This window comes from Sus scrofa, chromosome 4, assembly GCF_000003025.6.
Source record: "Sus scrofa isolate TJ Tabasco breed Duroc chromosome 4, Sscrofa11.1, whole genome shotgun sequence".
Taxonomy (NCBI): domain Eukaryota; kingdom Metazoa; phylum Chordata; class Mammalia; order Artiodactyla; family Suidae; genus Sus; species Sus scrofa.
Genome location: NC_010446.5, coordinates 38,598,971 through 38,723,452, shown reverse-complemented (window position 1 = coordinate 38,723,452; position 124,482 = coordinate 38,598,971). Strand labels below are relative to the sequence as shown.

At 42.8% G+C, this 124,482-nt stretch overlaps 4 protein-coding genes and 1 long non-coding RNA gene across 11 annotated transcripts; 2 read left to right on the top strand and 3 right to left on the bottom strand.

The window, feature by feature from the left end:
• On the bottom strand, positions 3,033–21,233 carry RPL30 (ribosomal protein L30). 2 transcript variants are annotated; one of them, XM_021088585.1, is made up of 6 exons: positions 21,201–21,233; positions 7,019–7,117; positions 6,334–6,385; positions 5,929–6,074; positions 3,798–3,928; positions 3,033–3,134 (listed from the first exon to the last, which is right to left on the bottom strand). In XM_021088585.1, the coding sequence occupies exons 3-6, from the start codon at positions 6,352–6,354 to the stop codon at positions 3,085–3,087; spliced, it is 348 nt and encodes a 115-aa protein (XP_020944244.1). In that variant the 5' UTR covers positions 6,355–6,385; positions 7,019–7,117; positions 21,201–21,233; the 3' UTR covers positions 3,033–3,084.
• ERICH5 (glutamate rich 5) lies at positions 21,339–54,126 on the top strand. 6 transcript variants are annotated; one of them, XR_002343195.1, is made up of 5 exons: positions 21,339–21,563; positions 42,053–43,078; positions 46,607–47,386; positions 47,644–48,488; positions 48,769–49,295. XR_002343195.1 is itself a non-coding variant. In XM_021089063.1 (5 exons), the coding sequence occupies exons 1-3, from the start codon at positions 21,431–21,433 to the stop codon at positions 46,717–46,719; spliced, it is 1,272 nt and encodes a 423-aa protein (XP_020944722.1). In that variant the 5' UTR covers positions 21,339–21,430; the 3' UTR covers positions 50,523–50,566; positions 52,867–54,126. The 6 variants fall into 6 exon arrangements, 4 of the variants coding, with proteins under 4 accessions (XP_020944722.1, XP_005655411.1, XP_020944723.1 ...); XM_021089063.1 differs by lacking the exons at positions 47,644–48,488; positions 48,769–49,295 and adding exons at positions 50,523–50,566; positions 52,867–54,126 and having other exon boundaries at positions 46,607–46,719; XR_002343194.1 differs by lacking the exon at positions 48,769–49,295 and having other exon boundaries at positions 47,644–48,563.
• RIDA (reactive intermediate imine deaminase A homolog) lies at positions 57,590–67,183 on the bottom strand. Its single transcript, XM_001928953.5, has 6 exons — positions 66,996–67,183; positions 65,162–65,267; positions 62,966–63,020; positions 61,258–61,326; positions 59,937–59,992; positions 57,590–58,249 (listed from the first exon to the last, which is right to left on the bottom strand). Exons 1-6 carry the CDS (start codon positions 67,058–67,060, stop codon positions 58,187–58,189), a joined length of 414 nt encoding a protein of 137 aa, XP_001928988.1. The 5' UTR covers positions 67,061–67,183; the 3' UTR covers positions 57,590–58,186.
• Positions 67,249–114,917, top strand: POP1 (POP1 homolog, ribonuclease P/MRP subunit). The gene is made up of 16 exons (XM_003481375.4): positions 67,249–67,363; positions 73,028–73,168; positions 75,796–75,963; positions 77,286–77,461; positions 80,180–80,428; positions 93,308–93,395; positions 94,058–94,245; positions 95,214–95,458; positions 95,984–96,077; positions 99,510–99,621; positions 100,181–100,300; positions 103,197–103,312; positions 105,490–105,681; positions 107,178–107,332; positions 111,690–112,019; positions 113,336–114,917. The coding sequence occupies exons 2-16, from the start codon at positions 73,030–73,032 to the stop codon at positions 113,973–113,975; spliced, it is 3,012 nt and encodes a 1,003-aa protein (XP_003481423.1). The 5' UTR covers positions 67,249–67,363; positions 73,028–73,029; the 3' UTR covers positions 113,976–114,917.
• On the bottom strand, positions 121,390–123,041 carry LOC110260454. The gene is made up of 2 exons (XR_002343765.1): positions 122,557–123,041; positions 121,390–121,774 (listed from the first exon to the last, which is right to left on the bottom strand). It is a non-coding gene; the product is annotated as an uncharacterized LOC110260454 (long non-coding RNA).

Sequence of the window (124,482 nt, the reverse complement as noted above, 5' to 3'; positions counted from 1 at the left end):
GTCTTAACACATTTTTTTTTTTCTTTTTTGGCCATCTGGCCATCTACCACATATGGAGTGGAGTTCCCAGGCCAGAGATTTGAGCCACAGTTACAGTTGCAACCTACACTGCAGCTGCTGGATCTTTAACCCACTATGCCCAGCCAGAGATTGAACCTGAGGACACCACCAATCTTGTTTCGCCACAGCAAGAACTCCTTTTTTTTAAAAAACAAAACCCCCCACATTTTAAATGCTAGTATTAGCTATTATATTTTTACTCCTCAGCAGCCAAGAGTACTGGTAGGATGGCAGTTTAAATATAAATTCTTTGCTGCCCTTACCTGAAGAAAGTACTTCCAGATTCCCACTTCTAAATTATCTTTTGAAGCAGAGGTAGGGAAGTAGTAAATGTTAGTAAATGTTAACAAACAGAAAATTTACAAGATTTTCAAGACCTACTGTCAAGATGGAAATTCACAAGCACATCAATGAAAAATGTTTAGGCTCTTTTAGGCTTTTGGACTCTTATGTGCTAATAACATGAAACATAAAAGTCGAAAATGTTTCTGTCCTCTACAGACCTTAGTGCGAGGCGATGCAATTAGAGACATAAAAAAAGCTCTATGGTAATCCAAAGGCACCCAACCCAGTCTAGAAGAGGACGTTGAGGTAGACTCCCTGGAAACGGAGGGGAAAGGGAAAAGAAAGCAGATGCCACTGCAGGCAGAGGGAGTACAAGTTTAAAGGGTAGTTGCAAGTTAAGTTACAAGAGAGAGCAAAGAGAAGTGTTTCCTATGAACTAGATGTTCTTCCAGAAGGTCCAACTAACCGCATTCACTACCTAAAGTTTGGTTCTTCTCTTACATACCTTTTGCTCCTGCCACTGTATCATACCAATTGCAACTAACACACTCCACAGTATCTAGCCTCTGTGACTTTCCTATCTCTAAGCCTAACAGATAGCTTGGCACAGGTATGGATCAAGCCCAACTGGCTGGAATTTCCTGAAGCCTCTTGCATATAAGAGCTTCTCAGATAATCATAAACTTTCACTATAATCAGAAAACAGTATTTTAAAATGCCACCTTACTCCTTCCCCGATCTTACTGGCCAGTGATATTTTCTCCAATTCTGGCAGCTCATGGCAACTTGGGGTCCTTAATCCACCAAACAAGGCTAGGTATTGAACCTGCATCCTCATGGATACTAGTTGGGTTTGTAATCCACTGAGCCACAATGGAAACTCCCAAATTTTAGCCAAGAGACAAATATTTTGAACAACCAAGGAAACAGACTAATGGCATTAGTCATCAGTGGTAGTCTGATCAAGCAATTCTTATCAAAGATACAGATTAACTCAATGGGTCTTAAGCAAAAGATGCTATGGAAATGTGTGGTGATACTTGGGGGTGTTACAGTGACATGGAAGGAATCAGAAATATCAAGGAGTATCTACAATCCTCCACAGCAAAGAACTGTTCCATCAAAAAATGTCAGTAGTGCTCCATCATAATTGAGAAAACCAGAATAAATGAACAACTGGTAATAAAACGCTAGTTAATAAGAGTTAGATTCTCCAAATTATACACACAACCTTTAACTTCAGACATAAAGTCATAAAATGTTTAGCTTTAAAGAAATCAATACCAGAGTTCCTATTGTGTCACAGCAGGTTCCAAACTCAACTAGTATCCACTGATGTGGGCTCAATCTCTGGCCTTGTGCAGTGGTTTAGGATCTGGCATTGCCATGAGCTGTGTCAGCCAGCAGCTCCTAGTCAACCCCTAGCCTGGGGAACTTCCATTTGCCACAGCAGCAGCCCGAAGAAATGGGGGGCGGAATCCCTCCAATATCCTCACCTGTGAAACTGCAAATTTGATCCCACCCATGGCTGTATATATTAAGATGAAGCCTTCTGACTCCAAGTGCAGTATATTCCCAACTTTCTGGACAGTGCATTGAGGACATCCACATCTCCTATGTCTCACTCCTCTACCATCAAAAATTGCCTACCCAGGAGTTCCCATCGTGGCTCAGCATGTAATGGACCTTATAGTATCCATGAGGATGCGGGTTCCATCCCTGGCCTTGCACGTTGGGTTAAGGATCTGGTGCTGCCGTGAGCTGTGGTGTAGGTTGCAGATGTGGCCTGGATCCCACGCCGCCGTAGGCTGGCAGCTACAGCTCCGATTTAACCCCTAGCCCGGGAACCTCCATATGTCACAGGTATGGTCCTAAAAAAGGAAAAGAAAAGAGGAAAAATTGCCTACACAAATTGATTCTCCAGTCCAAAAGACATTTCTGACATTTCTGCAGCCTTATAGCCCAACAAATTGTGTAGGGTACTCCCTACCAACAACATTCAACTCTGTAAATCTAAGTCAATTTCCCCCCAATTTAATTCCTTTAAATGTTCCAAAGGATATCAGATGTGGGAAGTGTTATATAAGTACGCACTCGGAAAATTTAGTATGCAGTTTCCCCAAAATCTGAACACCAAACCTACTCACAGTCTATCTTTTAGAACGAAAATTAAATAAAACATACTTTGCAAAACTGGAGTTAACACTTATTTAAAATTTGGGATTGTTTTCAAATTATCCAAGTACATTACTTCTATCGTAATCACTGCACAGCCTTAGGTAGATGTTGTTTCAATAAAATTCAAAAGAACATTTCTCAGTCTGTGAAAATTTGCAGGTGAAGAGAACATATTTCATTTAATTTTTGGTACTTAGGTTTGGTAGATTTAAGCTGGACCATAAACTGCAATTTTAAATTCTGGGTACTGAACCTCACTGCCTCTGACATATTCGAATATAAAATGACAATTTCTTGAGATTAAAATTATGAAAATTAAGCCTCTTAAAATCTAGTACAGGAAAGGAATTCAGTGCACTCCCTTCACCAAAACAGGAAAAGAAAAACCGCAACGTCTTAAGCCCCAAGTCTTGCCACCAAATCTAGCTGCCCCATCCTCTTTAATCCAAGCTTCACCCAAGTGTATTAAGTGAAAACAAAAAGTAATAAAATGACCAAAATGAATACAATATTTTTAAAATGAGCGCTGGCTGGCTTTATTAAAGAAAAACTGTGCATGATTTACTTTTCACCAGTCTGTTCTGGCATGCTTCTAATGATATCAGAATCACCTAGAAGATAAAACACAGTAATTTTACAACTCATTTAATGGCAGCAAGTAATCATCAAATTAGCAATGGTTATCTTCAAAAGTTACTACACCAGCTAGGCTGTCATTTTCAGATAGATCAAATACCGGTATTTCCCACGTAAGCTGCATCATATGTATCAGACTTGGGTTTATCACCAGCATTTATACAACCAGACCTAGGGAAAGAACTAGGTCTGGGGACACATGCATGGTCTTAATATAGCGAATGTTTAGCCTGCCCTGATTATTACAAAATCAGAACAGCGAGAATATTCGCAGTATTTTATGAATTAACTAAAAATTTCTAAGTTTAAAATATGACTTTATTTGTAGGCATTTCTTTTTCCCAAATTAACTTACCCATCTGTTCTACTATTTCATCTGATTATTCTCCATCTTTATAATTTTAATTACCAAGGTCCTACGTCATTTCTTAGATGCTTTATGAAATAAAACCCAAGATCTCAAATAAAAAGAATTTCATGTATAAAAGGCCAATTACGTAGTGACCTTATCGATTCTCTGTGAAATAAAACTGGAGGATATCCCTTCCTATATCCAGATTCTCACCACTTGAATTTAGCAATGAAAGACATATGTGTAACAATACTTATAAATCATATTTTATGATTTGAAAGCATACCTGGATCAATGATAGCCAGTGTGCATACTCTGTAGTATTTTCCACATGCTGTGCCCAATTCAATATTATTTCCACTGTAGTGATGGACACCAGTTTTGGCCAACATGGCATAATATTCTATTTCAGATTTCCTATGGGAACCAAAAAAAGGCAAGTAAACACCATCCCAAGTGACACAGATAAAATGTTACCTTTCTCAACAGATCTAATGTCAGTTTAAGGCCTTCAAACAGAAAGCCAATTACTCTTAAAAACATTAACATATCCATCATCCAACACAAACCATCCTGCCTTGGATCCCTTACAGGAGATGGGACAACCAGTAACTATCTGTGCTCATGGAAAAGAGAGGAGAGTACAAAATAAAAGCATTATTACTTAGTATTTACTAGCCAGCAAACACTAGACATTTACACTAAGTAATTCCTATGACAACTTCTAAGCCATTTCTATCACCCTCTGGTACTCTGAATCCCAGATGGAGTGAGATGACAGGCATACATAAAACACTGCAGATTCGTTCCAGACCACTTGCAATATTGGATATTACAATAAAGCTAGTCATAGGAATTTTTTGATTTCCCAGGCATATGAAATTTATGTTTGGAGTTTCCTTGTGGCACAGTAGATTAAGGATAGTGTTGTCACTGCTGTGGTGGGAACTGATCCCTGGCCTGGGAACTTCCACATGCCATGGGCATGCCCCTCCAACCAAAGAAGTGTGTTTATCCTATACTGTAGTAAGTGAGCAACAGCTTTAGCTCTAAAAAACCCCACTGTACATACATTAATTAAAAAATATTCATTGCATTTAATTAAAAAATATTCATTGCAGAGTTCCCACTGTGGCTCAGCGGAAACAAATCTGACTAGCATCCATGAGGATGCAGATTCAACCCCTGGCTTCACTCAGTGGGTTAAGGATCCATGGCTGTGGTGTAGGCCGGCAGCTGTAGTAACTACAATTTGACGCCTAGCCTGGGAACTTCCATGTGCCTCAGGTGTGGCCCTAAAAAGCAAAAAACAGAATTAAAAAAAATCTCATTGCTAAAAAATGCTAACCATCATCTGAGCTTTCAGGGAGTTGCAATATCAAGTCACAGATCTCCATAACAATAAAAAGTTTGAAATATCTCAAAATTCCCAAAATTCAACAGACATGAAATAAGCAAATGCTGGAAAATGGTATCCACAGGCTTAATCAATGCATGGTTACCACGAACCATCAATATGTAAAAAATGCAATAAAGTGAGTGCAATAAAACCAGGTATGCCTTATGCTTGTACTTACCCAGAGTTAACATTTCTGCGTCCCCTGGGTAGGTAGATAATAATATTTTTATGAATTTGAAGACAATTCTAATACATTGTTGCCACTACTCTATGTCTGTGTGGATCCACAGACATAATCTCAGGCCCCATCCCTGATCCATTAAATCAGAACCTGCATTTTATCAGATCACCTGTGACTATGTACATATTCATGTTGGAAAAGCTCTGCTAAGAAGGAAACATCAAAGGTTTGGGATGTGATACAAGAAGAGAGCTCTCCAGGCATTACCAATGAAGCACAGACACTACGAAATGCTGAGAGATTATGCATTCTCATAGAAAATTAACAGCAGTGGGGGACTGAAAACAAGGCTTATACTCTGCATGGTCCAAATTTCCTTAACTTATTCACAACACCCACTGAATTCAGTATCAAAACAGTGAATTGAACAAAAACTGGGTGAACAAGGAGCCTGCAACTCCACAGGCCAACTTGAACTTTTCTGCTCTCCACTGAAACAAGTTCATAAGATGAAGAAGCCTTTTTATAGTTAAAAGAATGACCAAAGAGGCAGGACACCTGGGGAAAAAAAATTGTCTGTGGTGCCCTCAACCTTTGAGGTTCTGCCACACACTTCTCCCATAGAGAACCTTAGAGGAGGAGAGAACACGAGGAGGGGGAGAAAAACAAAGAGCCAAACGCAACAACAGCAACCATTAAGTTATTCTGCAAGTGTTCCCCTGTATACAAATTTTACACGATACCCAGCTCAAGCTACCTAGATTGCAAATTTACATTTCTGGATACTGGCTCAGGATGAATTTGCATTGGGCAACAAACTCAGGTTCCTTCGATTACCTCAAGGCTGGGCAGTTGTTGGCGAGGATGACCAGTTTCGCTTTGCCTTGTCTGATCATTTTCAGAGTCTGCTTGTACCCCAGCACGTACTTTCCACTTTTCATAACCAGCTGGAGCCGAGAGTTGATTGACTCCAGCGACTTTTTCTACAAAGCAAACATTTAATACGGACTTCAAGACCTTGTTACCGCTCAAAACTGGATCCAGCTTCCTGAAAGCTGAACTCCTTAATAAAATCTCAGAAATTGAATCTCCCAAGTCACTAAGAGAACCTCTTGGGTTCCTTTTAGAACATGCCAAGGCCAATGAGCACTCTGTCTGCCCAGTGTACTTAGACCTGCCCGCCCAAGACCAGACTCATCCCTCCACGTGAAAAGGATTCCGGCTCCGGCGCGCTTCACTCACCGTCTTCTTTGCGGCCACCATCTTCCTGCCTTAGGCGCGGGACGCCCCCAACCTAAAACATAGAGAAGAAGAAATTTAGGAATCGGAGATCCAAACGGCAACTCCCTGGGCTCCCCGCATTGCCGAAACCCCGGCTCGGCGGAGCCCACTCACCACAAGCAGCCGCCAAGATGGCCGGGGAGCAAAAAAGGAAGGAGTTCCCACAATGCCAAGCTCTTCGCAGCGGAGCAGGGAGGACGCGACCGGAAGCGGAAGCGAACCGCAACGGAAGGGACGGGGCAAAAGGAGGACCCTGCTGGTTGCTATAGGACCTTCTAATTGGTTTGGCAGCGGGTGTGCTCCTCCAGCCTGCGAAGCTTAAACCTCACCTGCAGCGAATTCCGCTGCTCCCTGCGGCGGACTGAGCAACCGAGGGAAGTCGGACCGGCCGGGAGTTGGAGAGGCCGACCGAGAGAGAGATAGGCGGGAGGGGCGGTGGGAAGAGGCAGCAGCAGCTGGCCCTCGGTCTTAGTGCGGATGAGCTCATCTCTGCCCAAAGCTGTGGTTCTTGACGGAGTGTGAGAGGACCCGGGTGCGCCTTTGGTTCCACCTGACAGAAAAAGCTGCGCGCACTCCCCTGCCGTCGCCCAAACTGCCTGTCCCTGGGAGAACAGCGGCGCCCTGCGTTGGTTCACCTTAAACTCACCTCTTTTGTAGCCGTTTTAGCCTGACCTTGTAAGCGGAATCTTCACAGAGAGCGATAAACAGGGCTGATTTTAAAATCTTTTTGCTGGGAACATTGGACCTTGAAATAAATGTCCAGTGACGAATCATTAGAAATACTAGGCACAGAAAGTCTCTCACTACCACACACAGACTCACATCAAACCAGTAGATCTTCTGTCATCGTGTGTCAACTTTTAGCAATCTGTCGTACAGAAAGTCACACCTGCTCAAAGACACGAGAATAAGGATATTTCAGCATTTATTTATTTTTTGTTAGCGCCACGGCCTGTGGAAGTTCCCAAGCCAGGAATCGAACCATCGTCCCAGCAACGACCAGAGCCGCTGCAGTGACAATGCTAGGTGCTTAACCTGCTGCGCTACAAGGGAACTCCTCGGCGTTTTTTAATAGCAAAAAGAAACAACCTCAAATGTTCATCATGCTTAACCTAGATACATGTTTGTATATATGCATAGAAACTTCATGTCTGGAAAGCTAATCATCAAAACAGCTCTGGTTGAAAGATGAGAAAATTAGGTGGTAAGGAGAGAACATTTACTTGATAGATTTCAGTACTGCTTGAATTATTCTACAATGAATTACTTTACAGCATGTATTGTTATGTAAAATATTTTAAACAATGAACATGGGCTATATAATGGAGTAGGTTATTTTAAATAGATTTTGTTAAATAGTATATCTTAAAGTGGTATTTTTCAAAGTATGGCTCCCAGATCATCTGATTGAGAGTCACTTTGAATTCTGATTCCTAGGCCCCACCCATGTCTGTGAAAGATATCTTTGGACATGGGGCCTGGGAATATGAGTTTAATAAGCAGCTTCCATGGTTCTTGTAAGTACTAAAATTGGAGAAGTAGAGAACTAAAGAATGAGATAGCCTAGTTGGTTTTGAGGCATGCATGCAGATACAAACTAATGATGCCCTACACTTTTATAATGAGCTCTATACTTTAAATGCTTTTTTTTTTTTTTTTTTGGTCTTTTTAGGGCCATACCTATGGCATATGGAGGTTTCCAGGCTAGGGGTCGAATCAGAGCTGTAGCCGCCAACCTATGCCAGAGCCACAGCAACGCCAGATCCAAGCCACCTCTGCGACCTACACCTCAGGTGATGGCAATGCTGGATCCTTAACCCACTGAGCAAGGCGAAGGATTGAACCTGTGTCTTCAGGTTTGCTAACCGCTGAGCCACGATGGGAACTCCTTAAATGCTTAATATCCACTTTCTCAAATTAATCAGGACAAATATTACCCCTATTTTAGAAAGTATATGATTAAAGCATTTGAGATGACTTTCCTCCAGTGCTTTTCATTATATAATACTAAATTTTTGGTCCTTAGTATATGCCCTCACTATACTTTTTTTTTTTTTTTAATTATGTCCTCACTATATTTTAAAGAAAGGCCTTAGTTGCTTTCTCATAGAGATCTTACCATGGTCTGGTTCTGGAAGCCAGGGAAGCCCAAAGCACTCATTCATTCATACACTCATATGTATGGATCATGACCATAAAATGTGGAGAATTCTTCCTAGGGAAACTTAAAATTATTTTGCCATATCTCTTTGGATGTAGATTTAGGTTCTTGGTTTTTCCGTTTAATACCTGCATGACTTTGGTCAAATTCTCTAGCTTCAGTTCCCTCATCAAAAAACTGGAACAATAACATCTGCTTCATGGTGTTGTGAGGATTTTGGTAAACGGAATGGTGTATAAGGCATTTAGCACAAGGCTCTGCGTAGAATTAAGTGTGCAGTGGGTGTTCTCTTCCCCAGGCCCACTCCTACCTCCTCCACCTCCCACTGCAGCCACCCACCCCACACCTAAAGTCATTCACAACACTGCAAAACCCAAACGCTAGAAGATGAGACATTTGCCTTGCAAACGTGGCAGTCAAATCCTTTGATTCATAAAGGTTTTGTAAATATTTCCATACTTGCATTTATTAGAGCGGGACTTGGAAATCTTTTTCTGTAGAGTGCAAGAGAGTAAAGATTTTAGGCTTTGGGACCATACGGTCTCTGTGGCAAGTATTCAACTCTAGCAGAAGAGCAACTGTAGCACAAGAGCAGCCACAGACAATAAGTAAATGAATGAGCATGGTTGTGTTCCAACAAGACCTTATTTACAAAGTCAGAATTTGACCTGCAGGCCATAGTTTGTGGACCCCTGTGTTAGAAGATTACTATTATTTTCATTAAAAATAGCTGTGTTCAGGTTCCCCTGTGGCACAGCAGGTTAAGGATTTGACATTGTCACTGCAGCAGCTCATGCTGTGGCACAGGTTTAGTCCCTGGCCTGGAAAACTTCCACATGCTGAAGAAAAAAAAAAAAGTTACTGTTAGTTTTTTCGATTGTTTGTTTTTGGTCTTTTTAGGGCTGAACCTGAAGCGTGTGGAAGTTCCCAGGCTAGCGGTCGAATTGGAGTCATAGCTGCCAGCCTACGCCACAGCCACAGCCACGCCAGATCCGAGCTGCATCTGTGACCTACACCATAGCATGTAGCAACTCTGGATCCTTAACCCACTGAGCAAGGCCAGGGATTGAACCTGTGTCCTCACTAGTCAGGTTGGTTACCACTGAGCCACAACGGGAACTCCAATTGCTGAATTTAAAGTCGAGGATATATAGGTATTCATTTAACTATTCAACTTTGTGAATTTGAAAATCTTCATACTAACAAGTCAAAATCCAGTGTGTATTTTACACTCACATCACATCTCAATTTGGACTAGCTACATCAAAGTGCTAAGGAGCCAGAAGTGGCTAGTAACTGCAATATTGGATGACACAGGCCTAAACACTAAGTAGACAGAGATAGGATTTTGAAAAGGCTTTGCTCAACAATGGGTCAATAAAACTTCTCAACTGAGTAAAGTGATTCAGGCAAAGATCAGGTTAAGGGGCAGCTGTCTCAATTATTATTTCACATATCTCTAAGGTGGTTGCCACTAATCATAGAGAGAGGAGCATAGTATGAGAAAGCAAATAAGTTAATCAGATTTAAAAGTTGTCTTGCAACCATATGATATTACTTATATATGGAATCTAAAATAGAATAAAATCAGAGTTCCCACTGTGGCACAATGGGATTGGAAGCTTCTCTGCAGTGCCAGGATGCAGGTTCAATCCCTGGCCCGGCCTGGTGGATTAAAGGATCCAGCATTGCCACAGCTCCAGTGTAGGTCAAATTGTGGCTCAGATCTGATCCCTGGCCTGGGAACTCCATATTTGCAGGATGGCCAAAAAAAAAAAGAAAGAAAAAAAAAATACAAAGCAACATATCTGTGAAACAAAAACAGACACACAAATGTAGAGAACAGACTTGTGGTTGCCAAGTGGGAAAGCAGTGGGGAGGGAAGGATTGGGAGTTCAGGACTAACAGAGGCAAACTAGTATGTATAAGATGTATAAACAACAACAATGTCCTATTGTATAGCACAGGGAACTATATTCAATATCCTGAGATAAACTGTAATGGAAAAGAACAGGAAAGTGTGGTGAGTGTGTGTGTTTAGTGTGTATATCTGAGTCATTTGGCTGTACAAAAGAAATTAACACATTGCAAATCTATACCTCAATAAAAAAATTGTTTAAAGTTATGTCTTGCAATGGGCTTTGAGAGTGGTTACTTGAAGCACATTGGTCGGAAGTTTAATGGCTGCATTGCACTGCCAAAGAAACCATGTGTTCAAATGAAATATAGCTGACCATTCAAGACCTAAAACAACCCTTCAGTTCCCAACTTTTCTTAGACAAGAATCAGCTTTTAGTCTATATAAGCCCTGAAGAAAGCATGTTACTCGGTGCTCAAATCAGAGATTAAGATCAGGTACCATAGGAGTTCCTCTAGGGGCTCAGCGGAAACGAATCTGACTAGCATTCATGAGGATGCAGGTTTGATCCCTGGCCTTGCTCAGTGGGGTTAAGGATCCAGCAACGCCATGAGCTGTGATGTAGGTCGCAGACATAGCTCAGATCCCCTGTGGCTGTGGCCGTGGTGTAGGCTGGCAGCTACATCTCAGATTTGACCCCGAGCCTGGGAACCTCCATATGCTGCTAGTGCGGCCCTAAAAAGACAAAAAAAAAAAAAGATCAGGTACCACAGAGACCAATGGGCAAGAGAAGAACAGGCCCTAATCAGGTAACCCTCCTTGACCCCTAGTGGGAGGTCCTTTAAAATAGCTGTCAAACTGAATTTCATTATTCCAAGGAGTGGCAACTGCTGTTTCCCATCTGTTCCATTTTCTGAATGGCAGTATCTATTGGATTATTCAGTGGGGTTCTGACATTGTACATGGGACATGATAGGAGGTATAGAACTGTCATTTTAGTGCATAAGCCACTGGACAAGGAGAAATCACTGAAAACAAAGAACAAACCATAATGAAAACCACTGTTCTTCTCCCATGAAACAAGCTGTGCAATTAGACTTTTCCTTACCCTTCTGTGGCAACCGTAGACACCCTATGTTGAAGATGGCAGCTTCACAGGCTGGAAGGAGCCTAGATCACTGAGTCATTACATTATAGAGGAGTTGTTCAAGCTGTATCAGATTATGATGTGAATTAGAGTAAGCCCTCATGTTGCTAAGCCAAAATTTCTGTTGGTTGTTTTAGGAGCTCCAAGCATTACCCTTGGTAATGCCCTCACAGTAATAAAGTATAAGCTTCCAGAACTTAGAGTCAAAATGGAGCCATCCTTCAGCCACTATCAAAGCACTTTGTACTTAATAGCAGACTAAAAAAAAAAACAATGTCTGAATGAATTATTGAATAAATAATGTCATTACAAAATCAGGGTTTGGTCTACAGGCCACAGTTTAGTGGCCTCTGAGTTAGAAAGTTATTATTATTAAAAATAATAATTCTTTTTAGGGCTGCACCCACAGCATATGGAGGTTCCCAGGCTAGGGGCTGAATCAGAGCTGCAGCTGCTGAACTACACCACAGTCACAGCCACACCAGATCCGAGCTGTGTCTGTGACCCACACCATAGCTCACGGCAATGCCGTATCCTTAACCCGCTGAGTGAGGCCAGGGATCGAACCTGCATCCTCATGGATGCTAGTCAGATTCGTTTCTGCTGAGCCACGACAGGAATTCCAAAAAGTGCTACTTTTAAGTCATGTCATTATTCTAAAGATGTGTATATTGAAGTGTTTACAGATGAAGTGTCATATCTGCAACTTTCAAATTGCTAAAATAAATGTAAATAAAATCCTAAAATAAATGAAGTAGGTAAAGCAAATGCAGCAGCATGTTAACAACCATTGACTTTAAATGGGGGAGAGGGTATATAGGTATTTGTCATACTATTCAACTTTTTGTGAGTTTGAAAATCTTCCTAACCAAAAAGTCAAGGAAAGTATATGTTTCAAGAAAGGACTTTGCCATCCAGACATTATTTTGCGTTTTCTGGATGCTCGTCTAGCACTTCAGAATGATTTAGAAAGAATATCAACAGGTAAATGCGACAGGACAGAATTAACACAAGGCTCTCTGGTTTTCCTCCACCAAAATCACTGTTCCAAGTTTCTGAAAATTCTGCAGGCATGTGCATTTATTGTGCTTCAGGTTTTAACTTGCTGTGAGAATGAAAAGTGACAGGCTGCATTCCCTGTTAGAGCAAATACTAACACATTTATCAGATATTCATTGGTTCAGTACACTGGCCCATCCTCTTATTGTTAAGCAGTTAAACCTATCATCTTCATTATCATCAATTATTACTTATTCAGTGTCCAGATTAGGAAGCAACCCATGAGTAATTTGGAATTTGATGTGTCTAACTCAGGCTTCACATTCTCAATTTGCCCTGAACATTAAACAAGCTCAGAAATATGGCGAGGAGAGGGAGGGGCAGTGAATCCAAGTGAAAAGACCCTGTAAATTTAGTGAATGTTAGTGGTCTTTCAACTAGCTAAACACACATACACTGATACACAAATTCTGAACCCATAGAGGATAAGAGGGAATGAATGCTACCTATTCCTCGCCACCATTTCTGCCTCCACAATAGTGAAGAATCCGAAATATTTCTCCTGTACCCCTTTCTGCTTAGGTCGGAATGCTCCAGACTGGACTGGATTAAAAATAGGCCAGAGTGGAGTTCCCAGGTGGCTCAGTGGGTTAAGGATCCAGCGTTGTCACTGGATCCTTAACCTGCTCTGGTTATTGCTGTGGCATGATGCGATCCCTGGCCCAGGAACTTCCACATGCTGCAGGTGTGGCCAAAAGAAAAAAAAAATAGGAGTTCCAACTTTGGCTCTGTGGAAAAAAATCCGACTAGTATCCATGAGGATGCAGGTTCAATCCCTGGCCTTGCTCAATGGGTTAAGGATCCGGTGTTGCTGTGAGCTGTGGTGTAAGTTGCAGGCACAGCTCAGATCCCCAGTTGCTGTGGCTGTGGTGTAGGCTGACAGCTGTAGCTCCAATTCTACCCCTAGCCGGGAACTTCCATATGCTGCACCTGAGTCCCTAGAAAGTGGAAAAAAGTAGAAAAGAAAAAAGAAAAAAACAAGCCAGAGAAACACTTTCTTTCATTTTCTTTCTTATCTTTTTTTTTTTTTTGCCTTTCCTAGGGCTGCTCCCACGGCATATAGAGGTTCCCAGGCTAGGGGTCTAATCAGAGCTGTAGGGGCCAGCCTACACCACAGCCACAGCAATGCGGGATCCTTAACCCACTGAGCAAGGCCAGGGATCAAATCCGCAACCTCGGGGTTCCTAGTCAGATTCATTAACCACTGAGCCATGATGGGAACTCCTCATTTTCTTAAAAATAAACTTTCCAGGAGTTCCCGTCGTGGCTCAGTGGTTAATGAATCTGACCAGGAACCATGAGGTTGCGGGTTCGATCCCTGGCCTCGCTCAGTGGGTTAAGGATCTGGAGTTGCCGTGACCTGTGGTGTAGGTTGCAGATTTGGTTCGGATCCCATGTTGCTGTGGCTCTGGTGTAGGCAGCGGCTACAGCTCCAATTAGACCCATAGCCTGGGAACCTCCATATGCCTAAGGAGCGGTTCTAGAGATGGCAAAAAGACAAAAAAGATAAAAAAATTAACTTTCCAGGAATTGCCATTGCGGCTCAGTGGGCTAAGAACTCGACATAGTGTCTGTGAGGATGCAGGTTCGATCCCTGGCCTCGCTCAGTGGTTAACATTCAGGATCCTGTGTTGCTGCAAGCTGTAGCATAGGTCACAGATGTGGCTCAGATCTGGCATTGCTGTGGCATAGGTCAGCAGCTGCAGCTCTAATTCAACCCCTAGCCCAGGAACTTCCATGTGCCATTTCTCAGGAGTTCTCCTGTGGTGCAGCAGGTTAAAGATCCAGTGTTGTCACTGCAGCAGCTTGCAGTGCTGCTGTGGTGGGGTGGCCCAGGAACTTCCACATGCTGCAGGTGCGGCCAAAAAAAAAAAAAAAAAAAAAAAAATTAGGAGTTCCCGTTGTGGCACAGTGGAAATGAATCCAATTAGAAACCATGAGGTTGTGGGTTCAATCCCCGGCCTTGCTCAATGGGTTAAGGATCTGGTGTTGCCGTGAGCTGTGGTGTAGGCTGCAGATGCAGCTCGGATCCTGCATTGCTGTGGCTGTGGCACAGGCCAGCAGCTGTAGCCCTGATTAGACCCCTAGCCTGGGAACCTCCCATGTGCCATGGGTAAGGCCCTAAAAAAAAAAAAAAAAAAATTAAAAATAAATTTTTTTTCCATTTCTCAAAAAGCATATTTTTTAATGCTTTTGGATACAAAGAACAGAGAGCACTGTATTCCTTATTTTAGTTTGTGAAAGTGACTCTTTTATTTATTTTTTTATAGATGCACCTGCAACCCATGGAAGCTCCCAGGCCAGGGGTCAAATTGGAGCTGCAGCTGCAGCCCTACACCACAGCCACACCAGATCTAAGCCACATCTGTGACCTATGCTGCAGCTTTCCGCTATGCCAGATCCTTAACCCACTGAGTGAGGCCAGGGATGGAGGCCAGGGATTGAACCTGCAGCCTCACAGAAACAACGTTGGGTCCTTAGACCACTGAGCCACAACAGGAACTCCACAAGTGACAATTTTAGAAAGTAGAGTGATGTCTATAAAGGCTGGTCTTTTGCTTACTTTATATTTCTAAGAGCCAATTTTTGAAATTTTAGTATAAATGGGATTCCTGTTTTTCTAAGTGTCCACAAAGGTATGGCTTTCTACATTTTATTTTTAATAATTTGGAAAGTCTGCCTTGTATTTTTTTTTTTTTTTTTTTGTCTTTTTGACTTTTCTAGGGCCATTCCCGTGGTATATGGAGGTTCCCAGGCTAGGGGTCTAATCGGAGCTGTAGCCACCGGCCTACACCAGAGCCACAGCAACACGGGATCCGAGCCGCATCTGCAACCTACACCACAGCTCATGGCAACGCCGGATCCTTAACCCACTGAGTGAGGCCAGGGATCGAACCCGAAACCTCATGGTTCCTAGTCGGATTCGTTAACCACTGAGCCATGACGGGAACTCCCTGCCCTGTACTTTTATTCTTAATAAAGCTGCAAGGCACAGGTTAAGACATCATTTTCCCCCCAACTTATAACTAGAACTTAATACTGAAACACTGCAGTCATACTGATCAGAAAATGTCCCTGATTGCTAAATGGAGAAATAATCAATGCAATTTTGTGACATCATGAGTATGTCCAAGAAAAATGATAAAAGGAATCCTTGAAGGTAAAAAAGATTTATGAACTATGCCTTCAGGATATAACACCTTTAAAATCACAGAATCAGTTATGACCAAGTATTATCGAGACAAAACTAAAAGAAGAAAACAGGACAGGTAATTGATGAGAAAGAGAGTGGTGTAGGAGAGGGGAGGTAGGGTAAACATTGTATATTAGTCTCGATACACTGTAAGCAATAAAAATAAAGTAGCTCAGTTAAGCAGAAAAGGAATTTATACTGTCGTTTACCAAATGAACATGAAGCCTGGAGAGCGGGACCCAGATCCCTGTATTCTGATCATGGGGGAGGCAGCACCACTTATGAGTCACTGGTTCAGAGCACATTCTGCAAACCACAGGACAGCACACCAACTTACAAAGGTGCTTTATCTCACTTGTGCCACAACCTACTGCCATCCCATCATTGTATAGGTTTGACTTCATTTGGATGAGGAGATATATGAAAAGACTGGAAAATCATATAGAAATTATGGAAAAACCAGTAAATTATACAGAAATTAACCTTACTTGTCTCATAGTAAAGTGAGTCCTTGGATAAGATATGATACTAACTTATACAACTCAACACCAAAAAAGCCAACAACCCAGTGGAAAAAATGGGCAAAAGACCTGAATAGACATTTCTCCAAAGAAGATATACAAACAGCCAACAAGCACATGAAAAAATGCTCAACATCACTGGTTATTAGAGAAATGCAAATAGAAACTACTATGCAGTACCACCTCATACCAGTCAGAATGGCCATCATTAATATGTCCACAAATAACAAGTGCTGGAGAGGGTATGGAGAAAAGGGAACTCTCCTGCACTGTTGGTGGGAATGTAAATTGGTACAACCACTATGGAAAACAGTACAGAGGTACCTCAGAAAACTCAATATAGAACTACCATATGACCCAACAATTCCACTCTTGGGCATATATCCAGACAAAACTTTCCTTGAAAAAGATACATGCACCCCTATGTTCACTGCAGTACTATTCACTACAGCCAAAATATGGAAACAACCTAAACGTCCATCGACAGATGAATGGATGAAAAAGATGTTGTATATGTACACAATGGACTACTACTCAGCCATAAAAAAGAACAAAATAATGCCATTTGCAGGAACATGGATGGAACTGGAGATGCTCAAACTAAGCGAAGTCAGAAAGAGAAAGACAAATACCATATGACATCACTTATATCTGGAATCTAATATATGACACAAATGAACCTTTCCACAGCAAAGACACTCATGCACTTGGAGAACAGACTTGTGGTTGCCAAGAGGGAGGGGGAGGGAGTGGGGTGGACTGGGGATTTGGGGTTAATAGATGCAAACTGTTGCCTCTGGAGTGGATAAGTAATGAGATCCTGCTGTATAGCACTGGGAACTCTATCTAGTCACTTGTGATGGAGCCTGATGGAGGATAACGTGAGAAAAGGAATATATATATGCATGACTGCATCACTTTGTTGTACAGTAGAAAATTGGCAGAACACTGTAAACCACCTATAATGGAAAAAAACAGAAAATCATTTAAAAAAAAAGATATGATACTAAATATTATGTCTTGACAGATGTGTAATGTCTTGATAATACCATTCCCCAATGGATGATGCTTGAGGAGGCATGATGGGCAGGAAAAGCAAATCTAATCCAGGGTTGATTATAGTAAAGATTCTCTACTGTCCCTAAAGAGGTCCAGTCAGTCCTCCATGAGGTCCCTCGTGGAAGGGTACCATTTCCCAGGCTTACAGTGGGAAGTGAGTCACTCAGCCAGGCAAATCATGTTAGGTGGAGGAATGTGGTGTCGAGCCCACATGTGCCTTCTATCCGTCCTTATAGACATTTTATTCCTGAGCCCAGTGAGCAAACTTTGGGGTGGCTCATGAGAAAGACTTCCTAACATCCACAGGGCACCTGATTATTATTGTTCACTTGATTATGCTTCCTCCGAAGGAAATGGAAGAGACTACAGCTTGACTAACAAATTATCTCTGAGTAAAAGTAAGATAACCAAGATAAGTCCTAAAAAATAATTGATGGGGAAAGAAGGGAACCTAGCTGGGCTCAGTAAACCCTAGTTTAGTATGAAAGCATTAAGATTCAGAGAATTTCAAGTTATATACTTATGTTTAATTGTGAGTTACTGCATCTCTTTTAAGAACAATGGGGTTCTGAAAAATTTCATCAGCTAAATATGTGACATTAACTTTAAAAAAAAAGCATCATCCGAAATGGAAGCCTGCTATGGACTGACTTGCATTCCCCCCCAAATTCATATGTTGAAGTCCTAACCCCCAGTGTGACTCAATCTGGACAAAGGGTCTTTAGGAGGTAATTAAGGTTATATGAGGTCATGAGGATGGGACCCTAATCTTATAGGGCTGTGGTCTTAACAAGAAGACCAAGATCAGAGTTCCCTGGTGCTCTAGTGGTTAAAGGAAATAGCATTGTCACTCCTATGGCCTGGGTTTGATCCCTGGCCCAGGAACTTCCGCACACTGTGGGCATGGCAAAAAAAAAAAAAAAAAAAAAAAAAAAAAAAAAGAGGAAGATCTCTCTTCTGAGAGGACATAGTGAGAAGGCAACCATCCACAAGCTATTAAGAGCGCTCTCACTAGAAATCAAATTGGCCAGCATCTCGATCTTGGACTTCCCAGACTTCAGAAATGTGAGAAATAAATATTTGTTGGAGTTCCCATCATGGTTCAGCAGGTTAAGATTCCGATTAGTATCCATCCATGAGGATGCTGGTTTGATCTCTGGCCTAGATCAGTGGGTTAAGGATCTGGCCTGTGCAGGTCACAGGTGTGTCTCCAATCCCTCGTTGCTGTGGTGTAGGCTGCCAGCTGTACGTCCGATTTGACCCCCAGCCTGAAAACTGCCATATGCTGCAGCTGAGGCCCAAAAAAGAAAAAAAGAAAAAAAAAGTGTTTGTTGTTTAAGCCACCCAGTTTATGGTATATTGTTACGGCAGCCTAATCTAATACAGAGCCTTTTGATAGCATTTATATAAGACAAAAATATTCCCTAGATTTGGCCTATTCTGAAAGGTCTATTCAAATTCCTCTCCCCTAAACTTCCTGGCCCCAATCCTGTAATCTTTCTCCTTCCAAGTTCTTGACTTGAAATTCAGCCAAATCATTGCTCATTTTCAAAGTACCTCTCTTTCTTTGGGGCACATTAACCCCAGAAGGAAGATAAGGAGCGGACTTTTTTTTTTTTTTTACAGTACATCTTTGTAATGCTACAAAGTGCACTTCCTCAAAGATGCCCAGTCGCCTCTTCCTTTGAAGGGATTTGTGAACCAACTGCACTGCTGTGTGGCCAAGGCACTGCAGAAGGGAGAGGAAGATGGAGAAAGACAAATGAAAGATGGGATCAGGAGAGGGAGGGAAAGAGAAAAAGAGAAGGAAGGGAAAAACCACTAAACACATGATAAAGACCATAGCTGTGTACCCATGACCTACAGATGGAAAAATGACAAATTTTAGGCAATTTGCACATCAGAATAAATAATGATGGTGTTATGAGCTGAATCAGATCCCCATCAAATTCCTCTGTTGGAGCTCTAACCCCCTCAACTTTGTAATGTGGCTGTATTTGGAGATAGGGCCTTTGAAGAGGTAATTAAGGTAAGATGATGTCAATCCAGCATGACCGGTGTCCTTAAAAGAACAGGAGATTAGGACACAGAAACGCATGGCAGGAAGACCAGGCACACGGAGAACACTGCCATCTGCCAGCCAAGGAGAGAGGCTTTCAGAAGAAACCAACCCTGCGGACACCTTGATCTCAGATGTCCAGTCTCAGAACTGTGAGGAAATAGATTTCTGTTGTCTAAGTCACCCAGGCTGGTACTTTGTTATGGCAACCCTAGCAAACTAACATACATGGTAATATAACCCATTGAATAATGTAAGAATTCATGAGTATTTATTGCTATAAACAAATGGATAGAAAATGGAGGAAAAAAGAAAATGTTCCCTTACAGAGGCATGCCAATAATAAATGTAGACGGAATGTTGCAGAAATTAGGAAAAAACCCACCATTTAATACCTATCATAGTAGTAACGGACCCAACCAAGAATATTAACATACGCTAAAAGTAGCAAAAAATAAAGTTTGATGAGATACAGGATACTTACTCAGTCTTAAGGTCTCAGAATAGTCTTTTTGTTTTGTTTCCTTTTTTTTGTTTTTTTGCTATTTCTTGGGCCGCTCCCACGGCATATGGAGGTTCCCAGGCTAGGGGTCGAATCGGAGCTGTGGCCGCCAGCCTACGCCAGAGCCACAGCAACGCAGGATCCCAGCCGCGTCTGCAACCTACACCACAGCTCACGGCAACGCCGGATCGTTAACCCACTGAGCAAGGGCAGGGACCGAACCCGCAACCTCATGGTTCCTAGTCGGATTCGTTAACCACTGCGCCACGACGGGAACTCCCTTTTTTTTTTTTTTTTTTTTTTTTTTTCAGAATAGTCTTAAGGTCTCGTCCCATAAATTACAAAGAGTAAAGCAACTTTTAAGTGGAGAAACCTGGCAGACATGACCTTAACTAAGTGATCAGAGTTAACACCGCCAATAATAGGGCAAACTGACAACACCTGCCTCTTGATCTGAATCCACGGACAACACAACCTCTGTGTACTGCCGCCAAAACTGCATCACATGAAAACAAGCATGAGGCAACCTCAGACAAGCTCAAACTGAGAAACATTCTACAAAATATGAGATCTGGGGAGTTCCCGTCGTGAAGCAGTGGTTAACGAATCCGACTAGGAACCATGAGGTTGCGGGTTCGGTCCCTGCTCTTGCTCAGTGGGTTAACGATCCGGCGTTGCCGTGAGCTGTGGTGTAGGTTGCAGACGCGGCTCGGATCCCGCGTTGCTGTGGCTCTGGCGTAGGCCAGTGGCTACAGCTCCGATTCGACCCCTAGCCTGGGAACCCCCATATGCCGCGGGTGCGGCCCAAAGAAATAGCAAAAAGACGGAAAAAAAAAAAAAAAAAAGATCTGGTCTCAAAAAAAAAAAGAAAAAAAAAAAAAGGTCGAGGTCACAAAAGGCAAAGAGAGACTGAGGGAAACTAGTTTGTTAAAGCCAACTAAAGAGAGGCACAACTAAATGCAATGTGTGGTCCTGGAAACGTTTGAACAAACTGAGCAAAGCTGGACAGTGAGTGGATTAAATATCAACGTTAAACTTCCTTGTGGTAACAGTAGTGAAGTTATGTAAGAAGAAGACTGTCCCCGCAAATCCAGTCTACCAATCAATAGCCACTGGTCACAATCGCCTCCTCCCTTCCCCAGCTATTTAGGGATGATTCAGATGAGCCCTCCCAAGCCTCTCTTCCTGACATCATCCCATCCCTGCTTCAGAGACCAGTTTCCTCTCTGCCTTTACCACCCCCTCCACCTTCTCCCCGCTTGCTCCCACCTTGTCTCTGTCCTCTTCTGCGTCGTTGCTGTCCTCTCCTTGGCTCTTTTCGCCGGCAAGCTGCTCGCTTTCTTCTCCAGGTGCGCGCCCCCACCCAGTGCTCGGCTGTGCGCTTGCGCCCTACAGCCCCGAGAGCCCGACGCAAAGGAGGTGGAGGAACCTGAGCTGCGCGCGGGATCTGGGCTGCAACCTGTGGCCGCAGTCGCCTGCTGGGCGCCCTCCTGCCCGCGATGGGCTGCTCCAGCAGCGCCCTCAACAAGGCCGGCGACAGCAGCAAGCTCCGCAGCGGTGAGCAAGGGACGGGACCCCACCCCCGCTCAGGCCTCGGGCTTCGGGTCGGCTCGCTCCCTGGGGGTCCAACAGGTGCTACTCTTGCCCACCCCGCCCGGCAGGGGGCGGCTTCTCCCTGAGGATGAGAATGGAACCCTGAGCGCAGCGTGGCTCCCTCTGGAATCCGGAGTCACCCTGCTGTGTCTCAGGATGCCGCGGTCTCCGTGCGCTCTTCGGTTCACGCTGCCTCCACGCGCGAGCCCACGCGTGGGGGGACTCTGACTGTGTGGTTGTGAGCATGCGGAGTTGGCCTTAAATGCCCATCGCGGTCACCCTCAGCGCTCTCTTAAACTAATGCGGCATTTCCTATCCTTACAATAGATGCTGTTAACCTCTTAAACGTATTAAAATTCAGATTATTATGCAGATGGGCATTCACTCCATCAGATAAGTTCCTGTACTTTTGAAGAGGTCAGATACACTTTCCTCCGTCTTTGGCTTAAGTATTTCTTGACGAATATGCATGTGATAAAAAGTGGTCTTTACTGAATCATATGCAGAAATTTGATACATAGTTTGAGCATCTTCTGTGTAGTAGCCCCGTGCTTGGCTAGATGCTGAAGATACAAATGACCCTGCTCCTGGGGTTTAGCCACGGAAGAGACAGACAACAATCAGGTTAAACACATGATTGCCATAGTTTCTGACAGTGATAAATGCTGGGAAAGAGTAAAACATTAATAAACCAGAGAATGACTGGGTTTTATAGCAGACTCGCTTCTTAGATTTTTGAATGGCTGACGTTTTGCTCAAAGCCCTGAAGGTTAAGCAAGTTCCTTCAGGTTAATTTACAGTCTTCTTCAAGGCTAACTTTATGGGAAAAATTATACTCTGGTTAATTCCTTTTCAGAAGTCTTTTAGCACTTTGCCTTATTCCAGTAACAAAGAAAGGTCTTCCTCTTTGATTTTGTAGTAGGAGCACAGGATTTTCAGGAATGGTGTTTCAAAGCTCAGACACTGTCCAGTTAGGAATAGGTTTGTTGCAGTTATTTTTGTGGTGTGTGATAATTTATTTTTTTTTTATTTTTTTATTTTTTTTTATTCTAAAATTGTTCAAATTTTTTTTTTTTTTTTTTTTTTTTTTTAATTTTATTTTCCCACTGTACAGCAAGGTAATTTATTTTTAACATCATAGATAATAGAAAACAACAAAAAGTTTGGAAATAGGCCAAATATTAAAAGCCGTATCTAAAAATGATTCCATTCCTGGTCACTGACAACAATGTGAAGAGATGGAGGAATCTGTTCTAACGTACAGGGCTTGCTTATTTTTCTCCTAAAGAGGTGAAAGCCTCAGAGTACCTGTTGTGGTTCAATGGGTTAAGAACCCAACTAGTATCCATGAGGATGCAAGTTCCATCCCTGGCCTCGCTTAGTGGGTTAAGGATTCTGAGTTGCCACAAGCTGCAGCTTAGGTCATATATGTGGCTCGGATCAAGCATGGCTGTGGCTCTGACATAGGCTGGCAGTTACAACTCCAATTCAACCCCTAGCCTGGGAACTTCCATATGCTGTGGGTGCAGCCCTAAAAACAAAAACAACAAAAAAAACTTCTGTCCCTCAAACCTGCTGTCAAGGGGCCATCACAAGGAGCAGTTTCTTTGATGTTTTATGTTTTATGATATCAGGTGGATTTTGCATTTTGTTCCATGATTTTCTTATTAGTTTCAGTATGAAAAAACTGATGCTTCAGGAAGATATACCATATTATTTTGCTTTCTCTTATTCCCTTGCCATGCCCCTCCATATTCCAGGGATAGCATCCTGGTTCAAAAAGTTGAGCACTAAATCATCATTATAAATTTTTTAACTTTGTTATAGGAAATGTTACTCTTGGGGAGAGGCAAAAGTATCCAATGGCTGGAAGGGGCTTTTTAATCCTCTCCAAAAATAATGAATAACCTGGTTTTAAAAACTATTTTATTGCCAATATAAATAACCATGCACATGAGTCACACCCTTTCATTTTTTATTCATGCTTTCATTGCTGTTCTCAGTTTTCACGCATTTCTGAAAGAAATGTTGAAATGCCTAACAACCAGTTTTTGTGCATAGAAAATTAATATGTTGCATAAATTGCTCAGTGCACACACTGAATCAATCAACAGGTATATTTTGCACCTGATCCTCAATTAGACAGTACTGTCTTGTAATTGGATACTGTTGTATGTTCATCAGCATTTCAACTCCACGATGTTGGAGGCCTGATAAATAATTCATTCCTGTTTCTGTAGCTCAAAACTTCTTTAACCCTGTATTCATCCCTAAGCCTGAGTGCATGTTTTTAGATGAAATTTATCCCAAGTTTATTAGATGTCCCTTACATGCATTTACTCACTGTACCCCCAGTGCTTAACTGTGCTTGGCACTTCATCATTGAAGGAATTACTTCACTGAATCCTTAGAACAATGCTTTGACTAAGTAATATGATTATCCCCATTTTACAGGGAAGAGTAAATAATTTGCGAAAGGTTCCAGGGCTCTTTAAGAGTCAGAGCTGGGATTTCCCATCGTGGTTCAGCAGAAATGAATTTGACTAGCATCCATGAGGATGCGGGTTCGATCCCTGGCCTCACTCAGTGGGTTAAGGATCCAGCGTTTCTGTGAGCTGTGGTGTAGGTCGAAGATGCTGTGGCTCTGGCATAGGCCAGCTCCGATTGGACCCCTAGCCTGGGAACCTCCATATGCTGCTAGTGCGGCCTTAAAAAGACAAAAGCATTAAAAAAAAAAAAAAAAAAAAAAAAAAAGAAAGAAAGAAAGGAAAAAAAAAAGAGTCAGAGCTAGGCTTTGAATTAGGTACTCTGATTCCAGAACTTGACCTCTTGTCTCTTCTTTTCCTCCTTAAACTAGTTTGTGACAATTAGTTTTAAGTCTATTTTTGCCTCAGATCACTCTGGACAAGTCCCTTGGGTATGTGATCATTCACTATGCAAGCAACATAAGAAACATAATAAAGTATAAATTTTATCATAATTTAATACATTTAAATTAACATTACAATAGAATTTATTATAATCTCTACATAAATTATATAATAAACATTACATAAATATGTATAATACATGCAGAAAGTATGTATTAATATTATATAAATATAATAAATATTATAATAAAGAAGATATTTATCCCTAAATAAGATTCAGTAAAATATGAAGTTTGTATTTGCTTCCAAGTTTAAACTAGGAATATTTGGAGAACATTTAACCTTAGAGATATTTTCAGCAGGTACATAAATGTGGAGAAGTTTCCAGTACCCTCCCATAGAGATACAGATAATGGTCATATGTTAAGAGATTTTTTAAAAAGTTCACAGGGAGTTCTGTCTGTGGCTCGGCGGTATCCATGAGTTCGATCCCTGGCCTCACTCAGGGACCCAGCATTTCCTTGAGCTGCAGTATAGGTTGCAGATTCTGCTTGGATTTGGATTTGCTGTGGCGCAGGCTGGCAACTACAGCTCTGATTTGAACTTTAGCCTGGGAAATTCCCTATACTGCAGGTGTGGCCCTAAAAACCAAAAAAAAAAAAAAAAAAAAAATCACAGTATCAACCTTAGAACTCCATGCGTTAAAGCTATATGCATCAACTAGCCTGCAGACTGGATTTGTGTTTGGACAATTCTGCCTAATGATTTTCTGTAATTGGCCTAAGAACTGTTATACATAATGCAGTCAGTATTATCCTACAAGCAAAAGAATCATAAATAATGGCTTGTGCTAAATTACCTCTAAGATTTCTTGGAGTTCCTGTTGTGGCTCATTGTGGTAAGAATCTGACTAGTATCCATGAGGATGTGGGTTCAATCCCTGGCCTCACTCAGTAGGTTAAGGAAATGGCATTGCCATGAGCTATGATATAAGTCGCAGATGTGGCTCAGATCTGGTGTGGCTGTGGCTGTGGCTGGCAGCTGAAGCTGTGATTCGACCCCAGCCTGGGAACTTCCATACACCACACTTGTGGCCCTAAAGAAAAAATAAAGAAAAAAAGAGATTTGTTACATCTCTAAAATCCTGTAATGAGGTACTTATTTTCTGGCCCCAGTAAGTCAAATAGCTGCTACTAGTTCGGTAACCATTATACTGAATGGGAATAATCTGTTCTGACTACATGGTGCTCTTTGCTCTGACCCATCAAACACTGAATCCCACTGAGCTGCTTTCTATCACCTCCAAAGATAACCCACTAGGGAAAGAGATGTAGGGGGAAGGGACAGGGACAGAGATGGAGACCGGCCTCTGGTGTAAATAATTATCCAGCGCTATTCAAAGTGCAGAACAAGGCCTGGTGTGTGGTAGTTACACATAGACTTTTACTGAATGCCCTGAAATGTGTGAGGAAAGAGCCTTTTCTTTCCAGAATGACAAGTAGATTGAGTTTGGGATGTCCTGTGTTTGTGGAAGCAAGTTTTACATCTCAGGACAGTTTCTATTCTTTATCTTTTTAGGGCCACACCTGCAGCATAGGGAAGGAAGTTCCTGGACTAGTGGTCAAATCGGAGCTGCAGCTGCCGGCCTCCGCCACAACCACAGCAATGTAGGATCTGAATGCATCTGTGACCTACTCCACAGCTTGTGGCAATGCCAGATCCTTAACCCACTGAGTGAGGCCAGGGATTGAACCCGCATCGTTATGGATACTAGTCGTGTTCTTAACCTGCTGAGCCACAGTGGGAACTCCCAATTTCTGTTCTTTTTAGTGCCCTGAGGAGCTGATGGATCTGAACACCAAAGATTTTTGTTAACCACACAAACATCAAAGGACCCAAAGCTTTCCAGACCTTTGACATCTGAACTTTCCTCCACATGCTGTCAGCCCCCTGCTTATAGGTGAAATTACTGTTCCACTCTCTCCTGAAATAAATGCCATCAGTTTCTGGCAGACTTCTTCCTAAGATTTTATAGCTTAAGCTCCAATGTAGACAAAGTAAACAGATGATAATTATTGACAAATTCATTGCTAGATTAGTGTGTCCCTTTTCTCTGACAGCCATGATCACGTGTTTGTTCTTATCTGGACTCTCACTTGCTGCTCAGAGTCCACACTGCCTCAGTAATAGGATGAAGGTTGAATTTCACAGTTCGGTGAATTGTTCTTTGTACTGTGTAAATACCTTCAGTCTTTACCCAGTATTTTCACACGGTGACGTGTCAGTCCTAAGTAGACAAACACTTCTTTGTAGTTGAAGAACCAACATCATTAACATTAAAATGTTATAGGCTTTTCTTGCATGCAGATATTATATAAATGGGGTTTCTGTCATTCAAGTGTCCAAAGTCTCTGGACTGATTCTTGTATGTCTTTGTGTCACCTCTAGAGCTTGGCGCACAGAGAATGCTCATTAAATCTTTGTGCTAGGCCTGATTATTATATACCAGCTAATTATGATGGAATATAAGAACTGCATACATGATTCAAAAAATTGAAAACATCTGAAAAATACTGGAGTTCCCGTTGTGGCTCAGTGGGTTGAGGACCTGATGTTGTCTCTGTGAGGATACAAGTTCCATCCCTAGCCTTGCTCAGTGGGTTGAAGATCTGGCATTGCCACAAGCTGTGGCATAGGCAGCAGCTGCGGTTCCGATTTGACCCCTAGCCTGGGAACTTCTATATGCCATACCTGTGGCCGTAAAAAAAAAAAAAAAAAAAAAAAAGAGAGAGAGAGAGAAAATACATGTAGTCAGAAGTACATCTCCTACCCCAGTCCCACCATCTATTTAGTTCTAATCGCAGCTATGGGTAAATGTTTTTTAGGGGTTTTTTGGGATGTATTTTTCTGAAGTTTCTTTATACATTACAAATAATATTTCCTTCTCCCATCATTACTCATAAAATATAATGCATTATACCCACTATTCTTCATCTTTTTTTTTTCACCTAAAAACATGCAGGTCTTTCTATAATCTCTCTGTGATACAGAGAACTTCTTTCCTCTTTTCTGTCTTTGCTTAGGAATCCATTGTGTAATTTATTTAACCAGACCCCCAGTGAGAGACATTTGATTGGTTTCTAGTCTTTTCCTTTGCAGACAAGGCTACAATGAATTCCTTTACACATACATCATTATGAAAGCATTCAGGCATAACTGTAGGACCATTTCCCAGAAGTGGCATTACTAGGTCAAAGGGTATGCACATTTGTACTTCTGAGAGATCACTGCCTAAACGCCTTCCATAAAGCTTGTACCAGATCACACACTCATCAACAATTCAGGACATCTTTTTCTAAAACGGAAGGATTTTGACCTTAGTGCAGGAGCAGCAAAACATAGGCATGGAACAGAAATCAGGAGGTAAGGTAGGAGCACCCACTTGGTTCCAGGTACTTTAGCCCATAATTTCCATTCATCTCCATAAAAGCCTTATAAAGCAAACATTCGTTTCACCAAATACAGCAAGAAAACTGCAGTTTAGGGAGGGTAAATAGCTCAGATACTAGTCATGTTCTTAACCTGCTGAACCACAGTGGGAACTCCCAATTTCTGTTCTTTTTAGTGCCCTGAGGAGCTGATGGATCTGAACACCAAAGATTTTTGTTAACCACACAAACGTCAAAGGACCCAAAGCTTTCCAGACCTTTGACATCTGAACTTTCCTCCATATGCTGTCAGCCCCCTGCTTATAGGTGAAATTACTGTTCCACTCTCTCCTGAACTAAATGCCACCAGCTTCTGGCAGACTTCTTCCTAAGATTTTATAGCTTAAGCTCCAATGTGGGCAAAGTAAACAGATGATAATTACTGACAAATTCATTGCCAGATTAGTGTGTCCCTTTTCTCTGACAGCCATGATCACGTGTTTGTTCTTATCTGGACTCTGACTGCAGCCTCAGAGCTGGTAAGTGATGGAGTTGGGGCTTAAGCTCCATGGACGCCTCTGAAGCACCTACTCTTTTCACAAACTCCAGTTCCATCCGGGTTCAGTCCTGTTTCTGCAAGAACTCATCCTGTGGCCTTCCACGTAGGAGAAAAGCCAGTCCATATCTTTTGAGTGGATGGCTGGGTGAGTGGATGGATGGCAGAGATGGGGATGCAGGGGGTGAGAGTACTACTTAGAAAAGCAGAGGGAGGGCAAGAATCAGGACCCACGGAGTAACAGAGATTGCAAGGTAACCTTGGTGCCCATGGACTTGAGGAGACAGTGTTGGGTCGTGAAGCGACCCTCCTAGCCATGCAGAGAAAGCTCAGCACAGTTAAACAAAGCATTATTGTGTTCTGTGAAATCATGCTTCTGTAAGGTCACCACACATCCCAGCTCATGTGTACAGTTTCACGTCTGTTAATGTTTTACAACATTGGGAGTTCCCGTCATAGCGCAGTGGTTAACAAATCTGACTAAGAAACATGAGGTTGTGGGTTCGATCCCTGGCTTTGCTTAGTGGGTTAAGAATCCAGCGTTGCCGTGAGCTGTGGTGTAGGTTGCAGACTCGGCTTGGATCCCATGTTGCTGTGGCTCTGGAGTAGGCTCGTGGCCACAGCTCTGATTCGACCCCTAGCCTGGGAACCTCCATATGCCGCAGGAAGCAGCCCTAGAAAAGGCAAAAAGACAAAAAAAAAAAAAAAAGTTTTATAACATCACGTTTAAAATTGAAACCTCATTCTTGTGAGGGTCACTGAAAGGCTCACCAAAACTGGTTTTCAAAACATCAGCCTTGGCCAGGTGAAGGCACCAACTCCTAACCACCAGGGAATGCCCGTGATTTTTGCTTTTTAAAGGAAAATATCAGGATATAGCTCTCCAAGTGAGTGTTAATATCTGGCAAGTACCATGATGGCCTGGGAAACTTCTTTACTGCCCCAGGGTTGTTGCAGTTGTTCACGATACTTGAACCCTTCCTTGGGAACTGCCGTGAGGCCCTAGAGTTCATTCTTTCTTTGTCGTTAAGGATGTCAGAATTTGGCCCTTTAGGGATGAATATTGGGGGAAAAAAAACAAAACCCAAACCAAAAAACCTTCATATTGTTTTTATTTTTATCTATTTATTTCGTCTTTTTAGGGCCACACCCGTAGCATATGGAAGTTCCCTACCCCACCGCTCACGACAGTACCGGATCCTTAACCTACTGAGAGAGGCCACTGCAGCACAGGGGAACTTCTGTTCATCCAAACCCTTCTTGACACTCAGATCCGTATGGCTTTACTTGCTTTGAAATGACCACATCATATTAGGCCTATTTAGATAAGTGAGATGTCCAAATGAAAATTAAGTAAAAGTCAAGATGTAAAAAGATGCGAGAAGCGTCATGACATTTCTGCCCTATCTACTTTCCAGGTCACTGAAAGTGACATTTCATGTACATACAACTTACTTTATGGCCCTGACAGTATAATTCAAAGTGGGTATCAAAATAGTACCAATTAACGGAGTTCCCGTCGTGGCGCAGTGGTTAACGAATCCAACTAGGAACCATGAGGTTGCGGGTTCGATCCCTGCCATTGCTCAGTGGGTTAAGGATCGAGCATTACCGTGAGCTGTGGTGTAGGTTGCAGACGCGGCTCGGATCTGGTGTTGCTGTGGCTGTGGCGTAGGCCAGCGGACACAGCTCCAATTAGACCCCTAGCCTGGGAACCTCCATATGCTGCGGGTGAGGGCCTAAAAAGATTAAAAAAAAAACAATTAACATCATCTAAGACAGGTAAATATAAAATGAACCTGACTCTATAGAATAACGATTAAAATTACTTGTGGTCAAGAGGCTGCTCAACAAGCCTTCCGTACAACCTGAGCCCCAGGTTTGGCCAGCTTCTTTGTGACTATTCCAGATTCCTCTGTTCTAGCTTCCCCAGGCCAGGCCCCAAGGGTCAGTGATTGACTCCACTTCTGTCCGATAGAAGAAAGGCCCTTGTGATCTGCTTCCTTCCCTTACAATCATAAGGATGTACCATCAAATCAAGTGTTTTATTTATTTATCTATTTATTTAGTCTTCGTAGGGCTGCACCTGCAGCATATGGAAGTTCCCAGGCTAGAGGTCGAATTGGAGCTGCAGCTGCCAGCCTACACCACAGCCACAGCAACGTGGAATCCGAGCTGCGTCTGTGACCCACACCACAGCTCACAACAACTGTTGGATCCTTAACCCACTGAGCACAGCCAGGGATCGAACCCGATTCCTCATGATATTGGTTGGATTCATTACAACCAAGCCACAAAGGGAACTCCTCATTTGTTTTTTTGGTCTATCATGTAATTGTCTGCTTGCTTTACCAGGACACTCATTTGGGGACTGTACGTCTTTTCCAGCCTGCAATGTCTTTGTCTTCATACTCAGTCAAAGGTCCTTCCTGCTCTTCTTAATAAGAAGCTTTTCTTTAAACCTAGTCTTGGAGTTCCTGTCATGGCGCAGTGGTTAACGAATCCGACTAGGAACCATGAGGTTGAGGGTTCGATCCCTGGCCTTGCTCAGTGGGTTAAGGATCGAACATTACCGTGAGCTGTGGTGTAGGTTGCAGACACGGCTCGGATCCCGCGTTGCTGTGGCTCTGGCGTAGGCTGGCGGCTACAGCTCCGATTAGACCCCAGGTGACATAGTCTTAAAGGGTCCCTGCAGGATGGGGACATTTCACGCTTTGCAGACTGACTTGATTCATCTGTCTTCTCAGCGTTGCCCAGCTAATGCTTCACTCATTGATTTTTGGTGACAGAAACGTATTTGTCCCTGTGTTGTATGTATCAGAGCTTCCCAGCCTGTGAGAAAGAATTCAGTGTGCCCACGTTCCTCCCTGCCTTTAGGGCAACAGGGCAGTGTCTGGATGGCACGAGGCCCCCGGGTACAGCGTCCTCCACGTGTCCCTGCGTGCTGCACAAATACCCCATTCTACACGGGCTGGGACAGTAAAGAGCTCGGAAACCTTGGCCTAGGCATTCCAACTGCTCTATCACTTCTACCAGTAGTTTCTCTTTCTAGGAGAGAATGTCTGCCGTCAGCCACCCTAGCAAGGACCTCTGTTCACATGCCCTCCCCCAGCTGGCCTCCACGCTTCTTTCTTCTTCTTCTTCTTCTTCTTCTTTTTGGCTGAGCCCACAACACGCAGAAATTCCCAGGCCAGGGATCAAAGCCAAACCATAGCGGAGACCCAAGCCATCGCAGAGACAGTGCTGGATCCTTTAACTGCTAGGCCATCAGGGAACTCCATCCTTGCTTCTTTCTTTCTCACTGTTATAAGTAATGATAAGGAACTTCTCCCCTCCTACTTCTTAGCATTTTCCATTTTCCTGAGACTGATAGGAACCATAAAGCTTCTTTTGGCGAATTTCCCTTTCCTTTTTTTTTTTTTTTTTTTTTTTTTTTTTTTTTTGTCATTTTGCCATTTATTGGTCTGCTCTCTTGACATATGGAGTTCCCAGGCTAGGGGTTGAATTGGAGCTGTAGCCACCGGCCTACACCAGAGCCACAGCAACTTGGGATCCGAGCCGCTTCTGCAACCTACACCACAGCTCACGGCAACGCCGGATCTTTAACCCACTGAGCAATGGCAGGGATCGAACCCGCAACCTCATGGTTCCTAGTTGGATTCGTTAACCACTGCGCCACGATGGGAACTTCAAATTTCCCTTTCCTTTATTTGCCCTGGAGTAGCCTCTACTGACTGGATGGTTATGAGAGGCTCTGATTACCTGTGCACTTTGAACTAGTGTGTGTGTGTGTGTGTGAGAGAGAGAGAGAGAGAGAAATGGGGGAGGTTGGGGCACACATGAGAGAGAATTTCAACATGCCAAGGGACAGTATAGAGTTCTGAGCCACATGGGCCATGGACTTCTCGTGTGGCTCCCAACATAGCTACTTGGCGGTGCTTCTACAGTGGCTGTGGCTCAACCCCTGGATTGGGGGCTTCCACATGCTTCAAGTGAGGCCAAAAAAAAAGAATAAAAAAGAAAAAATAAATGTGGGCCTGGAGTTCTCTGATGGCTTAGGCAGTTAAGGCTCCAGCATTGTCACTGCCCTGACTCTGGTTCCTGCTGTAGCCTGGCCTGGTAACTTCTGCATGCCATAGGTGTGGCCAAAAATAAATCATAAATACAATGTGGGTCTGGAGTTACATTGTCTAGGTGCATATCCTGGTTCAGGGTCATTTATTTGCTGTGTGACTTGGAGCCTCACAACCTCTTTCTGCCTCAGTGATGTCATCTGTAAAATAGAATTAGCAGTAGTTCCTGTTTCATAGAGTTGTTCTGAGGAGTGTGATCTGCACTAACCATGGCAGCAAAGTCATCTGAATTGCATGTGGATCCCTAACCTCAGAGAGGAGTAGCAGCAGCAGCTCAAAGACCTGGTGGGCTCTCAATCCTCCCTGGTCTGCCCACTGCTCTTTCATCTATCAGTGAAACATCTTTTGTAGTAGTAAGTACTGTTGATAATTCCAAAAGTGATTTTTTTGTTTGTTTTTGCCTTTTTAGGGTCATAGCTGCAGCATATGTAGGTTCCCAGGCTAGGGGTCAAATCAGAAGTGCAGCTGCCAGCCTACACTGCTGCCACAGCAACACTGGATCTGAACCACATCTGTGACCTACACCACAGCTCATGGCAACACCAGATCCTTAACCCACTGAGCAAAGCCAGGGATTGAACCCACCTCCTCATGGATGCTAGTCTGGTTCATTAACTGCTGAGCCACAATGGGAACTCCTGTTTATTTGGTTTTGGCTGTTCCCACAGCAAACCAGGGATGGAATCCATATCACAGCACCAACCTGACACTGGACGCTTAAACCATTGAGCCACCAGGGAGCGCCCCAAAGAGATATTTTAGGCAATAGCTTTTTGGAAGTAAGAGTTTATCTTATGGGAGTCTAAAATAAACCAAAGACAATAAAATTGGAAAATTATATCTGAAAGAGGTGACTATGCATCTCTTAGGTGTCAGCCTATTCCCTTGGCAGAAGCCCCCATCTCCACTTATCAAGAGTTCCAGAAGAATCTTTCCAAGTACATGTTCTTGTTTCTCTACAGTTACATTTCAAAATTAGATTTACCTTTAGATTTTATTGTACTTAGCTCTCGATGTCAAAACTAATTTTAGATAATGTAAATTCAGGTAGTTCTACTAAGAAATGGGAAGTGGTTTCTGTGATTTTTTTATTTGCCCTATGTAGGATTCTTCCGGTTAATGGTTTCATACTCCAGTGACATGGGATATTGCCCAACTTCACCTGTCTTCAAAATGAGTGCCTTTTTAAACACCTACTGACAAGTAGAATGTACCCTTCGGGATTGACATCAGAGCCATGGCACACAGGGACAATATCTTCACATACTTTGATGAGGGAAACGGGCAAAAACATCTAGAATAGCACCACTATTAGCTCCACAAATATTTGTTCTATGGATAGATAAATAATGGAGTGGGGAGTTCCCATTGTGGCTCAGTGGGTTAATAACCTGACATAGTATCCATGAGGATGCGGGTTTGATCCCTGCCATTGCTCAGTGGGTTAAGGACCCAGGGTTGCTGCAGGCTGCAGTGTAGGTTGCAGATGTAGCTCCGATCCGGCATTGCTGTGGCTGTGCTGTAGGCCAGCAGCGGAAGCTCACATTCAACCCCTAGCCTGGGATCGTCCATATGCTGCAGGTGCAGCCTTAAGAAAGTGGAGTGGAATTGAGGATAAAGCAAAGAAAGAAAATGAGAAATGAGTGGCCTCTTCCCTTGGAGCTGACTCATGCTGCATCCCTGGTTTCTAAAGCTTAAAAGCTAGAAATGGAGGCAGCAAAGGTTATTATCAGGATCCCCCTTCTCCACTGATTCTCTGGAAAACTCAGCAGACAAGCCAGTGAGGTCTTTGTGGTGGCTGATATGTGCTAGCCATGGGATAGGAAATACCTCAAATTTTTCTCCTTGTTGGTCAGAAACTTCATTTTTGATTAGAGTAATGAACTGAGTAGAAAAGCTTTTACCATGTGAATTTCAGGTATGTTAGCCCTGGTTCTAATCCCCTCTGTAATGTGGCCTAGGATTTAATTTCTTTGTGTGCCCATCACAACGGTGCTTGCAACGAGGGTTCTGTTAGTTCAGCTGTCACAACAAATTTGTGCATGGATCAACTTACAACAGAATCAAGAGAGATAATGAGCACCCAAGGATTAGGCCCAGAGCAGTGTATGATTTGATAAACTGTAGAGTTCAGAAAACAGACACATCCTTAAACAACTTCGGATGTGGAAACAATGCATCTGTCCACAACATTTATTACATAATAATACAGATTAGACCTAGAATGTCTTCTGTTTGTGGACAAAAGATCTCACTGCTTTTCAGGTTAGAGGGCCAGAAGAAATGATGTAGCTCCTACTTCCACCTCAAGAAGGTATGTTGGGGAATCACGAAACCGTGGGGACAGTGTGGGGATCCTTGGGTAAGAGGTAATACGTAGGTACCAAGTTGTGCTTAATAAAGGAAGTGGCTATTATTTGAGTGTCCCTGCAGACAGTAAACTCGAGGATGGAAAGGACCAGATCTTCTTTGTTTTTTTTGTGTTTGTTTTTGCTTTTTGTCTTTTTGCCTTTTTCTAGAGCCGCTCCCACGGCATATGGAGGTTCCCAGGCTAGGGGTCTAATCGGAGCTATAGCTGCCAGCCTACACCAGAGCCACAGCAACGCGGGATCCAAGCCGCATCTGCAACCTACACCACAGCTCATGGCAACGCTGGATTGTTAACCCACTGAGCAAGGCCAGGGATCGAACCCGCAACCTCATGGTTCCTAGTCGGATTTGTTAACCACTGAGCCATGGCGGGAGCTCCCAGAGCGTCTTTGTTAACTGCTATAACCCTTGTGTTTAGCCCAGAGCTGGCACATAGTAGGCACTTGATGAATAAATGAAATCAAAGCCAACAAAGAGAATGAAACATCTTTATTTACATAAAAGCTAACAGTGGCCTTTATTAATGGCCTTCAGGTCTGGTCAAATCATGGCTGACATTATGAATACTGCTCCATTATATATCAACAACCGTAATTCAAAGCTTGGCATGGTAGCAACAGAATTTTATAGATCAGCATTGACAACTTTGTAGTGTTTAGAGGACTATTTATCCAAGCCCTTTAATGCTGCAATTCATTCTTTCTGTTGCCAAGTTGGCTGTAATTGATTGACAGGGCCACCGCTGGCCCAGAGAGGACCTTCGTGAAATTAGCAAAAGCAGGCCTCCCTACGCCTGACTCGCACAGCCTTGCTGGTGCACACAGGCTGGAGTCCAGCTCTCTTTCATCCCTTCTGCAGGACACCCCGTGCACTGAGAAACCTGCAAATCCATTTGCCTTGTGCCTGTTTACTGAGTACTTTCTCATGTTACACACCATGTAGGGTAATTACACAAAGCACCTCAAAGTGATCAATTATCCTAACAAGCCTGAAAAGCAAAGAGATAGACAAGGAAACAGGTCTAGCGAGTTTGGTGACTGGTCTGGATGGCACAGTTAAGCAAATGGTGGGATCAAGATTCACGCTCAACATCAGAACCATCTGGAATGCCCTGCTCTGCTTCAGCTGAAGAGGAAGGAGGTCAAACGGACCCCAAAATTGTACGTCTTTCAGCAGCTTGGGATAAAAACATTGAAAGGATAAGAAAGGAAGCTTTGGGTGTTCCTGTTGTGGCTCAGTGGTTAACGAATCTGAGTAGTATCCATGAGGTTGCAGGATCGATCCCTGGCCTTGCTCAGTGGGTCAAGGATCCGACGCTGCTGTGAGCTGCGGTGTAGGTTGCAGACACGGCTTGGATCCTGTGTTGCTGTGGCTGTAGGCTGGCAGCTGCAGAACTTACATATGCTGCAGGTGTGGCCCTAAAAAAAATGAAAACATTAAAAAAAGAAGAAAAGAAGAAAGGAAGCTTTGTGATTGTTGTAGTCTTTATTGTTGTGTTCTCTGAGAGATGGTGTCAAACAACCTGTTGTTTTCCAACTCTTTTCATTTATTTACTCTGGTTTTTCCTTTTTGGCTGCCGCACAGCATATGGAATTCCCAGGCCAGGGATCAGATCCGAGCCACCGTTGTGACCTACACCACAGCCGAGGCAACACCTGATCCTTTAACCCACGGCGCCAGACCAGGGATGGAACCTGTGTCCTGCTATCAGAGAGGCATCCCCTATCCCGTTGCGCCACAGCGGGAACTCCTGATTGTTCTTTTCTGAAGGTCTTAGAATGAATGGAATACCCTTTCTCTTCTGTGTGTCCGCCACAGTCTCTTCCTTGCTCGGGCTGTTGAATGGAGTGTGATGCTTTCAGTGGCTCACTTGACTGGCGCTTGGGGGTGCCAGTGGCTGTGCTGGTGCTTTCCAGGTATTAACTCCTGCAATCCTCACAACAACTTGACTGCCCCTCTTCCCACTCTACAGGTGATAAAACTGAGGCACAAAGAGGCTTAACAAGCCTAGTGAGTGGAAGAACCAGGATTCAAACCAGTACCTTAGAGGTGTCATTTTCAAGGTCATCAATCTCTGTCCGCCCTTTTAGTGCAGATGACTCTCTTCTGTCACATAGGAAAAAGAATTACTGAGTGATTAGTGAGAAGTTAGTACCACCAAAATGTATTTATTTCAAAATTCAGGGCGCAGTTCATCAACATGAATCGCACAATGAGTGTGTCACTTCACTTTTAGCATTTTCTCTAATTTTCAGTGATCATTTTAAAGATGTTTTAGGTTTTGGGGGGCTACTCCAGAAAAATATTAGAGACAGTGACTTTTTTTGGTAATAGTTCCTAGCTTGACTGACTATTTTCAGGTTGCAATATAAAAATATATGTTGAGGACATTTCCCTACTTCACGTATACTAGTAAGATTGGGGAAAGTATCTAGTCACTTATGATGGAGCATGATAATGTGAGAAAAGTGAATATAATACATGTATGGGTGACTGGGTCACCATGCTGTGCAGTAGAAAATTGACACCACTGTAAACGAGCTATAATGGGGGAAAAAATCGTTATATTTAAAAAAAAAAAAAGAAAAAAAGAAAAAAAATTTGTGGCCACTTTTGGGGCATGCGGAAATTCTCAGTCCAAGGATGGAACCCACACCACAGCAAGGACCTGAGCCACAGCGATGACAATGCCAGGTCCTTAACCCACTGAGCCACCAGGGAACTCTAAGAATGAAAATTGATACTGTGATCATGGGCATAGATGCTCTAATTATGGCAAAAATGGATAGCTTCCTTGGACACTTAAGAGACCATTTGTGGATAAATACATTTTCACAGAGCTTTTGGTTTTGGTGGGAAAAAAAACCTTGATGTAGCCTGATAGCATAATATATTTCTCAAAATATAAAACTGAGAAGCAATGATTTGGGTATGTCAACACATTTTCTTCCCCCACAGCTCTTTGCTCTAGAAAAATGATGCCATTCGAATGCACCCCCAGCTGGCACAGCTGGATGAAAATCATTCGTCTCATTTAACTGACAGTACTGATCATTGTAATAACTATTTTATCAGAAAATATAATTTGGCAGACATCTGTGATTAGTATAATAATATATTTCCTTGTCAATTCCCTAAGTCAACCATCACCTAAACATCCTTTGTGTGGTATCTAAATGAACTGTCTTGTCATAATGAATTTCTTTATAGACCTGAGAAATCGCTTTTCTTAAGTTGCCTTCCATGCTGTTAATTTGAAGGCTTCATGCACAATGAGGCTGGAGGGGGAGGTGAAGGAGAGCCCTCCTCCCAGCCCTTTCCTAGGGACCTCAGAGTCCACAGCCTGTGCCCTGTGTCTCACAAAACCCTCTTTGAACTCTGCTTTTCCAGTTTTGGATTCAAATTCTTTCCCACTGGGGGAGTCACAGTCCCAGGAGTTCCCTGGTGGTTCACTGGGTTAAGGACCCAGCGTTGTCACTGCTGTAGCTTGGGTTATTGCTGCGGTGAGAGTTGGAAGGCTGGCCTGGGAATTTCCGAATGCCATGGGCACCTGCGCTCCCCCCCCCAAAAAAAACAGCCCCAGTGTTAGAATGGGAGACTATTTGATGTGAATAAATGTATTAAAAAGAGAAACAATTGGGAGTTCCCACTATGGCACAGCAGGATTGTGAGTGTCTTGGGACACAGGTTCAATCCCGACCCAGCACAGTGGGTTAAGGATCCGGCATTGCTGCAGCTGCGGCTTAGGTCAAAACTGTGGTGTGGATCTGATCCCTGGCCCAGGAACTCCATATGCTTTGGGGCAGAAAAAAAAAAAAAAAAAAAAAAAGGCGGGGGGGGGGCAATGGGCAGTGAGATGAATTAATGAAAATATCTAAACTAGGAAGTAGTGGACCATGACGCTTACTAACTCGGGGAAAAACAAATAATTGTTTATACACGTAATAGCTTACCACATGGCTCAGTCCTTCAGATATATTCATAATATGTACATATAACTAAATAGCCCTATCACCCCAATTACATGATAACTATTTTAATTTATTTTATTTTTTGTCTTTTTGCCATTTCTTGGGCTGCTCCCGAGGCATATGGAGGTTTCCAGGGTAGGGGTTGAATTAGAGCTGTAGCTATTGGCCTACGCCAGAGCCACAGCAACTCGGGGATCCGAGCCGTGTCTGCAACCTACACCACAGCTCACGGCAACACCAGATCCTTAACCCACTGAGCAAGGCCAGGGATTGAACCCACAACCTCATTGTTCCTAGTCGGATTCGTTAACCACTGAGCCACGACGGGAACTCCCCCATGATTACGATTTTAAATCATTGCTAATGTGCAACTACTGATTGAAATGAAATGTGAATATGTAATGGGAGAGGGTGAAGGATGATAGAGGTGGGGAAGAAAGATCTACGTTTTTATTTTTCATAGAGGGAGTTGAGACACCCAAACTACAAAATTATAGAGTGGCAATTCACTTGGAGATAGAGAAAAAATATCTCTCCAAAATAGCTAGAAGAATGAAAGTATTTGACTCTAGAGAAGGGGCAATGGGAGCCCTGAGTCTCAGTTGTATATCTTAACTTCTATAATATAAGCATCAAACTGTACACATATGCAACTGGGGGCAGGGGTAACTTAGGGAAAAAGAATGAGAAAAGAAAAACTGGGAGTTCCCATTGTGGCACAGTGGAACAAATCTGACTAGTATCCTTGAGGATGCAGGTTCCATCCCTGGCCTCGCCCAGTGGGTCGGGGATCTGGCGTTGCTGTGAGCTGTGGTGTAGGTCACAGATGTGGTTTGGATCCCTCGTTGCTGTGGCTGTGGTGTAAGCTGGTGGCTAAAGTTCTGATTCAACCTCTAGCCTGGAACTTCAATATGCTGCAGGTATGGCCCTAAAAGAGAGAGAGAAAGAGAGAGAGAGAGAGTAGAGTGGGGGGGGAGAGAGAGAAGGAAGGAAGGAAGGAAGGAGGAAGGAAGGAAGGAAAGAAGGAAGGAAGGAAGGAAGGAGGAAGGAAGGAAGGAAAGAAGGAAGGAAGGAAGGAGGAAGGAAGGAAGGAAAGAAGGAAGGAAGGAAGGAAGGAAAGAAAGAAAGAAAGAAAGAAAGAAAAAGAAAGAAAGAAAGAAAGAAAGGAAAGAAAGAAAGAAAGAAAGAAAGAAAGAAAAAAGAAGGAACGAACTATCTTTGGGGGGGAAAAGGTAGAAGAAATATACCACCTAGAGACCCATTTCAACATGTTGGTTTAATTTCTCCCAGCACTTCCTCCTTTGTTTTTCCTCTCTTTCTACCTTCCAATGAGCAAGACTGCTGTAATCATATGCTAATTTATGGAGCATTTAATTGCACAGCAGACCTTGGTACTAATACTTATTTACATGCCTTATGTGCACTATTTACTTGATTAATTCAACTGGAGTGCTGATATTTAACTTATTAGATAATAATTATTTTTAAAATTTTACTGTGTGTTCTTCATAATCACCTTTTTCATGGCACAGTCATATTTCACCAAACAGATCATTGATCTTTTCCCCGAATTATTATGTTTTTAAGTGGTTAACGAATCCTACTAGGAACCATGAGGTTGCCGGTTCGGTCCCTGCCCTTGCTCAGTGGGTTAACGATCTGGCCTTGCCGTGAGCTGTGGTGCAGGTTGCAGACGCGGCTCGGATCACGCGTTGCTGTGGCTCTGGTGTAGGCCGGTGGCTACGGCTCTGATTAGACCCCTAGCCTGGGAATCTCCATATGCCGCGGGAGCGGCCCAAGAAATAGCAAAAAGATAAAAAAAAAAAAATCGTTTTTTAAATTAAAGTATAGTTGATTTACAATGTTGTGCCAATTTCTGCTGTACAGCAAAGTGATCAAGTCATACATGTACATACATGCTCCTTCTTATATTATTTTCCATCATGGTCTATTGCAAGAGAGTGGAAACAATTCCCTGTGTTTTACAGTAGAATCTCATTGCTTATCTGCTCTAAGTGTAGCGATTTGCATCTGCTAACCCCACGCTCCCAGTCCATCCCACTCCCTCCCCCTTCCCCTTGGCAACCGCAAGTCTGTTCTCCATGTCTGTGAGTCTGTTTCTGTTTTGTAGATAGATTCATTTATGCCATATTTTCAATTCCATATATAAGTGATATCATGTGGTTTTTATTTTTCTCTTCCATGACTTACTTCGCTTAGTATGAGAATCTCTAGTTGCATCCATGTTGCTGCAAATGGCATTACTTCATTCTTTTTAATGGCTGAGTAGTATTCCATTGTATATGTACCACATCATCTTAATCCATTCATCTGTCAATGGACATTTAAGTTGTTTTAATGTCTTGGCTATTGTGAATAATGTTGCTATGAACATAGGGTGCATGTATCTTTTTAAATTGTAGTTTTGTTCATACATCTGCCCAGGAGTGGGATTGCTGGTAGTGGTATATTTAGTTTCACGAGGAACCTTCATACCATTTTCCATGGTGGTTGTACCAATTTACATTCCTACCAACAGTGTAGGAGGGTTCACTTTGCTCCACACCCTATCCAGCATTTGTTATTTGTAGACTTATTAATCATGGCCATTTTGACTGGTATGAGGTGGTACCTCATTGTTCCCAACTCTCTTGATTTCTCTTCCCACTGTGCCCCCCACATTCAATGAAACTCAGGCTGGACCATACCTTCCACTTTCTCTCCCAGACATCTTAGTCTTTCCCTAGCAGGGCTTCTCTGTCACGGGGACTTTTTCTTTCACTGAAGGCCATTCTGCTTTTGGTGGAAGGTAAGACCTCCCTAGTAGCCCAATGACCATTTCTTGGGCTGTGCTATCTTCTAAGCCTAAGGAGGAGAAAGAACACGAAGAAACAAAATATACTAAATTAGAATATGGGACAGGAGCCATGAGAAGGTGCAGAAGGAGCAAACAGAAAAAACCTCTGATTTTGGAGAACCTTTATGTTTAAGATGAGGTATTTGAGATTTGTCTTAGGGCATGTTCGGTTCACGGTAGGGTCTCCCTGAACTCAGTTGTACCCAGAACTGTCTCGAACTGTTAAATCTACTTCTTGATAGCAATATACTTTCTCAGGATAAAAACTAAACCGTAATTTGTATTTTTTCTTTTCAAATGAATAACAAAAAAATAACTTCAAATATGTATTTTTCAACCATAGAAGAAAGTGAGTCCTGCTTAGTCCAGCCAAAACCACATATACTGGGAAAAGAATCGACTTTATATGGCCAGGTACAAAAGGGAAGCCTTCCTCCACTAGAAAAGCTCAAGATTTCTGCTGTGTCTACAGCTAATGGTGTTAAGTCCCTCCATGAACAGCCCTTGGCAAAGGATGCTGCAGACCCACCAGGATCCACAGAGGAGACACAGCCTCTAGAGGGACTGATGGAGTCTGAGCCACCTCAGCCAGATGGCAAGGATGATACTCCAGAAGCAGGAGGAACGAAGAAGGATGTGGAAGCAGTGACCGAGGCTCAACTTTTTAAAGGAAATGCTGAGACTGAACCTTTGGGAGCAGAAGCCAAGGGTCAGCCTTTGAGGACAGCAGGAGAGATCACCTCTCTTGGAGCAGTGGGAAGTACTGAGAAGCCACAAGCAGCTGGAGAGATGAAACCTCTAGAAAGAGCCGAGAAAATCCCACCTCTGGAAGCGGCTAGAGAGCCACAATCTCAAGAAGTTGTGGGAAAGGATGGACAGTCCCAACTCCCAGACCCAGTTCCCAAGGAGATGGCATCTCCAAAAATACTGGAAGGAAGTCAGCTTGTGGAAACAGCTGCAAAGCAGCAAGTTCAAGAAACCCTGGGAGAAGATGAGCAGTCTCAGCTGGTAGAAACAATTCCCAAAGACAATGAATCTCTGGACATATTGGGCAGAAGTCAGCTTGTGGGAGCAGAGCAAGAGCAGCAACTTCAGGAAACCCTGGAGACAGATGAGCAGCCCCAACTTCTAGAGATGACTCCCAGAGAGAATGGAACACTGGGAGTATCAGATGGAAGTCAGCTTGTGGAAACAGCTGTAAAGGATGATTTGCTCCATACAACGCCTGAGAGTCCAGGAAACATGGAGCAGATCCCACCTGGGAGAGCAGTTGGAAGCATGGAACATCCAGCAGGAAGTCCAGAGACAGGGGCAGAGGTGGAAATGGTCAGAAAAATTCACACTAACAAAGAGGACCAACACATTGAAGGTAAAAGTTATGCTGTCAAAGATTCAGGATGTCAAATGTGCTTCGTAAGATCATCTCTGTGTGGGGGAGGTGGGTGGTGGCTGACCCCCGGAATCTCTATTTCAAGTGGGTGAAGTTTTTTTTTTTTTATTATTTGCTTTCTTTCTTTTTCTTTTTTTTTTTTTTTTGCTTTTTAGGGCTGCGCCCGCAACATATGGAGGTTCCCAGGCTAGGGGTCAAATTGGAGCCATGCTGGATCCGAGCCACGTCTGTGACCTACACCACATCTCACGGCAATGCTGGATCCTTAACCCACTGAGTGAGGCCAGGGATCGCACCCAAAACCTCATGGTTCCTAGTCGGATTCGTTTCTGCTGTGTCACAATGGGAACTCCAAGTTCATTTGATCTAAACCAAAAAGGCTTTCTTGCCTGGAAAAGAGGCATTTAGCTTTCAAGCAAAAATATTTCTAAAGCATAGCCTGCGTCCAGATTTTTAACCTTGGGTTTGTGTTTGCTTTTGTGTTTTTGCTTTCTAGGACCATACCCACGACATATAGAAGTTCCCAGGCTAGGGGTCGAATCAGAGTTGCAGCTGCCAGCCTACACTACAGCCACAGCAACGCTAGATCCAAGCCATGTCTGCAGCCTACACCACAGCTCATGGCAACGCTGGATCCTTAACCCACTGAGTGAGGCCAGGGATTGAACCTGTGTCCTCATGGATACTAGTCAGGTTTATTACTGCTGAGCCATGATGGGAACTCCTAACATAGAGTGTCATTGTTAAATAAAAGGGAATATTGAAGGCATGTTAAAATTTTTGAATTTTCCCAAGTTTATTCTTCATCAGGCTCCATGGTATGATGGTATGATGGTATGAGGCTCCAAAATAAAGATTGTCTGTGAAGGAACTGACCTTTTTTTTTTCTTTTTTCTTTTTATGGCTGCACCTGCAGCATGTGGAAGTTCCCAGGCTAGGGGTCAAACTGGAGCTGCACCTGAGGCCTACACCACAGCAACACCAGATCTGAGCTGCATCTTCGACCTATGCAGGAGCAACACCAGATCTTTAATCCACTGATCAAGGCCAGGGATCAAACTTGCATCACTCATGGATACTAGTTGGGTTTTTAACCTGCTGAGCCACAGCAGGAACTCCTGGAACTGACTCTTTTAATCAAAGAATACACAAATAATGGCTCTCAGAGTGTAATTTTCATCGTTGCCAATCTTATCCTTAGAAAATTACTGTTGGTCTACTCCTGTCCTCTTATAGCCCTTTTTTTTTTTTTTTTTTTTTTTTTTTTTTGTCTTTTTGCCTTTTCTAGGGCCTTTCTTGAAGCATATGGAGGTTCCCAGGCTAGGGGTGTAATCTGGAGCTGTAGCCACTGGCCTGTGCCAGAGCCACAGCAACGTGGGATCTGAGCCATGTCTGCAACCTACACCACAGCTCACAGCAACGCCGGATCTTTAGCCCACTGAGCCAGGCCAGGGATTGAACCTGCAACCTCATGGTTCCTAGTCGGATTCATTAACCACTGCGCCATGACGGGAACTCCAAACTTTTTTTTTTTTGCCTTTTCTAGGGCCGCTCCCGCAGCATACGGAGGTTCCTAGGCTAGGGGAAGTCTTTATCTTTATAAGAAGACTAGAGAAATGTACTATGTCTTGGCAAATGGCGTTTTTTTAAAATGCACTTTACTGGTATAAAGTAAATGGTATCTATATTGTTCTTTATTGGAATTATAATTTAAAAATTCTTTCTGGAGTTCCCTCATGTCCTAGTGGTAAAGGATCCAGCATTGTCACTGCTGTGGCTCAGGTCATTGCTGTGGTGCAGGTTTGATCCCTGGCCCGGGAACTTGTGCATGCTGCAAGCATAGCCAAGAAAAAAATTTCTGAGGCAGGATTTACATTTTGGTAAATTATAGCTTCATCCTACAGTATAATTAAGTGGAGCATTCATCCATCTGCTTCTTTTTTCTTTTTTCCTTTTTTTTTTTTTTTTTTTTTTTGGTTCTTTTGTCTTTCTAGGGCCGCACCCCGAGGCATATGAAGTTCCCAGGCTAGGGGTCAAACTGGAGCTGTAGCTGCCGGCCTTCACCACAGCCACAGCAATGCCAGATCCAAGTCATGTCTGCGACCTACACCACAGCTCACAGCAATGCCAGATTCTTAACCCACTGAGCAAGGCCAGGGATCAAACCCTCATCCTCATGGATACTAGTCGGGTTCATTAACCACTGAGCCATGATGGGAACTCCCATCCATCTGTTTCTTAATTCTTTCATTTGTTAATGCAGCAGTTTTTGAGTGCCTAATCATATACTAGGTGCTCAGCATAGGAATAAGGGGTATAATCCTTGTTCTCAAGGGGCTCACAGTTTAGTGGGAAGAAGGCAGAATTTAAAATACCTCAATCATCTCTTGAGGTCACTGCTTTAATGAAGATGTGTAAAAGTGCTCTGGGAATAACAAGGGAGAAGCAAATAAAAGCATATATTTGTTAGACCAGGGTTGGCAAACTCAAGTCTTTAGGGTCTAGGATAATGACATTTGGTGCAGTGAGGGGCAGATGTAACATCCCAGGGGGCACCAAAGACCTTAGAGAACAGGAGCACAGTTCCATCCAAAGAGGCAGCTGGTTCTTGGCTCCATTCAAAAGCTTGGGGGCCAAAGCTGCCCAAACTGACTTCTTGTTTTGTTTTTGTTTTTGTTTTTGTTTTTGTTTTTTGGCTGTGATGTGCAGTGACTTGATGTGGGCTCTTAGTCACCAAACCAGGGAATGAACCTGGGCCACAGCCATGAAAGCACCAAGTCCTAACCACTAGACCACCAGAGAACTCCCTCAAACTGACTTCCCAGGGAAACTGATTTATATGTGGGATGCTCAGACTTTGAAATGTTTGCAGTCTTTGAATGTTTCATAATTGCTTCCTTTAAACACAATCGTGGCCAAACAAGACAGGATGCCAGGCACCCCAGACCACCTTTTGATTTATGTATAAATGGAACTTTCTATTTGTAATATGTTCTGCTGTCCTTCAGTAATTCTGCATCCTGATTTTGCATAAGAGAATGCTAAGGCTCAGAGATGCTAAGTGACATTGGCCCCGTGGAGGATCTGAGAGAACCAGGGCGATTGCCTTTCCTGACATCACCAGAGAAACCTACTGTTTAGACCTAAAGAGCAAAAGGGCTGCATTGGAAACCAGCTGTGCTGCACTTTGCTGTTGTTGTTTCCCTTTTTAGGGCCACACCTGCAGCCTATGGAAGTGCCCAGGCTAGGGGTCGAATCAGAGCTACTACAGCTGCTAACCTATGCCTCAGCCACAGCAACTTGGGATCCGAGCCAGCTCGACAACCTACACTGACCTGCACCGCAGCTCTCAGCAATGCCGGATCCTTTAACCCACGGAGGGAGGCCAGGGATTGAACCCTTATCCTCATGGATTCTAGTCGGATGCTGAGCCACAATGGGAACTGTGACTTTGTTGTTAATGCTAAATGAGTTCTCTCTTAATATCACCTTTGGTTCCTTTTCCAGGTGAGACAGGAGAAAAGGTTGAAACAGAGATGGAGGATGAGAAAGTAAGTGAAGGGGCTGAAACAAAAGAAGAAGAAACAGGAGAAGCTGTGGATCTGTCAGCAGCCACATAGGTACGGTGATGGAAGGGCGAATGGACACAGCGTGTTATAATGGAGACGACAGAAAAATGCAGCAGAGCTAGTGGTTACAGATCTACAGATCCTACCTTTTCATGTCTACAAGTTTTATACAAGGAGTGTGGTTATCATGTTCTTGATTACATTGTTCCATAAAATTGCTAAGCTGTAAATAGTTAGCTACTTAGAAGAGTTACACATTTCAAAACTACAATAGCCAGAGCCAATACCAACCAGGATATATGTTATTCGAGAGTCTGAGGGCGTTTTCTTCACTGTGGCAATGGGTCCATTCAGTGTAGACAATGAGACCCCGAAACAAAGTATAAACCTTTAAATATAGGTGGCTGGAGAAAGGAGTTGGCAAATTTTAGGAAGCTCGTGATAATAGAGTCACAAAGAATTAGGGTGGAATAAGAATGATCAAGCAACAGGCGAACTATAACTAGGGTTTCTTTCCTCTCATAGAATGTAGATCTTGTAGGAACCTGGAAAAGTACGTCATCTAATTACCTTCTCACCTTAAGTCGGTCTACTACCAAAGATCCTTACTGATCATGGTATATTAAATACGGTAACAAAATTGTCATCAAAGGAATGCAGATTCTTGTGCTGTTGCAAGATTAGGCATTTTCACAGTGAAAGGCTACACATTTTTTAGGTACCATTTTGTTTTTTGTTTTTGTCCTTTTGCCATTTCTTGGGCCGCTCTCGCGGCATATGGAGGTTCCCAGCCTAGGGGTCCAATCAGAGCTGTAGCCACTGCAACCTTGGGATCCGAGCTGCGGCTGCGACCCATACCACAGCTCAGAGCAATGCCGGATCCTTAACCCACTGAGCAAGGTCAGGGATCGAACCTGCAACCTCATGGTTCCTAGTCGGATTCCTTAACCACTGCGCCATGATGGGAACTCCTAGGTACCATTTTGAATCAGCCCTTGATTTTACACTTAATGTGAGCTGTTTCAATTGGTGTTATCCTTTTGAGTGACATTAAAGGCATTTTAAATTAACTGACTTTTAAATGTATTTCAGAGGCAACAAACATCAAGAGTTAAAACCTAGATTTGTTGCCTATGTGGAGTCTATTCCTTGGATCCCCCCCCCCTTTTTTTTTTAAAGATAACTGTGATTTAATATTAGGCTTTAGAAGTAGAAAAAAAGCTAAAAAAAATCAAGATTTAAAACCAGTTATAATATTTCATGAATGTTAAAATGATGCATCATAGAAATTTTAAGAATTCCTTCACTGGCGTTGCCGTGAGCTGTGGTATAGGTTGCAGACCCGGCTTGGATCCCGCGTTGCTGTGGCTCTGGTGTAGGCTGGTGGCTACAGCTCTGATTCGACCCCTAGCCTGGGAACCTCCATATGCCACGGGAGCGGCCCAAGAAAAAAAAAACTCCTTCAAAGTTGCCAAAGGGATTTTTGGCAAAAGATTATATGGGAATAATAATAATGATAGCAATAATTTTTGACAAATGATTGTATGTGAATAATAGCAATGATAGCAATCTTGCCCACCAAGGAATGCCTTGTGTTTATGAATATCAGGATAGAATGATATTCTGGACTCATTTGGTATCTTTATCTTATTTGTAAATATATAAAGATTACTGCTCAGATGAATTACCTAGACTCTTTAGCTTATATATTAGACTATTAAGATGATGTAATTAGTTGTAAAAGTATAGGATACAAGAAAGAATTATCATCTTTTAATGACTTTAGTGTTAGTTTATGTTTCTGACTTTAAAGAGCTAAGGTGAGAGTTCCCGTCGTGGTGCAGTGGTTAACGAATCCAACTAGGAACCATGAGGTTGCGGGTTCGGTCCCTGCCCTTGCTCAGTGGGTTAACGATCCGGTGTTGCCGTGAGCTGTGGTGTAGGTTGCAGACACGGCTCGGATCCCACGTTGCTGTGGCTCTGGCGTAGGCCGGTGGCTACAGCTCCGACTCAACCCCTAGCCTGGGAACCTCCATATGCCACGGGAGCGGCCCAAAGAAATAGCAAAAAAATAAATAAAAATAAAAATAAAGAGCTAAGGTAGACAACAAGAGGAGTTCCTTGAGTAGATGACCTCATTCTCACTGTGAAGTAAAGAAGCTGGACTGTGATTTTATTGAGAGCAAAGATTATTTTATGTACCTTTGAATTCAGGCCTTTAGCTCTTTTAATGGAGCAAAATAGGTGCTTGATAAATATTTGCTGAATCAATCAATGAATAATAAATATCAAGGGTTCTCAAATTTAATTCACTAAAAAAGAATATATTTAAAATATGATTTTGTGTGACACTAACATTTTCATTCCAAGGCTGCTCAAACTTAGTAACAAGCTATACATTTGGTGTAGTTCCCAAAATAGCCATATTTTGGGGTCAGGAAGTTATATAACTCACAACTGATATCTTTCAAATTCCATTTTGTCATCCAAAGGTGTTTTTCCTGACCAAAGGCATTTTTTAATGTTTTTTTTTTTTAATTCCTCAATGAATTTATCACATCTCTAGTTGTATAATGATCACAACAATCCAATTTCATAGGATTTCCATCCCACAACCCTAGTGCATCCCCCCACTCCCCAAACTGTCTCCTTTGGAAACCATAAGTTTTTCAAAGTCTGTTGAGTATCTGTTCTGCAAAGAAGTTCATTCTGTCCTTTTTTCAGATTCCACATGTCAGTGAAAGCATTTGATGTTGGTGTCTCATTGTATGACTGACTTCACTTAGCATGATAATTCCTAGGTCCATCCATGTTGCTGAAAATGCTGGTAATGACCAAAGGTATTTTTGTGTAGATATCTAATAAGTAGAAAATGTCAGAGCTTAGTGTAAAATATGAGAGACCACCTTAAAAAGTGGAATTGTACTTTTGTATCAAGTACTAAAGTTGTAGGATTCATTTACTCAATAGGCATAAAGGTCCATTCTCTATCGTGCAGATTTAAAAAAAAAACTCTAACATATATTAAAGAGATCTATTCAGAATTCATTCTTGAAGGAACTTTCTCAAGAGCATTATTATAGAGTTGTAATGTATAAAAATTTTAATTCTTTATAATCCCATTAGTTTCCATTAATGATTTTAGTCATCTATTCTTAGAAAAATTCAGGAATTTGTATAACTTTCTGATGCTTTCATTATTTTTGTCATTGGCCTTTATGTGGTTACTAAGACATTTTTAGAAATTATTCTTTTAGATCTTGTCAATACATTTTATATTTTAAAATAATTTTCATATTCAAAACCTTTAAAGAAAATTGAAATGTTCCATATTTAAATATTCCAAAATTGAAATATTTCATCTAAATAATCTGCTAATTAATTTTTTAAAACAAAACTAAACTAGTAAATGCCCGTAGCAAAGCTCAAATAATACAGAAAGGCATAAAATGGGCTGTGAAGCTGTCCCTCCAACATCCTTTAGTCCTTCTCTGAAAAGATGATCAAGCTTCTTTTGTTTACTTCCACAAGAAGGTAATGTATATGCCAGGCTATGTGCATATTGCTAAAACAGAAGTGTATGCTTACGTATCCACATTTTAAAACATCAATGATAATTTACTTAGCCCTTGCACTGTGAAAGGTGCATCATGTAAAACCACTAGTCCAACCTTTCCTATGTTAGCATATTTTTCTTTTTCCTAAATGTGATGTGACAGACTTAGCATAGCAAAGTGCATTCGGATCTCCATCTCTCAGAGGAGTTTATAAATTTTGCTTCCAAATTCAAAATGCACAAGTTGGATAAGGCTTGAGCTATCTGTAACAAATTAATTGAAAAACTTCCATTCCAGGGTGCTACGTAGCCACTTTGTAGCTCAGTTTGTGTCCTAGTAAGGTGAGTGCAGTATTTTCTATATCTAACTGGGAGGGAAATAGTAAACAAATGATTTGCCACCTGACATCCCCAGGGTTTTTTTTTTGGGGGGGGGCAGTTGCAGATCTAGGAAATCCCAGTCAGGACTCCAAATCTCTTGGCCAGAGGTACTCTCTACCTTCTCCTGGGGGACTAACAGGATGGGAGTGTGTGGCCAACCGGTGAGCTCATTGCTTTTCCATTTAAACTTGGGAGTAAGAGTTCCTAGCATAGCTAATGGCCTTTGAGCAGTCAAAACACCCACATCACTCTTAACAAATGCTTTATTCCACACTTGGCCTTGATTTAAGAATGGCTTTTAAAGGAAAAAAAAATCCCCCCCCCACATTTGACTAATCAAAGAGTGTTAGATAGTCACAGACAATCTGTGCTCTCTTGGGACACAACAGTTTGTTAGAGCATCTAGCATTAGAAGCACCTCATTTTTATAAAGCTAATATGGTGACCCAATTCTGAATTGTTTTCCAAAAGCCAGCAACGTGAACATCAAAAAGCCCACATGTGCGTAGCCCACATGCCTTTGTCAGGTAAAAGGAGAATGATCCTCTAAGGCATGGCTGTGTCTGAAAAGTTGAAAGCATTTGCTCACAAGATGTCATTTAATCTAAAACTCTGTCATCACCTCTTATCCCCAGAGCTTATAAAGTTAACAAATGGTTGGCTGTAATCTCAAGGTTTTAATTGCAGAAACGGAATCAGTGTAATCTGAGAGAGCTGTTGACAGGTGTGGAATGTCTCTTTTCGGTTCTTGTTGCTACAAACTCCTTAGCAGTACTAATCCATAAAGAATAAAATTGGAAGCTGTTAGCTTTACTTCAGAAATACCACTCAGCAAATGTCTTCAGCAAAATTTAAGAGAGCGCATCCTCGGAGTTCCCATCGTGGCTCAGTGGTTAACGAATCTGACTAGGAACCATGAGGTTGGGGGTTCGATCCCTGGCCTGGCTCAGTGGATTAAGGATCCGGCATTGCCCTGAACTGTGGATCCTGAGTTGCTGTGGCTCTGGTGTAGGCCGGCGGCTACAGCTCTGATTCGACCCCTAGCCTGGGAACTTTCATATGCCGTGGGTGTGGCCCTAAAAGGACAAACAAACAAAAAAAAAGCGCATGCTCAAAACCATATCATTATTGATGTGCTTTATGATATTAATAATGATTTCTAATGAAAGAAGTCTCTAGACATCAAAACCAGGGTTTAATAACTTTTGAGGGTGGGAGAGGACCTGTTGATATTAATCCAAATTACCCTTTCAGTTTAATAATGTGCAACTAACATGAACAAACATATGACTCTATCCATTACTAGGACAGAGATCTGCAAGCCTTTCTGGTTTCCAGAAAAAAAGAGTTCTGAGAAACCAGTTGGGGACAATAATTTTGGTTTGAAATCTGCCTTATTTTTTACCTTGTAAAATGTTTTCTTGGAGTTCCTGCTGTGGCACAGCAAGTTAATGATTTGGCTTGTCTCTGTGGAGGCGCTGGTTAGATCCCTGGCCTGGTGTAGTGGGTTAAGGATCTGGCATTGCTGCAGCAGTGGCATAGGCTGCAGCTGCAGCTTGGATTTGATCCCTGATGGGGAACTTCCATATGCCACAGTTGTGGCCAAAAGAAATTTTTTCTTTCCTAATAAAAGTAACTGTAGCAAAACATAATTCACACTACCATATAAATGTATAAGTAATGCATATTATATTGAATTGATTTATGTGACCCTGACCCCTAATACTTAAAATTATCCAGTGATAAGAGGCTTTCCATAGCAGCTATACTGTTGAAGGGCTTTGGGCTGCGAGGGAGTTTCAGCCCCTCATCTCACTAGGAAGGGCTAAGGCCAGAAGGTGACTGTTCTTTTTTTTATATATATATATTTTATTTTTTTTATTACTCAAATGAATTTATCACATCTGTAGTTGTATAATGATCATCACAGTCCACTTTCACAGGATTTCCATCCCACAACCCAAACACATCCCCCTACCCCCCAAACTGTCTCCTCTGGAGACTGTAAGTTTTTCAATGTCTGTGAGTCAGCATCTGTTCTGTAAAGTTCAGTCTGTCCTTTTTTCAGATTCCACATTTCAGTGAAAGTATTTGATGTTGGTGTCTCATTATATGGCTGACTTCTTTTAGCATGATAATTTCTAGGTCCATCCATGTTGCTAAAAATGCTGGTATTTTGTTCCTTTTAATGGCTGAGTAATATTCCATTGTGTATATGTACCACATCTTCCTGATCCCCTCCTCTGTTGATGGACATTTAGGTTGTTTCCATGTCTTGGCTATTGAAAAGAGTGCTGCAGTGAACATCGGAGTACATGTGTCTTTGCAAGTCATGGTTTTCTCTGGATAGATGCCCAGGAGTGGGATTGCTGGAAGGTGACTTTTCTAGCCATCGTTGTACTCATAGAAGTTCGAAATGAGGACAAACCAAAGTTAATTTGAACTAATAGTTATTTAGTGGATCGTTTTCTGGATATCAGAGTTTTGTTTAAAAGTTTTTCTCCCCCGCCCCTGAATAAAAACACTGCTTTTGTGTAAATATATGACACAGTGATTATTTAAGTAACAATTGCAAGGAAGAGGTCTTATCAAAATGATAATTTTTTTCTTAGTAAAAAATGAATATACATTCATGGTAGAAACTTCAGAAAATATAATTATCTAAACTTTACACATAATTCCATTGGTCAAAAAATCATGTATCTGAGGGATTATTTTTTAGAGTTGCAATAGCAAATTAGCCAAAGCATAACTATTAATAGAATTTTAAGTCTACTGACCCACTGAGCACAGCACTTCTGGATTTTCCTCACTGGAATTTTTTTGAGGTAGTAGGTTATAGAGAATGTTCCAAGAATTCTTGCTATATTAGTAGACATTGTTTAGTGTTACAGAGAGAGGAGCTATGCCCAAGTATATTAGCACTGAGCAGACCACAATTTATAATTTTATTGTTATCTTAGGAAAAAACATTCAAACTATTTTATTTGAAGTTTTTTTTTAATACTTTCTAATTGTTGATCAAATGTTCATGAAAAGATTGTAAGCTCTTTAGAGGGCAGGAAAAGTGCCCTACAGGGCCTAGGACAAATTTCACACTTGAAATATTGGTTGATGACAAATGCTTTTTATTCTTATATAATCATGAAAATTTCCACAGAACTGAATATAATTGGCTAGAAGGAAATACGGCCAAAATTTTTATAAAATTATTTTGTACTGGTGGTTCCATACTTACAGTTTTGAATGAATATGTTATTAGAAATAAAGTGTTTGAAAGCTTTCTCTTTATTTTTATGTAAATTTTTATTACGGAAATGTATGTTGACTCATTGTGTCCTTCAGAAAGAAAAGCATTATTTAGGAGTTCTCTGGTGGCTCATTGGATTAAGGATCTGGCATTGTCACTGCAGCAGCCTGGTTTCTTCTGTAGCACAGCTTGGACTCCTGGCCTGAGAACTTTCTGAATGTTGTGGGTGTGGTAAAAAAAAAAAAAAAAAAAAGGCATTTAAAAAAAATTACACGCTCCATCCAAGGTAAAGAATATGACAACAGCCGGGAGACATGGGTAACTCTTTAGATATTATTTTTTCTTTTTACGGCCACACTTGCAGCAAACGGGAGATCCCCCGGGCCAGGAGTTGAATCCCAGCCACAGCAACATCGAATCCTTAACCCACCCAGGAGGCCAGGGATCGAAATTGCATCCTCACAGACATCAGTTCCTTTACCTGCTTAAGCCACAATGGAAACTCCTCTTCTGGCCTCTTATGATCATTTATTTAATGATAACACACTTCAAAGAGATTGCTGTTTGAAAGGCTAACATGCAGTAAGAGTTCCTTTTCACATTTAACAAAACTGTGATTCTCCTTCAGTGTGGAAAGAGACTCAAAATATCCCAGCTGCTTAAAACTCAAGTATTGTCCTAGACAGATTTCATCACCTGTCAACATTTTTCCAAACAAACTTGGTGGGGGTGGGGTGGGGGTGATGTCTGTCACTTGCTAATTTTCCAAAGTCTTTATATTTGTAGCAAATACAAGTTAACTATGAGCACCATTTTTTAATTCACTTAACACTGTACCAGAGACTGTATTACTACAGTCCTTTAAAAAAGGTTTAAATTTTCAAGGCATTTTTATCTGTAGAGAGCACCCAAATACTCCTCCCCATTGTACAGTTTCCCTGATTATTAACATCTTTAATTAATGTGGTACGTTTGTTAAATTGGACAAATATTGGCATATTATTAACTAAAACCGCTAGTTTATATTAGGGTTTAATCTTTGTGTTGGATATTCCATGGGTTTTTTTTTTTCCACCCAGAAAATCTTCCCAGCTGTAGCTTCAGCATCAATATAGATTAATACGATTTTTGTTTTTTTCCATTATAGCTGGTTTACAGTGTTCTGTCAATTCTCTACTGTACAGCAAGGTAACCCAGTTACACATACACGGATACATTCTTTTTTCTCACATTATCATGCTCCATCATAAGTGACTAGACATAGTTCCCAGTGCTACACAGCAGGACCTCATTGCTAATCCATTCCAAAGGCATTAGTCTGCATCTACTATATTCCCTGGTTTTTGATAAATGTGTGACTTGTAACTACCATTATAGAATCATACATAGTCATTTCAGTGCCTAAAAATCTCTTGTGCTTTACCACCACTCTGTACCCTTGGCAACCACTGATCTTTTTATTATCTCCATAGTTTTGCCTTTTCTGGAATGTCACATAGTTGGGCTCATGCAATTGGCAGTCTTTTCAGATGGACGTCTTTCACTTAGTAACATGTTCCTCCGTGTCTTTTTAACATGCATTTATGGTTCCTCCATGTCTTTTTGTGGCTTGATAACTTGTTTCTTTTTATTGCCAAATAACAGAAAGGTTTCTATCGTTATCATCATAGCTGTGTGCCAAATATCATTCTAAGTGCTTTATACACATTCACTTATTTAATCCCTACAACAAATTTATAAGGCAGGTACTAGTAATATTCCCATTTTATAGAAGAAACAGAATACAAAGCATAAGTTTAACTTTCCCAAAGTGACACGGATGGTAAGTCGTGGAACAGGACTTGAACTCAAGTAGTTTGGCTTCAGAGTCCTATGGTAACTACGGTATTATACTGCTTCATATAAAAATGTTAAAAATAATTTTCAGCACCTAATTTTGTTTTATCAGTGCACAGTGCTATATTCCCCAACTCTGCCTGTTGGAAGAATCCTCACCCTTATCTTTTATGTTAATAAATTTACATACCTAAATAGCAGAAACTTTTCCATCTAGCACATTATTCCATGTGCTGATTATTACATACTGAATAGTGCTAGATTTTTGAGCTTTTGTTGCATGCTAGACACCGCTAAATACTTTCCTCATACATTATCTTATTTAATCTTTAAGTCATCTCTTTGAGAAGGTGCAATTATTCTCTCCCAGGAAACTGAGGCTTGGGAGTTCCCAGCATGGCTTAGTGGAAATGAATCTGGCCAGCATCCATGAAGACACATGTTTGATCCCCGGCCTTGCTCAGTGGGTTAAGGATCCAGGGTTGCTTTGAGCTGTGGTATAGGCTGCAGACAAGACGGGGATCCCATGTGGCTGTGGCTGTGGCCTCTGATGTGACCCCTAGCCTGGGGACTTCCATATGCCTTAGGAGTGGCCCTAAAAAGACCAAAAAAAAGGAAAGAAAAAGAAACTGAGGCTTAAAGAGGCTAAATAACTATCTCCGATCATAAAGCTAATAAGTGGTAGATCAGGGCTTAAAAATCTATTGGAATTACTCCAAAGTTTGTGCTCTTAAAACTGCTATTCTTGGATTTCCCTTTGTGGCTCAGTAGGAATGAACCCGACTAGTATCATGAGGTTGTAGGTTCCATTCCTGGCCTCCCTCTGTGGGTTAAAGGTTCAGCATTGCTGTGAGCTGTGGTGTAGGTCACAGACACAGCTCAGATCCCAAGTTGCTGTGGCTGTGGTGTAGGCCGGCAGCTGCAGCTCTGATTTGACCCCTAGCCTGGGAACTTCCATATGCTGCAGGTGCGGCCCTAAAAAGCAAAACAAAACAAAACTGCTGTTCTTAACTGCTTCTAACATTATCCTTTGATTGACCAAACTTTTACCACAATATTTCTGAAACAACCAGAAATAGGTATGTGTAAGAATGGTATGTGTGCAGGTAAGAATGTTATGGCAGCACTGATGAAATAAGATAATTTTACAAACACTGAAGCATTTGGAGGAACAGTTAAATCACCTAAGGTATGTCCACACAAAAGAAGACTCTGCAATAGTTTTAAAAATGAGGTGAATCTGTATTTACATGGAAAACGTTCAAGACAGAAGAAAGCGGTCTGTAGAATAATATGTACCGTAAAGCTCCATTTACGTAAACGAGTCAAAAACTAAAGTAGGTGAATAGAAAACTACCTGTTGGTTACACTCAAAACTCCTGGCAGTGGTCATCTGTGGGGAGATTCAGTGGAATGGACAGTGAGTGAAGAGGACTTTTACTTTTTTTTTTTTTTTTGTCTTTTTGCTATTTCTTGGGCCGCTCTCGCGGCACATGGAGGTTCCCAGGCTAGGGGTTGAATCGGAGCCGCAGCCACCGGCCTACGCCAGAGCCACAGCAACACGGGATCCGAGCCGCGTCTGCAACCTACACCACAGCTCACGGCAACGCCGGATCGTCAACCCACTGAGCAAGGGCAGGGATCGAACCCGCAACCTCATGGTTCCTAGTCGGATCCGTTAACCACTGCGCCACGACGGGAACTCCGGACTTTTACTTTTTAATCTATATAACTCTGTGTTGGAATTTATTGTACACGGAGGACGTATTTGTGCGGGAGTTGCTTAAAAATGTTAAAAGACTTCAGAGAACAAACACGTGACAGTTATACATCACCTTATCTCAACCATGTCAAAGTGTGAAGCTGGAAGGAAGTTTTGAGGAAAAAAATAGTTGCAATTTAAACTTCATGGTTCTTCCACTTTTATTTAAGCAATGTGATTTAATGTATAAATTAAACTGTTAAAAAAGTGAACGGAATCACCCCAAGGGAAATCTGCGTGCTGTATTATTCCCACTAGAAATTAGAAAAATACTATCTATATAAAATTTTGGTCCAGTTTCTTCTTCTTTACCTCTACCATTCAAACTTAAATTTTACTCAAGTAAAAGCAGAATCATATACCTGACATGAGACTAAATATTTCACATCATTAAATTAATAAGGTTTAACTGACTTAGGTGTGCTCTTTATTTCTCAAGAATAGTAACTTTTCATCTTTCCTACATGTTATTTCCCTTTACTTTCATTTATCTGAGCAACTGTGTCATACGTGTGTCTTTTTCCCACACCCAGTAATACATGTTACCTAAGTGTAACTCACAACATTGCTAACTAGATTCATCATTAATCTTCAGTTCCCCTTATTATATGGTGTCTCCAAAATAACTTGAGATGTTTCAGTTGGCTTTACACTTTCCAACATCAACTGTAAAAATTAAGATATTAATTTAAAAACATTATTAAAATTCTGGACTAAATAGCACTGGGCCCACTTAAAGTGATGCGGTCACGAGAGGTCCTTGGATGGCTATTGCTTCAATCTCAACACGGCCTCCCTATCAGGAAAATAATGAACAAATTAAGAGATCACCATAAGACGCACTAAAAACACATGCAATTAACAGCAAGACAAGTATTATTATTATTTGGCCATGCCCTTGGCATGTGGAAGTTCCCAGGCCAGGGATTAAATCCAAGCTGTGGCAATGCTGGATCCTTAACCCACTGCACTGGGCCAGAGATTGAACCCTTGCCTCTGCAGTGACAATGGTAGATCCTTAACCCACCGAACCACAGTGGGAACTCCCAAAACAAGCATTTTTTTAGGGCCACGCCCAAGGCATATGGAGGTTCTAAGGCTAGGGGTCAAATCAGAGCTGTAACTGCCGACCTACACCACAGCCACGGCAATGCTGAATCCGAGCTGCATCTGCAACCTAAACACGGCACGTGCAATGCCCGATCAACTCACTGAACGAGGCCAGGGATTGAACCCACATCCTCATGGATACTAATCGGGTTTGTTAACCACTGAGCCATGACGGGAACTCCACAAGACAAACATTTTTAACATGAAACTTTTCAAAGAAGGAAACAAGGGGGAACCCTCATCAAGAATCTATCATAGGAGTTCCCGTCGTGGCGCAGTGGTTAACAAATCCGACTAGGAACCATGAGTTTGTGGGTTCGGTCCCTGGCCTTGCTCAGTGGGTTAAGGATCCAGCATTGCCGTGAGCTGTGGTGTAGGTTGCAGACTCGGCTCGGATCCCATGTTGCTATGGCTCTGGTGTAGGCCGGTGGCTATAGCTCCGCTTGGACCCCTAGCCAGGGAACTTCCATATGCCGCGGGAGCGGCCCCAGAAAAGGCAAAAAGACAAAAAAAAAAAAAAAAAAAAAAAGAATCTATCATAGGTAAGGTTATGACACTGTGTTCATCTAAGTTAGTTCAGGTGATTCTCACCACACCCCTAGAGGACACACTGAGGCTTAAAAAGGTTATTTAACCCATCCTAGGACACAAAGCTAAACAATAGATTCAAACAATGACCAAGTTCAGAACTCCTTCTATCACACACTATAAACTTAATAAACCTAATGATACTGATCATTCCCAGTAACAACCAATTAAAGGAACAAAAACACCATTCATAGAATATAAAATTTTAGTGGGGTGCTGCTTCTTTATAAGTGGGAATTCTGTGCGGCTAAGGGGCACAGGAAGGGCGTCTAGTTAGCTTAGCATACCAAAATGAGAATGGTGAGAAATATACGAGGCACTGGTCTTGAGGTTATTTTTTCTAATGGAAGGCCTAGATATTTTATTATATGATAGAAAAGTAAAATTTCTACTACAGAACTCACAGACCTGGCTCAGTTTATGGTCTCTCAGTAACATTAAAACAATACAGATGGTATTTTAATTTTGCTCACAATTTATGTACTCTAAGCCTGCTGTGTTCATGTTTGGCTTTGATTTTTAATTTTCTTAATTTTTAAGACAAATTTTATGTTTCTTAGGGTTTCTTAATTTTTTTCCTTCTTAGGTTTCTTAATCCCCAGCTTCTGCCCATATATATAACACTGGGTGTTCTAGACTTTTAGACTTCTAAGTTCCAGGAAAGCAGGGACTATTTCTTTTCTTTTTAAAAATTTCCTGCCACAGTGTTTCATTTGTCATATTCTGGGGAAAAAAAAAAGTGAAACTCAAAACTGTGTATGTGAGTCATTTTATAGTGTACTTACTTTGGGCAAAGCAGCAACCTGGTAAGCAGCTCTTGCAGGAAAATTACCCTGGAAATCTAAATTTAAAAGAATTTCAATTTAGTTTTCAGATACTGTATTATTATTCAACCCTGCATAGTCAAGAATCTGGTAAATGCTTCAGATATTTGTCAGATCTTAAGTAGAAGCAATGTTGAAAAAAGAAGCTCATGTTCGTATTACTGATAAAATATTTTGCCATATGATTCCCATGATTTTAATACTTTAAAAAATAATTTTCTGGGAGTTCCTGTCGTGGCACAGCGGCAACGAATCTGACTAAGAACCATGAGGTTGTGGGTTCGATCCCTGGCCTGGCTCAGTGGGTTAAGGATCCGGGGTTGCTGTGAGCTGTGGTGTAGGTCACAGACTCAGCTCGGATCCAGCGTTGGTATGGCTGTGGTGCAGGCTGGTGGCTACAGCTCTGATTAGACTCCTGGCCTGGGAATCTCCATGTGCCGCTGGTGCGGCCCTAAAAGGACAAAAGACCAAAAAAAAAAAAAAAAAAAAGTTTTCTGGGAAAATTGAAAATACTCATGTACTCTGACACTTTAATCTTATTTAACATGAAGGCGGTTGTTTTATACCTGGTTACTAAGTAGGGAACAACTGCCAATCTCCAGTGATTTTGGCAGGGAATTTCGCCGTTAACTTTGGTCCACTCTAGCCACTTCTTGAGGACAGAATAATGACACTTTTTCCATGTTATACCTTCGTCTCATCTCACCAGGTGGCAGGGATACTCAGTTTTCCTACTAGGACAGCAGTGTTGATAACAGATGACCTTTACTGAGTGCTCACAGTGTACCAGCATATGTTCCAAGTGTTTACATGGTGTATTAACTCATTTAAAAGTTCAGCCTTATAAGGTTTTATCCTCACTGTGCATCTGAGGAAACCAAGGCACAGAAATATTAACTAACTAGCCAATGATTCTGAGAGAGCAGAACAGAGATGGTGGCTGGACCTTATCACAACAATAACAACTACAATCTATGTGTTAGAAAATTATCAGGAGGGCTTAGAAAGCCTGAGAAAGGCGTAAGAAACTTAAGTCCATTAGGAAAAAACAGACTGGATGGGTTGCAGTATGTTATTCCAGGGAAAGTGACAGAAATGTCTTGGATCTTTTTCAGGGGGGCACCCTGCATATTTCCGATTGGGCTATTCATTCTTTTAGGACAGGATCTCTGACCATTTCTGTAGCATCTCCTATCACTCTTAATTCATAATGGCCACACGTCAAGGTAACAGGTTTACTTCTCTTTAAAATGGAAAATAATAATAAGACTAAATGACTTACACTGTTTGTAGATGTCGTTGACGGTGCTGAAGTCATTTATGTCTGCCAGCAAAACGGTTGTTTTTACCACTGGAAGATATATATGTTGTCATTAGGTTTATTTAGTTGTTTGGTCTGATCCAAAACATTACTTAGAAAAATAGGAATGATGAAATAAAATTCATAGTTTAAGGCAGGACAAAAAAATTTTTTTAAATAAAAATTCTTAAAAATACAAGAATTTCTCCGCCCATTTAGTCGTCCTTCCTCCCCCCTAGTGTGCATGGCACATCTGCACTGAGAGTTAACCAGCCCTCTCCAGTGGCAGAAATACCTGCCCACCTATAAAGTTCAGTTCTTTTGGTCCCAGCCATGTAACTCCCTAGACCGGAACATTACTTATCTCTGACCTTCTTAATGTCACTACCTAAGTTGCCTGTATTCTATTTTATTTATTTATTTATTATTTTTTTGTCTTTTTGCCTTTTCTAGGGCCACACTTGCGGCATGTGGAGGTTCCCAGGCTAGGGTCTAATCGGAGGAGCTGCAGCCACTGGCCTACACCAGAGTCACAGCAACGCAGGATCCCAGCCGTGTCTGCGACCTACACCACAGCTCATGGCAACGCCAGATCCTTAACCCACTGAGCGAGGCCAGGGATCGAACCCGCAACCTCATGGTTCCCAGTCGGATTCATTAACCACTGTGCCACCTGGAAACTCGTATTCTGCCTATTTTATTAAGAGTGTTGATTTCTGCATTATTACCAAATAAGACTAGGCCTCCAACAAAAATGATAACTAGACAACTTGAAATGACTGACCTAAAACATACCTCTACCAGATCACTGATTATAACAGTGTCTAACTCTAGATATAAGAAGAAGCAACAACAGAGAATGACTTCTTGGACCATGGCTTTTGGCTACCGTTAACAGAGCCTGAATCCACTAATAGCACACTACTCATCAATGAAATGCTTGTCTGATCTGGGAATGAGCATCCCTGGTGCTATGGGACAAACTGGCAATGAAATGGCTCCCAAACCTTGTTGAAAATAAGATAGAAAGTGAGGGGGTGGTAAAATAGAGAATGCAGCCCACCATCCAGTTCTACAAGAATCAAGTCATCAGCCACTGTAGTCACTGACCTATAATACATGGTGAAAGGCATTCAGAGAGAAGTTCAGGATAAGGACTTTGTGTTCTGGACTTTGTGTTTTGGGAGAACTGCCAGAATTGCCCCTCAGATATTTGCAAGAGACAATTTTAAGAACCCAGTTTTTCACATCTTTCTACACTTAAGAAAAGTACTAAAACCATTCATTAAAATCATCCATTCCTTGAGAACAGAAGTAACCCCCGGACCAAGATGGGTGGCATTTTGAGGGCACAAACCTCTTCGCCAAAATCATACATACTCTGGTCTCTCTCCCTACCTCTTTGGAACAGCCCTCAAAGCTTTCTGCAAGACTGTCTCCCAGGTTACAACTCTCAGGTTGGCTCAAAGAAAACTTTCCATTTCTTTCTTAGATTGACTATTGCCTTTTTCTCCTTGAGACTATGTATATTTTCTGTGACTGTCTTAATTCAAATGGGAATGAAATTAAACCAACTTTAAAAAAACAACAAAAGATGTGGGGTGGCATGACATATTACTGGATGCCATGTGTTCTTTAAAAAGACCAAAGAATATTTGACTGTCATATGAAATAATATCAAGTTGCTCACCATTCGTGAAGTCACAGCCCGCAGCTTTCAGAATTTCACCCATGTTTGTAAGAGCCTGTGGACCAAAGTAAGACAGGCCTAAGGCACTGATGCCACATTAATGCTTCAATTCAATTAACCATATTTTACGAATAGCTCCTTGCAGGGAAAAAAAAAACAAACTTCCTCTTCTAGGAAAATTCTACTCTTCGTAGGCCACTTGTATACAAGTGAACTGCTTCTTGGCTTACGTTAATGGAATGACTCTTTCTGAAGTATAGTGAGAAGTTGTCTCCTTTTGTGAGGAAAAAGACTAAAGTGTCTTCCTCAGTTTCTTGAGTGCCAGGATATGTGAAATTCTCAGCCAGGGTCCACTAAGCTAAAACAGAAATAGTTTTAATTCTGCATCACTCTGAGGCTAAGTATGAGCTACTAAGCATTAAAACATATTTTCCTGGAGTTCTCATCATGGCTTAGCAGAAACAAATCTGACTAGTATCACTGAGGATGAAGGTTTGATCCCTGGCCCTGCTCAGTGGGTTAAGGTTGCCGTGAGCTGAGGTGCATGTTGCAGAGGTGGCTCAGACCCCGAGTTGCTGTGGCTGTGGCGTAAGCCAGTAGCTACAGCTCTGATTCGACCCCTAGCCTGGGACCCCTCTATATGCTACACGTGCAGCCCTAAAAAGACCAAAAAAAAAAAAAAAAAAAAAAATTTTTTTTTTTCTGGCCATGCCCATGGCATGTGAAAGTTCCCAGCCCAGGGATTGAGCTCAAGCCACTGCAGTGACAACACTAGATCCTTAACCCACTTGCTGTGCCACAAGAGAACTCTAAAAGATGGTGTCTTTAAAGTGGTATTTGATTTTAAAGAGTTCTTGCTTTTTCCTTAAAAAAGCAATTAGTAATTGTGTATATGTTTGATGCTCTGGCCTTTGGAAAAATTAGTTTTTCAACCTATCCTTATTATTTTTTCAATTCATTCTTCCACTTTACTTGACCAGTTACATTACAATAGTTAATGATTTAAAAAATTTTATCTTCTAAGTAGATAAGACATGGATTGGCGAAAAATTCAAAAGCTATAAAAAAGCATATACAGTGAAAAGCTGTCTTCCACCCTCACCCCCCCTTCCCAGTTTCCTTCAGCAGAGATAACATTGTTTTTAGTTTCTTATGCATCTTTCCACAGTCCATGCTCACACCAGCATAAATGTATATATTCTTAGACAGGCACACAGATGGTAGCTTGTTGTGGATGCCTTCCTGCATCTTGGTTTTATCATGTAACAATCCTGGAGATCTTTCCATATTAATTTAGTTGTATGGATCTAGCAGGATTTAACTAGTTCCTTATGGATGGACATTTAGGTTGGACATTGGGATATTTCCAATGACCCAGGGAATGTATTAAATTATAACTTAATTCTATTTATTGGATTAGAATTGTATCTCATTCTTATTTTAAAAAACACACGCATGTAACCTTTGATATTTCTCTCTTTCTAACAAATGTTGACTTTTACTTCTGGTGGTAGTTTTTTTTTTTTGCAGGTCATTGGCCCTGACTAAAAAGTTTCCCAATTCATGTGGAAGTGGAAACATGTTTTCTGATTTCAATAATTCAGGGGTTCCCCTCCCATTTTATTCAAATATAATCGATATAAACATTATTTTAGTTTTAGGTGCATACTGTGATGATTTAATAAAGTAATTACTACAACAGGTTTAGTTAACATCCAAGAGTTCAGGTTTAAAGTCACCTCGGAAAATAAAAAAAAAAGTCTTTTTGCCTTTTCTAGGGCCGCTTCCCATGGCATATGGAGGTTCTCAGGCTAGGGGTCAAATCAGAGCTGTAGCCACCAGCCTACGCCAGAGCCACAGCAACGCGGGATCTGAGCCTCGTCTGCGACCCACACCACAGCTCATGGCAACGCCAGATCCTTTACCCACTGAGAAAGGCCAGGGATCGAACCCGCAACCTCATGGTTCCTAGTCGGATTCATTAACCACTGCGCCATGACGGGAACTCCTAAAAAAAATTTTTTTTGGTTGTTAAATGTTTCACTATGTTTCCAACTTTCTAGTGACATAAAACTGTCTTAAGTCAGTCAGTAAGAAACTTAAAGAGCACTTCTCTGATAATCAGCCAAGTGGATTCTTAACACTCCTCAATATAACAAGCAGAGAAGGGAACTTCAAATGTGGAAAAAGACCCACCTGTTTAGCTTCTTCTACCACTCCTCCTGGCACAAGCTGTCCACTTGCAGGGTCCATGCCTATCTGTCCTGAAATGTAGATGGTCCTGTCGACTAACACAGCTTGACTGCAATAAACAGAAATGCAGTGTGTATACAAAAGATCAATATGAAATACAAAACTCAATGCTAAGAGACTTCTTTGCTAAGGACACAAAAAGCACAAAATGTTAAAATAAAGAAATTTGAAAACTGGACTTCATTAAAAACTTTTGCTTACTGAAAGAGATCTTTAAGAAAAAGAAAATGTGGTTAAGTCGCAGATTGGGAGAAAGTATTTGCAAAACATATCTAACAAAGGATGTGTATTCAGAATATATAAAGAACTCTTATAACTCAATAATATAAAGACGAACCAATAAAAAAACAGGCAAGTGATCTGATCAGACACTTCACAAGAGAAGACATACAAAGGGCTAAGGAGTAATGCAAACCAAAACCACACGGAGATACCATCACACACAATAAGGCCTCACTGATAACAAATATTGCTGAGGATGTGGAGTAACTGGAACCCTCATACTTTGTTGGTAGGAATGCAAAATAGTACAGACACTTTGGAAAATTGTTTGGCAGTTTCTTAAAAATATAAACATACACATAACATACAACCCAGCAATTTCTTTCCTAGGAAACTACCCAAAAGAAATGAAAACATATGTTCAAAGACTTTACATGACTATTCAGAACAGCATTATTCTTGATAGCAAAAATTAAAAACAAAAAAATAAAAAACACTCACTGATACATGCACCTAAAGACTACATACTATTTGATTCTACTTACATAAAATTCTAGAAACAAACAAACAAAAAAAGCAGTAGAAAATAGATTAGTGGCTGCCTGGGAGGTAGGTATGGGGATTGATGAGTGAGAATTTTTTGTAGGGGCTCGGCAGAGGTGTGTGGGGGTGATGTAAATATTCAAAAACTTGACTGTGGTAGCAAATGCATAATTCTATATAGTTACCAAAACTCATGGAACTTTCCATTAAAATGGGTGAATTTTACATGTAACATATGCCTCAATAAAGCTGTAAAACAAAAGAAAGCAATGCCAAAGGCACTCTCAAGAAAATAATTAGACAAGGTTAATCATTGCTGAAGGATCAATTAAAGATCCACCTGTGAGGTTACACGTGCCAAGTACTTTTGGAACTTTTTTTTTTTTTTTTTTTGTAATGAGAATACTAAGTTTCAGAATTAGGATAAAATCACAGGAAAAAGCATAAGTTACACGATACCTGAAAGCTAAACGAACTTTATTTATTTTTGGATAAAGAAAGCCCCACCATTGTTTCTTAATTGTGATAAAAAAGTATTTATCAAACATAAAATGTACCATTTTGAAAACCATTTTTAGGTATACAATTCAATGGCACTGAATACCTTCGTTGTAAAAAGTTTATAAACAAACTTTAATATCAATTTAACTTTGTAAGTAAAGTTTGTTTTACCATTTCACCTTTATTATGAAACAAGATACTCTCATTTCTAATTTTCTAGTTACCTATATTTTGTGTCCTAACATGTTGCAAACTTCATGACGTCTCCCTCTGATTTCCCGACTAAATCTTTTTTCTTCATAATTTTAAATATACAATTGATGATTTTAAATTCGTAGTGGGTCTCCGGGTGCATTGCCCCCTTTCCCAGGTTCAGTTTCCCGGCTCAGTGTGTCCGACGAGGTTGCCCGCAATGACCTCGGAGGACCACCGCAGCTCGGACCGGATTGGCCCAAGCCCCAAGCCAGACCCCACCCGCCCGAGTCCGTCCCGGCTCCACGGCCATCTGTACCTGTAAGGACCAATGGCCGCTGGGGCTTTCACAGTACTGATCACCTTTCTGACCAAAGCCGACATGCTAACGCTTTTCTCTGGAGGCCACTCCTAGACAACAACCTCGTAAAGCGTTCCCACTGGCGTTTCTGGAGACTAATCAGCCGGGGCTGGAGTTCCTGTTTTAAAGCGTCACCCGGGGCTGGGTTCGCTGAGAATTCTGGGAATTGTAGTCTCCGTGCGACTCTGGGCCACGTGGAGGCCACGTCTCACCGGCGCATGCGCCCTCTAGCTCGCTCGCCACGCACGTCGGCGTCGTGACTGCCGCAGAACGTTGTCATTTCTGACCCCGGGCTTGCTGGCTTCCAGCCGCAGAGCATCTGGCAGGTAGGTTTTGAGGGGTTGGAGTCTACCAGGGTCCACGAGGATGGGAGGAGTGTGTGTCAGTCCCTCCACCGGTGCCGGAGCACTGGCTAGGCTCCCCTCCCTCTCTTTCCCCTCACTCGCTGACCTACTCTTCCCCTGTTGCCTTCTTTTCCCCACGGCCCCTCCTTCTGTTACCCGAAAAGTAGCTTCACCTCTTGGTGGGTATCAATCCAGAACCCTCTCTTCCCCCCGCCAAAACAACAAAAAACCCAACTGAGCCAAAGTTTGGGAGAAGGAAGTACTTCTTACTTGCTATGCACCGGCGATTGGAAGAAGAAAGTGCTTCTTACTTGGTGAACACCCGTGATCTTTCCAAAAGCAACCGAGAAATTGGGGAACTTTTAAGCTAACGTATATGTGTATTCATGAAGGGGCTTGAGCAGAGAAGAATTTAGCATAGAATTGGGGCAAAGGGCAGCAGAGTCCAAACTTAGTTGATTGAAACCTCAAGGGTCAGAAAAAAGGTCAGCATCCCTCAGGTTCCAGTTGATCTGATGATTGAGTGTCCAAGGCGGGTTCAAATAATGCAAAACAGATCAAGAAAGTACGTCAGGCTGATCTTTACCGCAGCAGCAGATCTGGGAGTTTACAACTGATTTTTGTTCTTGCTACTTTTCTTGTCTTAGTTTCCCTTAAGATCATGATTACTGCGACATTCAAAGGCAAGCATTGAGGCCAGGCTTAGATCACAAAATGACTTAAGCCAAAAATGGATGGCTTCTCTGATGTCAAGAAAGCCATCCCTGGTTCTCTGTCTCCAGGAACCTCCTACCTCATCTACTTACACTTCCGCTCCTGTGCTGGAGCCACCTGTGTTTGTCGTTTCTCTGGATTGCCCCACGGGGCAGATGCCATCCTAGGGGAGGCCATTGTACCCATCTACCATCCAAAAGGAATAAGGGGTCGTTGAGGAGAGCACGCTGAGACCTGGGCAGTGTTCACCTCCCGCCTCTCCCATGCTCCCTTTTCTGGAATGTTCTTGAGCTTTACTGGGTGTCTGTGTGTTCCCTTTCCATCTCAATAGACACCAGCTGACTGAGATCTGAATTCAAATAGGTTATTGATCTTGGTCCAGCAAATGGCCCCAGAGTTCCTCTCTTGGCAGATACTCAGTCATGCAGTGTCAGAAGCACTGCTGCTTGGCTCAGTGTTTTTTACTGTTAGTATATGCATTATAGGAACATTTCACTCCATTTATGCCTATGCATGTTTGAGCAGGGCACTCTGCTAGGTGCTGGAGGTGGAACAGTGAAAAAAACTGGCAAGATCTTTGTCCTCCTCTGAAATGTAATATAAGAAAATCATCTTTATTCCCCCTCATTTTCTTCTGCAGACCCATAAGGTTTTGGCTTCCCTACTTCCAGCTCAAGAACCTTTAGAAGTTCTTTGAAAGTTCTGGCCTCCCCTTGCTTACTCAGTTTTATCCTCTTCTACTTTCTCTTCCCACTGTAGTCATCCAGAGGTCTCTCTCCTGGATTCACCAAGTAGATTCCTGAATACTTTCTTCCCTAGCCACGTTCCAACTAATGAAATCCTATTTTCTCATTGACTTTTCCTGCAGATTCATGCTCTTCTTTCCCTTATCCAGTTTTTTATTGTGTTATGTAGCAGAATTTAGTCTTTTATTTTATGTGGTCTTAGTCTGGAATTGTTTTTTTGTTTTATAAATAGTGAATAGAGCCAGACTGCCTGGGTTGAATCCCAGGATAATCACAAGCTTAGTGTTAACCTCTCTGTGCTTCTATTTCTTCATTTATAAAGTGAGGATAGTGCTCACACGTCCCTCACAGAGTTGTGATGAAATGAGTGAGGCGTGTGGAATAGTGCTGGCACATAAAGTTCTCAGTAAGTATTGGCTGCCTAAGATGACTAACTTTTTAAGAGGCCACACCTGTATCCTACTTCGGTCTACACACAGCTCAAAACTACTATGCACAGAGTAGAACCAAGAAGCTTGTTAAGTTTGATTAGATTGGGTAATTAGGAGAAGTTTTTTTTTTTTCTTTTTGGCCACACCTTTGGCATGCTAAGTACCTGGCCTAGGGATTGAACCCTTGCTACTACTGTAACCAGAGCCACAGCAATGACAAGTGGAATCCTGAACTGCAGGGAACTTCGATACTGGATACTGTATTCTTTTGGAGCTGCAGCCCCCAGCCTCCGCCACAGCTACAAAACTCGGGATCCAAGCTGCATCTCGGTCCTGTACCACAGCTCATGGCAACTCCAGATCGTTAACCCACTAAACGAGGCCAGAGATCGAATCCATGTCCTCATGGATACTAGTCTGAGCCACAGTGGGCACTCCTGATACTGTATTCTTATGGGAGATTTTATGTTAAGTCTGAGTCACCGGTGCTTTAGATCCGAAAGAAATTGGGGACCATCCGTTATATTCCCAGGTTTTGAAACTGGAGTCCACTCTACCAAGGATTATGTCTGATCATATGCTGCATGTGGAAACATGGCTTATTTGAACATTATTCATTTGGGAGAAAACACTTTTTATAAAGCCTGACACATATTTAGTGCTCATTAAAATTTTGATTAAATGGAAATGAAAACATGCAAACTGTGAATATTAGGACTAGATGTAAAAGTCACTTGAAAAAAGTTAAGATTCCTCTTGGAAGCTTTTTTTAAAAAAATTGATTCTGAGAGCATGTAAAAATTCTGTTGAAGTATAGTTGATTTACAGTGTTGTGTTAATTTCTGCTACACAGCAAAGTGACTCAGTTATATCTATATATATTGTTTTTCATGTTTTTTTCCATTATGGCTTAATCACAGGATATTGAATGTATTTCTTCAGCATAGCTTCAATATAGAACATAGCTTCTGGAAGCTATGTTGAGCTAAATCCTCAGATATAGTCTATATTCATTCTCTGCTGTTAGAGGACCACTATTAGTTCAGTCTGCTTATTATTATTATTATTATTATTTTTTGTCTTTTTTTGCCTTTTCTAGGTCCGCTCCCGCAGCATATGGAGGTTCCCAGGCTAGGGGCCGAATCGGAGCTACAGCTGCCAGCCTACGCCAGAGCCACAGCAACACGGGATCCAAGCCACGTCTGCAACCTACCCCACAGCAACACCAGATCCTAACCCACTGAGCAAGGCCAGGGATCGAACCCGCAACCTCATGGTTCCTAGTTGGATTCGTTAACCACTGCGCCACCATGGGAACTCCCAGTCTGCTTATTTTTTAGCCTGAAACCCAAGCTTGGAGATGTGACTTCTGAAGGTTACCCTCATCCTGCTCCTGGCATATTGTAGTCCTGAGCAGAGCCAAGCTCTTTCTTGCTGCGCAAGTTCTGATTCAAGCAGGTGATTGTAGGTAGACTAAGCTGTTTTATAAGATCATTTTGAATGGTTCTTAGTGTAGACCAATCTGAATCATGTCCCTCATCAGCCAGCCAGTTCTGCAGCATTCCCTTTGCTTCGTATATATTTTTCAGTTCAAAAAATGTTTTTGGTGTAGATCTAGTTGTCTTTTAGGTCAAAGCAGAATGGAGTGAGAGCGAAATGACATACATCTCTGTTACTTCATATGTTATTTACAATAATAGCTATCATTAACTGGGCCCTTAGTTCATGCAAAGCCCCGTGCTGTGTGCTACGTATGTGACCTTATTTAATACTCATAGCAACCTCCTGGTTATCCCCATTTGTCAAAGGGAAGCCTGATGCTCAAAGAGGGAGAGTAATTTTCCTAAGATTATATGACTAAAAAGTGTTAAGGAAGGTATTTGAATCCAGGTTCTTCTCACTCCAAAGTGAGGGCTCTTAAAAAAAAGTGGCTTTAAAAAAAAAGTGAGGGCAAGAGTTACTCTTAATCTTGTATGAAGTCTTGCTTTGGAAAGGAGATAAGTGAATGGGTGGTAGTCCATTCAGTGGCACTTACTGGGCGTGGTGCAACCCCTGATGTGACATTAGACAGTTTGTGCAGGTGTTTTTGGTTAGCATGATGCTTGGGGTAACGCTGCCATTTACTGCCCAGGGGCCAGGCATGTTAGCCATCTCGCAATGTGCAGAAAGGTCCCAGAAAAGCTTTATTGGCTGCGTGGATTTAATACACTGAGTTTTCAGGGAATACAATACACCAAGGCAAGATTGTACTTAAAAAACAAAACAAAACAAAACAAAAAAACGTCGTTTATCAGGGAGTGTTTACTAGTTTGGAAAATTAACATTGCCAGTGGCATTGTTACCTTCTCTTTGAGGTGTTAGTACACACCCACCTGTGTTACTTTGCCTTTGTAGCTGTTGCAGTCATGGTGATACTGTGTATAGCTATCAATAGGCTCTTATTAAAATATTTAAATGCTTGGAGAATAGCTTGGTTCTGTGACTTAGAGCTTCCCAGCCTCCTAGTGTCTCCTTTCTGCAGGACCCTTCCCTTCAGGGTCAGACCTCCCTACAGTCAGCAAGGAAAGAGTTAATGACTGTTGCGTGGGGGCTTCCAGGACCCTTCTCCAGCTCTACAGGTTATACCCATGCCTGAGTCAGTGATTATCCCCCTGGGTTAAAAATACCTGTTTCGTAATGTCCTTCCAGTGTAGTTATAGTACAAGAAAAATAGTTATTATTTTATTAAAATTATTTTTAGTTCTCCTTTATGTTACAATGAGGGCACATATTGTAGGACGTGTTTTGATAAAAGTTATGCCTAGTAGGCGATGTACTTAATGAATTTCATTTAAAAATAGAAAACAGGTGTTTCAGACGACTCAGTAAAAGAACGGAGGTGTGGCGTTTGCGAGTTGAGAACAATGTAAATCCATCAGGCTCCACTAGGCTTTTGTCCTTTGTCCTTATTTTGAGTGGAAATCTTTTTGCTATTATAAGTTAAAGGGTACAGCAGGCCTCACCTCAGTAGAAATGAAGACATGGGTAATTTAGGTTGTTTTTGGTGAGGTCATTGTATTGGAAGAGCGTGTCTCATATTTCGATTCACCTGCCTCTTGTTTCATCTTAGAATTTTGATACAATGTTTTAGCTAGTTTAATTATTTTACCGTGGCATAGGGATCTTATCTCACACCTCATTTTTCATTCTTCCAACAAACTGCTCAGTGTCAACATTGGTGTATGACTCAATTATTTGACAGCACAAGATAGAATTTTTTTCTGTTGAATCAAATTTTTGGTGTTAATACCATTCACAGCTCCCGTAGAAATCTTTCTGGTTATAAATCCCTGCTGTAGGCGTTCCTCTTGTGGCGCAGCAGCAACGAATCTGACTAGTATCCATGAGGATGCTGGTTTGATCCCTGGCCTTGCTCAATGGGTCAGGGATCCGGTGTTGCTGTGAGCTGTGGTGTAGGTCAAGATGTGGCTCGGATCTGGTGTTGCCGTGGCTGTGGTGTAGGCTGGCAGCTGTAGCTCCCATTTGACCCCTCTCCTGGGAACTTCCATATGCTGTGAAAAAGCAAAAAAAAAATCCTTGCTGTAGATCAGTATCGTGATAACATTTTGATATCATCAATCTGCCTATAAACAATAGAGATTTATTGTACTGAAGAATCAAATTTTGAGTCACATGAACATTTATTCATTAAATTTATTTTTATTTTTGGATGCAAGTTCCTTCTCCCTGTACTAAATGTATTACTTTCTTTCCAGAAATGTCTAATGCCAAAGAAAGGAAACATGCTAAGAAAATGAGAAACCAGCCCACCAATGTGACTTTATCCTCTGGCTTTGTGGCCGATGGAGGTGTAAAGCACCATAGTGGAGGCGGAAAACCTTTCCAGGCTCAAAAAGGTAAGATACACAGGAAGCTCTCTACACACTTTCCATTTGGATCCGATTTCCAATTGCTTTTGTCAGCTCCTTTTTTTTTTTTTTTTTTTTGCTTTTTAAGGCTGAACATGCAGCATATGCAGGTTCCCAGGCTAGGGGTCAGATTGGAGCTGCAGCTGCCAGCCTGTGCCATAGCCACAGCAACTCAGGATCTAAGCCACGTCTTCGACCTATACCACAGCTCATGGCAACCCTGGACCCTTATCCCACTGAGCAAGGCCAGGGATTGAACCCGAGTCCTCATGGACACTAGTTGGGTTCATTATTGCTGAGCCACAATGGCAACTCTTGTCAGCTTCTTTTGTTGTCTTAATCTAAATGATAAATGAGTTGAATTAAAAATAGATATAGGCTTTCCCATTGTGGCTCATCAGAAACAAATCTGACTAGTATCCATGAGAATGCACATTCGATCCCTGGCCTCCCTCAGTGGGTTAAGGATCTGGTGTTGCCATGAGCTGTGGTGGAGGTCACAGACGTGGCTTGAATCTGGTGTTGCTGTGGCTGTGGTTAGACTAGCAGCTGTAGCTCCGATTCAGCCTTGGGAACCTCCATATGCCATGTGTGTGGCCCTGAAAAAGACCAAAAAAGATGAATAGTTGCAATTGACCCTTATTATTTAGAAGCTTTGTGCTTCCAAGTTCACCTAGTTGCTAAATGTGTAAGCCCCAAATTAATATTCATGGCACTTTTGTGGCCATTTGTGGACACAGAGAATGGGAAAAAGCTGGGGTCGCCTGACGTGGATGTTCCCAGAGGAGGTTTCCAGTTGCCTTCTTGTTTCACCTTCTTAAGGAGGGACCAGAGGACAGAGATTGGTGGGGCAGGGCAGCTTAGTGCTAGAAGCTCCAGCCTGGCTAGGGTTTGAATTTTTTTTGTCTTTTGTCTTTTGTCTTTTGTCTTTTCAGGGCTGCACCCTCCGCACATGGAGGTTCCTGGGCTGGGGTCTAATCAGAGCTACAGCTGCCAGCCTACACCACAGCCACAGCAATGCCAGATTTGAGCTGTGTCTGCGACCCACACCACAGCTCATGGCAATGCTGGATCCTCAACCCACTGAGCGAGGCCGGAGATTGAACCCGAAACCTCATGGTTCCCAGTTGGATTTGTTTCCGATGCGCCATGATGGGAACTCCTGGGGTTTGAATTCTAATTGGGGGATGGCCTCATGCAGGTCACTTAAACACTTCTTTTTTTCTTTTCTTTTTACTGCCGTACCTGTGGCATATGGAAATTCCCAGGCTAAGGGCTGAGTAAGAGCTGCAATTGCAGATCTACACCAGAGCCACAGCAACACTGGATTCGAACTTCATCTGCAACCTACTCTGCATCTTGTGGCCGGGTGGGATCCTTAACCCACTGAGTGAGGCCAGGGATCAAACCCACATCCTCACGGAGACAGTGTCGCGTTCTTAACCCACTGAACCACTACAGGATCTCCCCCTTAAATACTTGTGAACCTCCTTTTCCCTTTGTAGAAAAAAGGAAATAGAATCTACTAGGATGAGTTGTTTTTACAATTTAAAATCATAATCTGTGTGAGATATATGTATACATACATATGTGCATAGATGCATTCCTGTTTTCTGTAGGGTCAGGGTTTAGCATTTACTAATTCAGTGTTTGCTGTGACTTTCCAGAATGTAACTGCTGGGAATAAAGAGACGGCTTTATGTGTTTTTGAGCGATATATACAGAGAGAGATATAGATAAATAAAAATATATAAAAATTAAAAATATATACTTTTATTTTGAGCTGATATGTTTTATCTGTACCTTAATGGTTATTATTACATTATACTTATATATTTCCTAAAAGAAATACAGTGCATTTCTCATATCTGCATGTAACTTGTGTGCTGATTTTGGAACCTTATATGGTGATATGAAGGTGATGATTGTTCATTAGGCAGCAGTAGAAAGTAGAAAAGAAATTCAGATCCAACACTGATGCCCAAGATGCCAGGTGAGTAGCTTACGCATATTGTCTCATTTAAACCTCATTAAGGATAGACTGTGCAACAAGTTTCATGATTATAGGGGCTTAATAATGATCACTACCATGGACTAAGCAGGAATGCTGTACAATTCTCTACCGATCTTTCTCTCTGTTCACAGAAAGGGATTTGCTATTGTCTTAAAAGTCAGATTGATTTGACTGCCCCGTCATCTGTAGAGAGAATCTGCTTTTACTCCTTCCCTTTAATTTAGCACAGTGGCTCTCAACTTGAGTGTGCCAGAGAATTATGGTGAAAGACGAATATACAAAATCATGTGTATTTAAGGGAGCTTAGGTGTAAAATCCACGTTGCATTACTTATATGGAGAGGATTTCCCTTGTCTGTTACATCCAGGGTTTTTTCATGTGTCACACTGACATGATTAGTGTGCTGCCAGCTGTGTGACCTTGGGTGGGGGTAACTCTCGGTCAACTCACCTTCCTACCTGAGATCTCTCCTACTGAATATTAGATAATAAATGCTAAGTAGCCACCTTACAGGGTGGCTATAGGATTAAAAACCTGGTCAGTGTTGCCACCCACTGCTTATTTTCTCTGATAGAAGTATTTCTTTTTGAAAATATCCTAGATCCTCACTCTGGAACCTCACGACAGTGGCACGCCAGAACCTCCCACCATGCCCTGGCTGAGTCTGATGCGAAGGAGCAGTCTTCCTCCAAAGTAACCTTTAGGAAAAAGGGAGGATGGAAAGCAGGTCCCGAGGGCACTTCTCAGGACATTCCCAAGTACATCACCGGTACGTATTTGTGCAGAAGCCGAGTTTGTCCTCCTAGCTGTTTCGCATGCAGCCAGCTTTCTGATGCCTTGCACCAGGTCCTGGCCCTGCTTCTCCATCCCGCTCCTCTGTCCACGTCCCCTGCTTCTCACCTCCAGCCTGGACTCGGGCCAGAGCCACCCGGGCCTGACTGTCCTCCCTCCTTCAGTTTCCCTGCTTTCTCTTACTGTCTTCTTACAGGTCCTGATTCGTGAACCGTTCCTTTGGGTCTTAAAATCTTCTTTGCCACCCTTTCCCCCCGTTTTAATTTATTTTTATTTATTTAAACAAAATTTTTAATAATGATTTTTATTTTTTCTTTCCTCCCCTTTTAAAAAACATATAAAATGCTATCCACATGCCTCAGCACAGCATCTCCAAAGATAAAACCAAATTTAACACATTCTGAGGGCAACCAAGACCTTAAAGTAGCTGTCTCCAGGCCCTTTCTAGACTCATTTCTTGTTTTTGTTTTTGTTTTTGTTTTTTTTGTCTTTTATAGGGCCACCCCAGGGGGATGTGGAGATTTCCCAGGTTATGGGGTCTAATTGGAGCTGTAGCTGCTGGCCTACTCCAGAGCAACAGCAATGCCAGATCTGAGTCCCACAGCTCATGGCAACACTGGATCCTTAACCTACTGAGCAAAGCCAGGGATCGAGCCTGAAATCTCATGGTTAAGCACTGAGCCACGTGGGGAACTCCTAGCCTCTTTTCTTGGACGCCACCACATCATCCTCACCCCCACCACCGTGTAACCCTGTGTTCCTTGTGCACAGTTTAGGCATGCCTTCTGGTCTTTCTTTATGCCTTTTTGGAGGAACTCCCTTAAATTTTTCCAGCATTTGTTTATTCTGCAGAAAAAAGTCTATTTTTCAATAAAGAAAAATAAAAATAGTTATAGTCATGTAGTTGCAAAAAATATTAAGAAAGCAAATCCTTGAGTTCAAAACCATTTAAAATTAAGGGTTTTTTTTTTTTTTTTTTTTTTTCCGCTTCTGGGATTATTACACTTAAGAATGGTTGTGATTATATTGCATGTAACCCCCTATTAAACCTTTTTAAACTTAATTTTTCTGAGTAGAAAAGTAAAACAATACTTACAGAAAACTTGAAAAATATACAAGTTAAAGAATAGTTTCACAATCAAACAGAAATAACTATAATTGCTGTTCATCTGTTGGGGGGTTAGGGTATGGAGTGAATAGTAAGCTCACGTACCTCAAATCTGTTTTCCTTCTGAAACCTGCTGGGAAAATGGTTGGTTTAAGACTAGTTTTTAATGATGGTGCTATTTCCTTCGGCAGCTTCTACTTTTGCTCAAGCCCGAGCTGCTGAAATCAGTGCCATGTTGAAAGCAGTGACGCAGAAGTCTTCCAATTCACTGGTCTTCCAGACTCTGCCACGGCACATGAGACGAAGAGCCATGAGCCACAATGTCAAACGCCTGCCTCGACGCCTACAGGAGATTGCCCAGAAAGAGGTAGGAGTTTCCCTTAATATAAATGTTTAGGTTAGTCGTTTCTAAAGGAAATTGAGAAGTAGTAACCTAATAGAATTTTTTAAAACAAAAACTTAAAAACAGCATGTTCATTTTAAAATATGGCATTTGGAATCTCTCAATGATGTTAATAGCTGATATCCCCCTGCTGTATTTAAAATAAAATTCTTTTTAAATTTTTTTTTTTTTTTGTCATCATAGGGCATATGGAAGTTCCCAGGCTAGGGGTTGAATTGGAGCTGTAGCCACCGGCCTACGCCAGAGCCACAGCAACGCGGGATCCGAGCCGTGTCTGCAACCTACACCACAGCTCACGGCAACGCCAGATCCTTAACCTACTGAGCAAGGCCAGGGATCAAAACCATAACCTCATGGTTCCTAGTGGGATTTGTTAACCACTGAGCCACAACGGGAACTCCTCAAAATTTCTTTATTGAACACCTTCTATGTACGGGTGGTGAGGTTAGAGTCCATCAAAGTAAAGTCCTTATCCTTAACTGCCGAGACCAGCTCTGCAGGTTAGGGCTGAAGAACTGGTGCTGTGAAACTTAAGGAAAAAAGTTAACATAAAACAAGAGACATTTATCTTAATTAAAGGTGGGAACTGGGAAACTCAAGTCTCAGTGACCAAGAGTGCCACCTCAAGAAACCACACTGCTTTTATTGTGCTCTTTAGGGTTACAGCAAGTGAGGTGGGGGTTGTAGGTGCAGGATGTAGGGTTTTTTTTTTAAATTATTTTAAAAGTCACATAGGCGTTCCCATCGTGGCGCAGCGGTTAACGAATCCAACTAGGAACCATGAGGTTGCGGGTTCGATCCCTGGCCTTGCTCAGTAGGTTAAGGATCCGGCGTTGCCGTGAGCTGTGGTGTAGGTTGCAGACATGGCTTGGATCCCGAGTTGCTGTGGCTCTGTTGTAGGCTGGCGGCTACAGCTCCGATTCAACCCCTAGCCTGGGAAACTCCATATGCTGCAGGAGCGGCTCAAGAAATGGCAGAAAGACCAAAAAAAATAAAATAAAATAAATGTCATGTAGCCTGTAGCTGATTAAGCTTTTACTCTGACCTTTAGGCATTTAACAATCATTAGCATTGAGGATGCTCGGTGTCAGCTATCTATGCATATAGCATTCTAGAGAATCACCATTGTGCTTCTGCAGACGTTGCCTATCCGCAGCAACCGGCTTGCCTAGGTTTGCACCTCGGTTCTCCTTGCTAATCCCTATCCTGCTAACAACCCCTCATGAACCTGTTGAGGCCATGAGGCTCATCTTCCTCTTATTCTTTAGAGGACATATCATGCTGTGCAAACGGGGTGCCTAGATCAATGCATTATGTCCTCATTCAGCTGACCATATAAATAACTTATGCCTTTAGATCTTTGTTCTTAAGCTTAAGTCATTTGCCAGCACTGCAACTGTTTTCCAAGCAGGGATATGGGGTAAAGTAAAGCAGGACAAGATGGAGTTTTCAGCATAGAAAATAGAAGCAAAGAGGCTAAGAAAATATTGTAGAAACATGTCTCGCAACACTTAAGGGGCTCACAAACTAATGGAGAAAAGTTTTCCCCACAAAAGTTTATTAGCTTAGCCATGCAAGAAATTAAGAGTGAAAATGAAACAGGAATTTTGGACTTTTTAGATTTAATATGAGGTCTGTTTGCTAGTGATAGTATTTGTGTGTGTGTGTGTGTGTGTGTGTGTGTGTGTTTTTAGGGCCGCACCTGCAGCATATGGAGGTTTCCAGGCTAGGGGTCTAATTGGAGCTGCAGCTGCCGGCCTACACCAGAGCCACAGCAACTCAGTATCTTAGCTTCATCTGTGACCTACACTACAGCTCACAGCAATGCCGGATCCTTAACCCACTGAGCGAGGCTAGTGATCGAACCCGAGTTCTCGTGGATACGAGTCAGGCTTGATACCACTGAGCCATGATGGGAACTCCCCTAGTGATAGCATTTAGCATTTGTCCATCAGTACCTAAGTGATATAAAATGTGTAGGTTTCCCCACTTTTATATTTTTCGTCCTAAGTGTTGGGTTTAGTTACAGTCTTAGAGGTTAAAAAAGAAAACCAACAAAAAGCTAGCACATGATTTATTCTTTCTTGCTCTGTAATACTAACAGCAACAGATGAGTTACTGTGTTGAACATTTTATAAAGATTCTAGGGAGTTCCTGTCGTGGCGCAGAGGAAACGAATCTGACTAGGAATCATGAGGTTGCGGGTTCAATCCCTGGCCTCGCTCAGTGGGTTGAGGATCCGGCATTGCCATGAGCTGTGGTGTAGGTCACAGATGCGGCTCAGATCTGGCATTGCTGTGGCTGTGGTGTAGGCCAGCAGCTGTAGCTCCGATTCGACCCCTAGCCTGGGAACCTCCATATGCCGTGGGTGCGGCCCTAAAAAGACAAAAGACAAAAAAAAAAAAAAAAAAAATTCAAATCTTCCTAGTCCCCGAAGCTTGCCCAGTTAGTATGTGATAGAACTGTGCTTCCTTCCTACGCTTGCCTTTCTCTAAAATATTCACTTTTTCCGTGCCTCTCCTATTTTCATTGGAGAAATCACCAAGTTAAAAGATTAAGCAAACTAATGGCATCTGTAAAGTACTCCACCTCACCTACAATTAGCTGTTTGAATCCTTCAACATTTAACTTTGTTTCAAAGTGGTTACAAACTAGGATCTGCCCCACTTCTTGAAACTATAGGCAGAGAAAGCAGTTCACCAGAAAAAAGAGCACTCAAAAACTAAGTGCCATAAAGCTCGACGATGTCACATGAATCGGATGCTAGAGTTCAACCGAAGACAAAAGAAGAACATATGGTTAGAAACTCACATCTGGCACGCGAAGCGGTTTCACATGGTCAAGAGGTGGGGCTACTGCCTGGGAGAGAGGCCGACAGCCAAGAGCCACAGAGCCTGCTATCGAGCCATGACGAGCCGCTGCCTCCTTCAGGTATGTTTTTCCTCTTTATTTTTGTTTAGACCCTTTCTGATTTAGACTTTTAGAATAGTTCATGGTGTGCCAAAATGCTATCTGGGATTATTCCTATAAAAAATAATTACTGGGAACTCCCTGGTGGCTCAGCGGGTTAAGGATCTGGCATTGTCACTGCAGCAGCCCAGGTGGCTGCTCTGGTGTAGGTTCGATCCCTAGCCCCAGGAACTTCCACAGGTCGTGGGCATGGCCTCAAAAAAGAGTTAATGAGGAAGAGGCGTTTTGCTAGATGCTGGAGATGAAGCAGCCCAAAAGTTATTAGGGGAGACTGTCATTAATAAATTAGCCAGATATACAGTTTGTAAGGGAAAACTCTGTAATACTATATGCACATTCATAACAGGGACAGGAGAGCTTCCCCATGGAAGTGATGTTTGAGGTGAGCTCTAAGGGATCGAAAAATGGCAGAGCAGGGATAGGCAGAAGGCAGCCAGATAGGAGAGAAGGATTGAGATAAATTCTGTGTGACAGACATGAAGAGAATGAGAGCAGAGCTAACATTACAGTGAGATTAGTTCTGGAGAAGTAAGTAGGAACCAGATCATGCAGGGTCTTGTTGGTCATTTCGGGATTCCATTCAGCACTGATACATTTAGCAGTCATTCTAAATATCCACAGATATTCTGTGTGCCCTGAGCAGCATTCAGAACGCTGTTCTAGATGTTCTAGGTTCATTGGGATGTCGGGCAGATTTCTGTGTGAATGATAGCATCAATCAGTGTGAGTCTGTCCGAACCTGAGCTGTAGTTTGCATTTTAGTTGTAATTGGTGTGTGCACTGAAGTTGCTTAAAGGAGCTATGGTAGAGGGTTGATTCAGGGTCAGTGAGCCTGACTTGAATTTTTTTTTTTGGTCTTTTTAGGGCCGTACCTGCGGCATATGGGGGCTTCCAGGCTAGGGGTTGAATCAGAGCTGTAGCTGCTGGCCTATACCACAGCCACAGCAATACCAAATCTGAGCTGCATCTGTGACCTACACCATAGCTCATGGCAACACTGGATCCTTAACCCACTTAGTAAGGCCAGGGATTGAACCTGCATCCTCATGGATGCTAGTCAGATTTGTTTCTGCTAAGCCACGACGGGAACTCTTTTGGGAACTCTTATTTATTTATTTCTGACTTGAATGTTTTAATTTTAAACTCTTTGAGAGGACAGTTGGTTTTGAAGCTGCATAGTAGTATTTACCTGGCTGTTCTGTCTCCAGCTCCTGCCCCCCCCAACCCCAGCCCTAGCTGACTGCTAATTCATTGCTTTCTCTCTCTCCCAGTACAAGTTTAGAAATTTTGTTCTTTGCAGAGGGCCTATCTTCCAATGGCCAAATGGCCTTGGCCAGTGTTTGAAAGCCACTGGTGTTGTATCCGATACTTCTTGAGAGAAAGCAGAATAATCCATACAAGAACCTTAAACAAATTGTGGTAAAGTAGACATAGCATCCCATTTGCCATTTTAACCATTCTAAAGTATGGGATTCTGTGGCATTAAGTATATTCACATCGTTGTGTAACTGTCGTTACCATCCATCTCTAGAACTTTTTCCTCTCCCCAAACTGTATCTGCATCCATTGAACACAAGCTCCCCATCCTTCTCTGCACCTGGTTCCTGTCAACCACCATTCCACTTTTCATCTTTATGGATTTGACTATTCCAGGTACCTCATGTAATCAGAATCATACCATACGTATCCTTTTGAGATGGGCTTATTTCACTTAGCATGATGTCGTCAAGAGTCATCCATGTCGTGGCACGTCGCAATTTCCCTCATTTTTAAGGCCGAATAGTGCTTCATTGTATGTATATACCACATTGTGGTTATTCATTCATCTGTCAGTGGACACACGGGCAGCTTCTCCCTTTTGGCTGCTGTGAACTGTGGCTGTACAAATATCTCTTCAATTCTTTTCTTTCAGTTCTTTTGGGTATCTACCCAGGAGTGAAATCGCTGGATCATGTGGTAGCTCTGTGTTTAAGTTTTTGAGGAACCATCATGCTGTTTCCATAGAGGCTGTGCTAGTTTACATTCCCATCAGCAGTGCAAAGGGCTTCAGTTTCTCCATGTCCTTGTTTTCTGGTTTTTTTGTTTTTTGTTTTTTGTTTTTTAAAGTATACATTATGATTTATTGCATTTTCAGGAAGTTCAGCCACCACCAAACTAATGGATGTTCACAAAACTAATGGATGTTCACAAAAATTAATACATAGGCTGCATGTAGTGAGTGTGTATTTCACCCAAAATGTGGTGGAGAGGTATTTTCTGTGTTAATGGATACGGCATATACATATGATGCAGACACTGAGTTCCTGGATACTCGGTTATGCATTTTAAAGATTTCTGAAGCCATCAACTTAAGATTGACACATTTCCCTATATTTCAGCTGTCTACTGATATGAACACAATAAGAAAGAGGTGAAGAAAAATTCCCTTGAGACAATGATGGGGAGAGTCACATTTTATTTACAAATCTCCCCCCCCCCGTCCCCCAACACAGCAGATAACTGACTAATCCAGGATGGCAGTTGCTGGTCAGGTTCCAGGTGGAATGTTGGGGTTTGTTGTGTCTGGTGGATCCATGGTAACTGGCAGAGCCCTGTGCTGGATCAGTGCCATGGAGGGGCTGCCGTCCTCTGTGGAGCTTGGCTTTGAGCTGATCCTTGGGCAGCTGAGTGAGGTACTGGTGTTGCTGCTGCCCAATGGCTTTGGTTCATGGTTCGCTTTCCAGAGCCTCCAGTGGGAGACAGTGGTGTGTTGGTCTGACATCAGCCCCTTCTTGGTAGGTCTCTTCTTTACATTGCGACTGCTTCAGTCTGTTCAAAGTCGACTTTACCTGAGACGGGAAAAGCCACTCGCAAAAGCACTGGCTGCACAGATTGAGGAGAAATGCCAACTCGTTGACAAGATTTGTGCTGCTCAAAAGGAGAATGCAGAGATGGAGACATCTTTAGAGAAGGCCAGGCTAGAGACAGGGTCATTAAATATACCCAGCCTCACAGACACCTACAGAGAGATGATGAGGATCCACTTGATTTTGATGGAGGAACTCAGTTCTCTGGCTCAAGAAGTGGAGAAAGAGAGAGTCAAGCAGTCTAAACAGGAAGGGGAGATGGTGGAAATGTTCAAAGAACTCAAGTTCCTGGAAGAGGTCATGAGAACCATCACACTACATGAGGCATTTCCAAACCATCCAGGCGGCCAGGCCTGATGGTCCTTTCCCCAGGAGTGGGCCTGGGTATTAAACCCATGCCTTTCCCTCCCCACCGCTCAAGCCTTCCAAGCTGCCACGTTGTATCCATCCCCTCTGATGGATCCCCATCTAAACTACACTGAGGCCAGTGGATGTAGGGTGGCTTCTCCAACTTTACCTGCTGAGCAAGGCAGTGAGCTCCTTCCCAATCATCTTCTCCCATCTAAATATATTTCATTTCTAAAAACAGACCAAGAAATGTGGGACTTTTTCTATATTCACAGTATGCCTGTGTTCACTTGGATTTGTGATGAAAGAAATATTGTACTGAAGAGACTAATCTTATTCAGTTTGAAGCTTCCTTAAGCCACATTTCTCAAAACAGTTTCGGTAACTAGTGTACATCAATATTATAAGTGAAATACATAGTCTTTTATTACTCAACGAATTTATTACATTTGTAGTTGTACAATGATCGTCACAATCCAATTTTATAGGATTTCCATCCCACAACCACAGCGCATCCCCGTACCTCCAAAACTGTTTCCTGTGGAGACCATAAATTTTTCAAAGTCTGTGAGTCAGCATCTGTTCTGCAAAGAAGTTCAGTCTGTCCTTTTTTCAGATTCCACATGTCAGTGAAAGCATTGGATGTTGGTGTCTCATTGTATGGCTGACTTCACTTAGCATGATGATTTCTAGGTCCATCCATGTTGCCAAAAATGCTGGTATTTTGTTCCTTTTAATGGCTGAGTAATAGTCCATTGTGTATATGTACCACATCTTCTTGATCCATGCCTCTGTCGATGGACATTTAGGTTGTTTCCATGTCTTGGCTATTGAAAATAGTGCTGCAAAGAACATTGGAGTACATGTGTCTTTGCAAGTCATGGTTTCCTCTGGATAGATGCCCAGGAGTAGGATTGCTGGATCAAATAGTAGTTCTATTTTTAGTTTTCTGAGGAATCTCCATACTGCTTTCCACAGTGGTTGTACCCAATTTACAATTCCATCAACAGTGTAGAGGGTTCCCTTTTCTCCACACCCTCTGCAGCACTTATTTATAGACTTTTGGATGATGGCCATTCTGGCTGGTATAAGGTGGTGCCTCATGGTGGTTTTGATTTGCATTTCTCTAATAATGAGTGATGTTGAACATCTTTTCATGTTTTTTTTGGCCATCTGTATGTCTTCTTTGGAGAACTGTTCAAATCTTCTGCCCGTTTTTTGATGGGGTTGTTTGTTTTTTTGGTATGGAGCTGCAGAAAGTGTTTATAAATTTTGAAGATGAATCCCTTGTCAGTTGATTCACTTGCAAAGATTTTCTCCCATTCTGTGGGTTGTCTTTTCATTTTGTTAGTGTTTCCTTTGCTGTGCAGAAACTTTTGAGTTTAATTAGGTCCCATTTGTTTGTTTTTGTTTTCACTGTCATTACTCTAAGAAGTGGATCTGAGAAGATGTTGCTATTGTTTATGTCAGAGAGTGTTTGGCCTGTGTTTTCCTCTAAGAGTTTTATAGTGTCTGGTCTTATAGCTAGGTCTTTAATCCATTTTGAGTTTTTATTTTTGTGTATGGTGTTAGGGAGTGTTCTAATTTCATTCTTTTCCATGTGGCTGTCCAGTTTTCCCAGCACCACTTATTGAACAGGGTGTCTTTTCTTCATTGTATATTCTTGGCTCCTTTGTCATAGATGAGTTGGCTGTAGGTGCATGGGTTTAATTCTGGGCTTTCTATCCTATTCCACTGATCTGTATTTGTGCCAGTACCATGCAGTTTTGATGACTGTTGCGTTGTAGTATAGTCTGAAGTCTGGGATCCTGATTCCTCCAGCTCCATTTTTCTTTTTTGTGCTTCCAAACAAACTTGGAAATGTTTTGTTCAAGTTCTGTGGAATATATCCTTAGTAATTTGATTGGGATTACATTGAATCTGTATATTGCCTTAGGTAGTATAGTCATTTTGATAATATTGACTCTTCCAATCCAAGAGCATGGTATACCTTTACATCTACTTGAGTCATCTTTGTTTTATCAGTGTCTTATAGTTTTCAGAGTACAGGTCTTTTGAGTATTTTTTTTTTTTTTTTGGTCTTTTTTTTGCCTTTTCTAGGGCCGCTTCCAGCAGCATATGGAGGTTCCCAGGCTAGGGGTCTAATCGGAGCTGCAGCCACCAGCCTACGCCACAGTCATAGCAATGAGGGATCCAAGCTGCGTCCGCATCTGCAACCTACACCACAGCTCACGGCAACGCTGGATCCTTAACCTACTGAGCGAGGCCAGGGATCAAACCCGCAACCTCATTGTTCCTAGTTGGATTTGTTAACCACTGCACCATGTCAGGAACTCCTCTGTTGACTCTTTAGGTAGGTTACTCCCAGGTATCTTAGTCTTTTGGATGTGATAGTAAACGGGATTGCTTCCCTAATTTCTCTTTCTGATCTTTCATTGTTAGTATATAGAAATGCTGTTGATTTCTGTGTATTAATTCTGTATCCTGCAACTTTGCCAAATTCATGGATGAGCTCTAACAGTTTTCTGGTAGAGTCCTTAGGATTCTCTAGGTATAGTGTCATGTCATCAGCAAATAGTGATAGTTTTACTTCTTCCTTTCCAATTGGGATTCCTTTTATCTCTTTACTTCTTTAATTGCTGTGGCTAGGACTTCCAAAACTATGTTGAAGAGTAGTGGTGAGAGAGGACATCCTTGTCTTGTTCCTGATCTCAGCAGGAATTCTTTCAGCGTTTCACCATTGAGAATGATCTTAGCTGTGGGTTTGTCATATATGGCCTTTATTATATTGAGGTAGATTCCCTCTATGCCCACTTTCTGAAGGGTTTTCATCAGAAATGGGTGTTGGATTTTGTCGAAGGCTTTTTCTGTGTCTATTGAGAGGATCATATGGTTTTTATTCTTCAGTTTGTTAATGTGGTATATCACACTGTTTGATTTGTGGATATTGAAGAACCCTTGCATCCCTGGGATAAATCCCACTGGATCATGATGTACAATCCTTTTAATGTATTGTTGGATGTGGTTTGCTAGTATTTTGTTGAGGATTTTTGCATCGATGTTCATCAGTGAAATTGGCCTGTAGTTTTCTTTTTTGGTGGTATCTTTGTCTGGTTTTGGTATCAGGGTGATGGTGGCCTCATAGAATGAGTTTGGGAGTATCCCTTCCTCTGCAATTTTTTGATACAGTTTCAGAAGGAGAGGTGTTAGCTCTTCTCTAAATGTTTGATAGAATTCGATGTGAAGCCATCTGGTCCTGGACCTTTGTTGGAAGTTTTTCAATCACTGTTTCAATTTCAGTTCTTGTGATTGGTCCATTCATCTTTTCTATTTCATCTTGGAAGATTGTACTTTTCTAAGAATTTGTCCGTTTCTTCTAGATTTCTGTTTTATTGGCGTATTTCTGTGGTGTCTGTTGATACTTCTCCTTTTTCATTTCTAATTTTATTGTTTTGAATCCTCTCTCTTTTTTTCTTGATAAGTCTGGCTAAGGGTTTATCAACTTTGTTGATCTTTCCAAAGAGCCAGCTTTTAGTTTCATTGATCTTTTCTATGGTTTTCTTCATTTCTACTTCAGTGATTTCTGCTCTGACCTTTATGATTTCTTTCCTTCTCCTAACTTTAGGTCTTGTCCTTCTCTCTTGAGATGCTTTAGATGTAAAGTTATCTTGTTTATTTGAGCTTTTTCTTGTTTCCTGAGGTGGGCTTGTATTGCTATAAACTTTCCTCTAGAACAGCTTTTGGTGCCTCCCATAGGTTTTGGAGTGTCTTATCTTTATAGTCATTTGCTGCTAGGTATTTTTAAATTTCCTCTTTGATCTCCCATTGTTGTTTAGTAGCATGTTTAGTTTCCACAAGTCTAAAGGTTTTTTTCTTATTGATTTCCAGTCATATAGCATTGTGGTTGGAAAAGATGCTTGATATGATTTCAGTTTTCTTAAAGTTACTGAGGTTGGATTTGTAGCCCAGGATGTGATCGATCTTAGAGAATGTTCCATGTGCACTTGAGAAGAATGTGTATTCTGTTGCTTTTGGATGGAATGTCCTATAAATACCTATTAGGTCCATCTGGTTTAATGTGTCATTCAAGGCCTGTTTCCTTATTGATTTTCTGTCTGAATGATCTGCCCATTGCTGTAAGTGGGGTGTTAAAGTCCCCCACTATGATTGTGTTATTGTCGATTTGTCCTTTGAAGGTTGTTAGCAGTTGCCTTATATATTGTGGTGAACCTATGTTGGGTGTGTAGATATTTAAAATTGTTATTATATATCTTCTTCTTGGGTGGACCCTTTGATCATTATGTAGTGACCTTCTTTGTCCCTTAAAATATTCTTCATTTTAAAGTCTATTTTGTCTGATATGAGTATTGCTACTCCAGCCTTTTAATCCCTATTTGTGTGAAATATTTTCTTCCCTCCTCTCACTTTCAATTTGTATGTGTCCCTAGAAGTGCAGTGGGTCTCTTGACGACAGGATATATATGAGTCTTGTTTTTGTATCCATTCAGCCAGTCTATGTCTTTTGGTTGGGGAGTTTAGTCCATTAACATTTAAGGTAATTATTGATATGTATGTTCTTATTGCCATTTTATTAACTATTTTGGATTTATTTTTTGTTGCTCTTTTTTCTTCCCTTCTTCTCTTGTTCTCCTTCTGGTTTGATGGCTATCTTTAGTGTTGTATTTGAGTTGTTTTTTCTTGTTTGTGTAACAATTGTAGATTTTTGGTTTGCAGTTATTCTGAAGTTTTGATATGAGTCTATATATATATGAGATTGTTTTAATTTGTTGGTCTCTTAATTGCAAGTTCATCTCCAGTGTCCTGCATTTGTACCCACCTCTTCTCATGGTTTCTGATTTTGGTGGCATAATTGTGCATGGATGACTTCGTATCTTGACTGTATATATACCTTTACTGGTAAGCCTTGTCATTTGTGGTATTTTTGTTTCCTGTTGTTCTTTTCTGCCTAGAGAAGTTCCTTTGTTGTAAGGCTGGTTTAGTGTTGCTGAATTCTCTTAGCTTTTGCTTATCTGTGAAATTTTTTATTTCTCCTTCAAATCTGAATGATAGCCTTGCTGGGTAAAGTAATCTTGGTTGGAGGTTTTTTCCCTTTCATCATGTTAAGTATATCATGCCTTCTGGCCTGCAGAGTTTCTGCTGAAAAATCTACCGATAACCTTATTGGAGTTCCCTGGTACGTTATTTGTTTCGTTTCCCTAGCTGCTTTCAAGATTTCCTCTTTGTCTTTAATTTTGGTCAGTTTGATTAATATGTGTTGGTATGTTTCTCCTTGGGTTTATTTTGTATGGTACTCCTTGTGCTGCCTGGATTTGAGTGAGTGGTTCCTTTCCCATGTTAGGGAAGTTTTCGGCTATTATCTCTTGGAATATTTTTTCTGTCCCCTTCTCTCTCTCTTCTCCTTCTGGCACCCCTATAATATGGATGTTGGTGCATTTAATGTTGTCCCAGAGTTCTCTGAGACTCTCTTCATTTGTTTTCAATCCTTTTTCTCTTTTCTTTTCTGCATCCGTAATTTCTACTAATCTGTCCTCCACCTCACTTATTCGTTCTTCTGCCTTCTGTATTCTGCTGTTAGCTGCTTCTAGTGAATTTTTTATTTCAGTTATTGTATTTTGCATCTCTTCTTGTTTAAGTTTTATATCTTGTATCTCTTTGCTCAGTGTTTCCTGTAAGTTATCCATCTTTGCCTCCAGTTTATTTCCAGTGTCTTGCATCATCTTCAGCATCAACAGTCTAAAGTCTTTTTCTTGGAAGCTGAGAATCTCCTCATCGCTTAGCTGATTTTCTGGGGTTTTTTCTTTCTCCCTCATCTGAGTTATAGTTCTCTGTCTTTTCATTGTAATAGGTTTTTGGTCTGGTGGTCTTTTTACAGATAATAGAGTTGTAGCCTCTCTTACTTCTGGTGTCTGTCCCCCTTGTGGCTTAGGTTGATATAGGGGCTTGCTCTAGGCTTCCTGATGGAAAGTGGAGCTGATTCTTATGTTGCTCTGGTGGGTGGGGCTTTGTCTCTGGATGGGATTAGAGGCTGTGTGCCTGGGGGGTCTTTAGGCAGGCTTTTTACTGAAGGGTGGGGCTGTGGTCCCTCTTGGATTGTTGTTTGCTCTGGGACTTCTCTGCAGCTGACTGATGGGTGGGGCCAGATTTTCCCAAAATGTCCACCTCCAGAGAATATTCCCAAGAGCTTTGCTTTCAATGGTCTTCCCTCACAACAAGCCACATTCACCCGTTTTCCCAGGATGTCCTCCAAGGACTGCAGTCAGGTTTGACCCACATTCCTGTGGAGACTTTGTTTTGCTCTGGGACCCAGTGCATGTGAAAATCTGTGTGTGCCTTTTAAGAATGGGGTCTCCGTTTCCCCCAGTCCCATGGAGCCCCTGCACACAAGCCCCACTGGCCTTCAATGCCAGATGCTCCAGGAGCTCTTTCTCCCAGTGCCACGTCCCCACACATGGGAGTTTGATGTGGGGCTCAGAACTCTCACTCCTGTAGGTGAGTCTCTGTGAACCAGTTAGTTTCCAGTCTGTGGTGCTTCCCCCTCCCCCCCCCCGCCCCGGGGGAGGTATGGGATTGCTTATATTGTGTAATCACCCCTCCTACCTCTTGATGTGGCCTCCTCTTTGTCTTCTGGAGTAGGATATCTTTTTGAAAGTTTCCAGTCTATTTGGTTGAAGGTTGCTCAGCCTTTAGTTGTGAATTTTGTTGGTTTGAGGAGAGAAGTTGAGCTCCAGTCCTTCTTTTCCACCCTCTAATCCCATTTCCACATAGTCATTTTCTGTAAAATAGTGATTTTGAGGGCTCTTCTGTATAAAGACTTCTTCAGACAGGACTAGCATCTTTCAATTCAATTGTGGAAGAAATCAGCACTTTTAATCCAAAAACTTTCTAGACCTGCGCTGGTCGACGTGTTGCTGCCAGCTGGGGCCTGCCTCGGGAAGATGAGCAAGGGACAGTCACCATCCTGGACCCCCAGCCGGGGCCCTGCCCAGGGTCCACTGACAGAAAGGGAGAGCGTGGCTCGACCCCTCTCTGGCTCACACCTCCAGCTCTGGCTCCTGGGTGGGCAGACAGCAAGCCTATTTTTTTGTTTTTTGTTTTTTTTTTTGTAGTCATCATCCTAATGGGTGTAAAGTAATTCAAGAACATTGAAGAGCCTTTGATTTGAAGACTCCACAGCAGAAATAATGGATTATAGTCAGCTTCTTCCTTTTGCATTGAGAACCTGGGATCCAGAGAGATGGAGTGTCTGGCTTAGGGCACAGAGCTTAGTGGTGGCCTACAGAGCTCTTGGGCCACCGATCGGCCTAGCCTGTGCTGTCCATGTGGGCAGACGTATAGTTACTTCTCATTTCAGACAGGATTGTTGCTGAGGTTAATTGTCTTCACATTTGATCAGCCCGTGGTAATAACAGATGTTTTGGAGCATTTAATTTACGTCTGTTTTAGTACTTTTAACTAAATCCTTGCAACAACAGTATGGGCTAAGTTTTTTCATTTCCTTTTTATTCTGTTTTACTCTATTCTATTCTAGTCTACGCTACCCTACCCTACCCTATCCTACTGCCCCCACCTCCACCCAGTTTTTCACTTTTTATGGAGGTTCCCAGGCTAGGGGTCCAATTGGAGCTGTAGCCACCAGTCTATGCCACAGCCACAGCCACGCCAGATCTGAGCTGCGTCTGCGACCTGCACCACAGCTCACAGCAGTTCCAGATCCTTAACCCACTGAGCAAGGCAAGAGATCAAGCCTGTGTCCTCAGGGATACTAGTCAGATTCATTTCTGCTGAGCTACAATGGGAACTCCGCATTTCTGTTTCACAAATTTCATTATTTCCATCTTACAGATTTCTGTATTTCCATTTTACAAATGAGGAAACTAAGGTATGGAGAAGTTGGGCACTTTATCCACGGCCATACAACTTATGACGGGTGCACTTGGGCTCTGAGCCCAGGTGGTCTGTCTCCACAGTTTCAAGCTCTTATCCTTTATTGTCTGCCGTCACCCAGCACTGTGTGCAGCACACGCTCTGGTGGGGTTCATCTGCCACTGACAGCTGAGAGTGAATCACTAGTGTTGGGAAGGTTTCCATGTGTGGTAGCATCGATCAGTGTGAGTCTGTCAGAACCTTAGCTGTAGTCTGCATTTTAGTAGCAATGGCTGTGTGTACTAAAATCGCTTAAAGGAGCTGTGGCAGAGGGTTGGTTCAGGGTTAGTGAACCAGCTTCTCCACTTACCAATTATATAGCTTTGTTCAGAGGTAGCAGTCTCTGTCTCAGTGTCCTCCGCTGTCAAAGAAGATAACAACAGACCAGGTATTGGGAAGATTAAATGACAGTCCCTGTAAGGACGTAGCCCAGCACCTGGCACTCAGTAACCCTTCCGTACCTATTAACGGTTTTTATAGTTCCTTAAAATCACTGATTTCATTAGTTCAGTCTGAGCTCTCTGCTTCTAATTTTAAGTTAGTAAGGCCTTACTCTCATTACTCTCGTTTTGCCATGTACATTTCTTTTTTTGTCTTTTTATTCTCTTTTTTTTAGGGCTGCACCTGCGGCACATGGGAGTTCCCAGGGAAAGTTCCTATGGGTCAAATCAGAGCTGTACCTGATCGTCACAGCCACGCCGTTCAAGCCTCGTCTGTGACCCACACTGCAGCTTGTAGCAATACCTTATTCTTAACCCACTGAGCGAGACCAGGGATCAAAACTGTCTCCTCATGGATACTAGTTGGGTTCATTACTGTTGAGCCACAATAGGAATCCCTCTGTGTACATTTATTTTCTTTCTTTTTTTTTTTTGTCTTTTGTCTTTTTTAGGGCCGCACCCACGGCATATGGAGGTTCCCAGGCTAGGGGTCTAATCAGAGCTGTTGCTGCCAGCCTTTGCCTGAGCCACAGCAGCGCCAGATCCAAGCTGTGTCTGTGACCTACACCACAGCTCATGGCAGCGCCGGATCCACAACCCACTGAGCGAGGCCAGGAATCAAACCCGCAACATTATGGTTCCTAGTTGGGTTCGTTTCCGCTGCGCCCCGGTGGGAACTTCTCTTTTTTCTTTTTAAGTTTTTTATTTTGAATGATTTTTATTTTTTCCAATATAGGTGGTTTACAGTGTTGTGTCAGTTTTGTACTGTACAGCAAGGTGACCCAGTCACACATACATGGATACATTCTTTTTTTCTCACATTATCATGCTCCATCGTAAGTGACTAGATATAGTTCCCAGTGCTACACAGCAGGATCTCATTGCTTATCCCATGTACATTTCTTGGTCAAAGTTGCATATCATGGTCAAAACTGAGCATTGGGGGAAATAGGGGATTAAAAACTACAAGCGTGTCTTTAGGCTCCATGTTAAGTAATCCTGGGTTCCTGAATGAGCTAACGAAAGTGAACAACCCTAACATAATTTTGTAGAACTTATTAGTCTTGCTTATTCTGCTTTGGTTGTTTACTTTAGGTAGATTTTGGGGAGGGATAATCCCTCAGAGGCAGTAGTTTTTACATCTTACTTAGAACTTGTCTGTAAATATGGGATAAATGCATTTTCTTTCTGAAAAATAGGACACTGCCACTTACATTTTAAGTGGAAATTCAGGTGTTAATTGTATTGCCTTCTCTTCTCAGGATTTATCCTACTACTGTTGTTTGGAGTTGAAGGGCAAGGAAGAAGAGATACTGAAGGCACTTTCTCCAATGTGCAGCATAGACACAGGTACACTTGTTTCAAAGCTGAGTCCTATTTTAGTCTTTGTTCATTTCCTGAACAAGTGTCTGCTGTAAGCAGTTTGGAATTTAAACTTGCTTTCCTGAGACAGTTTTTATTCCCAATGAGTCTGTTAAAGAAAGCTTGGGGTGGCTTTTAAGTCATTTCTAACCTTGTTGAGTGTAAAATGAGAGAACCGCTATTCTGGTGGAATGAATTTAGGCAGGAAGAAACGCAAAACCCATTAAATCACTTATTCAGTAAACCTTTATTGAGAACTGATTGTGTGAACACAGTTATTCTTATGGCGATAGACAATAAATGACAGTCTAGGAGTTCCAGCCATAGCTCACCAGTAACAGACCTGACTAGTATCCATAAGGAACATGGGTTCAATCCCTGGCCTCGCTTAGTGGGTTAAGGATCTGGTGTTGCAGTGAGCTGTGGTGTAGGTCGCAGACGAAGCTTAGATATCCTGCATTGCTGTGGCTGTGGTGTAGGCCAGCAGCTACAGCTCCAATTTGGCTCCTGGCCTGGAAACTTCCATATGCCATGGGTGCAGCCCTAAAAGAAGATTACAAAAAATAATAATAATAAATGACAGTCTGGCTCTCAGAAACCAGTACTGCAGTCTCAGTGCTTGAAATCTTGGGATTTTGTTTTTATGTCAGGATTGACTTTCGCAGCAGTTCACTGTTTGTCTGGAAAGCGCCAAGGTAGTCTCATGCTTTACCGGGCAAATAAATACCCTCAGGAAATGCTGGGGCCCGTGACATTTATTTGGAAGCCCCAGGGGACCCCCGCCGACACTTCTGAGAGCAGGCAGTTGTGGATCTGGCTTCACCCAACTCTTAAACAGGTATAATTCTTGACACTGTCTCCTTCCTCATAGCTTTGTTACTCTGTGCTTAGTGTTGGAAATCAGTGCTAGAGAAATGTAAATAAGTATGAAAGTTTGACCCATAGATTGGTGTTTGAGTCTAGGGACGAAAACTATGTGAATATTAAATGAAGCAAATCTTTTTTTTCTTTTTTTCTTTCTAGGTCCATGCTTGCAGCATTGGGAAGTTCCTGGGCTAGGGGTCGAATCAGCTGCAGCTGCGAGCCTGTGCCACAGCCACAGCAGTGTGGGATCTGAGCCACAACTGTGACCAGCATGGAAGCTCACAGCAATGCCAAATCCTTAACCTACTGAGCGAGGCCAGGGATCGAACCTGCATTCCTCATGGACACTATGTCAGGTTCTTAACCCACTGAGCCACAGTGGGAACTCCAAAGAAAATCTTGACCTAACCTTTATTAAGCCCTAATAGAAGTAGTGATGAAAACCAGTCGTATTATGCAAAGGGCTTGGAATGCATTGAGACTAATGCTTCCACCAGCCTGACTGGGTTCATTGCTATTCAGGTGCTTGTTAGAGCCTATTTGATGATGAGAAGCTGGTTTGAGTAATTCTCATGACTTGCTAATACTGCATTTGGCTTCCCTTTTTTTTTTTTTTTTTTTTTTTTTTTTAGTGTAGTCACTGCTTTTATACAATAGACTGTAAATTTTCTCCAGTTTCCTCTTTAAACTAGTTTTAGAATAATTAGTCATGTTGTTTTCATTAATCTTTGACATTTACGTTCTTTTTTGGTTCCAAGTGCCAAGCACTACTCAGAGGAATCAAAAAAAACTTTTTGATCTTGCTAAATTTAGTTTAATTTGTGCTGAATTAAAATGTAAATTGTTGAAGGTAGAAAAAAATAGCAAAAATGAAACCAACTTGAATCGGTAATATATTTAAATTCCAGAGTGTAAAAGCAAAATGTTTAAATCTATCTTTAGGATATCTTAGAGGAAATAAAAGCCGCGTGCCAGTGTATGGAACCCACCAAGTCAGCTGTCTGCATCCCCGATTCCCTTCTGACACCGTCCCAAGAAAAAGGCCAAACGGAGAAAATTGGTAGGAAGAGAAAATGGGAAGATGATGGAGAAAATGCTGAACCAATTAAGAAAATCATTGGTGATGGAACTAGAGACCCACTTCAACCATATTCTTGGCTGTCTCCAACCACAGGCATTATGATCAGGTATGGGCTGAATTTGCTCAGAACTAGGTTCTGAGTATTTTCAGTGAAGGTGTACTCTTTTTTTTTTTAAATTTTATTGAAGTATAGTTGATTTACAATGTTGTATTAATTTCTGCTATACAACAGAGTGGATTGGTGTGTGTGTGTATATATATGTATATATATACATATATATATATACTTTTTCATATTGTTTTCCATTACAGTTTGCCATAAGGATTTTGAAAAGAGTTCCTTGAGCTATACAGTAGGGCCTTGTTTGTCCACACTATATATAATAGCTTAGCTCTGCTAATCCCGAACTCCCAATCCTTCCCTTCCCAGAGTGCTCTATTTTTGCTGGTGAAACAGACATTATATATGATGGAAGTTTCTTTCTTTTTTTTTTGGCCATACCCATAGCACATGGAAGTTCCCAAGCAAGGGATGGAACCTGTGCCACAGCAGTGACGCCAGATCCTTAACTCACTGAACTGCCAAGGGGCTCCTGGAAGTTTCTGTCTTAAGACTTTCTCTTTCTTTCAGTGATTTCACAATGGAGATGAACAGATTCCGGCTGATTGGTCCACTTTCCCATGCCATCCTAACTGAGGCATTAAAAGCTGCTTCTGTCCACACCGTAAGAGTAAATGTGATTGTGATGTTTTATTTGAGTTGGGTCCTTCTTGGCAAATTTGTGAAACCTAATGTAATTTGGTAACATTTTGGGTTATGCCTTATAAATGTTTGTTTCCCTACTTGTACTTATTATCAAAGACTTTTTTTTTTTTTTTTTTTTGTCTTTTTGCCTTTTCTAGGGCCGCTCCCGTGGCATATGGAGGTTCCCAGGCTAGGGGTCCAATTAGAGCTGTAGCCACTGGCCTACGCCAGAGCCACAGCAACGTGGGATCCGAGCCGCATCTTCGACCTACACCACAGCTCATGGCAACGCCGGATCCCTAATCCACTGAGCAAGGCCAGGGGTCAAACCTGCAACCTCATGGTTCCTAGTTGGATTCGTTAACCACTGAGCCATGATGGGAATTCCAAAGACTTTTATCTTTCACTTCTCCTAGAAGAGAAAATCTAAGTGAATATATTAAACTGACTTGTTCTTTTTTTTTGTCTTTTTAGGGCCACACCTGTGGCATATGGAGGTTCCCAGGCTAGGGGTCCAGTTGGAGCTATAGCTGCTGGGCTATACCACAGCCACAGCAACTCGGGATCTGAGCCGTGTCTTCCACCTACACCACAGCTCATGGCAACGCCGGATCCTTATCCCACTGATCGAGGCCAGGTATTGAACCTACGTCCTCATGGATGCTGGTCAGATTCTTTCCCCTGAACGATGACGGAAACTCCTGACTTGTTCTTATTTAAATACAGACTACTCCTGCAGCTTCTGAGTCTTATAGAAGGGTCTTAACGTCTCCTCCATAGGTGGGTAACAGGGAACCCCTAAAATCCCTGAAAGTTTATGCCAGTTTTTTGTTTGTTTGTACTTGTGTGATGCATATTTTCTGGTGCAGGTTTTAAGAGTGATCTCTAAAGGTGGGAGCAATGTGTTAAGTACATCTCTGTCCAGTAGAACTTTCTGCAAGAGTGCCATTCAGTAGGGGAGCCACCAGCCACATGTAGCCACTGAGTGGCTAGTATGACTGAGGAGGTGAATGTGAACCTTTATGAAATTTTAATTAACTAATAGTTAAATTTGAATAGCTCTCTGCGGCTAGTGGCTGCCTTGTTGGCAGTGCAGGTCTGGAGAGCAGACACTAGATTAGGAATTGGACACTCTGGGGTTCAGATCTGGCTTGTTTTCCTGTATTAGTGCAATTAACCTCTCAGTGCCTGTGCCTCTCACAGATTGGACATGTCGAATGTGGTGAGAGATCTGAACAGAATTCAAGCTTTTAGAAAACGTCCTTTAAGAAACAAAGGCCACTTCTCCCTCCTCCGTTGTTTCTACGCTGGTCTCAACCAGTGTCGACTCTTTCCTTCTTTGTTCACCCCTTTCACTCCATTCTCATTATTTATTTATTTATTTTTGCCTTTTTGCCTTTTCTAGGGCCGTTTCCCTCGGCATATAGAGGTTCCCAGGATAGGGGTCTGATCTGAGCTGTAGCCGCTGGCCTACACCAGAGCCACAGCAACTCCAGGTCCTAGCAACGAATGCAACCTACCCCACAGCTCATGGCAACGCTGGATCCTTAACCCATTGAGCAAGGCCAGGGATCCAACCCGCAGCCTCGTGGTTCCTAGTTGGATTCGTTAGCCACTGCACCACAACGGGAACTCCCATTCTCATTATTTTTGAGATCAAGTCCAGAGCCCTTAATTTGACTGGTAATCTTGTGCCTCTGTGCCTGTCTGGTCTTATCTGTTCTCACCTTCTGCCCTTGAGCCACACTGGCCTTCTTTCAGGTTCTAGGCTGTGTCAGCTCTTGTCTTCCTTAGAGCCTGTCTGAATATTCCCACCTAACCACACTGTTGGTTAAGCCTTCCTCATTCTTTAAGTTTCGGTGTCTATATCATTTTCCTCTAGTATCCTTTCCTGACCACCCCCTACCCCAGTTAAATTACATGCGTCCTCTTGTTTGCATATTTATGTGCTGTTCGTGTCCCATTAGACTCTGAGCTTTGTGATGGCAAAGACGGGGTGTCTCTTCTTTAACCTGCTCCCCCAGGCTTAGCACAGTGCCTGGTGCAGAGTAGGTGCCCCTCTCTAGTGAATACATTGCAGAGGGAGGGTTTGAATCCTGCAAGTTCAGTTCCAGGGCCTGTACGTTGAACCACTAAGCCGTGCCACCTGAGTTTCTGCGTGGTAACTAGTGCATGTATTACAGGTTGCGTCTTTAGACTCTGTAGGAGCTCATCCTACTTCAGTGACCTTGGGTGTGAATGAATCACAGCTGCCATGCTCTCTTCCTGGGTGTGCCTATGACACTTGAAGTGTTGCCTTAAACCTTCCTCAGTTCTTAGTCCTGTTCAGAAAAGATGCGAGTGAAATAATTGTGTATCTTATTTGAAATTCCTAGAAATACTGTAGTTGTAATATGTCCTTTTTTTTTTTTTTTTGCCATTTCTTGGGCCGCTCCTGCGGCATATGGAGGTTCCCAGGCTAGGGGTCAAATCGGAGCTATAGCTGCCAGCCTACACCAGAGCCACAGCAGCTCAGGATCTGAGCTGCGCCTGCAACCTACCCACAGCTCATGGCAACGCCAGATCCTTAACCCACTGAGCCTGGCCAGGGATTGAACCTGCAACCTTATGGTTCCTAGTTGGATTCGTTAACCACTGAGCCACGTCGGCAACTCCATAATATGTCCTTTCATTGAAGATTCCCTCTAAAGGTATTGGTTTGGTTTTTCTTTGGTGAGGAAAATTTTATTGCTTAAGTCTCAGAGATGAGGTTGGTAATGTTGGGAGAAGAGCAAGGAGCTATTTTTTTCTTGTTGGCACTGTGTTCAAGAGAGACTACAGGTATGAAGTAGATTAGTCAGGTGGTCTCTCAGAAAAGCATGGATGTTTTCCTTAGTATGTGAAATCTTGAGAGAAGTTTAATGCTGTGCCTCTGCCTCTAATTAGAAGAGCACTGTAGTTAGTCTAGTGTTAGTAACTATATATATATATATATATATATATATATATATACACTTTTGCTTTTTAGGGCTGTCCCTGCAGCATATGGAGGTTCCCAGGCTAGGGGTCTGATCAGAACTACAGCTGCTGGTGTGCACCACAGCCACAGCAACACAGGATCCAAGCTGCGTCTGTGACCCACACCACATCTCACGGCAACGCCAGATGCTTAACCAACCTACTGAGCAAGGCCAGGCATCGAACCCGCAACCTCATGGTTCCTAGTTGGATTCATTTCCGCTGTGCCACAGTGGGAACTCTTAGTGTTAGCAACTATAGTGACAATAGTGGCAGTTTTCCTAGTCCCGTCTCTATAAAACATTCATTCCCACCAACAGGATAATAAGATGGGGGCCAATATCACAGCCAGTTTAACAGAAATGATTCAACCGGACTCATTATTGTGTGGTAAACAGGAGTTACTGTTTTCCAGGAGGGGGAGGACACAGAGAAGACACCTCACCGATGGTGGATTGAAACCTGTAAGAATCCTGATAGCGTTTCCCTTCATCACAGACAAGAAGGCATTTTTGGACTGTTGGGAGGTATACTGGGGGAGGACTGGGTGCTGCTGGGAGGGAGGGAGTGTGAGGCGGTTTAAAAGAGCATTTTGCAGTTGAGCTGCCTCCATGTAGTGGTGCTTTTTAATGTGTAACTGTTATAATACAGCAAGAAAGCAAGGAAGCGAGGTACCTGAACTCAGGGCATAGACACTGTTTTAACTTGTTTACGAAACCACAAAGAAAGGAGATGTCACTATTCTGAGATAAACGCACCCACACCAGGTACTAAACTAGAATCTGTGTTTACCTGCACGTGATTGCATTTGCCTATAAATCCCCTATAGTTACTATTGACAGAAACATACACATTCACATTCTAAAATAACCCGTTGTGTTAATTTAATGCTTTTTCTAAGAAACCTCACTCTTCATGAATGTTAATTTATTCCCTAAAAGTATCAATGGGAGAAAAAGGGAATACATGCCTTTAATAATTCCCCCAAGATGAAAGTGTCATGAAACACATTTGAAAATAAAAGCAGGTATGTATGTGAGTGATTCTTGTATATGCTTCGTTCTTTTCCTTCTTTTATTTTTAAAGGAATTACATCCCCAGCGGAAATCCCGGCAGGTACTGTTCTGGGACTGACGGTTGGTGATCCACGAATAAATCTGCCTCAAAAGAGGTCCAGAGTGTTGCCCAATCCCGAAAAATGCCAAGGTAAAGTTCTTGAGACACCTCTGGTTTTCCTTACCATGTTGAGCAGTCAGTCCCATTAGAAGAGTTCTGTCTGGGAGGCTTCTGCAGTGACCTTGCCTGTAAAAAAAAGTTAGGGCGATTTTTACCTGCCTCTTTTCAGAGTGATTATGGTCAAAGCAGGTGGTGTGTACGGACGTTATCGTTTAGCTGTGAGTCAGGTAGCCTGGTCTTTATGTTCCTTTTCCCCCTGAGTTCTTTCTTTTTGGTATCTAGTAAAACCCGTCTCTCTGCAGACTGGGTTCTCTGCAAATGCCTGGCTTTTCAGAATTTTAACTGGGAGGAAGGGATCGGCACCCGCAGCTGGTCTTGTGCTCTTTGGAAGCCTCTGTCTAACCATACAGATGATCCAGGTTCGAATCCTGGCAAGGCCATCCCAGGTGCCAGAGGGTAAGAGGTCTTGCTTTAGACTCAGTAGAGTGGCCTCAGGGAGTCCTGGGGGCGGGCAAAGGAGGGAGGGTGGGGACTGGCTAAAATTCGAGCGTGATCTGCCATTTGCACCAGTTGTGTTAATAATGTCTCATTGTATTTACTGGCATTTAAACACGATTATTGGAAGCATAATTAAAAATCAGCTTGCGAATTTTTTGGAGAAAAGATACAGGTGTGTGTAGTAACAACTTTATTTTGTTTTTTTTTACTTCCACTCGTCGTTAGATAGCTTTTTCAGAGGGCAATAAATTACTGTCAGAACTCCACACGGAAGGTGGATTCAGCAAGAGAGAAATTTGAGATACATAAGGAAGTTAGTTAATTATGGAGACCAATAATGAGTCACTGCCTCTTTTCTTTTTTGATGGTGACATAGTCTTGTACAACCATGAAAATTGCAGCATCTACTGCACTGATAAATGCTAACTGTCATCTTTGCCACAAAATTGTAAACTACTCAGTTTCTCTTGCCTTTTTGAAATAAGGCAAGTTATGTATTAAATCCTAATGCTTTTAAAATGAATCGGTTCAAGGAAAATTAAAATCTACCTTAAAAACTTGATTTAATTTCTACTATAAAAGCTTACCACCTTATTGGGTTTTTTTTGTTTTTTCCTTTCTTTCTTTTTCTTTTTTTTTGGCTGCACCCACAGCTTGCAGAAGTTCCCAGGCCAGAGATAGGATCTGAGACACAGCTATGACAATGCCAAATACTTAACCACTAGGCCCCACCAGAGAACTCTTGGTCTTTTTTTAAAATTCAAGTATAATTGACTTAGAATGTAATATAGTTTCAGGTGTACAGCATAGTGATTCGGTATTTTTCTCCATTGTAAAACGATCAGCACAATAAGTTTTAACTATGATCCATCACTGTACAGAGTAATTACAGTATTATTAACTATACTCCCTACACTACACGTTACACCCTCGTGGCTTCTTTTATAAATTTGTATCTGTTAATCTCCCTCACTTATTTCACTCATTCCCCATCCCCTTCCCTCTGGCAGCCACCAGTTTTCTCTCTGTGTCTATGACTCTTATTATATTTGTTCATTTGTTTTTTAGATTACACATATAAGTAAAATCACATAGCATTTGTCTTTCTCTCATTTCACTTAGTGTAATACCCTCTAGGTCCATCTGTGTTGTCACAAATGGCAAGATTTTATTCCTTTTTATGGCTGAGAGTATGCCATAGCACCATATATATGTGTGTATATATACACACACACAAACACGTCTGTATAAAATATGCATAAATATACTCACATGTCTGTATAAAATATACATAGACTTGTTTATTGCTGATACCTGTCATATTAGGGCCCAGTTACTTCCAGCTTACTTTTTTTCAGCCATCAGTCCCTCACAGGTTATGTGCCATCAAGTGACCTCTCTATGTTGGCATTTTAGGACCTTAGCCTACGCTCATAAATTATCTGACCCTTTTTTTAAAAAAATTCTTCAGCCCAACAATGTAAGATTTTTCCTATCTGATTGCAGGTAGGAAGTCTCTTCTAACAATAGATATGTTTATAACTGAAGAAATTCCTCCTCTTCTCCCATGAGAGCACTTGTTTGGCATGATGGGGCTTTTTTAAAGGGATGAAACTGCGTTTCACAGAAAATACACTCATTGTAAAGAAATGTGAAAAATGCCTTTTATAGAAAGGAATCGCGATTCAGTTCAATAGGAAGGGGTTATCAGAGACTTGAAATAAGGGGACAGAAGACAAGGATGAAGTCTCTTGGCTTACCTCCATTGGGCCTGGGGTGACATAAAGAGCTCTGAAGCCAATAGTTAAAATATGGCTTGTGCCGTCATCGCATATTATCAAGAAATGCAGTGATTCTTAAGCCTTGATTATCTTTTCTTTTCTTTTCTTTTTTTTCTTGGGCCGCACCCGTGGCATATGGAGGTTCCCAGGCTCTGGGTTGAATCAGAGCTGCAGCTGCCAGCCTACGCCACAGCCACAGTAACGCAGGATCCCAGCCGCATCTGTGACCTACTCTACAGCTCACGGCAACACCGGATCCATAACCCGCTGAACAAGGCCAGGGATCGAATCCACATCCTCTTAGATACTGGTCGAGTTCGTTTTCCCTGAGCCACCACGGAAACTCCAGACCTGATTATCTTAAATGTGGAATTAAGCAGTTATTTAGAGGCAGTTTACTATGGTATTCGCACCTTACACACTAAAAAAATGTCAAAGAAATAAGTTTAGGAGCCTTTGTAATTTCATAGATTATGAAACCAACTGTAAAAATAACAGTTTCTGCTCAAGTAAATAAATTCCTCTAGAGACGTTACGTAAATGCCTATGGAATATTTTCTTGTAACAGGAGGTCACCTGGCAGTGTTCGGAATTTGACCTCACTGATCTAAAGAATGTGGTTTAAGGCTGTTTCTTTTCCTTCTTAGATAATGAGAAAGTTAGACAGCTGCTTCTGGAGGGTGTGCCTGTGGAGTGTTCGCATAGCTTTCTTTGGAACCCAGATATCTGTAAGAGTGTCACAGAGAATAAAATCTCGGATCAGGTAACTAATGGTAAAGTCGTGAAGACAGGTTGAACTTGATCACGCTAGAGACCACAAAAGTTCTTTCATGCTTCGCAGAATCCCACAGGCTTCCTTATTTTCAGTCTATTCATCCCTTCCAACATATACTACGATTTTTTTTTCCCTTCTGTTCTTAGAGAAGAATAGTCTCTAGAAAAAGTTGATACAAAGACTTTTCTTGAAATGATGATCTTAGGGTTTAAGTTTATGTTTTTCTTTTTTCCCCTTCAATGTTCTCCGTCTTTAAGTTCAGTGCTTGAACTCCTACCAGCACTGGGCATTGTACTGATGATAGGGTAGGTGACGAGCCTATGGGTGAGGAAGGACAGGGCACCCGGGAAGCCCAAAGAAGGGGTACTGAACCCAGACTAGGGACACTGGGGGAAGAAGCTTCCAGGGTGGAGGAGCTGGCATTTGAGTTAACTGTTAGGTGGGTGGGCAGAATTAACCAGACTTCTTGGGGCCAGAAGCCAAGGCTGCGGTGGAGAAAGGATTGTCAGAATTGAGAACAGCATGTGCAAGAGCCCATGAACCAGGACGATGTGTTCAGGGATTTCCAAGGTCAGTAACTTGGAGTTAAGAGTTGGGCAGGAGATGGAACTAAAGAGATAAAATGAGGCCAGAGCATAAAAGACCTCGAGGCATTTAAAGGATTTGGACTGAAGATGTGGGTGGCCTTTGAAGATTTTTAAGCTGGGCCCTGACATGATCAGATTTCACTCTGTCAGTGCTCTGGAGAGAGGGATGGGGATGACGGGGCACAGGAGCTGGAGAGACTTGTGGTTGGATGGCTTTTAAAGAGACCCTTGAAATAGTCCAGATGGCATTTTAGCTGTGGCAGTGTGGCTGGAATAGAGGGGCTGGGGTTTAATACATGTACCTGGAAGGTGAAGCTGACAAGACTCAGTGGTTGATTGGAAGATGGGAAGTGAGAAAGAAGGAGGCTTGTAGGTTAGCTCTTGACATCTAGCTTGGTTTTAGGAGCTCAGCTATAAGAGAGCAGGGGCCAGGTCTGACTTGTCATTGCTGTTCCCAAGTTCTGGCAAAGTGCCTGGTTCATAACAGGTGCTCAGGAAATAACTTGAACGAACGAGTAAAGGAGTGAACAGTAAATGTTTGAAGGGGTGAACAAATGAGCAGATGAACTGTGAGAACTGTGCATCTCTCAGCTAGCTGGGACATGTAGGAGGAAAGTGATGGAGCAAGGAAGAAGAGTTTGTTCCTGGATAAACTGAGTTTGAGGGGCCTCGTGATATCCTAGGAACAGATGTCTAGGAGATAGGTTACAATCCCAGGGGGGAGAGTTAGGAGGGTGCAAATATAGATAGTTTAGAAATACCAACACGTAGAAGGTAGTGGAAACTTGACCTAAGCTAAAAAAAAGGAGACTCGGGACTTGGTGATACATGAGTTCAGGTGGTTTCTTTCTTTTTTTTTTTTCCTTTCTTTCCTTTTTCTTCTCTCTCTTTCTTTTTCTCTTTTGCTGCAGCTGGAGCATGTGGAAGTTCCCAGGCCAGGGATGAAACCCAGGAGGCACAGCAGTGACAATGCTGGATCCTGAACTGGCTGAGCCACCAGGGAACTCATGGAGGGGGTTTCTTCTGTAGCTTCCCCAGTGGAAGGCCTCTCTCCCACCTGTTCATCTCTTTTTCTAGCCAGCAAGAAAAGACTAAAAGGAGGCTGCTGTCCCCTCCCTACAGTTCACTTAACAGATAATTTATAGCATCCTTAAGACCTGTTGAGAAATTTTCTCAAGCTCACTTGCCCCTGCTTGGGAAGTTGTTATTTATTTGTACCCTTTTTAACTTCATGACCACAAATCTTAAATAAATGTAGGGACAGAGTATCAAAATAGAAGATTAATTTCGATAGAAGAAATTGGCGGAATGTATGTATATTATTGTATAACTTTGAATCATCTAGTATACTCTAGTCCAAATTTAAGGCAATTTGGCATTTTCTACCAAAGCACATGTAGAGAGGGAAACATCCTGGGAGGAATACCTTGTATTTAACATGGCTCACACTTGTTTATTGAGAACTCTTTTCTCTTGCTTTTTAAAAGAGCGTTGAACTTTCTAAAGCTGCTTATCGGGAGACCCAGTAGCAGCTCCCAGAACATGAGCGCTGTCTTGAATTATTTTCTTCCACTTTAGGATTTAAACCGGAAGAGGAGCGAGTTGCTGGTGCCCGGATCACAGCTTCTTTTAGGTCCCCATGAGTCCAAGGTTCCTATACTACTGATTCAACAGCCAGGAAAAGCGACTGGTGATGACCAGCGAGGCTGGGGAAGTGGCTGGGACGTCCTGCTCCCAAAGGGCTGGGGCATGGCTTTCTGGATTCCTTTTGTGAGTTACTCTTTGGTTCCACCTAACAGTGATAATGTTTAAAATATATTCCTAATAAATACCAAGTGCTGAAAATATTCTTTTTTTTTTTTTTTTTTTTTTGGTCTTTTTGCCATTTCTTGGGCCATTTTTGCAGCATATGGAGGTTCCCAGGCTAGGGGTCCAGTTGGAGCTGTAGCCACTGGCCTATGCCAAAGCCACAGCAGCACAGGATCCGAGCCATGTCTGCAACCTACACCACAGCTCACGGCAACGCTGGATCCTTAACCCACTGAGCAAGGCCAGGGATCGAACCCGCAACCTCATGGTTCCTAGTTGGATTTGTTAACCACTGCGCCACCACGGGAACTCCTTGTATTTTTTATTTTTATTGTTTTGTAAAATGTTCTTAACTTTATGTACAATCTAGAAATTGAGTGCTATTTTTCCTCTCTTAGAGTTATAATCTTGGATACGAGATAACTTCATAAAATCCCTGGAGCCAAATTTTTATTAGAGTTGTGCTGACAGTTTGTGAATTTTTGAGGTTTTAAAAGTGGCCTGATTTTTAAAATAGTAGTAGCATGAAATTGTTGGAAGTTTTTTGTTTGTCTGTTTTTGACCACACCTGTGCCATGCAGAAATTCCCCACCAGGGATCAAGCCCCAAGCCACAGCAGTTGACAATGCTGAGTTCTTAACTGCTGCGCCTCCAGGGAACTCCCTAGAATACGTCTATTTTTTACGTGCTAACCACATATATCTGTTTATTAACTGCAACTACATTTTTTATTAAAATCTAATGTCCTTTTTTTTTCCTGCTTAGTTTAAATATTTCTTTGAGTATTAGAGGACACATCAGGGTATTAGATTCATGGGGGTAATTAATTTTAGTGTTTATGCCTTTAGTGCAAGAGACATTCAGTTAATCATTTAGGAGTGGGAATATTTTTTTTTTGTGGGGAGGGAATAATTTTAAATGACTTTTCAATTATGAACTGTTTCAAGCATGCAAAACTATAGAGACTGATACAATGAACACCTTTGCACACTTCACTTCCACCATCCAACTTAAGAAATAAGACATTGCAGGCTCATTGGAAACATGCTGTGCCTCCCTCTCCATTTCCCTTGTCCTTCTAAAGGAATCACTAGTCTTATTTTTGGTGTTTGTTAGTATCATGCATGATTTTATAGCTTTATTAAATATGTGTGTATCCGAAAATAAAATATAACTATGACTGTCCTGTTTTTAAATTCTGTATAACTCCCCGTATGTTTGCTTTTTGCAACTCGCTATATTCACTCAGCATTGAGACTTTTTCCATGTTGATTGAGGAAGCTCTGATTCATTCATTTTGACTGTTGTATGCTAACCCATTATAGAATAATCCCCCGGTGTATTTATCCACTCTCTTTTTGATGGGTATTCTCGTTTCCCATTTTCCCCGTACGAAGAATTCCGCAGTTTCACTTTACATTAGTGTAGTTGACAGATCTCTCTGGCATTTCTTTCAGATCTATCGAGGTGCACGAGTCGGAGGATTAAAAGAGACTGTAATGCATTCTCAGTATAAAGGGTCACCCAATGTTCCAGGTGATTTCCCAGATTGTCCTGCTGGAGTTCAGTTTGCTCAGGAGCAGGCTAAGAATCTTCTGGAAAAGTACACAAGGTAAGAAACTGGCTTAAAGGGAATGCACATTGGCCAATATCGTTTGCCCTGGTTTCAGTGACTGTGATGCGACGTTCCCAGCCTTGTCTGTGAGGTCAGTTCCTGAGACACAATGAAGCAGATATTACTTAGGTCAGGAGATTGTCTTTACAGTTTTTACAGACCCTTCCAGGCTACAGCCCTTCTCGTAGTTATTCGATTCATGGATAATGGTGAACACCCACACTGGGGACTCGAATTCCAGGTGCTTGTTAATAGAGTCCCACTACTAACCCCCCTCAATATGGAAATTGTGGGGTTTCTTTGTATCTAGTCATCGATGTAGTACATGTTTATGAATTCTTTTTTTGTCTTTTTAGGGCCACACCTGCAGCATATGGAGGTTCCTAGGCTAGGGGTCCAATTGGAGCTGTAGCCACCGGCCTTCACCACAGCCACAGCAATGTGGGATCTGAGCTGCATCTGTGACCTACCTATATCACAGCTCACGGCAACACTGGATCCTTAACCCATTCAGCGAGGCCGGGGATTGAACCCTCATCCTCATGGATACTGCTAAGCCATGACATGGGAACTCCACATGTTTATGAACTTTTGATGAGAGTAGCACAGACCTCTTGTTTGCTGTGGCATCTGCAGTATCTCGCCAGTGCTTAGTGCACAGTGGGCCTTAAGAACTTAAACATTTGTTGCTGATGATTGGGTGCATAATTGAATGTTGAGCTTCCGTGACTGTGAGCTCCACAGTTGTGCTCTTCTGTTCACTGCTGCAACCACAGAGACAGGCACTACCTGGCTTTCCGACTGTTTGAATGATGGATGAATGCTTGAGTGAATGAACTGGGATGTGTTCCTGGATCGCTGGCTTACAGACCCTCTTAGGGCAGTGATCATGTGTTTGTACATCCTGTGCCTCCCATAGTATGCAGTTGAGGGGCTTCTCTGTGCTTTTCAAATATTAATTGACAATCGTGGTGTTCCCATCGTGGCTCAGCAGTTAACGAACACGACTAGGATCCATGAGGATGTGGGTTCGATCCCTGGCCTCACACGGTGGGTTAAGGATTCGGCGTTGCTGTGAGCTGTGTTGTAGGTCACAGATGAGGCTCGGATCTGGCATTGCTGGGGCTGTGGTGTAGGCTGGCAGCTGTAGCTCCGATCTGACCCCTAGCCTGGGAACCTCCATATGCCATGGGTGCAGCCCTAAAAAGCCAAAAAAAGAAATTAACAATAGTACTTATTTCTCCGTTTTTTTTTGTTTGTTTGTTTGTTTTTTTTTTTTGAAAAACGCTATACTGTTTTGAAACCTACCTTTTTAACTGTATATTATGGAATGTTTTCCCATATCAATAAATAGGACTCTAATAAATCAAGTGTTGGGAAACTTTTTCTGGAAAGGGCCAGATGATAACTATTTCTGGCTTTGTGGGCCCTGTGGTTTCCATGGCAACTGCTCTGCGAGTGTGGCTGGTTTCCAGGCTCACTATGTGGCCACTCCGATTTGAATTTGAATTTCTTGTCACTTTCACTTGCTATGAAATATTTTCTCTTTTTTCAGTCATTTAAAAATGTAAAAGCATTCCTAGGTCATGGGTCATGTCAGGTCAGGCAGTGGGCCTGTGAGTTGTAGTTTGCCATCTACAAAGTAGAGTTGGCATGGCTCTTGTATGATTTATCAGTGTCCCTTTAGGTTATTTCTTATTTTTTTGCTCTGTGTTCTGTGAACAGCTTTCCATATGTGTCTCTACATATTTGTCTGATTTATTCATTTAGCGCATGTTTATTTAGAACCTGCCATGTGTCAGACATTTTTCTAGGCACCTAGGCTACAGCAGCGGACAGGGCGGACAGAGTCTTTTCTACTCTCATGGAGCTTATTCTTGATGGAAGCACATGTTTCCAGGCTGAGGGGAGGGATCCAGGAGCAGGGAGGGAGGCTAAAATTGCAAGAGCAAAACCCTTGAGCCGGAAGAGGGGTGACATCCCATAGGATCAGGCTCAGTGCTCTCATTTAATTTTTAAAATTAAAAAAAACTATTATTGGAGTTCCTGTTGTGGCTCAGTGGGTTAAGAATCGAACTAGTATCCGTGAGGATGTGGGTTTGATCCCTGGCCTTGCTCAGTGGGTTAAGGATCTGGCATTGCCATGTAGGTCACAGATGTGGCTTGGATCCCACGTTGCTGTGGTATAGGCTAGCAACTGCAGCTTAGATCAACCCTTAGCCTGGGAACTTCCACATGCCATGGGAGCGGCCCTAAAAAGGAAAAAACATCTTATTTTTTTCTATTTTGGTGGCCCTGCAGCATACAGAGTTCCCAGGCCAGGGATCAAATCCTAGTTGCAGTTGTGACCTACCATGTAGCTGGGGCAACACAGGGTCCTTTAACCTACTGTGCCGGACCTGGGGTTGAACCTACGTCCTGGTGGTGCAGAGAAGCTGCCGATCCCATTGTGCCACAGCAGGAATTCCAGTGCTCTCATTTTAATAGGCCGGAAGGCTGACTCTGCAGTGTGAATACAGATTTAGGTAGGTTAGATGCTGGAAAGATTGGGTAGTACCCTCCTGATTGTGACGTCTACTCAGTAGAAAAGAGACAAGGTTATTTGCTACGAGTAAGAGGGGGAGAGAAGCCACGGAGATTTGAGGAGAGGAGTTGATACAGTGTCTAGGGGAGTGAAAGATGGAATTGACTGGAGAAACATAAAAGAGATTTGTAAGAAAGGTAAGCATCCTCTTGAGTTTTGTGTTTATACCGTGAGACCATTCAGGACTATTGCGTGTTCTTCCCCAGGCATGTTCTGCCAATCAGGGGCTGGCGTGGCTTAGGTTGAGGGTTGAATGTCAACAGAATGGGCTTTGCTGGGGGACCTTGTGGGTGCATTGTCTATTACAGCAAGAACTGTAAAAGAAAACAAAAAAGCTCAGCCAGTAGGGTTGGTCATTATTATTTTTTATCATATTTCTTAGTACACTTTTTTGGGTATGTTTGTTTTTTAAATAGGCCGTGGTTATCTTTTTTTAAAATGATTTTTATTTTTTCCATCATAGCTAGTTTACAGTGTTCTGTCAATTTTCTACTGTATAGCATGGTGACCCAGTCACACATACATGTATACATTCTTTTTCTCACATTATCATACTCCATCATAAGTGACTAGATATATATAGTTCCCAGTGCTATACAGCAGGATCTCACTGCTTATCCATTCCAAAGGCAATAGTTTGCATCTATGAACCCCAAATTTCCAGTCCATCCCACTCCCTCCCCCTGGGCAACCACAAATCTCTTCTCTAAGTCCATGAGTTTCTTTGCTGCGGAAAGGTTCATTTGTGCCATATATTAGATTCCAGATAAAAGTGATATCATGTGGTATTTGTCTTTCTCTTTCTGACTTACTTCACTTAGTATGAGAGTTTCCAGTTCCATCCATGTTGCTGCAAATGGCATTATTTTGTTCTTTTTTACAGCTGAGTAATATTCCATTGTGCATATATACCACATCTTCTAATACATTCATCTGTTGATAGACATTTAGGTTGTTTCCATGTCTTGGCTCTTGCGCTGCAATGAACATGCATGTGTCTTTTTTTTCAAGGAAAGTTTTGTTGGGATATATGCCCAAGAGTGGGATTGCTGGGTCATATGGTAGTTCTATATATAGTTTTCTTTTTTTTTTTTTTTTTTTTTTTTGTCTTTTGTCTTTTTTGTTGTTGTTGTTGCTATTTCTTGGGCCGCTCCCGCGGCATATGGAGGTTCCCAGGCTAGGGGTTGAATCGGAGCTGTAGCCACCGGCCTACGCCAGAGCCACAGCAACGCGGGATCCGAGCCGCGTCTGCAACCTACACCACAGCTCACGGCAACGCCGGATCGTTAACCCACTGAGCAAGGGCAGGGATCGAACCCGCAACCTCATGGTTCCTAGTCGGATTCGTTAACCACTGCGCCACGACGGGAACTCCTATATAGTTTTCTGAGGCACCTCCATACTGTTTTCCATAGTGGTTGTACCAATTTACATTCCCACCAACAGTGCAGGAGGGTTCCCTTTTCTCCACACCCTCTCTGGCATTTGTTATTTGTGGACTTAATATTATGGCCATTCTGACTGGTGTGAGGCAGTACCTCATAGTAGTTTTGATTTGCCTTTCTCTAATAATCAGTGATGTTGAGCATTTTTTCATGTGCTTGTTGCCCATCTGTGTATCTTCCTTGGAGAAATGTCTATTTGGGTCTTTTGCTCATTTTTCCATTGGGTTGTTGGCTTTTTTGCTGTTGAGTTGTATAAGGCTGTGGTTATCTCGATTGTCCAATCCTAAACTGCTCAAAATTGGTTCTCCCCTTTGATTTCCTTTAGACGCCCTCCTGCCAAACGGCCCAATTACGTTAAGCTTGGCACTCTGGCACCTTTCTGCTGTCCCTGGGAGCAGTTAACTCGAGACTGGGAATCAAGGGTCCAGGCCCGGGAGGAATCACCGGCAATTCCCTCTCCAGGGGGTGAGGAGAGTGGCCCCAGGAGAGACGTGGTGCCTTGTGCTCCCACAGCCCAAAGGACTCTGCAGCTCTCTGATGATGCGGGCACATCCCTAAACGACGCAGACATGATGGACACAGATTGTCCAGCCCCGGCGGGGACCAAGTGGGTAGCAGGCCGGGGTGCCCCCCGTAGTCTCCTCTGCGTTGTGAGGTAAGTGCACATGACTTCTGGATGCATTTTGGATCGTCTGTTTTCTAATACTGTCCCCTGACACAAAGCCCAGGTAGATTTTTCCCTTTTAGAAGGGAAAGCCAGCCCTTCAGTGTATCGTAGAGGGCTCAGGGAGAGGGTTAAATCACATTTGATTTGGGGCATGATGCTAGCTGATGAAATGACTGAAACTCATATCATCAGTAGAGCTAAACCAGGGCTGGTTTTCCCCATGCTTTGTCTTTGCTCGCAAAGCTGTACCTCCACGCGTGTGATCTCCGGTAACAAGGAACCCCTGGCAACATTCTTTGCTTGAAATCGCTGAGTGAGATTTCTTCCAGTTGCTTGTGAATGATCTGCGTTTGTGGCTGCCTAGGTCCCCGATCTTGGTGCTATATCATCAAGTCACAGAGCGAGCGTGTTCTTCTCCCAGGGCTGCTGCAGGCTCCTCAGTTCTGGTTATCAGTTACTCTTTATTCTCTGATTTTAAAAGAGTGCCACCCCTCTTGCTTGCTACTTATTTTTCTGTATAGTAACCTTGTAATTTCATAGCCTTCTTTCTTTCTTTTCATATAACTGTCCCTTAGAGTTTCTTTTCTCATGGAAAATAGCAGGTCCTCTCTTAATTCTCTTACAGTGATTACAGCCATAGATTCTACCCTACTGTCTTTATTTTTGTCTGCCTTCAACAAGTTGCTTTGTTTTTTTTTAAAAATGGCTGCACCTGTGGCATAAGCACGTTCCTGGGCCAGGGGTTGAATCTGAAGGGCAGCTGCCACCTGTGCCATAGCTGTGGCAACGCCAGATCCTTTAACCCACTGCACAGAATGGTAGACATATGAAAGAAAAATATCATTGGAAAAATGTGTAAATGTGTGATTTTTTTAAAAATTAAAGTTTTGGAAGTTCCCATTGTGGCTTAGTGGTAACGAGCCCGACTAGCATCCATGAGGATGCAGGTTCAATCCCTGATTTTGCTCAGTGCGTTAAGGATCCAGCATTGCCGTGAACTGTGGTGTAGGTCACAGATGAGGCTCAGATCCCATGTTGCTGTGACTTGTAGTGTAGGCTGGCAGCCGCAGCTCCAATTCGACCCCTAGCCTGGGAATTTCCATATGCTGCAGGTTTGGCCCTAAAAAGCAAAAAAAAACACAACACCCCCACCTCCAAAAATTAAAGTTTTGATCCTTTCCCCATTTCATTTACAAATGGAATGTAAAAAAATCAGATGAACTCTAGCAGTGCTCAGTTTTCTAACTGGATATTTTCTCCCTGAACAAAATATCCTCAAAACATCTCTCTCTCACTTCATGCAGGAGCAGAAAGTTACTGAGGCAGCTGTCAGCCTGGTGTGGGGACAGTCGGGCAGCCCAGCGAGCTCCTGGCAGAGGGCAGCAGGACTTGACCAGAGAGGCCTGCCTGTCCATCTCGGACCGCTTCCCCCGGGCCCTGGTGTGGGTCAGGCTGTCCCTGCTCAGCAAGGGCAGCCCCGAGCCGCACACCATGATCTGTGTCCCAGCCGAGGAGGACCTCCTCCAGCTCAGCCGGGATCGGCTCTACCGTGGGCCCCAGGAATCCAAGCACAGCGACCCCTTCAAGAGCAAGATCCGGAAACAGAAGGAGCAGAAGAAAAGGGAGAAGAGGCAGAGCCCAGGGCCTGCTGCAGCCGAAGGCCTGGCCGAGGGGGACCCCCCTGGGCACCAGGCTCTGACCCTGGGCTTGTGGTCTGGCCCGCTCCCGGTTGTGACTTCTCACTGTTCCAGAGTCCTCCTGGGCTTTGTCACACAGGGAGACTTTTCCATGGCTGTTGGCTGTGGAGCGGCCCTGGGGTTTGTTAGTTTGACGGGCCTGCTGGATATGCTGTCCAGCCAGCCGGGAGCAGAGAGGGGCCTCGTGTTACTGAGGCCGCCTGCCTCTCTGCAGTATCGATTTGCAAGGATCGCTATTGAGGTGTGAGGGTCAGTTTACATCCTGGCAGGTAGAGATAATAACTGTATTTGCCAAGTCCCATAACTGGAGAGTTGTTTTCACCTTCTTCTGTTTCAAAATGTTGTGTGAAATTCCTTGGAAACAAGAATTAACATTACGTATTTATGCAAATGGATGAAATGTAATCTCATTCCAGATTCCAGTAATCTCATTGCTGTCCCTCTTCCCCTGTCTTTGCTGTAATGCTTTATATGGCCAAAAGCTTATGTATTTTGATATCTTGGTCTCTGTAATTCTTGATGAAAATAATGTTTTCTTGTCCCCCCCCTTTTTTTTAATCAGGAACAGAGGGCTGTCACATCTGTTTGAAAAATCTTGTAGTCATGAGATAAGTGACAATGGTTGTTTAATGATTTTATTTAATTTAAAATCTTTGTTTTTAAAATTTTATTGGAGTTAGTGGGCTTAACAGTGTTGTATTAGTTTCAGGGGTACCGCAGAGTGAATCAGTTATACCTAGACATAGATCCATTTTTTTTCCCATATAGGTTATTACAGACGGTTGGGTAGATTTCCCTGTGCTATACAGTAGGTCCTCATTAATTACCTATTTCATATACAGTAAGGGGTATATGTTATTCCTATCCTCCTAATTTATCCCTCCCCATGCTTTTCCCTATGGTAACTATACGTTTTCTTTGGAAATCTGTGAATTTGTTTCTGTTTTATAAATAAGTTCTTTTGTATCATTTTTTATTAGATTCCACATATACGTGATATCATATGATATTTACCTTTGTCTTAATAATCTCTAGGTCCACCCATGTTGCTGCAAATGGTATTTGTTTTTATGGCTGAGTAATATTCCATTGTATATATTATGTACCACATCTTCTTTATGCATTCCTCTGTCAAAGACCATTTTAGGTTGCTACCGTCCTTGGCTATTGTAAATAGTGCTGCAGTGAATATTGGAGTGTGTCTTTTTTTTTTCCTTTTTAGGGCCACACCTGTGGCATATGGAGGTTCCCAGGCTAGGGGTTGAATTGGAGCTATAGCTGCCAGCCACAGCCACAGCCACAGCAACGCAAGATCCAAGCTGTGTCTGCCACCTACACCACTGCTCAGGGCAATGCCAGATCCTTTACCCACTGAATGAGGCCAGGGATTGAACCTGAATCCTCGTGGATACTAGATGGGTTTGTTAACCGCTGAGCCATGATAGGAACTCCTCAAGGAGCACTTTGAAGGGCCAATGTTCTTAGGAAACATACTTTGGGGAATGTGGCCATGCAGTACAGTGATGACCTCTGAAAGTTGGTAACTAAAATGACCAGCTCCTGTTAACCATTCATGCAATTCCACTGTCCGCCTGACACTTTGAGCAGGGTATAAGAGAGCTCTCATCCCATCCCATAGGAAGAGGGGAGTCATCACTGCTTTTTTTCACTTGCAGGGAAATTAGGTGCTTGGCAACTTTCTTTGCCATGCATGCCTCACTCATACCCTTACTCCATTCTTTGCTGCCACACATTTCTAGCAGGTCTTATGTGGGGTTTTAATTTAAAGTGTAGTTAGGTGTTGTTAAGTAAATGCATGGTGTTTTTGCAGTAGCACATGACATCACTCTGGAAGTGATAAGTTGGGGAGAGACACAGCAAGTTTTACAGTAGCCAAAGAAACGTCTGTTGCTTTCTCTCTCACCATGCCTCTGAATCTGTGTCCAACACAAATGAGACTGGAAAAAAACAAAAGTATAACTTAGTGGCATCTATAAGCAGAATAAATTAAAATGTCACCTGATGCTTGACTGTTAATATTTAGTGGGCCATTCTTTGTTTGTTTTCTAGGCTCTAAGCCACCTCATCTGTGGCTCAGCTCACTTGATGACAAGTCTGAGCGAACTGTGTCACTCAGTCTTATTCTTACAGCACCTTGTGTGGGGCCTGCTGCCCGCCTTTATCACAGGAGACAGGGCACAATTGCTCGGCTTTGTGGTGGCAGGTCAAAGAGCTACATGCTGAAAGGATAGACAAGCATTTCCCAAAGTAGTATTCCTAGGAGCACTGGTCCCTAGGAAAAAAAGTCTTTCATGGCTACATACATTTGGGGAAAACCAAACATTTGGGGAAAGCCAAACACTATCTATCCTCCTGTTGCTGATTCAGGGTGAATATTAGTATGGTTGGGGTTCTGCACATCCCTGCAGGAAGGAAGTCTATCACAGACCCCCCCCCCAATCCCTCCCTTTTGCATCCATTGTCCAGAGAACACTGGTTTCATACAACGTACTTTGCAAAACAGTGTAACACATCCTGCACATACACAGTAAAGAATCCACTTCTCTTATGAAGACGACTGATAGGAATGGTCTTATTCTCTATAACCATGGGATGGAGGAGCCACTCTATTGTGATCTTCCTGGGTGTCTGCCGAGCTACCAAATTACACTGTAGCCCTGCCTTCTTGTTGAGGGGCAGAGGTTTTGTTCAGTCAGGAGGTGTTCTGAACAGCAGAATTGTGAGCTCAACAGTCGGAGACCAGCTACATACCTGAATTGTGATGAAACAGAATTGACTGTGTAATTATGCTCTCCTTTCTTAAAATAGTACATGAGTGATATTTTTATCTTTTTTTTTTTTTTTTTTTTTTTTAAATAGGGCCTCACCTAGGGACATGGAGGTTCCCAGATTAGGGGCCAAATCAGAGCTGTAGCTGCCGATGTGGGTTCCATCCCTGTCCTCACTCAGTGGGTTAAGGATGCAGTGTTGCCATGAACTGTGTGTAGGTCACAGATGAGGCTCAGATCCCACGTGGCTGTGACTGTGGCTGTGGCTGGCAGCTACAGCTCTGATTCAACCCCTAGCCTGGGAACCTCCATATGCTGCTGTTGTGGGCCTAAAAAAGACAAATAAATAAATAAATAATCCATATGCATCGGAAGTTAGAAAATGCAGATAAGCCACACCAATAACAAAACTTAAGTCTCCTGGATTTTTACCACCCGTATGTCACCACTCTTACCTTATACCCCCTTAGGCTTGAGGTGCGGGTTGGGTAGTTTTCCTTTGAGGCAGGCAGCGTCAGCGATACACGCTGTATGCAGACCCACGCAGGACAGGTGCCACTTACATGCATGTTGCCAGTTCCTTAGCTTGATTGTGTTCGCCCTCCTGTTATTCAGAAGTCAGTAGGTAGCCAGCCCGTTGTGTACTGTGTCACATTGCTGTCTTGGTTGTCAGGTGCCCAGTTGAGTTTTTTCCTCCCAGCCTGTGGGAGGTCGGCAGCCGGATGGGCTCCCTGGTCGTCCTCACCCGATCTGCTTGCGGTGGCCAGTCTGAGGCTGGGGGAGCGCAGGAGCTGGGGCCAGGACCAGGATGCTTAACTGGTGATGGGAGGTGACAAAGCAACTGGGGGTCTCTTGGAGCAGCAGCAGGAGTAACCCAGTCACACAGCCATGCTGGTGGCCCCAAGATGTCAAGGACCACGGGTGCTGCCTTGTCTTTGACAACGGTGGCTTTTACTCCTGACCGCGTGTTAGAACCACCGGGTAGCCCAGGCCTCTCCTGGAAAACAGTCGAAGGTTGGGTTCAAGCCTCAGCATTTCTTACAAACTCTTGGGCTGTTCTGATGTGTGACTGGGGTTGAATTCTGTGGCTAGAGGTCCTCAGGCTCAGTCTGGAGCCCCTGCACCTTGGGAAAATGAGAATGAGTCATGAGGTGGTGGAAACTGAAGCCAGCCCCTCCTAAAGCTGGGTTCCTTTACAAAGGTTTTTTTTTTTTTTTTTTTTTTTTTTTTTTTTTGGCTTTTTCGGGATGCACTTGCAGCATATGGAGATTCCCAGGCTAGGGGACGAATCAGAGATACAGCTGCCAGCCTACCCAACAGCCACAGCCACGTCAGATCCAAGCCACGTCTGCAACCTACACCACAGCTCACAGCAACGCCGGATCCTTAATCCACTCAGCGAAGCCAGGGATCGAACCCGCAACCTCATGGTTCCTAGTTGGCTTCGTTTCCGCTGCACCCCGACGGGAACTCTGGTTCTCTTATCAAGTTTATACTTACTCTCTCTACCCCCAACTTTATTCCCTTGCTTCAAACGTGTGCTCACTGAACACTCATCAGAGTCAGATGAATAAGATCATTCATTAACAACTAAAAGTGCTGTTGATAACCGATAACATCATTATTATAGAGACTTAGGTTGTGTCTCCAGGACAGGATGAGCTGACAGGACCCCAAGCCATGGACCACCTGGTCAGAGAATCATAAACCACATCCTGACCCCTGGGAAACTGCAATTAAGACATGTCACAGACATGGAAACAATCCAAATGTCCATCGACAGATGATTGGATTCGGAAGATGTGGTATATATACACAATGGAATACTACTCAGCCATAAAAAAGGATGACATAATGCCATTTGCAGCAACATGGATGGAACTAGAGAATCTCATACTGAGTGAAATGAGCCAGAAAGACAAAGACAAATACCATATGATATCACTTATAACTGGAATCTAATATCCAGCACAAATGAACATCTCGGAAAAGAAAATCATGGACTTGGAGAAGAGACTTGTGGATGCCTGATGGGAAGGGGAGGGAGTGGGAGGGATCGGGAGCTTGGGCATATCAGACACAACCTAGAATAGATTTATAAGGAGATCCTGCTGAATAGCATTGAGAACTATGTCTAGATACTCATGTCGCAACAGAAGAAAGGGTGGGGGAAAAAACTGTAACTGCAATGTATACATCTAAGGATGACCTGACCCCCTTGCTGTACAGTGGGAAAATAATTAAAAAAAAAAAGAAAAGGATCTTCCCTTAGAGCCTCCAGAGAGGAACACAGCCCTGCTGACACCTTAATTTTAGCCCAGGGAGACCCACGTAGGACTTCTGACCTACAGAAACTTGTAACATAATAAACTTGTATTGTTTAAGCCAAAAAAAAAAAAAAAAAAAAAAAAAGACATGTCACAGAAATGTCACCAATGATGATTGATTCCAGCTTCTTTGATCTTCCCCCTTAAAAAACACCCCTAACTCCAAGACCAAGTGGATCTGATTCTTGTCTCCCACACTTGCTGGGCACCTGCAAATCAGCCCTTCCTTTGCCGCAAACTCCCCCTTGCAGAGTTTGGCTTTCTGCACCAAGGGCATGAGAGCCTTTGCTCTGTTGCAAAAGCTTCAACTCCTGTGCCTTTAGCGGGCTCAGCTCACAGGTCTGTTGATGGGTGAAGCAGCCAGGTGGAAGCCCAAGGGAGCAGAGTGGGGGCTTCCTCCTGGCAAAGAGGCTGGCTCCTTGTATAACCTTCACAACTTGGGAGTATAAAACGAAGTCATCTTTGGTTTTTCTCTTGGGGCGCGTGCTTCTAGATCAGCTGTTCTCAATCTTGGCTGCGCCCCGGAATCACCTGGGAGCTTTTAAAGCCCTGGCGCCTGGGCCCAGCCCCTGGGATGCGATTTAACGAGTCAGGGGTGTGGCCTGTCATTGGGATTCTGAGGAGCTCCAGCTGACTGGCCACTGAGACTGAGAACCACTGTTCTAGACTTTACTATGAGGTTGGAGGCTGTTAGCCAAGGACACACAAGCTTATCAGCTGTGGGGACACGGGCAGGGCAGGAGCAGTTGGAGGCTGGCGTGAGCAGAGCACACAGCTGTCACTGACAGCCCAGGATGGGGTCCTGCTGTATCTGACCAAATGGCCAAGTTCACAAAATGGCATTTTCCTTCTCCCCCTTTTAAATTTTATTTTTTGTCTTTTTAGGGCTGCACCCGTGGCATATGGAGGTTCCCAAGCTAGGGGTCGAATCGGAGCTGTAGCCACTGGCCTACACCACAGCCACGCCACATCCGAGCTGCATCTGTGACTTACCACAGCTCACAGCAATGCTGGATCCTTAACCCACTGAGCAAGGCCAGGGATGGAGCCTGCATCCTCATGGATACTGGTCAGATTCGTTACCACTGAGCCATGACAGGAACTCCTAGCCCCCTTTTTTAAAATTAAAATTCAACCAGGTGCTGTTCTGAAAGAACCCACGGTAACCCTCTGTGTGTTTTTGCTTAGGGAAATGCTCACAGACCAGGACCAGTCCCAGGGCCTCTCCCAGCCTCACTGCACCCCCATTGGTCTCTTCACTTTGCATTGAACACACTGATTTTTAGGCTCCTTGAACAGCAAGCCTCTTAATGCTACCAAGCCTTGGCCTGTGCTGTGTTTTGCCTTTGTGGAACATTCTTGCCCCTCCCCACCAGGCTTTCTGCCCCCTGTTCCCTCTCAGCCCATCCTGCTGAGCTTGACCTCTCAGCGAGCCCTTCTCCAGCCAGTGTTATTTTCTGTCACACAATGGGCTTATTGCCTGATGACATCACAACGTACAAAGATTCTTTTTTTTTGGGCTGCGTCTGCTGCATGTGGAAGTTCCCAGGCCAGGGACTGAACCCACACCACAGCTGTGACCCCAGCCACAGCAGTGACAATTCTTAACTTGCTGAGCCACCAGGGAACCCCTATGATTCTTCCGTCTGCTTGTTTGTTGTGTACTCCATTAGGCTGTGAGCCTCATGAAGGGGAGACCATGTCTTATCAGGTTGCTGTTGTACCTCCGGTTCTAGAACAGTCCTCACTCCCACCTTGTATTTTATATATTTTTGTTGAATCGATGCTTTAATCAGAGGGTGTTGGTGTTAAACTACAACCCTGTTTATCCCCAGTGTATGTTGTAATGGACTGATACGCCAGTAGGTGGCGCCAAGACCTCACGAGAAAACGGCCTGCTCTGGGAAAAACATCAGAACTAAAACACAAATACGGTTTAGGTGTGTGTGCCTTAGGTGTGTGTGCCGTTGGGATGGGGGAGTTTGTGAGCTCAACTCCTCATAACTCAGATCACTCACTATTCCCTCTTTAGGGGTAGACCCTAATCCCAAGATCCTAGTTTGGAAAGGCTCCATGATTTTTAAATAGGGGCCTGGAGAAGAAACAACTTTAAAAGCTCTCATCTTGGAATTCCCGTTGTAGTGCAGTGGAAATGAATCTGACTAGGAACCATGAGGTTGCGGGTTCGATCCCTGGCCTTGCTCAGTGGGTTAAGGATCTGGCGTTGCTGTGGCTCTGGCGTAAGCTGGCGGCTACAGCTCCAATTAGACCCCTAGCCGGGGAACCTCCATATGCCGCAGGTGCGGCCCTAAAAAGGATAAAAGACAAAAAATAAAAAATAAAATAAAAAATAAAAGCTCCCATCTAAAAAATGAATCCCATTCACATGATCCCCAATATGTTTGCTCCCCATCCCGAGCTGAATGCCTCCAATGATGGTGAGCTCATTACTCCACCCAGAGATGCCATCTCCACTGATGGGCCAACTGCCCCTTCAGCCCCAGATTCAGCCCCTCTCCCCTCAGCCCTTCTTCTGTCAGCTGACTCTGAGAACTAGCCCTTTATTTTCGGGAAGTCAGTGATGAACTTTTTGCTTTATCTTCTCCAGGCTAAACAAGCATCATTGCTTTCAGTTTCCCTTCTCTCATTTCCAACATCTCACGGAGGACCTTACATTATGTTTTGGACAAGACAGAATTTGTTCTCAGGACACTCCTGCACAGCTGCGTGAGCCCCGGCCAGGGGCTGCTGACTTTCGGGAGCGCCTCTGACGTTCTGGGTCACTGGGAACCCTCTCTGAAGTCTCCAGCCTTCTCCTCCCTCGCCCTGCAGGATTTAGCCGCTACTGCTTGAGGCATGTGTGATCTTGGTTTTCCTCCAAAGCAGAGCCTGGTCGGCTAACATGCAGGTAGTTGATTTTAGGAAGCGCCCTGCGGGAATAGGGATGTGTTAGAGGAAGCTGGGGAAGGAGTTAAAGTGGGAGGCACCATATTCAGCCGTCACCCCAGGGCGAGTGAGTGCTTCCTGCACTGTCCCTGTGAGGCCCAGGAGAGGGGGACCTCTTTACCAGCTCTCATGCCTCCTGGGCAAGGGCTCCCCTGGGGAGTGTTCATTTCCTTGTGCCTCCAGGCTTGCGCAGGGGCTGGGGTGGCCGCATGGAGCCCCGAGGCAGAACCAGGAGTGTAGCTAAGGCATTGTGCTGTCTGCTACCCCTATCCCCAGCACGATGCTGCTGCAAGTCTGAACTTCTCTTCTCCCAGGGGGTAAACCTCTTGGGACCAGTGACTCTCCTGGTGCCACTTTTGAGAAACCAAAGTGTCTGTGTGTGTTTCTGTGCAGTGCGTGACACACGTGCCTATATGGGGGAGTTGGGAGGTGCCCACTACTTGATGAACGTTCTGGAATAAATGCTAGCAGTTGGCATAGAGACTATGAATCGGCTCAAAGTGGGGGCAGCCATGGTCCAGCCCCCGTCAGATCTCAGACTTGGCACAGGGAGTCTCCACAGAGAGCCTGTCTCCCTTTTTTGAGCCCTGCCTGGTGTGGTTCTGAATATTCCCCACTGTGCGCCTGCAACAACTGAAACTGATAGCCCCGACGGCCGGAACCCAGCCAGAACGCAGATTGGGTCTTGAACCCACGTGCGGAGACTCGAACCAGCCAAAACCCAGATTGGGACTTAAACCCATGGTTTCAAATTCGAATCACTCACCCTGTGTCTGGACTCACTGAGGTTCAGGTTCTTCATGTCTCCAAGAAGAAGAAGGAGGAATTCAGAGAGAGACAAAGTGATGGGACATGATCAGAGACGGAAGGGGACAGGCAAGAAATCTCTCTGCCCGCGGATCCGGGTGGGCCACACTTTTATCATCCAAGGGGGGTGGGGACTGGAAAGGCCCGCCTCTTCCTTTCAGGGAGTAGTAGCTCCTCCTTCGTAGTATGGTGTGTATTCCAATCAGCTGAAGGGCGGTCTTCAAACTCCTGCCCTTGGTCTGAATCTGAATGCAGGTCTCATCCCAGCCCCCACCCAAGGACCTGAGGCAATTGTCGCACCTGCACCAGTTAAGCAAGCCTGCCTTGTGCTGATGGTTTTCTTGAACTTACAGAGGTCTCCCGGCATCCCCCAGGTTTCCCTCTTTATCCATGATCCCCTGTTGGGACTCCTCTACAACCACCTGTGCCTTCTCCATCCCTATCACAGCCATTAAGACACAAGTTCTGGAGTTCCTGTGGTGGCTCAGTGGTTAAAGAATCTGACCAAGAACCACGAGGTTGTGGGTTCGATCCCAGGCCTTGCTCAGTGGGTTAAGGATCCTGCTTTGCTGTGGCTGTGGTGTAGGCAGGCAGCTACAGCTCTGATTCGACCCCTGGCCTGGGAACCTCCCTATGCTGCAGGTGCGGCCCTAGAAAAGGCAAAAAGACGAAAAAAGAAAGAAACAAGTCCCAAAATGGTTGTCTGGTAAGAAAATCCATCTGCCTCCCCCTCCCCCCGTGGAGATGTGCTGGCTCTAGGGATGGCTTTGTAGCTCCCAGCCTCCCTTCTGCTCTCCCCAAACCCACCTCATTTTTTTTCTCCCAACTCAGTGGTTCCCTTCTGGCTTCTTCTCCCATGCCTGCAGCTCAGGTTATCAGCCTCCTCAGTAATTTGGGGGAGGTTGGAGAACAATCTTGCTACTTAAAACATGGTCCTGAGACCAGCAGCATCAGTACTAGAAATTCGGGGTCTCAGGCGACACCCCAGACCTCCTGGAAGGAGTCTGTGTTTCCGTAAGGTCACTAGGCGAGTCACGTCCACAGGAAAGTTGCAGGAGCTGTGGACCGAGTTATTGGCTTCTAAACCCGGTGTCCGTTCTCTCCACGCGCAGCGGGTTAAGGATCTGGCATTGTCACTGTAGTGGCTTGGGTCACTGCTGTGGCTGGGGTTTGATCCCTGGCCTGGGAACTTCTGCATTGTTGTGGGTGTGGCCAAAAATTAAGCCAAAACAACCAACCAAAAAAACCCCCAAATCTTGTTGTCATTACAAGCATCTGGGGATTTTGATAAAAACACAAATTTCTTAGCATCTGTGGTCTTGAAATCTGTAATACTTTTTAAGCTCTCTGTGATTCCAACACAGCCATTCGTGGGATCATGTCTGAGAATCACCAGAATAGGCATCTTTTGGGTTTTTTTCCTCTTCTAAGATTCTGATATTTTTGCCACTCACTAAGTTTTCACAAATTTGAATGTCACTCTTTTTGGGTGTGATGAAATAGCAGGGCCTAAGTTTTTTTGGGATGCATGTGTGTGTGTGTGTGTGTGTGTGTGTGTGTGTTTGTGTGTGTGTTTTAAACAGGCCTAGTTTCCAGTTGCCAAATATTCTAGCCAGGAATTTGTCTTTCTTCCCACATCTAATAGATGTCCCTTTAAGGGACTCATGGGTGCTTTGCCAGGCCCTGTGAGCTCCCACTAGGGGCACTCTGGTGGCATCTGGGATGGTGTTTTGCCTCAGCGCCTCAGGCGTGAGGCGCGGGATTCAGTGCCCGAGATGCCAGGTCTTGACTCCCTGGTGTGGCTGCTGAGAGATGAAGCCTGGGGCATCTTTGGAAAGAAGTCAGAATGTCTGTTTGCATTTGGTCTCATCAGGCATCTCGGATG

Bases quoted from the DNA above. Each gene is read 5' to 3' on its own strand.
- RPL30 (XM_021088585.1), bottom strand. From the start codon at position 6,354: ATGGTGGCCGCAAAGAAGACG. The intron at 3,929-5,928 runs GTAATCGAAGGA...TGGTTCCCATAG, and splicing joins AACAACTGCCCAGCCTTGAG to GAAATCTGAAATAGAATATT. The intron at 3,135-3,797 runs GTATGCTTTCAA...TTTATCTTCTAG, and splicing joins ACTGGCTATCATTGATCCAG to GTGATTCTGATATCATTAGA.
- ERICH5 (XM_021089064.1), top strand. From the start codon at position 21,431: ATGGGCTGCTCCAGCAGCGCCCTCAACAAGGCCGGCGACAGCAGCAAG. The intron at 21,564-42,052 runs GTGCTACTCTTG...TTTCAACCATAG, and splicing joins GCTCCCTGGGGGTCCAACAG to AAGAAAGTGAGTCCTGCTTA. The intron at 43,079-46,606 runs GTAAAAGTTATG...TTCCTTTTCCAG, and splicing joins AGAGGACCAACACATTGAAG to GTGAGACAGGAGAAAAGGTT.
- RIDA (XM_001928953.5), bottom strand. From the start codon at position 67,060: ATGTCGGCTTTGGTCAGAAAGGTGATCAGTACTGTGAAAGCCCCAGCG. The intron at 65,268-66,995 runs GTACAGATGGCC...TGTTTATTGCAG, and splicing joins GCGGCCATTGGTCCTTACAG to TCAAGCTGTGTTAGTCGACA. The intron at 63,021-65,161 runs GTGGGTCTTTTT...TTTGGTCCACAG, and splicing joins TGGTAGAAGAAGCTAAACAG to GCTCTTACAAACATGGGTGA.
- POP1 (XM_003481375.4), top strand. From the start codon at position 73,030: ATGTCTAATGCCAAAGAAAGGAAACATGCTAAGAAAATGAGAAACCAG. The intron at 93,396-94,057 runs GTACACTTGTTT...TTTTTATGTCAG, and splicing joins AATGTGCAGCATAGACACAG to GATTGACTTTCGCAGCAGTT. The intron at 107,333-111,689 runs GTAAGAAACTGG...GATTTCCTTTAG, and splicing joins CTTCTGGAAAAGTACACAAG to ACGCCCTCCTGCCAAACGGC.